The following is a 142,072-nucleotide window of genomic DNA, read 5'->3' as shown; positions in this document are numbered from 1 at the left end:
TTTTAAAATTTTTATTTATTTATTCCCCCCCCCCAAAGTTGTCTGCTCTCTGTGTCCATTCACTGTGTTCTTCTGTGACTGCTTCTATCTTTATCAGCAGCATGGGAATCTGTGTCTCTTTTTGGTGCGTCATCTTGTGTCAGTTCTCTGTGTGTGTGGCACCATTCCTGGGCAGGCTGAATTTTCTTTCACACTGGGTGGCTCTCCTTACGGGGTGCACTCCTTGCGCGTGAGGCTCCCCTACGTGGGGGACACCCCTGCGTGGCAGGGCACTCCTTGCGCGCATCAGCACTGCGCATTGGCCAGCTCCACACGGGTCAGTGAGGCCCCAGGTTTGAACTGCGGACCTTCCACATGGTAGGCCGACGCCCAATCCACTGGGTCAAGTCCACTTCCCCTAATTCATTCTTTTGGGCGTGAACCCATTGTAAGTAGGACCTTTTAATGAAGTTGCTTCAGTTAAGGTGTGGCCCAGCCCAATCAGGATGGGTCTTAATCCTAGTCCTAGAGTCCTTTTTAAGTGGAATGAAATTCAGACAGAGCACTAGAAAGCCACGGCAGCAAGAAGCTGAAATTCAGCGGAACCCTGAAGCGAACAGAGGCCAGGGCGGCTGCCACTTGATTTGCCATGTGTCAAGCTAAGGATCAAAGATTGCCAGCAGACAGCCCAGAACGCCACTGTCACTGGGAAGAAAGCATCGCCTTCATGACCCCTTGATTTTGGACTTTTTCCCAGCCGCAAACTGTGAGTGAATAAATTTCCATTGTTTAACCTGATTCATTTCATGACATTTGCTTGAGCAGTCTAGGAAACTAAAACACCATCCCATTATTAACACTTTGCATTGGTGTGATACATTTGTTACAATTGAAGAAAGCACATTTTAATCTTTGTACTTTAATCATTTTAATCTTTGTACTATTAACAATAGTCCATGGTTTAAAATTAAAAAATTTTTATTTTAGTAACATACATACAACCTAATATGTCCCCTTTTAACCATGTTCAAATATAAAATTTAATGCAGTTAATTACATTCACAATGTTGTGTTTCCATCACCACTATCCATTACTAAAACTTTTCCATTATCCCAAATAGAAACTCAGAACGTTTTAAGCCTTAACTCCCTTTTCCCACCCCCTTCTGGTCCCACAATAACTTACCGTTTGGATTCTGACTCTACGTGTTTGCTTATTCTGATTATTTCATATCAGCGAAATCATCCAATATTTGTCCTTTTGTGCCTGGCTTATTTCACTCAATACATGTCATCAAGGACACATGTATCAGAACTTCACTCTTTTTTACAGCTGAATAATATCCCATTGTGTGTATATGTCACATTTTGTTTATCCATCGTCAGTTGATGGACCCTTGGGTTCCTTCCAACTTTTGGCAATTATGTGAAATGCCTCAATGACATTGGTGTGCAAATATCTGTTTGAATCCCTGCTTTCAATTCTTTTGGGCATATACCTGGAAGTGGGATTGCAGGGTCATATGGTAATTCTATACTTTATTTTCTGAGGAACTGCTGAACTGTCTTCCACCACAGGTGCACTGTTTGACATTCCCACCAGCAATGAATGAGTGCTTCTATTTCTCTACTTCCTCTCCAACACTTGTAATTTTCCTTTTTTTAAAAAAATAGTAGCCATTCTAGTGGGTGTGAAATGGTATCTCACGGTTTTGACGTGCATTCCCCTAATGGCTAATGATGTTAAGCATCTTTTCATGTGTTTTTTGACCATTTGTATATCTTCTGAGGAGAAATGTCTACTCAAGTCTTTTGCCCATTTTCTAATTGGGTTGTTTGTTGTTGAATTGAAGGATTCTTTTTTTTAATATTCTCAATATTAAACCGTTAGCAGATATGCGGTTCCCAAATATTTTCCCCCACTGTGTAAGTTGTCATTTTACTTTCATGATAAAGTCCTTTGAGGGTCAAAAGTTTTAAATTTTTATGAGGTCCCCTTTATTTTTCTTTTGTTGTGTATGTAGCGGGTCTTTGTTAGTCATTTACGCCATTAGTGTAAATGAGATTATCAGAAAGTTTACTGACAAGCTTTTGCAAAGGAGGGAGAAACACATGACTTGGGGAACTGAAAGGCAGGAAGCGAGCAAACAGCCCAGGAGCCTGGGGGAAACAGATAAGCACACCAACTTCCCAATTTTGCCAGCAAACCACCTTGTATTCTTTGTCTGTTTGGGGAAGCAGGAAAGTAAATGCATAGGGTCTCAGTCTAGGGGAGGCCACAGGTCTGGGTTGGAGAATGGATGGGAGTGGGCTGGTGGGAAGAGTGGATAGGGCCATGAGACTGCTGCTCAATCACCTCATGGCCTCTGCTGTAACTGGAGGTGAGAAGAGGAAAGAGGGTCATTGCCCAAATTGGTGGTCCAGGAGGTGGGATGCAGGGGCTCGGGGTGTGGCCTCACTGCCCAAATTTCTTCCCCTCTCTTAGGTACATAGAAAACCACCAATTGTTAGAGCTCTGACCCAATGGGTATCAGAGGGTCCCATGTGACAAGTGACACAAAAACCTTTATCAGTCATTAATACTTAGTATTAATCAGTTTATTAGTATTTTTCCAAACCTAAAACATGCTGAAAGTAAATCTGAGGTACATGGGTGAGGAGGATGGGAAGTGTGACTTTGGGCTCAGTTTCCTCATCTGAGACGAGGAGGCTGGAGTGCATGATCTCTAAGGCAACTGCACTTCTGTGTGTTCCCCATCTGTCAGTGGATACACAAGATGCAATACAAATAGGCTGACCTGTTCCTGGTAAAATCTGAGGATCAGGGATATGAGCAAAGCAGCGGTTATAACTCTTTAAAGAAGGGCGAAGGGGGCAAACAAATCATAAACCATTGTAGGGGTTCTCACTGTTGCAATTACATACAACCAGTGTTCCTGGCGTCTGGCAAGAACTTAATTTGAAACTCCGGGTTATTAGCGCTTGTGAGTGGGGCCATAAGAATCCAACTGGGCTATTTTAAGATCTGGTGGCAATCAAGAGTCAGAAGTCTTTGGCAAGAAAATTACACATCTAAGATTTTAGGACTGTGATTCCAAGAGTTTAAAAATCAAGATTTTCTTCATTCTCTTTAGAAGGTTCAAGATAGAGCACAGGTGGCATTTCCTGATGGGTGGGGCTTGTGGGTTCCCCCAAGGACAGGCAAGTGCGGTAAAGGCTGAATTTCAAGGAGTTTGGGAGGTCTAGAAAATTCCTCGGAAGGTGGGAAGGAGCCCCGAGTGCCCAGATTTAGACCAGGGCCCTGCCCATTAACTCGCTCACTGTGCAACCTTGCCCTCTGTTCCAGCACGGACTTTTCCGGTTGCAGGACCTGAGACCTACTCCTGGTGAATTCAAGTAAAGGGGAGATTACTGTTAAGGATAGGATGTGGTTCACCGGAATCCAAAGACAGATACTCAGACCTCAGGGCTTGAGCGCCGGCACCAGAAAAACCGCCACAACCGAGGCTTCTGTTTCTCCCAGGAGACTCGCGGCCGTCTTATTTTTCTGCATGTCCCTCAACTGGCAGTTCCCCAACGGTCCCTCATGCCTGTCCCCAGCCTCCCTTGCTCTCCCGACTCAGGCCCAGCAGCCTCCGTGTCCTCTCCAAACTGCCCGGTCACAATCCCCGGGAGACGACCTGACTGGCTCTGCTCACACGCCAGCCCTCTGCAGAGCAGCCGGGCGCCGGGCGCGCAGTCCCGGTCCAGGGCACAGGCGCCTCGGGGCCCCGCTTGGCCCCGCGCCTGCGCAGGCGCCTCAGAAGGAGAGCGCCCGGCGGCTCCGCGGCGCGCCCTCGCCCTCGAACTCCATGGTCTCGAAGAGCAGCCGCACCAGCGCCAGCCGGCCCTGGGCCACCAAGGCTCGGGCCAGCCCCAGCACCTCGTCGGTGTGGCCGCGCCACACGCGCTGCAGCTCCTGGCGCAGGCGCGCCGCCGGGTACTTGCTCTGGGCGCGGCGCAGCCACGCGTCCACCTCGCGGCCCAGCTCGCCGTCGCTCAGCTGCGCCTGGCTCCACTGCGCCAGCAGCGCCTCGAGCAGGCAGCCGAAGCCCTCGGTGTGGCTCGAGCCCGCGTCGTCCAGCTCCACGGCGCGCTTGAAGCAGGCCGCCGCGTTGGCCTCCTCCCCCTTGATGCGCAGGCACTTGCCGCGCAGCAGCTGCAGCTCGGGCAGCATCGCGCCCAGCTCCGACTCGCCGGCCTTGGCCAGGAAGACCAGCGCCTGGTTCAGCGCCGCCTCGTCCACAGCCATCAGCTCCTGCATCGCGTCCACGCCCATGTAGTAGTAGACCTGGAGGGGGGAACGGCGGGGATGAGCCTCTCCCGCTCCCACCCCCCCAACCCCCAGTCTCTACTTCCCGGGACATCCCATCCCACACTTTTTTAAAAAAATCTATGCATTCGCCTATTCTCTCTGCCCTACCCCCTCCCTCTTACCATAATTACTAATCACAAATTTTGTTCCTGCCCCCTTGCAAGGTGTCTGGAAAAGGAGAGACAGTACTCAGATTCCAGATCCATGCCGTCCATGCTTAGCCATATAACACAGAGAGAGTCAATTTCTGGGCCGGTTTCCCCATATGTAAATCGTGATATTGTCATCTCCTTGGTGCTCAATCCCTAAGCACAGAAAGCACTTACAGATAAAGAATAAGGGTCCATACTTACTGAGTGCCTGGTAAGTGCCTGGCCCTGCTCTAAATGCTGTGTGCACATGCTCTCATTTACTCCTCCTTGTGGCTGTAGGAGGTGGGTCCTGCTATCAGGCGGGGGACTGTGCCTTGTTCCTTTCTGTGTCTTGGTGTGACACAGAGTAAATAGGTTCTTGGTAAGCCATCGGCTCGCAAAGCCAAGAGGCCTTACCTGGCTGATGTCCAGGTAGGTCTTGAGTCCTGGGCACACCTTGACCACTTCCTCGAGGTCAGCCTTGGCACAGGCCAGGTGGTTTCTGTCAGGCATGCCCCCGTTCCCTATCTTGGCCCGCTCCAGGTCATGCAGATAGGCTCTGATGTGGATCTGCCGAGAGAGAGAGTCAGAGAGGGTCAGCTCAGAGCAAGGACCACCTGCTCCTTTCTGCCCTAAATTAAAGCAGTCTGGTTCTTGCCACCCAGGAAGGCTCTGTGATGCAGCAGAAAGCCCTCAAGACTGGACCAGAGGCCCAGGTCCTAGTCCTGTGCCAACCTGAGCCAGACACTCCCCTTCACTGGGCCTTTGTTTCCCCAGCTCTACAAGGAGGGGGTTGGATGGAGTAAGAGCCCTTCAATCATTCACTCATTTATTCGCCACATATGTCCTGAGAGCCTGCTGTATGCCAGGCCCTGAGCTAGGTACTGGGGGTGAGGTGGTAACAAAACATACAAGATCCCTATCCTGGTGGAACTCAACCTTCTAGTAGGAGAGACAGTTATAAACAAGTAAACACCACTTCAAATGATGATAAGAAAAAATAAACAGCAATGGGCTAGAGGTGACTAGGGAGGGGGTCGTTTTAGATAGGAAGGCAACATTGATTTTTTTAAAATTTCTCTCCCCATCCCCCCTCCCCCAGTTGTCTGCTCTCTGTGTCCATTCGCTGTGTGTTCTTCTGTGACTGCTTCTATCCTTATTAGTGGTTAACTGTTTCTTTTAGTTGTTGTTGTTGCATCATCTTGCTGTGTTAGCTCTCCATGTGTGTGGTGACATTCTTGGGCAGGCTGCACTGGGCAAGGTCTCCTTACAGGGCGCTGGGCAGCTCTCCTTACAGGGCGTGCTCCTTGTGCGTGGGGCTCCCCTACGCGGGGGACACCCCTGTGTGGCACGGCACTCCTTGCGTGCATCAGCACTGTGCATAGGCCAGCTCTATAGGGGTCAAGGAGGCCCGGGGTTTGAACCGCCGACCTCCCATGTGGTAGGCGGACACCCTATCCATTGGGCCAAGTCTGCTTCCCAGCATTGATCTTTTGAGAGTCTATATAAGCAAGTGGTTGAAGAGTGGCAGGTGGTCCCAACTTATAAAGTATCAAATTATGAATGACTCCAGACCCCTGCTTTCATCCCCACTTTCGCCCTTTTCCCCCATACTTGAAACATTTAGAAAATCTAGAAGTTCAGGGGGATTGGGAAAGGGATGGGCAGGAGGAAAAAAGGAAAAGAGGATCATTGTTGTGGAAGGTATTACTGTTTTACAGACTTTGGGTGCACTCTGGTTGTGACAGCATCATGGGGTGGGGAAAGCCCTGGCTTTGGAGTCACCTAGATTTGGGTTTGACTTTCGGCTCTGCCTCCCTCCCCCACTAGCCATGTGACATGGGGGAAATTTCCACATCTGAAAAATTAGTCCACTCATATCTTCTTGGGCAGTGACCATAATGAGTGAGAGAACAGATCCTTGGCAAGACTTAACATATGGCAGGTGTTCAGTTCATCCATTCATTCACCAAATATTCATCAAGAGCCCCCTATTGTGCCAGGTACTATTCCCGGCATTGAGGATACTGCAGAGAGCAAAATGACAAAAATCCCTGCCCACATGGAGCTTATATTTTAGGGGGGAAGAGAGACAGTAAATATGGTAAGTCAATAGTATGTTGAGGGAGTGATAGATGCTAAGAAAAATAGTAAATCAGGAAAGGAGGAAATAAAATGTTGACAAGTTGACATTTTCAGTAAGGCAGCCCCTAAGCAGCTGCCTTTTTCATCAAAACCTGTGGAAAGTGAGAGAGAAAGCTAATCAGGTATCTGGGAGAAAAGCGACCTAGGCAGAGGTCCAGAAGCAAGATCCTGCTGCAGGAGTTAAGGAACTGCTGGGCAGCCACATTGGGCAATGGGAGGGCAGAGGGAGATGGGTTCGGGAAGTCATGGGGCTAGGTCCTGGCTGCACTTATGGGCCTCAGAGTGGGCTGAGGCTTTGACACAGGTAATGTGAGCCTCCTTCTCTTCAGCTCCTCCTCTCCATCTTGCCTCCCCCACTGGCTGCTGGTCTGGTCTTCCCAGGAGGAGGTATAACCTTTGGAGCTAAAGGGGGACAGTGAGCAGGCTAGGAAGACACAAGAGGATGGAGTGAGAAGCGGAGGGTTTGAGTTCCACCAATTTCATGCAGAACTTTGGGTAAGTTCATTACCTCTCTGAGCCTCTCTTGCCTCACTGGTAGAGTGACACATGTCTGGCCTCTGTCGCAGAATTCTGGGGAGCATTTAATAAGACTATGAACATGAAAGTGCTTGGTGCAATGCAGAGTTATAGAAATGCTTTTGATTGATTTTAACCACATCATCTATGACGAAGGGATTCCCTGCCTAGAACCTACCGGTAAAATGATTATGTCATGGAGACCAAGATGTGGTGCAGATTCACCACCAGGTCCTGTGAAAGGACATGGAGATACCTAGCGGCCTGTTCATCCTGGAGCAAAGTAAACTCGGAACTCCAGGGTCTCTAAGGGGGTCCAGAGCACAGATCTGGGACCAGAGAGGGAAGCTAGAAGAAGGCAGATTTCAGCTAAATTTGTCATGTGCGGAGCTGAATGACTATGTAGGGGCCTGCCTCAAGACACAATGAGTCAGTTTAAATATATACCTAATATAGGAAGCAGATGTGGCTCAAGCAGTTGGGCACCCACCCAACTACCAAATGGAAGTTCCTGGGTTCGGTTCCTGTGCCTCCTAAAGACAAGGAAGAAAACGAGCTAACACAACAAGATTATGCAATGAAGAGACAAACAACAATGAGAGACAACAGTTGGGGAATGGAGGGGGCTTAAACCAATGGGCATCTGCTTCCCACATGGACGTTCCTGGGTTCAGTTCCTGGTGCCTCCTAAAAAGAAGACAAACATACAAAGAATGGACAAAGAGAGCAGACAGCAAACGCAAACAACAAGGGGAGAATATACATTATACCTAATAGCAGCAGTCACTTATTGTGCTCTTACTGTGTGTTTGGTGCTGAGACTTACACACAGAATCCACTTTAATTCTCCTAAGTACCTTCTGAGATATATTAGAAGGCACCACTATCTCCATTCAACAGATGAAGAAACTGAGGTTCAGAATTTGGTAAGAGTATTTTGCTTAAGATGCCAGAGCATGTAATTGGTAAAGTAGGCTGTCTATGTTCAGAGCCAGTGCTCTGCTCTGCTCCATTAAACTACTTCCGATATACCCTCCCACTTTTCAAAAGCACCTTCTCTTCTCCAGGCACTCATGATTTCGATGCTACTTCATTTAGTCTTCTGACAACCTTTTAAAATAGGTGTTGTTATCCGTATCTGTGGGTTTGGGACCCAAGGCATGGAGGTGTAAGTGGCTTGCTGCAAGTCCACCAGTAATAAGTGGAGAGGCCAGATTTCAGCCAGACTGGATTTCAGTCCATTTGGACTCCACATGGGTTAGCAGAGACTGGAGGGGCACTGACCAGGGTATTGCAGAAGGGATTTCTGCAGTGGATGCAAGACTCTTTCATTCAGCAGTCTTACAGAATGCAAACTGCATGTCATGATGTCTCCCATGTTTCCTTTCAACATGAAGGTTCCATGACTTCCCTGCTCTTGGCAACAGAGGCTCAGCCCCCAGCCCTCATTCCCTGATCCCCAATGCCAGGATGAAGTGAGCTGCAGACTGACCCACCTTGGCCCTTGTGCAGTACGCCTGCCAGTTGAGCTCTGGATTGCGGAGGACATCCAGTGCCATGTTGCAGGTTCCAATGGCCATATCCTGCTTTCCTAAGAAGTGGAAGATTTTGGCCAGGCGATTTAGGATGGGGGGGTGGTCCTTGGCAATCTCGATGGCCTGGGAAAAGGAAGAGGGGAGAAGCACACCATTTATCAGGTGGCTAGCCAGAACTGGTTAGAGGGTGCCTAACCTGCAGGAAGCCCATCTTTGGATGGAGCCATATCAATGCAGTGCTCTTCCCCCATCCACCTGCTGGGAAGTTCAGACATATTATGAAACCCAACACTTTGGGCACTCAATTCTCAAGAGTCCAACTCATTGTCATGCTCTCTGCCATGCTCACTGGTCATGTACAGGGAATCCTTCCTGACCCCAGGCCAACCTGTCCTCCCCAGACACATCCCAATATATGCTCCTTATTTTCCCAGGGCCTGTGGGAGGAGGCAGCCAGGATCAGTCTCTACCTCCCCCATACTTCTGCAGCCACAGTACTGATCACCTATATCTGTTGACTGCTGCCTGGTATGTGTTTGTTATTGCTTTGAAGATGGTGAACTCCTGCAGTGCAGGGGCCTTGTCTAGTCATCTCCATTCTATAGCAGAGAAGGAGTTCAAGGAGGAGTAAAGGCAGTGTATTTGTAGAATTGTAAACACAACTCTCAGAACACTATGAACCAGAATGTTTTTTTGCCCTGCCCTATTCTAAGATCTTTTATCAAGAAAGTGCTTATTGATCTACCTACCAGCCAACATTAAGGGATGTGCCCCATGCAGGGAACTATGGTGAATACATTTTCATATGGTGAGTGAATATCACAATTCCTTGACCTCCAGAAAAGACTTCAAAACTGAGCCAAGGGTGGAAACTGCCACATAAATGACGGGCCAGTAACTTTACAGTTTATAGTGCATAGTTCATCCACTACCTCCTTTGAAACTCTTAATAACCCATAAGGTAGACAGAAACCAAGGCTTAGAGATCTAAGTGACTTGCCTAAAGTCACACAGCCTGTTACTGGGCAGAGTGGGCATAGGGACCTCACCGTCTTTCCTCTATGCCATTGGGGGTAGGAAAGGGAGGGAACTCCCCACAAAGGGAACAGTGTGAACAAGCGCTCGAAGGGGCGAAGTCTGGGGTGTATTTGGGAAAGGTGAGTAACTTAGAAGATAAGGCTGGAGAAGTGTGCTTGGGCCAGGTTAGGGGCTGGGAGGATCTTATTCTTAGGCAAAAAGGAACCATGGGAAGGGAGCACTTTTTTTTTTTAAATGAAGAGAGGAGGGAGATAAAGGTCTGGAGTAAGAGTCCATCTGGGTGAGGCACACGTGAAGGATGGAAATAGAAGGTGTATCAGAGAAGCAGAGGGTTCTGGGAGAGGAGGTTTTGGCACATACCTTGCCGAAGCAGTCCAGGGAGTCGGTCCCCGAGTAACCGCAGTCGTGGACACCCATGGGAGTGGTGGAGAAGGTGTCTTTTCTCTCCAGCAGCATCCCAAGGTAGCACCAGGCCAGAGCTGGGGGTGAAGGGTGGGAGAAGGTTCTCTGGGATGCAGGGGGGTGGAGAGGGGGGAGATCCACAAGGAGGGAGCCGACCAGCTCCACTCAAGGTGTTCAGCCCCCATGAAGACAAAGAAAGGGACAGAGAGATGAAATCACTGAGGGCCACCCAGAGACAGAGGGACAGAGGGACATAGGTGGGGTGAGGGCACATGTGAGTGAGTGAATGAACATGTTGTTTTTTTGTTTTTTAAAGATTTATTTGTTTTAAAATTTTATTTCTCTCCCCTGCCCCCCCCCACCAGTTGTCTGCTCTCTGTGTCCATGTGCTGTGTGTTCTGATGGGTCTGCTTGTATTCTTGTCATTGGTACTGGGAATCTGTGTTTCTTTTTGTTGTGTCATCTTGCTGTGCCAGCTCTCCGTGTGTGCAGCGCTACTGCTGGGCAGGCTGCACTTTTTTTGCAGGGGGTGGCTCTCCTTACGGGGCGCGCTCCTTGCGCGTGGGGTTTCCCTATGTGGGGGACACCCCTGTGTGCCACGGCACTCCTTGCACACAACAGCACTGCGTGTGGGCCAGCTCATCATACAGGTCAGGAGGCCCGGGGTTTGAACCTTGGACCTCCCATGTGGTAGGCAGACGCTCTATCCATTGAGCCAAATCTGCTTCCTTAACATGCTTTTAGTGCTTATGTCTGCGCTTCATATGCTACTTAGGGGACCTCATTTAAGGTGCATGGCTCTCTTCTGACTTGAACTCTTCATCAGCTTTAGTTTTTCTAGTCCCTGTTCTAACTGTGTGGCCTTGTGGGAAAATCACTCAACTCTTCTCCAGCAGAGCCTCCATTTCCCCTACCATAAACTAGAGATAATGGACTGAAATAGGGGAAATGGAGGTCCTCTCTAGCTCTCATTCTCCAGGTCATGAGACACAGACCTGGAAAGAAGCAATTGTAGTGATTTGCAATTGGTATATTCACTTGTTCAATGGGTGTGAGCCTCTTGGGGTGAACAAATGAATATATGAGACAGAGGGTGAGAGACAAACAGGTAGCAAAAAAAGGCTTCAGTGCCAGAGGTGGGAGCGAAGACAGAGGCAGGCAGGGCTAGTGACAGGTGCAGGGGAGCGAGGCAGAGGCTGCCCTCCACCCAGCCGCTAGGGCTCCTACCTCGGTGGTGGGGTTCCGAGGACTTGAGGACTTGCCGGAGCAGGGCCAGCGTGCGGTTGAAGGCAGGCAGCCTCCTCTGCTCCTCACTGCCCAGCTCCAGGAAGATGCCGTCTAACCTGTGAGCGAAAGGGCCTGTGGCTGGCCAGCAGCCTCCCAGCTGCCACGCCCCTCACACCTGCTGCCAGCCCCTCCCCAGGCTGATGGCAGGAAGGGGCCATGGGAAGCCCTTGCCCTGAAGATGGGCTCGACCACCTCTCCCTCTTCCTTCAGCCTGGGTTCCAGGCCACGTCTCTCCCTCCACCCCCACCCACCCACTGCCACCCAGGCCTGACCTGATGAAGAGCGTTGCCATGGTGAAGTACCAGCCCCTTTTCTCCTCCACCGGGATCTAGGGAGGCAGAGAACCACAGATGCTGTGACTGAGGGACATATTCAGGCTTTACCGGAGCCTCACACCTTCCCCCTTTGTGGTCCCAAGGGGCAGCAAGCACAGTGGGAAGGGCGCTGACTTTAGCCTTAAACACCCTTGATTGTAGTCCTGGCTCTGCTATTGACTGGCTCTGTGACTTTGGGGAATTCACTTCACTTCTAGGACCCCAGAGGCTCTGAAAAGATAACCCAAGTGAATGCCCCAGGCCCCCTGCCCATGAAAGAACGTGTGAGAAGAAATACATTTCCCTCCTGGAATTCTTCCCCTCCCACCGGTGCAAGCAGAGCTCCCCTCCCCTGGCTCTCCCACCTGTGCTCCGATCCTCCCCCCCCCCCCCACTGGTCACCCTCCTTCTTCTCCACCATCACCAGCTCTCTCCTTTGGCGCCTTCCCTCAGCCTCCCCCTTCGAGAGAAAGCCCCGTTGGGCATGCTAAGTGAGTCCAGTTCAGCTGAGGCCCGGGACCCCCCTGAACTGTTTTCCTGCTATTATTCTTGCCAACCTTGCCGTGCATTTAGGCCGACTTGGGAACTAGATAAAATATTTATGCCGTTATTTATGGGAGTAGCTGCTCCTGCCTCGGGAAGGAATTTTAATGAAAACCAATAAAACCCCCAGTGCATATCAGCAGCTCTGCCTCCGGCTCCAGCCCCTCCCTCCACATTCCTCTCCTGTGGTTAATCTCAGGGCTCAATTCTGTGCTCACCTTCCCCCACCCCCCACCAGGCCTCCGCAGTTTAGGTCTCCCACCCGTCCACCCCCCACCCCCAGCAGCTGGGGGGGGATACATCCAGTTCAGCCAGCATTTCTGAGCACCGGCTGTGTGGGACCTGTGGAGATGTGGCAATGAATGGGACCTGCACCCTGATCTCAACTGACTTACAACCCAGTGGGCGTAAATAGTAAGACCTGCCCGGTGCCAGGATCCCGACATCCAGCCTCTCACTTCATCTCACCATGCACCTAGGCGGTCACCTTCAGCCCTATTTCACAGACACGCGTATCGAGGCGCAGAGAGGTAAAGTGACTTGGCAGTGTCGGAGCTGGGATTTGAACCCCACTTGTTAGGCTCCAAAGCTCATGCCCCCTTTGCCACGCTGGGTGACCAATGATTATAGGACAAGGCCAAGGTTGATCAAGGCCCTGAAAGTGATGCAGAAAAGTGCAGCCGATGGAGAAGCCACTCCCAGCCAGAAGAGCACGTGGCGTTTAAGGTGGGTCTTGAAAGGTTAGTGGTATTTCAGGAACTGAGGATTGGGGATCCGGGCCTTCCAGATGGAGGATTCAGCGGGAGCAGAGAGACAAGAAAGTTTGGAGCATGTGTGGGAAGAGGCAGCCTGGCGAGCAGGGGCACGGCGTGTTTGAAAGCAGTACGGTGGGAGCTGCCGCTGTCAAGTTAGGCGCAGCTGCTCTGGGGCAAGGCCTCGGGTGCTTGTTGAGGAGCTTGGAGGGAGTGACGGAGCCAGGCTTGGAAGGGGTTGGGGCAGAGCCCCCTGGGTGTTGTGACTGCCCACTAAAGCAAGGACTGGAACCCCGGCCCAAGCCAGACCGCCCAGAGGAAACCACGCTAAGTGTTTCTCTAACAGTTTTCATGAGTGTCTCCTCTGAGTGGCCCCGGGCTGGGCCTAAAGACACCGTTACAGTAGAAAGAGCTCCAGGGGCTACGGGAGCCCAGAGGAGGCATTCTGCTCAATCCAGGAGTATTCCCCAACCTTTCCAGAAGAGGAGGTGCGGGAGAAGGGTCAGGGCCATCCTGACAAGAAGGAGTCGCTCGGGCGCACACAGCGAGCTACCACAGTGCGTCAGGGTACACATGCAGCCCTGCGTGGATGGAACATGGGGTGGGGGAGATGAGCCAGCAGGGGCAAATCAGGGGGGCTTAGGACCTGGGGTAGTGGGGAGTCATGGAAGGGCTTATACCTGGGAGTGCCAAGATCCACTGTGTGCTTTTACCTTCACATTACCTTTAAGGGACAGTCCTGCTACTTAGGTGGGAATAAGCATATTGGGGCTTTAGCTGGGAATAGGGCTGTTGGAGGGGAAGACAGTTCCCAAAGGTTAAAGGGCATCCTTGAGAAGGGGGGAACAATCACCAAAGCAAAAGAATGGGTTAACCCTATCTGTGTTATCTACCTAATCTTACCTGACTCAGGACAGAACTCGCATTTAATAGAGAGCAACTCCCATGGGCCAAGCCAGCTCAAGACCTTGACACGATGTTGAAGCCTGAGTGAGTGAAGCTCCTTGGCTGTTTATCTGTAGTCTCATGACCTCTGTCCCCTGCCAGCTTTGTGGTTGGCTGAACTGAGTCACAGTGGGGAGAAACTGAAACTCCTTTCCCTTGCATACTTTTGATGCCAGGTGTAGCCCCAAATGGGAGCAGGTTTGGCATACTTTGGGGGTTATTATACGAAGAGCAGCAGCTGTGTCTGACAAGCCTGGCTGAATGAGGTGGGCAGTGCTGGGTGGCTGAGTTACCCCTCAGAGGCTGTGTCCCGATCTGCAAAGGGAAAAAGAATACTGGCCTTGCAGGAGGCGTGAGGGTGGGGCCCTGCCAGGGTATGTGCTCCATAAATGCCTGATCCCTTCTCCCGGTTCTGGTTGAGCTGAGTGAGGTTAGGGCTGTCTAGGAGGGTGCTTTGTCCACTGTGACCTGAAATGTTTCAGTTCCCCCATGAACTGAAACTCATGCCTTCATGGTCCTAGCCGGTAGCCACAACACTCAACTATTTGAGCAATCTCCTCATTACATATGAGAACAATGGACCAGAGAGATGAAGTGTGGCCCAGGGTCACACCCTAGTTAGCATCGGGGCTTAAAACCCAAAGGTTTCACCACCATTCTGCTTACTGTTCAAAAGTCACTGAGCGAGCCAAGAGCATTGTTACAGTCTGCCCTACCAACCAATACTGCCACACAGTGGCAGTATGCCTTAATTGCAGGGGCGACTCCTAAGACAATCCTCTCCCTCACCTTGAAGACTAAAATTGCATTTTTCAAACAAGTAGCCCGGGGACATCTGTGTGTGAAATCCCAAACCTAGTCCATTAGACCCCACTTAAGAGTAATATTTGCAGGAAGGCAGATGGGGTCAAGGGCTATAGAATGGAGTTAATGGTATAAACGGATCTAGCCTGAGGCCTCAGTGCCTGCGCTTTCATCCTTTATTCCAGTGATGGAGCTGGTGGCGACTGTTAACTCTGCTGGGCAATTTGCCTTAAAACGGTGTGTCTCTTTAAAAATTCTTCTGGTTGTAACTGAAGCAGCAGCTGAAGCTGTTACCATGGGCAACCTGGCAAGCCAGAGTGCGTTAAATTAAATTAAACAGCCTCTGAAAGCCCCCTCCCCTCCTTGAGAACGGAGGGAGCTCCTCTCTCCTGGAGAATAAAGTTGCTGTGAAACCTCTTTCGGCTGCAAGGAATTCACTTACAGAGTTTACTGCTCCCGAAGGCAAGGTGCTTAAAGGGAGCCTGGAGAAGGGACTGCCGAGCGCCCTCCTGAAGCGGGCTCTGGGCAGCACAGCCCACCCTCTCTCTTGTCTGATTCTCATTACAGCCTGGGGGTGGGCAGTGTGTGACTCAGTCCAGGCTTCACACAGGAGGAGTCTCAAAGGAGGCTGTGCTCCACGGCAGATGGGGGGAGGGACTGGGGCGAGGTCCAGTCACGGCCCTGACCCTAAGTCAAATCTGCACCCCTGGTGGGAGCCGCAGATCAGAGGGAGGGGTGCTCAGGACATTTCCCTGCCCCTCGTTATCATTTTCCTCATTTTAGCGATGGGAAAACCTACTTAACCTGACTTGAAGTTCACATTCTTCCCACGACATCTAGCTGCAAGGAGCTACTGTTTGTGTACTGTTCACCACTTACATAGTACTTTCCCACAGATCCTGTTTGATCCTTAGACATCATCCTGTGAGGAAGGCAAAGTGGGTCTCATTGCTCTCTTTGTACAGATGGGAAGACCGAGGTGACATGTCTTCTCCGTCACAATGGCTAGTGTGAAAGCCTAGGCTAAAATCTGGAGATGGTGCCCTTTTAGCTGTAGTAATAGCAAGGTTTACCGAGCTCATAGTTTACTTGTGTTAACCCATTCCACCTTCTCAATAACCCTACGGGATAAGGACTATTATTATCCCAGTTTTATAGGCAAGGCAACTGTGGCACAGAGAGGGGAGATAACATGCCCAGTGACACAGCTGGAGGACAGAGAGCTGGGAACTCGGCAGCTTAGCTCCAGGGTCCTTGCACCTAATTATGCTAAACCAGACCTGCTCGAAGTATGGTCCCCAACCAGCGGTGGCAGCAGCAGCACCTCAGACTTCGATAGAACTGCAAAATCTTGACCCACTGAATCAGAAACTCTGGGGCAGGGCCCAGTAATCTGTCTTTTAACAGGCCTTTTAATGTACGCTGAAGTCTGAGAACCACAATGCTCAACTCTCCCTATACCACACTGTTGAGAGTGGGTTAAAAAGGGGCTAGCGGGTGTATCTTTTTTGTTATAACTTTTAATTTTGAAATAATTTCAGACTTACAGGAAAGTTGCAAAACTAATACCGAAATATTTCAGCAACTCCAATATACCCCTACCCTAATACCCAGATTTCCAGATACACCAACTTTTAATATTTTGCCACTTTATATCACTTTCTATTTGTCTGCCTATCATCTATCTACCATCCATCTAGCTAATCTATTTTAAAATTAGTAAAAGGATTAGAAATTGTGGTCTGCAGGAAAGCGGGAAGATCCAAGCTCCCACAGCTGGAGAGTAAGTGACAAAGGTCAGTGACTTAGCAGAATCTGCAGATAACACTAGGATTGGAATAAGCCATTACTGGAGCAGGTATGTGTTACCTGCAACAGGTACAGGAATGGATCTTATCCATCCCTCCAAAAGATAGTCCACAAAGAAATTTTGGAAGAGTCTTGGCTGTTTTGATTTCCAATGAGGATCTTTCAATGTACTAAAGATTTGCAAATCTGTCCACCTTTGAATAGGCTTGTTGGATCTTAGGGAAAATATCTGCCTTGCAGTTTGAACTTTGCCCCTGAAGATGGTTGGTCTCTACATTTCAGAGTGAGTTCTTGAGGGCTAATTTCCTTTGCAGGATGGGAAGGAGATAACAGAGGAAAGAAAGAGAAGGAACATTTCTCCAGCATCGATTAGCCACTGGGTACTTTGGTGTTTCGTGGCACTGAATTTTCCCAGCAGCCTTAGAATGTCTAATGCACCCTCCTCCTTTACAGTTGAGGAAACAGAGGCTGAGAAAATAGCCAGTGGCCCAGCCCCACAGTCCAGGGCAGAAGTGCCGGGATTCAAGTCCGGAACTGTCTCCTTCCCACGCCCCTGTTCGTTCCACCTCATCACAGTGCCCCAATGAGGGCTGACACTGCAGAAATAAAAGCCACAAGGAGGCAGGCCTCAAGGACGGCGCTCTCTCTGCACAATCCGAATGTCCTCTATGATGACACAGAACAGCCTGTTTCTCCTGCACACAGCCCCGCCCCTGCCGTACCAGGCACCAGCCCTGCTGGGATCGGCCACCAATGGGGATGTGCACCAGGAAGGCAAGGGAAGGGGTGTCTCCTGCCCACACTGAGCTGTTGGTGTTGATGCTCAATGGGCCTGCCTTGCCAGGTGTGGGAAGGAAATGGGGAGTGGGGGGATTGGGGTCAGAGCCCCACCCCTGCCTCTAATCCCCTGAGGGATTCCACAAAGGCCCCTTTCCTAGACTGAGCTTCTGTTTCTGCTTCTGTAAATGGGATGATCCGTCGTTGCTTGCTTGAGTCACAGGCAGTTGTCAGGGGTTAAATGCCACCATGTGGAGGGATGGGGGGGATGGGTGCAATGTGGCAGAAATAAATCACCTCTTTAGCGCAGTCTGGGGTGCCCCGGATGGTTCTGCATGGATTTTAAGCTTTGAGCAGCACAGTGATTGCAGCTCCCCATTATCACCCCTTTTCTGGTCACGGGCCTCTCCTCTAGGCACAGACCCTGTGGGTCTTTGCTTTGTGCTGATTTCCCACTTGCTGCCTTCAGGCCTCTGCGAGTAACTTCTCCTTTCCACTGTTCCTAGAAAAAAAGGGGCCATCCTTTGTCTAGTTCTGGGTTCGAATCCTGTTTTACCACCAGGAGTGGCCTGGTGGGCTTGAAGAAGTCTCTTACCCTCTATTAATAGCAGTGATGGCTGAATTTTTCCCCAGCTCCTCCAGGGAGTCAGTGCTGTGCCAAGCACTTAATGCCCATTATCTTTCCTCATATGAAGGAGGAGGTTGGGTCAGATGCTAAAGGCAGCTCTGGCTCTGGGGCCCTGTATCTACAAAGAGGGGGAGGCCCAGTGCTCAAACTTGCAAGTAAGCAGGAGAGAGAAGCCAGGAGCAAACTCTTTAAAACTGAAGGCAATGATAGATGCAAATGTGAGTGGCTCCATGGCCATCAGAAGACACTGAAGCCTGAGCCTCGGGACTGGCCGGGTCTTTGATGATGGGCAGACCTGAGTCCACTTCCTGACAGCTACTCAATGGCTGTGTCCCCTTGGGCAAGTCACTATACCTCTAAGCCTCAGTTTGCCCATCTGTAGAGTGGGGTTAATAATAGTTCTGCTTTCCCAGCATTTGTGGAATCCAGTGAGACAATCCATGAAAAGCACCCGAGTTCACAGTGCCTTGGTCACCCTCCGATTTCATCCCCTACTCCAGCTGAACCAAGTACAATCACTCAGCTTTGCTGAGTCACGTGTGTGTGTGTGTGTGTGAGAGAGAGTGACCATGCTCTCAAGAAATTTGTAATTAAGTTTGGAGATCACCTCTCAAGTTCTTGCGCATTTCCTCCTCTGGAGGTTCGCTCTTTCACCCACCTCTCGCCTCTCAAAGCCCTTGCTGTCCCTGAAATGACCTCGTCCACCATCATAGTCCAGTGCACTCATTTAAACCAGGAGGAGAAGGGGTCAGGGGAGGGGAGGGGACTCGTTCCCCGTCCCACCGCGAGCAATTCAGGAGCAGAGCCACCAAGGTGCCAAACCCTGGCTCCTGATCTTCCCCAAAGTCACCGTTCTTTTCCCAAGGCTGGTTCTGGGCTAGGCTGAAGGGAGACCGAGGAAAGGGGCGGGAGTGGGGGAGAGAGCTGGGCTGGAGGGGAGACCCTTAGCAGGTGAGTTCCCGGGATACCCTGAGTCTGTGGGCCTGCAGCCTGACCAAGGGCTGAGGATGAGAACGGCTGTGCCGGTCACCCCACAGGCTGAGCCTTCCCTCTGGGGTGGCAGTGACGTTCCCCCCTGCTGGGCTGGTGCTTCTGTCCCCACTGCACTGAGGAAGACCCGGATTCTCAGAGGTCACATACCCTGCCCAGGCCACCCAGCTGGGAACCGCCCCAAGCTGCAGGCCCCACCCCACGCTCTGACTGGGGTCACAGCCAGCACATCTGCCCTGCTCAGGGTGCCTGAGTCACCAGGGGTTGGGGCTCTGGTTCTGGGGGAAAGCACAGGAGAGAACAGGAAAAGAGGATTGAAGGATGGGGGGCGAGTAGGAGGCCAGAGAGCCATCGGGAGTGCAGCTCCTTGAGGGCAGGATGTGTCCCCAGGTCCTGGAGCTGGCCGCCCCAGTGTGGCAGTGCTGTGTGTGCATGTGTGGGGGCTGGGGAGAGTGACCCTGACCCACCCTGCCTGGTGGCCTTGCCTGGGCGTTCCACCCCACTGGGCTCAGCTATCTATGGGAATGCCCACACCTTTGTTTGAGGTGCCCCACCCCACCCAGCAGGGCCGCCTCCCTCCCTGGACGGCCTGACCTGGCTGGTGAAACTGGGTCACCTCGGACAAGCCACTTCCCTCTCCCCCAAGCCTCAGGTCCTTCCTCTGTGAGGTGGGAAAAGATAACACCCAACTGGCAGCGTGTCTGTGAGATTTAAATACAGATCAAATGCACGCACGCACGCACGAACGTACAGCTCTGAGGTCAGGGCCGGGCACACAGGCATGGGATAGCTGGCACCCACTGTGGTCATGGCTAGCACCCAGGGCCTGCCCAGGGCGTGAAGGATCACGGGTGTGCACAGGTGTGCATGCCACGTACCTGTGTGTGCGGGCACACACGAGCGTGTATGACTGCACACTGCGTGGGCTAGGTCGTGGGAAGGGGGGGTGTCAAATGCCTGCGTTAGCTTGGGACAGCGATGTTATTTGTTTAGAGAAATACAAGTTCAAGTTACCTTATTTTTAAAAAACTTAGGAATTTTAAGGCTTGAAATGAAATGCAACAATGGTCCCAAACTCTCTTGGGTTTCCAGCTCTGTGCTACACCCTGGAATTGAGTGTGGGTAGGTGGGAGGAATTGGGGGGGTTGGTTGGGAGAGATAGAAAGAAGCCCAAAGAGGCCCAGGACAGGGGTCTTACCCTCTCTGGGGCGAGGCAGACATCCTCTGGAGATAAGCCAGAGGCTGGGTCTGTTTAAGAGCAAAGAGCTGTGCAGGAGTGGGCAGGTGGGCAGGTGGGCAGGTGGGAGGTGGACCCACCATATTGGGCCCCTGCCTGGAGCTTTTCGTGTCCTTGTGTTTGATCTTCACTGCAGCCCTGTGAGATTTATGTCACCAGATGAGGAAACTGAGGCTCAGAGAAGTGAAGTGACTTCCCTGCAGCCACCCAGTGAGGGAGGTGGGATTTTAAACTTAGTCGGTTTAATTCCAACACTTATGCTCCCAACACCCATTGCACCTTGCGACTTGCTACGAGCCCACCTGTGGGGGGACTGTGTCTGCGTGTGGGGTGTGCACCAGGGGATGATGGGAGGAGGGGAGGAGTGACAGATAGAAGCAATCTGCATCTTCACATTTTTGTAATTTAGAAAGAGTAGCGGGCGGGAATGAGCAGAGAGGAAGGCACAAAGACTTAGGCACCCCCACACAAACGTTCTGCCTACTTTTGGATTCTGGGCTGAATTATTAGCTTTTATAATGTTTACTTTTGTAGTTTTAGTTAGCACATGAACAGCTGTTCATGGTTCTTTAGCAGCTTTTAATCCTTTGAGTGCTGAGGCTCTCCCTGGCCTGGGACAGCCCACCAGGAGGGGAAAGCTCTTGAAGCTGTAGCTCAGGTGGGGTTCAGGGCACCGGTCACCCCGGCTGTGCTCCTATTGGTGGCGATCTTCCCAACGGGGGTCCCAGGACTGCTGCCTCCATGGCCCCCTTCTCCCCCTCGCTGGCCCTGCCTCTGGCTCTGCCTCCCGCTCTCATCCTCCCTGCCCACCCTGATACACGGTGAGCCCCCTTCCCTCTTTCGACATTTCCTCCTCCCTAGATTTCCAGGAGGCTGCCTGGGAGGGGTGTCCCCCCATCACCCTGCCAGCCATCTGCACTACACCTACCACGTCCCCACTTCTCTGACCTCTCCAGAAAGAGCAAAGTCTTCGAAGGCAGGCAGAGTGCAGTGGATCTCAACTGCCACCTACTAGCTCTGTGACCTTGGGTGAGTCCCTTAACTTTGTTATGCCTCAATTCCCATATCTGTAAGATGGAATTATAAGGTTCTCGTGAGGACTAAGATAAGCTTTGGAAAGTGCCCAGAAAAGACAATCATTAATAATATTGGGGTGTTGTGTGAAGGAAGGCTTCAAGGAGGAGGTGACATTCGAGCTGGGTTTTGACAGATGGGTCGGAGTTTGCATTCCAGGTAGAGGGAAGGGTATCTACAGAGAGAGGCGTGACCAGCAAGGCATGCTTGGAGAATTGGAAGAGCTCGGAATATCTGGGAAGTAAGATACAAGAGAGAAGAGGGGGAAGCACACTTGGCCCAGTGGTGAGGGCATCTGTCTACCACATGGGAGGTCCGCGGTTCAAACCCTGGGCCTCTTGACCCGTGTGAAGCTGGCCCACACGCAGTGCTGATGCACGCAAGGAGTGCCCTGCCACGCAGGGGTGTCCTCCACATAGGGGAGCCCCATACACAAGGAGTGTGCCCCGCAAGGAGAGTCGTCCAGTGCGAAAGAAAGTGCAGCCTGCCCAGGAATGGTGCCGCACACATGGAGAGCTGACATAACAAGATGAGGCAACAAAAAGAAACACAGATTCCTGTGCCACCGCTGACAACAACAGAAGCGGACAAAGAAGAACACACAGCACATGGACACAGAGAACAGACAACTGCCGGCAAGGAGGGAGGGGAAGGGGAGAGAAATAAATCTTTAAAAAAAAAGAGAGAGAGAAGAGGAAAGGTATAAAGAGGAAGTTGGGAACCAGATTTCAGAGTCACATAGCAGCAGCAACTCAGGGCCATTCTGTGGCAGTCAAGGCTCTTCCCAGTCAAGCTGCTGGCTGCCCTCCTCCCAGGCCATACCCCCTGCTCCAGTTTGGCCATCACTAAGGCTCGAATGCTCTGCAGGCTCCCACCTCGGGGGCTTTGCGCGCACACGCTCCCTTGGGAATGCCCCCTGCCCTTATTCCTGCCAGTGTACTCCAGGATACTCCTGCCTCTTCCAGAAGCTTCCCTCAGTCATTTCTGCCGAAAAGGAGCATTTCTCTGAAGCTCAAGATTTGGGGTCTGACTGAACGCAAGATGAGGGAGAGAGAGGTGGAGAGTCGCTGTCACTCTCCGGGACAGAGCTGATTCCGATACTTGGTCCTGATGTTCCCAACATGCGCTTCTATTGTCTGCCTCTGGGGCCCTGTTTTTGGTTAAGAAAAGTATGGTCTCTGCACCTCTGGCACTTAGAGACGCTCGTCACTCGACATGGGACACGGAACATGAATGCCTGTGACCGCAACCAGTGTGGGCACGACTCTGATGGCCCATTCCTTTTTCTCCTGCTGCCAGGAGAGGGCTCAGGCAAGACTTGTTAACCAAGGAACAAATGTTTTGCTTCTCCCTTAGTCTTCAAGCTTCTTAAAGACAAAGCCTGGCACATAGTATTGCTCAGTCAGTGTTAAGACACTGAGTAAGGGGGTGGAGGACTTGGCCCAGTGGTTAGGGCGTCCGTCTACCACATGGGAGGTCCACGGTTCAAACCCCGGGCCTCCTTGACCCGTGTGGAGCTGGCCCATGCCCAGTGCTGATGCGCGCAAGGAGTGCCGTGCCACGCAGGGGTGTCCCTGGCGTAGGGGAGCCCCATGCGCAAGGAGTGCACCCTGTAAGGAGAGCCGCCCAACATGAAAGAAAGTGCAGCCTGCCCAGGAATGGTGCCACATTCACGGAGAGCTGACACAACAAGATGACGCAACAAAAAGAAACACAGATTCCCGTGCCACTGACAACAACAGAAGCAGACAAAGAAGAAAACGCAGCAAATAGACACAGAGAACAGACAACCGGGGTAGGGGGGAAGGGGAGAGGAATAAATAAATAAATAAATCTTAAAAAAAAAAAAAAAGACACTGAGTAAACCTTTCAGACATGCCCAGAATTTACCAGTTCATGGACACTTTTACCTTCTCATTGGTTGCACCTGCCCCCTTAGCCTCTACCCTGCACTGCCCTCCTTAAGTCAAGCCCATGCTCTCTAGCCTGCACTCTTTGAGGTCTTGACTCTCACTTTCCCTCTTACAGGAGCTATAAGCTTTGGTAGAAGAGCACTGGCCACACAGATTTTCTGAATGGGATGTGCTACCCATGTGTGAGGCCTTGTTGTTGTTATTTAAATATTACAGACTTAATACATTATAAAAAGTCACAGTTATCAGCTCAACCTTGCCAGTGCTGGGCCTTTATAGGAAAATGATGGTTGCAGAAGGGGAACAAGATAATGGCCTCCACACCAACCATTCTGTCATCCAGGGCCTAGTTTGGTGCATCCTGCCTCCTGGGGTGTATGCCCTTGTGCAATTCCCCTCCACCCCCACCTCCTAAGGGTGGGCTGCACCCAATGCCTGGATGCTAGGGAAATGAATATAATAGCAAAGTGATGGGATGTTACTTCCAAGATTACGTTATGAAAAAGACTTTGTATCTTGGGCACCTATTCTTGCTCACTCTCTCACACACTTGCTCTGAGAGAATCCAGACGCCCTGTTGTGAGCTGCCATCTCCGTGGTAAAGAACTGAGGGAGGCCTCTGGCCAACAGCCAGGGAGCAGCTGAACCCGGCCAACCTACGGCCCTGGAAACAGAACCTCCCTTCCAGAGTCAAGGAAGCCTTCAGATGAGACCACAACCCAAAGGCACCTTGCTAAGCTGGGCCCAGATCCCCTACCTACAGACACTGTGAGATAATAAATGCTTGTTGTTTTCAGCTGCTAAGGTTTGGGGGGAGTTTATTATGCACCAATTATAACAAATACACCCAGAATGTGTCTATTTAGTGCCTGGCTCTAGGCCACATGTATATTCATTCAAGACACATTTTATTGAGTGCCAGTGTGTGCCAGGTATTGGGTTTACAGCGGTAAACCAGAAGGACGTTGACCCCACTCTCAGCAATCTCAAGGTTGAGCTGGGGAGGCCAACTCCTGGGCTGACAGTATGAACAGTGCTAGTGGAGGCATCTGACCCAGCCTGGGAACATTAGTGCGGGCAGGTAATGTCTGGGACAAACTTGAGACTGGGGAGAACCTTCAGGCAACGGTGGAACAGAACGGCACCCTAGGAAGAGGCCAAAAGCGGAGCAAGGTGGGCTATAAGGAGAACTGGCCCACCAGGGGGAAAGGGGCAGTAGAATGTGGCAAAAGCCTGACCTGCAAGAGGGAATATGGCAGAGGGAGGGTGGAGACGTAGGCTACGGAGGGCCTCAGAGACCACAGGCAAAGCTGGGGTTTATCTGCCAGGCACTGGGAAGCCACGGAGACATGCCAGGCACTGGGAAGCCACGGAGACATGCCAGGCACTGGGAAGCCACGGAGACATGCCAGGCACTGGGAAGCCACGGAGACATGCCAGGCACTGGGAAGCCACGGAGACATGCCAGGCACTGGGAAGCGAAGGGACATGGCCAGCAAGACAGAGCAAACAGACTGGCAGCAGGGAGGAGGGAGAGGGGAAGGGTCAAGCTGGCGGGCAGGAGCCCAGTGAGGATGAAGGCTACTACACTGCTCTAGGCAGGAACTGAGCGAGGCTGGGCCAGCAGGAGGCTGGAAAAGAGCAGCAGACCTCAGGGATAGAAGGAAGTGAGAGGGCCAGGATTTGGAGTCTGACGGGATGTGGGATGGTGTGAGGGAGAGGGAGCTGGCAGAAATGCCACCCAAGTTTCTGATGGGGATATCTGGTTGTGTGCTTTAGTTAGGTGGGTGTACACAGGTACAGGGGCAGGGCCTGGCTGGCGGGAGCAAGGTAAGGGATGGCCAGTCTGAGTTTTGCACTGCTAGGAAGGTGGTCCCCCCAGCTATTCCAGGAAGCAGTGTTACAGGCTTGCTCTGCGACAAGGGGCGCTGGAGAGGAGAGGCAGAGAGGAAATGTGTTCTGGAGGCTGAAGGGCCAGGGTTCGGGGAGTGTCTGGGGAGCCAGGGGCATGCCCGGGTGGGGTCCCTGCATACGGAAGGGGCCACAAGTCCAGCCCTGCCGGCCTGGCGACGCAGTGTCACCCACCTGCTGCCCGTAGCCCAGCGCCTTATCGTAGAGTGCAATGCCCGCTGCCAGCACCCGCGCGCGCTCTGCCGCGCTGGCGCAACCCACGTCGAAGCCATGTGCGTAGCCCTGCTCCGCCAGGCAGCGCGCCGCGCGCAGCCGGGGTTCCCCCGTCACCTCCGGGCCGGCCCCCAGGCCCATGAGGCCCGCCAGTCGTCCGGCGCACGCCTCCTCCTCGTCCTCCTGTCCCAGCTGCCCGTACACGTGCGCCAGGTTGGCCCAGGCGTTGAGGTTACCCGGGTCCTCGCGGGCCACCTCGAGGAAGTGCTCACGGGCCTCATCCAGCTCCTCCAGGTAGAAGGCGAAGGCTCCCAGGAGCTGGCGCACGGCGGGGCGCTGCGGGGCAGCCGCCAGCTCGAGCTCTTGCCGCAAGCCCTCCCGCTGCAGCTTCAGGTCCCGGGCGCGGAACCGAGCCGGCGAGGGCGGCTCAAAATTCAGCTGCATCTCCAGGTGAAAGTGGCCCGGGAGGTAGTCCAGGTCGTCGATGAGGGCGTCCAGGTCCACGGCCGCGGCCTCCGGCTCCTCCATGGCTGCCCCGGGGCTCTGCAGAGACGCCCCCTGAGCGAGCCCGGCGCGGGAGGCCAGGGGCAGCGCAGGGAGGCCGAGGGCGCGGCCGCCTCGCGGTCCCGGGGCGCCTCCCGCAGGAGGGTGGGTCCGAGCGTCGGCTCCGGGAGGGCCGAGTGGTGTTTCCGCGTTCGCTGCTCAGCGGCTTTTAGACGCCTGCTTCGCGCAAACGGGTGTGCCAGCAAAACCGGAGTGTTGCCAAACGCCGGGCGCGCCAACCCGGTGCGTGGCCGAAGGCTTGTTTTCACTCTTTCAACCCAGTGCGCGGGGAAAGGCTTGTTTTCACTCTTTCTGCTCAACAGATGAGCGAGGCTCAGAGGAGAGAAAGCACCAGCCCAGGTCACAGAGCTGGGGCAGGCCCTGAACCCTAGTTGGCCGAATCCCAGCTGGGCCGCTCCTCCGTGGGCGCTGCCCTCCCTCCTCTCTGTGTGAACTCGCTGACTAGGAGAGTTAGGACGGGCCCTTGGCCCTGCAGAGGCTGCCCTCCCTCCTGCGCGCCCATCCTCTCCCTACCCTGTGATTCAGCCTCCTTTGCAGGCCCTCAGTGTCGCGAGTCCACCTCCCTCCTCTCTTCCGCTGACCATTAATTACCAGGCTTCCCCACTTGGGATTTCTCTGCTCAGCAGTGGACCACTGTGGAAAGGCTGGGGCTCTGTGTGCTGATTCTAAACCCGGTTCTCCCTCTCTAATAAAGTGTCCCTTATTTTCCTCACCTGGGAAACAAGGATGGCAACTCCTGCACTCTGGGCAGGGCAGATATCGTGGGTGAACCTGATGAATGCCGCCTCTAGATCACTATCAGCGTTTACTCCTTCCTCTCCGTCCCCATCACATCCTGGCCCTCTACTCGCGTCCCACTTTTCTTGCTCTAGCGAGTCTTCCCTCCTAGGAATGGCGCCCGTCCCCTAACCTCTACCCTGGAGGCTGGACTCCGCTCCCTGTGGCAGGGGCTGCCAAGTTCCGCAGTGCTTGAGCTTTGTAGCAGGTTTGAACTTTCGAGACCCTCTTGCTCTTTCCCCTGAGCTGGTCTCCTGAGAACCCCAAACATGCCTGCATTTTCAAATAAGGAAAAATAGCCCATTAGTGAACTTGGAAAAATAATTTGATTTTAGTAGCAACAGTATTCTGGTGCCATTTTTCACCTGTCTGTTTTTTAAAATAAAATCTAATAAATTTAATAATTTTAAATTAAAAATTGCTCCCTGTAAATTGTTGGAGATGATGAGATGAAACTTGTGCTCTACCTACTTGGCAGGGTGAGGGAGGTATCCCCAGAGGGTCTGGCTTTTGAGCTGGCACTGAGAAGATGAGTAGGAGTTGGGATGTAGGTAGATGGGATGATACTTCAGCATGGAAAAGGCATATAAAAAGGCCAGAGGTGTATCTTGGGGACAGAGCAGCCCCATGTGGCTGAGCTTATACAATGTGGGGACGAGATGGCAGGTGAGGGCAGGAGGCAGCTACTGAAACCCCATCACAGCAGCCTGAATCCCAGCTGAGAAGCTTGACTGGACTCCTTTGACACAAGAGAAGGCTCTGAAGTCTGAAGGAGTTAGAAACTCTTGCAGCCACAGAGCTCCCAAACCTAGTTTTGAGTGTTGTATCTGCTGTTTGATCACTAGAGTGTGATCAGCATGTTATTCCCTCTGTCTGAACCTCAGTTTCCTCTTCTGTATGATGGGCGCAAGAAGGGGTCAGTGTGGCCCATGCGCACTGCTGATGTGCGCAAGGAGTGCCGTGCCACGCAGGGGTGTCCCCTGCATAGGGGAGCCCCACGCGCAAGGAGTGTGCCCCGTAAGGAGAGCCGCCCAGCGCGAAAGAAAGTGCAGCCTGCCCAGGAATGGTGCCGCACACATGGAGAGATGACGCAGCAGGATGACGCAACAAAATGAAACACAGATTCCCGTGCCGCTGACAACAACAGAGGCAGACAAGACGACGCAGCAAACAGACACAGAGAACAGACAACCGGGATGGGGGGGGGGAGGGGAGAGAAATAAATAAAAATAATAATTAAAAAAAAAAAGAAGGGGTCAGCAACAGCACCTAGAGGAGAGGATGAGCTAATTGCTGTAATGAGTGAGTTGCTGGGTGGAGTGGCCTTGGGCCCCTGGGGCAGCCTGCCTTGCTGCAGAACTGACTCACCCAGACCTGCTGTGGCCTGCCTGAGAGCCCAAACTGCCAGCCCAAAAAAAAACCCTTGTCTACACCCTCCGCTCACTCACTCCTCCATGAGCCCTGGAGCCAAGGAGCCCAGGCCAGACTGGGCCAGTCCGAGCAGACCAGGTCTGGCTGAAGGGCCTCCCCAGACCACATCCACACCTCCCTGCGACCTCAAAACAGCTCCTCCAAGAATCTCGTCTTTATGTCCATGTCACAGATGAGGGAACTGAAGCTGGGGCTAGGATAACTTACCCGAGGCCACCAGTTGGGAAGTGGCAGAGCCAGGATTCCAACATGAGTCTCTTTGAGGATTTATGCATCACCGAGAAGTTGAACTAGATTCATTTATTTATTCACTCGTCATTCAACAAACATTTATTGAGCATTTGCTATGTGCAAGGCCCCAGGGAGCTGCATCTAAACAGACACACAGACACACACACACACACACACACAACACAGAGTGAGACACGGTTCTTGCCCTCAGGCGTTCTGAAAGTTCTCTTTCCAAGGGCTGTGAATGACCTCTTATTGAGGACCTACGGGCCAGGAACTTTTCTTAAATTATCTCATTTAATCCTCGGCAATCTGGAGAGACTGGGATTAGCTCCACTTTACAGGTAAGAAAGCTGAGAGTCAGAGAAGGAAGTGGCTTGCACGAGGCCACACAACTGGGAAGGAGTAGGGCCTGTGGTGGATGACCTGGGTCTCTGTGTCCCTGCGGCCTGACACCTCTGACAATTAACCAGCTCAGCAGTGCGGTGGGGGCGTTCTGCCAGCTGTGGCCATGTGCCCACCAGGCCTGCAACTCCAGAGTCTGGCTCTCAACAGGGGTCTGCACTTCCTATTTAAATGCCAGCTTGGGGTGTCAGAGGGCATTGCAGAAGACCCACTGTCCACCCACCTACTGGAGGCACCAGCTGGATGCAGGACTCCAGTCTTTCCCCTGTGGCTTCCACCTTATCATGGAATAGGGTTTGGTTTCTCTTCCCCACCTTTGCCGACTGCTCTAAGGCTCTTGGGAGGATCAGTGGTGATCATGGGAGATGATACTAGATAATCCCATAAAGCATGGCCATGGGGTAGTGGTAGGGGGAAATGGGGGAGGAGGGAAGAGAAAGCAAACCATGCTGTGTTTGGGGCACATCCCTCAATTCCCCTCTTCACGTGATGAAGTTGTACCCATACTACAAAGTTGGGTCCAGAATTCTCCTCCTCCAGGAAGTTTTCCCTGACCTCTCCACCCATAGGTTGTGTCAGAAGCCTCCCTCTCTCAGACCTGACCACACTGTGGTCATTGTTTCCTCCACTACTCCAGAGGGCAGGGACCATGTCTGGGCCCCGGGCACCCTGTGCAGTGTCTGCCCGGGTGTGTGCCTGGGGCTGACTGGGGGGAGGATGAGTCTGACTTGGTCCTTGCAACCTGCTCCCTCCTTCTCTCCAGCCTCACCCCTCTTGCCCCATGCATGCTTTCACTCTTCGTTCCCCTTCCCTCCTCAAAGTGGAGGTGAGTCCGGCTCTCAGAGCATGTGCTTTAAGCCCAAGCCATGCCCTCTCTGTGGGCTTCACTTTTCCCATCAGCACAAGAGCCACTCTTCTGTGCCTTGGCTCTACCAGACCCAGTGCCTGGGTGCTGGGATAAAGAGCAAAATAAGACACAGCTCAACGGATGACTCTAAAACTCGACCAAGTAGCATCCACAGGAAACGCCAAGAGGGGCTACTGCACCTGCAGAGGTCGGGGAAGGACCTCTGGCTAGGTAGCCCTGAAAAGGTGCAAAAGAGAAAGAAAACTTCAGGGGACGGGCGGTGGGGGTGGGGGGGCCCGCCGGCGGGGGCGTCGGCCAGGACGCGCGCAGGGTTCTGGAACGGGTCACAAGGCCCGGGTTGCCGTGGCCGCGGCGCGGGGCGCAGCAGCGAGGAGGGCAAGGCGGGGCTCCCTCCGGCCTTGGCGGGCTGCGGGCCGGGGCGCCATGGACAGCAAGTGGTTCAGCGGGGCGCCCTTCGGGGTGCAGAGCGCCAGGTGGGGCGGTGCTGGGGCGGCCCCGTCCCTAACTCCAGGGCCTCAGAGAGGTCAGAAATGCGACTGGAGCCCAAGCGGGAGGCAGGTCCGCAGGAGGCCGGCAGGGGGCGGCCGGGAGGGAGGAGGGGACTTGCTTTCCCCTCAGATCTGCCGCACTTGCCGCCCAGAGTGGTTATTGTTACTTAAAACTACTTCAGGAGCACCTCCTCCGGGTCAGGCTCCCTGAGGCCCCGCGGCCTGGCTCAACGTAGGTCACTCAGCTAAAAAGTCATGGTTGGGGTTGCAGTCATTCGTTAAAAGAAAGAACATTACAAAGCCCCTGCTATGTGCCAGGCACAGTTGGAGGATCAGGCCAGAGAGCAGTGACCAGAATGCGAAACTCTCTTCTCGAGGACTTTGCCCTCAGGGGGAGAAGGGGTGGTTGGGATGGCTAATGACCCAAAGGACACTATGTAAAATAGTGGCTACTGAGAAAAATAATCTGGGAGGAAGAGCTGGGGAATGCTGGAGCATAGGGAAGCACTGAGATGTGACTTCTGAGCAAAGGGGTGGGGGGAGAGAGGGCAGGCAGGAGGGGAGATGTCTTGGTAGAGGGACCCCGCAAGGAGCAAGGACCCTGAGGTGGGGGCAGCCCGGCAATGTCCACGGCAAGCCTGCTTATTCTTTGTGGGCCAGCTCCAAAGCCACCTCCCCTAGGAAGTCAACTCCTGGCCCCTCTCCCCTCCCTCGTCCCTGAACTGCCCAAGCCAAGGGCGGGGCTGGGGGAGCAGCACTGGGCTCTCATTCGGCCTCCATCCCGGCCTAGGTTTGATGTCTCCGCCGTCTATCCCAACTGGAAGAAGTCCAGCACCTTCACGGAGGCGCCGTACTCCAGGCATTTTTCCGTGGACGTGGTGCGTGTGCCGGCCTCCCTGACTCCTCCCCCGGGGTGGGCCGCTGCCCGCTCCCCAGCGTGGTGGATGGCTTGTGTGCCTGAGCCACGCACGCGGTCTGCGGCGCAGAGCGTACCCCGGTCAGCGCGTCCGGCGTGTCTGATAGACACAGGACTGTAGTGAAGAGAGCGGGAGTTTGGGGCCAGAGGGACCCAGGATCCCTTCCCGGCTTTGCCATCGACTAGCTGTGGGCTCTTTGGGGGACTTCCGAGCGTTGCTGCGGGGATGATAGAGAGTAGAAGTCGCTGTGATGAGAGAAGGGTAGCCTGGGGGTGGGAACTGCGGAGGGCGCTGCTTGTCTGCTGCCCCAGGGCAGGGTGGCAGCTTGGTGGGGACTTCCTCTGAGGGTGGGCCGGGTGGATATGGCTGATGCGACTGACTGTGCTCTGACTTAGAGCCACATGGGACCTGGGACCTACAACTCCAAGGAGACCTGCTTCAGCAAGAAGAAGCTGAAGAAGGAGGCGGGCACAGGCTGGGCCAAGGCCCAGGAGGCCTCCCGGCTGACCCAGCTGCCCCACTTCCAGTACCAGGCCATCGTGAGAGAGAAGCGGCTGCAGGTGAGGCCCCTGGGCCATGCCAGGGCAGGTCCTCCTGTCCAGTTGTGGCTGTTCCGAGTGTGGCCTTCAGTGTCCTCCCAGCCCACGTGGTGCTCATCCTTTAAGGAACACGCTCATCTCTGGGCTCTTCCCAGGGGACACTCCCAAGTTAAAAGTTTCTACCTTCTGCTCTCTCTTCTCCTGGGGCAGAAGGAAAGACTGGGGCCCGGTTACTACAACTTCAAAGATTTCTTGGAAGAGCTGCAGCAGAAACCACGTAGCACCCGAGGGCTGCTCAGTTCTGGGGAGACTCGCTTCCGAGGACTCATCGGGGTAGGTGTCTTCAGGCGTGGAGCGGAGTCCTCGCAAGCTCCGCTCTCTGCGCGCATTCAGCCTGGTGGTGCTGGAAGCACCTTCTCCTTGCCCTCTGCTCCCCAAGCTTCCCCAGGCTCTCCTCTGCTCCGGTGCCACGGCCTGGAGCCCACTGGCTGCCATCTATTCCTGCCCCTGTCTTCCCCAGCAGAGGGGAGCTCCCTGCGGGCAGCAGTGGGTCTGGTTTATCTCTGGGTCCCCAGCACAGAGCCTGGCACACATGAGGAGCTTCACAGTGTCATCCGTCTAGATAGCCATCCATCAGGCAAATAACACTGAGTACCTACTAAGTGCCATGTGCTGTTCTAGGCCCTGCGGGAGCCACCAGGGACAAAGACAAGGTCCCTGTCCTTGTGGTGGAGACAACAGTTTAAGGAAGCAAATATGTATCTCATCCGTGCTTTAAGGAAAAGTGAGCCAGGGCAGGGATGGAGAGTGATGGGAGGTGCAGTCTCTAGAGAGTGGTCAGGGCAGGCCTCTTGGAGGAGGTGATAATTGAGAAGTGCAGGGAGACTGGTGATATCTGCAGTATCCACAGGGAGAGCATTCCAGGCAGTGGAAACAGCAAAGACTAAGGCGGCAAGGTGGGAAAGGCTTGGAGGGTTCGACCAGCAGGCAGGAGGCAGCACGGCTGGAGAGGAGCGAGTGAGGGCGAGCGGAGGTGAGAGGGCAGAGGAGTGGGGGACTGGGTGTGAGGAGACTACAGTGGAGAGGCTGACAGGGGAGGGGCCTGGCTTACATTTTTAGAGGAACACCCAGGTTGTGGGGGGTGAGGCTCCCATCGAGGCGGGCGGAATGGCAGCACCGTGGGTCAGGAGGCACACGCTGAGGCCCAGGGCAGGGGTCGTGAAGGCGGGCGGGATGCCCTGCGCAGCACTGCGGCTGGCTCCGTGCCCCTCCTCCTCTCTGCCTCCACCTGCCCCAGCTCCTCCTACCTAGGGTTTGCTTCTTCTGTTCCCCCTCGGGCGGGGGGGGGCCCTCCACCTCCAGCCCCTTCGCCTGGAGAACTCAGAACTTGTGCTCATCCTGCTACTGGCAGCCCCGAGATCCACGGAAACCAGGAAGCTTCCTCACCACCCCCCGGATGACACCGTCTTTCCCAGGAGTCTCTTGTAGTTGGCGTCAGTGGCTCTCCATCCCTGGGCGTCAGCTCCTAGGGTGGACCGCGCCTGCCTGGCTCGTTCACAGCGAATCCCCAGGGCACAGCGCTGCCTGGAACGCAGTAGGCACACTACCAGTATTTGTGGACTGAATAAGTGCATGCATGCCTACAAAGTGTCAGGGGCTCTAACACATTCTAGTACTTTCCCACCTGGCCCTGGAGGCTCAGAGAGAGTAAATGTCTTGCCCCAGGCTACACAGCTGGCAAGCGGGAAGCTGGGATCCAAACACTGGAATTTCCATCCCCAAAGCCAAGGCCTTGCCCTCACTCCTTGCCAGTATGGAACCTGTGAAGGCTGGAAACTACTCCTTGCCACTCTTAGGGGACAAGCAGATCCAACTTCAGGTGCAGAAGCTTTAACTGCAACTTAGGGAGGCGGATGCCTGGCGGCATTTTAAAAAGAGTCGTTACCTTCAAGTTTAAAGTAATAATAGCTGACACTGACACAGTACTTACCGCGTGCCAAGCATTGTTCTCAGCATTTGCTGTGTGCTCATTGATTTGATCCTCACGGCAATCTGTGAAGCAGGCCCTACCATTATTTCCACTTTACAGATGAGACAACTGAAGCACAGAGGCCTTAGATATCCGCCCAAGGGCACAGAGCTAGCCAGTAGCTGAAGCAGGATCTGAAGCCAAGGTGTCACCCGTGTAACCACTGCACTTTCCGCGGAGGCTTGACTTGCTTAGTTCTTGGATTTTGTTCCTTGACTCTGTGTGGACAGGGTCTAATGTCACAGCTCAGGCCAGACTGAAGCTGTGTTTTCTTCCTGTGTCCCCAGCCCCCGACACAGGGACATCTGTGCATGTTGCTTGAATGAATGGAGGGGCGAGTGGGCAAAGGGCAGGTCCCTTCGCTGAATGGGGTGAAGGTGGCTTGTCCCTCCCTCCCACCTGCTGCTACTTCCGCCAGGTCCCCATATCCGCCTCTGCGGCAACTTTAGCTGGACACTGTGGGGTCTCTCCGAGCTGCCCTCCTGGGCTCAGGGCTGACCAGGCAGCGTCGAAGCTGGGGGGCGAGAAGGCTGTTCCCGGGGAGTTCATGGTCCAGGACCTGCTTTGCTCAGTCATTGTCTTGTCATAAGCCTGGCCTGGGAACCCAGTGGCCCCTCTGGTCTCTGGTGACCAGTGGCCCCCTACCACTGCCAGTCTGCAAATGCTGTCTGAGCAGGGCACTTCCCCAGGGCCAGTACCAAGGCTGCACAGCGTCGGGGTCCCCGACTCCTTCCCCAGAAAGGACAGGGCTGTCAGCCCCCGCGGAGGCCTCTGCTCCAGCTCCCTGGGGTGACAATGACAGTGCTGTCTCCTCTGGTTTCTGTATCCCACCCCCCACCGGCACTGGACACTCAGCCCTGCCGACCACCCCTTCCCTTTCTGCACTGTCCCCTCCAGGCTCTGGGGACCTGAGTGCCCACAGTCAAGGATTTCCTCTGCTTCACCACTACAGTACCCCAGGACGCCCCTTCCCACCCCACTTTCTTTGGGGAGGTCTCCAGCCAAATCTCCCTGCGAATGTCTCCAGATCCTTCCCCTCCCCGCCCCCCCCCCCCCCGGGCCCCCAGGCACCTCAGACCCTGCCTGCCCCAGGCCTGCTCCCCTGCTGGGAAGGGCACCACAATTGCCAAAGCCTGAAAAGTGGCGGCTCTTGGATTCCTCTCTCCCTGCCTTCCCCTCTGCATCCAGTCCCCAGGGGCTGTGCTTTCGTCGGGTACATGCTTCTTTCCTCTGTCCCCAGTCTTCACCCTGTGTCCGGCCACCCCCGGCGCCTGCAGGCGGGGCGCCTCCACACTGATTTCCGATTTCGAGTCTCCTCACCCTTGGCAGACTCACCTTCCTCAACGCCCTCACCCCCGCAGCAGCCTTCGGGGGCTCCTTGCTCTCTTCCCATGCCCACCCCGCTCTAAAGACTTTGCTCCGCCCTGCTTGCCTTTGCTGCCTCTGCCTGCCTTACCACTCTCCCCTCCTCTAGCTTTGGATCCTCCTCGTTCTTCAAGGTCCAGCCAAGTAAGAATTTTCCAATTGACCACTGCTCCGTTCTCCCAGTCCCCCAGAACTACCCGCGCCTGCCGGGGCCCCAAAAGCAATGTAGCATTCTGGTTACCATAAAGGCTTTCACAGCAGCCCCTGAATGTTCCTAGACCTCTTGACAAAGCGCCAGCCCTGGGCACGGCCTGCGGTGCGAGCTCAAGGAATAGCGGCTCCTCTTACTTGGTCATGGCCTCCGTTCCTGAGGTCTCCAGGATGGGGCGTGTCCATTGCCCTCCCATGCCCAGTGCCTACCAAGTGCCTGGCAAACAGAAGAGGCCAGAAAGATCATGGATTGCGGACTTGGAACCCTTGCGCCACCCCCTTTCCGGAGGTGGGACGTGGGTACCCGGTGTGCCTCTCCGAGACTCAGTTTCCCCATCTGTTAGCTGGCTGAGGCCCTGCTTTGAGCTCATAGCGTCGCCGCCAGGATGTTAAGGCTTGTGGAGCACCCAGTGCACGAGGCAGGGACCAGCTTCCTTCCCTTGGGGTTCCCTCCCAGTGCACCTGGGGACTCCCGGGCCCTGGGAGGAGGCACCGGGTCATCCCGTTCCTCTGAGGGTGAACAAGCCGGAGGCACGCAGTGCCCTGACTTCCCCAGCAGAGCATCCTGGCCCCTCAGCCACCCCCAGGGTCCAGGCCAGGCTCTCAGCTGCATCCCAGGGCCAGCTTCCAGGGCTCAGAGGTGGGCAGGGCAGAGCCATCTGTGGAGCGGCAGCGACCCCGCGTGGCTGCGAGGTGCAGCACAGCGGCAGGCATCCTGCTGGGTCCCCACCCATCCCCCCAGTGGCACTGCAGAGAGGCTCTCCTCCCTCCACGTACAAAGACCACCCTTCTGACCCCGGCAGTCGATCCCCAGGTGGTGACCCCAGCCACAATCCTCAGCCTCTCCTCCTGCCCACTGTCCCCTTCTCAGGCAGCCACCCCACCCTCACTTAGGTTTTGGTGCCTACTGTGTGCCAAGCACACAGGGGCGCTTTACAGACGGTATTTAACTTCACTCCCGTTATCCTGGAGGAAAGTATTGCTCTCCCCAAGTTACAAATGTGGACCATGAAGCTCAGAAGGATGCCCAAGGTCGCTCAGCTGGGAAGCAGGTTTTGAACCCACGACTCCAGATCTTTGCAGGTCAAAACACTGCTCAAAGCAGAGTGAAAAAGCCACTCGTGCAAATGCAGGGCTATAATGAGTGGAATTTGCAAGGCCGGAGCAAGCAACAGTCTAGGGTGATAGGGAAAGGAATGCTCCTTCCTAGGAGAGAGGACTTTTGAGCTGACTTTGCAGGATCAGTAGAATTTTTCAAGCCAGGAGGGCAGGAAGGGCATTCCAGGTGATAGCAAAAGCATAAGCAAGCAAAGGCAAGGAGGGTGGACAGAATGGCATATGTTTGAGGAACAGCAGGGAGCCCACGGGGGCCGAAGCGTGGGCTGCAGGAAGGGCGCTGGAGGAGGTCAGGTGCATAGCAGTGCGGCCCTGCTGAAGGGCCTCAACTTGGAACTGAAGGTCAGAGCAGAGGTCGGGGCTCGCCCGTCAGCTGTGTTGTGTATGGGGGGATGGCTAACACTCTGGGGCCCTGCAAGTCCCGTTCATTTCTCAAGGGTGAAGGTTCTAGGCATCTCTTCTTTAGATGCCGTTGGCACAAGGAATGGGACTGATGGGTCTTTATGCTCCCCTCTCCCCCACAGAACTTCTATCCAGGCCCTGGAAATTACGGGGAAAAGGGCAACCCCTACACAAAGCTGGAGGAGAATGCATGGAACCGGTCCCATTCCGAGGGCCTCATGTGCAGGATGACCAACAAGCCACCCCCCTTGGCTCATGAGGTAACCCCCTCACCTGGCCAGGCCCACTCGTCGTCCTGCACCATCCCGGGGGTGGCTCCCAGCGCATCTGGGGAGACACGACCCCGAGAGGACGGTGGACTTGCCTCGGCAGTTCTCCTGCAGGGCCAGTCATCTCCGCTCTGCTCTAGGGGAGTGGTCTGGCACCGGGGACCTACTACTTGAAAAGTGGCATCGAGACCTTCCTGGCCCAAACCGTCGGAACCCGCGGCCCCTATGACATTTTCTCCGGCGACCGCAGCAAGCCCAAGCCTTATGGACATTGTGCTTCGCAGGTGTGTGCCCGCATAGGGGCGGCGGCGGCGGAGGGGACCTCATTCCCTGGCAGGGTGGCAGGGCTCGCTCACCAGTACCAGTGACAGTTTGCATTTCCCAACTCTTCCCCCTCCGTACCAGGTGCTGCAAGGGCCCTTTCCACCTGACTCCCTGGGTTAGAGGGGGAAACTGAAGCTAGTCACACAGGGGTTAGGGGCAGAGGTGGTATTTGAGCCCAAGTAAGTCTGGCTGGCTTCAGGTTCAGATCTCTCTCCACTGCACCAGCTTGACGATGCCCGGGGCTGGGCGGGAGACTGGCCCCAAGGCTGTGGGTTCCTGACCGTCCCACCCTTTGGGAAACACTGTCCAGGCATCACAGACCCAACCAGGCTGGCGGGGCGAATAGCCGTGCTCTCTGAGTGAGGCAGAGAGCTGGAGGATAGGAAACTGAGGTCGAATTTTAGCTGGATACTGTCTTCCCCCTTCAAGTTCCTGTTATGCTGCACTTTGCTTTCTTCATGCTCACAGCAATTGGAATGAAGTAAGCATTTGTCTAATTGCATAATTATTTTTGTCTCCACCATGCATTCATTCATTCGGAGAGCTGGGCTAGGCGATAGTCTAGGTGCTGGGGAAACTAGCCCTTGTGGAACTTGTGTTCTAGTGGAAAAAGAAACCCAATCATCAGTGAACATATAAAAAAAAAATTATAGAGCATTAGCAGGGATGAACGCCATGGTAAAGGGAGTCCAGGGAGCTGGGGAGGGGGTGGTGGGGTTGAAACACTTTGGGGTCAGGTGGTAAATAGTCCCTGTGCTGAGCCTTCAGACCTGGCCTCTCCCCTGGGACCTCCCAGGCCACCCCACGGTGAGCTCAGTCGGGGCCCTGGGGACCCTTTTCAGGCCTATTCTGATTGGCCAGTGCCCAGGGTACCCTGCATTTTAAATACTTTGAATATAGTTCTTGCCTAGAGCAGCGCATGATTCACGAAGTGCCGGCTGAATGAATGAAAAAGAATGACTGCTGGTTGGGTGCCGGCATACCACCTACGAGGTCCAGCCTGGACTGCTGGGGGGTGGGAGGCCACACTTGCTGATGGCGGATGAGGAGCGAGAGAGGGTGCCCTTGATTTTCCTGATGTCATACGTGTCATTGTCTCTCTCTCTCTCTTTTTTCCCACCAGAAAAAAAGGCCCAGGGAGCTGATGAATTTCAAGAGCTTCGTGGATGAACTTAACTCACATCACAACAAGAAGCGTGGGGTTTTCTCAAAACTACCCCGCAACCCGAATACCCCTTCAGAAAGGATTTACTGGTCCACCCTTAGCCAGTGCCCCCGAAAACTAGTCAGTGTTCCCCTTTCTTTCTCTCTTGGAAGGTTGCTCTCCTGCAGGGGTGGAGATGGGGTGGGGAGGGGGTGGCAGAGAGGGGGGCTGTTTCAGGGGCAAAGCTCGGTCTTAGGAATCAGACCCATCTGATTTCCAGTCCTGGGTCTTGCACTCATCAGCCACTTTGGGTATGTCCCTCTCCCTCTCTGAGCCTCAGTTTACATGACTGTCCTGCGAGGATAATGGTCCCTACTTCATGAAGTGGTTGTGAGAATTAAAAGAGGCTATGTACACAGAGCCTGTGGCATCGAGCTGGTTGCGGGAAGTGCTTCATCCCCCCGGCTCCCCAACTTCCCCAGTACCTGCCCCCCCTTCTCCCAGAGCTCTGATAAAGGGCGAGGGGCAAACCGGCAGGGCAGAGTGTGAAGAAGGCCGACCACCCTGACAGCGGACTGCCCAGCTGCCCTGACCCGGGGAGCGGGGGTCTCTTCCTCAGGCGTCGAGGGAATCCTCTTTGGGGGGCAGCCCCCAGTGGTCGAGCTGGCCCTGGACTCTAGCTGGTTACCCCAAGCAGGGTCTGCCCCTGGGGGAGAGAACAGCTAAAGGTTTGGGAAGGAGTGGTGGTGCAAGGGAAAGAAAAGGAGTGCCACCGTCTTCTGAATGCCTGCTCTGGTCCAGGCACCTTCCAGCCCCGTAAGGGAGGGATTATCACTGGCCTTTCACACAAGCAAACTGAGGCCCAGAGATGGGAAGGGATTTGCCCAGGTTTCCCAGCGAATGTGGAAGAGGCAGGGATGGAACCTAAGCTGGCCGGCTCCAAGGCCAGTACATCTTTCCCTCCAGGCTGGGGTTTAGAGCATCTCTCTGGGCCCTACTGGGCCCTGAGGGCCCTGGAGAACCTGGAAAGAGGGATCAGGCAGGGGGATGGGGTTAGAGTGGATGGCATGGGTCATGAGGGCACCGCAGAGCCCCTTCATCCAGGGAGGATGGGTCCCTAGCGCGCCGGGAGGTGGCTGGCCACTTGCCACCATCCTTGGCTCAAGGCCTAGGGCTACCAGGTGGGGAAGGTCTGCTGCCACGAGCCCTCACCTGTCTTGGCCCCAAGTGGGGCTGACCACTAGCCAGAGCCTCTCCAGATTTCACCTGTACTTCCTTACCCCTAGGCCACATCTGGTCCCGGTATGTGGCTTCCACAAGAGAAGGAGTGTGACAATGTCAACCATCCACCGTTCCTGCTGGCTTCCAAGCGGGTGGGCATGAAGACCTACCAGATGATTTTGGGAAACTGGGTGAGTTGGTCTGCCGGGGAAGGTGGGCTGGGAGGCACATGGCGATGGGCAGGGAACCCTCCCCTGCCTCTAGGAGCAGCCCCAAATCCTTCTTGCCCCCCTGGGAACTGTGCTCTGTGAGCCTGGATCCCAACTCTTTTTTTTTTTCTCAGTGGCCCTGCCTCCCACTGCCTCATTTCTCCAAGGCATTAGTTCTCAAACTTAAGTATACATTAGCACCACCTGGAAGGCTTGTTAAAACACAGATCTCTGGACCCAACCCAGAGCTTCTGACTGGGACCCTAGAATTTGCACTTCTAACAGGTTGCAGCAGAGCCCATGAGGCTGTTTCAAGGACCACACTTTGAAAACCAGTTAGCCAAGGATCATCACCCTGCAGCCATCCTACTCTTTTTTGCCAAGGAGAAATTCTCCCTCCATTGTCTCTTTGTTTTTGTCGTGGGGCCTCAGGGATAGCAGGTGGAGTTGGCCCATTTCTCATGCCTGGTTGAGCAAGGTCCCTCTCCTGGGTCACTGATGAATCCTCTTCGGCCTCCTTCCCTGGAGGCAGCCCTCCCATGTGTATGATGTAGCTTTTAGTTTGCTGGTGTTGTAAAATAGGTAAGTTGCTGTGTTTTGTGTGCATGGCTTCTGAATTTACACAAATAGCATGGGCATAAACCTCATTGCTTCTTCCCCTCTCCTTCAGTTTTTAAGTGACCTTTCATTGGAGCATAATAATCGTGCCGAAAGGCGCACAGATCCCCAGTGAACAGCTCTGTGAGTTGTCACAAGGTGGACTCAGCTCAAAGTGGGTGTCACCATCACCCAGAGCATTCGGTACCACGTTTCCAGCACCTTAAGAATCCCCTCCCATTTCCCCCACCCCAGTCATGTAGCCCCTTCCCTCACTTCCAGTAGGTTGGTTTTGCCTGATTTTGAGCAGCTCTATGTTTTTAGAGTCTCTTTGGGTTTCCCTGGTACCTCTTGCTTGTCACTTTACCTGCCTTCCCATTATGCTTCTGCTGCTCCATTCTACACCCCTACACCATGAGCTTTCCCTTCCGTGAGGGGAGCAGCGGGCTGCCCACCTCCTCGCTCCCGGGGGGACAGCACGGTCCCCGGTGGGCCCAGCCCCCTTTGCTTCCTATTCTCACCTTCAGCCTGCAGGGGAGGCCCCAGGTAAAATGTCTGGATAAGGGTCCAACGACCACACTCTATCAAGGCCCCTCTGCCCACTGCCTGCACTTCCCGTGTGGGAAGCGAGTTCTTCAGCTTGAACTGCAGCCTGGTCGTCTGCTGCAACGCGTCTCCAGACTGCCCCCTGGCGGTGGCTCTCCGCAGACGCCGGGGTTTCTCTCCCGCCTTTATCTGCCCCGACTCTGAGACCGCGGGCGAGTTACAGCTCCCCTCTGAACTTGGCGGACGAGGCCTCTTTTATTGGGCCCCGGGGGGCGGGGTGGAGCGGGAAGCATCGGAGACGCGGGAGGGGAGCCCGCAGCCCGCGCTCAGCTTGCTCCTGTCCTGCCGGCCTCTCCCTGTGCAGAACCCGGTCGGCGTGGGCCGCTACCTCAACACCTGGCTGCTGGAGACCAAGGACAGACGTCAGCGCTACCGGTCCCTCTTCCTGGGTGGGGCCCAGCGGTATCCCTCCGACCCGGCCCGGGAAGCAGTCATGCAGTGAGCACGGGGAGCTCCGGGTGAAGGGTGCGGGCGGGCAGGGCTTGCTCCGGGGCTGCGGGGTGCGCCACACTTGGTTCCCATGGGAACCCAGATGAGGCCCCTCCCAGTAGAGGCAGTGAAGAGAGGCTGAGTTCACATCCCGGCTCTGCCCCTCTCTGGCTGTGTGAGGTGGGGCACATTGCTTCAAGTCTCTGAGCCTCACTTCAACTTCATCTGTCAAGTGAGCAGACGTAAATGAAATGGTCTGTCTCTCAAACTGCTGGTAAGGACAAGGTACTCGGGTAGCGCTAAATCCTTCACCCACAACTCCCACAGTCTGGGCTCAGCCTTGGTGGCTTCACCAAACTGAACCTCAGTTTCTCGGGATATACAGTGGGGTTGATAAAACTCGTTGCAGAAAGTTGTGAAGCCCAAGGAAGAAAATGTACATGAAAGTCTGCGGCTAAACAGGTTGCAAATGTCAGCTGCTTCCATATTTTTTCCACTTCAGAGACCATACAATTGCAATATAATCTCAATTTCAGAAATGTTGAAATGCGATTTTAGTAATGATGAAATACATTTTATTTTTAGAAGCTAAGGTGTAGGGTATGAGGACCAGATTCTGGGGATAGCTCGGGGGAAAAAATAGGTTTCAGGTGTAATTTTTTGTTTAATATTTTAAGTAGTCCTGTGTCTTACTCCTTTTCTATTTACTTCCTTGTTTTGGTGGCTTCTTGAGAAAGGATGATGGCAGTTTAGATTTTTGATAGATTGCATGCCTGAAGATGTTTTTCTTTTCTCCCTGCACATCTGATCAATAGTTTGGTTGAAAATAAAATCCTAGGTTGTGAATAATTTTCCCTCACAATTTGTAAGGCTTTGCTCCACTGCCTTCTAGCTTCAAGGGTGGTTGTTGAGAAGTCTGACGCCACTCTGATCTTCTGTCCTTTGTATGTGACCTGCATTTTTCTCTGTGTAAGTTTTTAGGATCTTCTCTTTGTCCCCTGTGTTCTGAAATGTCATGATGATGTGACTTCGGGTAGGTCTGTTTCCTCCCGTTGTGCTGGGTATTTGGTGGGCCCTTGCAATCTGAAAACTTGTGACCTTCTTTCCAGGGAAAACTTTTTTCGAATTTTTCTTTGATGATTTCCTCCTCTCTGTTTTCTTTCTTTTCTCTTTCAGGAATTCCTTTTAGATGAATGTTAGATGTTCTGGTTTGATGCCCTAATTTTCTCATCTTTTTTCTTTTCTTTATTTTCCCATCTCTGTCTTTTTTGTTATACTTTCTGGCAGATTTCTTTGATTTTATCTTCCAACTCTGCTACTGACTTATAAAATTTTGGCCATCATATTTTGAAAATTAGAATAGCTCTTTTGTGGTATGGATTCCTCTCACTCCCTTTTTAAAATAGCCCCCACTTCTTGTGTCATGTATTCAGCCTGCTCTTTTATCTAAGTATGTTACAGTTTTAAGTTTTCTTTTGCTCCCCACATTGTCTCTCATTCTGCCAAGTTCAGTTAATTTTTTCCTTTTGCTCATTTTGCTCATAATTAAGAGGAAAGCTCTAAAATGCTGTGAGCCTGGGTGTGACTTGTCATTGGTGGCTTCACTGGGAGAGATTAGATGGGAAACTGGTCATTTCCATTGGGAGACCCTCGACTGCCAGTGTTTCTAGGTGTTTTCTCTGGGACCATCCAGCTTCTCTAGAAAAGAATCCTCCATCCAGGGTCATAAGTGTGGGTGCTGGTGTTTTGGGGAAGGAGGTCGGGAGGTCTCCTCACTCAGTTTATGTACTACCGCCTAACCCGTCTTTTCACTCGAGTGGCTGCCTTCCTTCCATTGGGCCCGTCCTCTGCTGTCTGGGACCTCTCCACTTACTACACCTCCAGCTTCTGCTGGGTGGGCGAGGAGTCGGGAGGTAGTCTAACTTCCCCCTGTTTTTAGCCATTGGTCTTTCAGCCTCCTTTTAAAGATAAAAGGTACCTCCTATTCCTGTGTCTTTCTGGAGTTTTGCGGCAGGAGTTGGCAAGCTTCTCCTTGGAATCCCCTACTGCAAGCCTTCTCAGGTTCACAAATACCTTACTCTACTCTCTGTTTTCCAAAAACATGTAGACATTCCTTGTCTCTTGTCTCTGATGTCCCCTCTCCCTTTTTTGTCTATTAAAAATAAATTATGTAGTAAAAGACATATAACATGAAATTTGCCATTTTAACCAATTTTAAGTGTCCACTTCAGTTTCAGTGGTATTAATTACATTTGCAATGCTGGGCTACCATCAGTCACCCCTGTGGATTTCCAAAACCTTTGCATCACCTCAAATAGAAACTTAATACCTATTAAGCAGTAATTCCCTGTATTAGGGTTTTCCAGGGAAACAGAACTAACAGGAGATATATATATTATGAGATTTATTTTATAAGAATTGGCTCACACAACAGTGGGGATGGGGAAGTCTGAATTCCTTGGGGCAGGCTGCAGGCTGAGAACTCCAAAGAAGGTTTTTTATGAGTTTCCCAGGAGAAGCTGGCAAGCAGAAGTAGAGATGGAAATTCTTCCTTCTGATTGCTGAAAGTATCAGTTTTCCCTTTAAGGCCTTCAACTGGATAAGACTCTTCTCATTGTTGAAGGCAGTCTCCTTAGTTGATTAGAGATATAATCAGACATAGATACAATCAATTTACTGATTATATAAATCCACGAACTACCCTCACAGTAACAATCAGGTCAGTGCTTGCCTGCCAAAAAACTGGACACCATATCCTAGCCAAGCTGACACATGACCTTAACCGTCATAATTCCTATTTCCCCCACCTCCTGACTGCTGGTATCCGCTGTCTACTTTCTTTTTATTTGTTTATTTGTTTTATTTTTTGGTCTTTATTTTTTTAATGTTACATAAAAAAAATATGAGGTCCCCATATACCCCCCACCCCCCTCACTCCACTCCTCCCATTGTCTACTTTCTGTCTTTGGACATTCTAGATATTTAAGTGAAATCATACAGTATTTGTTCTCTTGTGCCTGATTTATTTCACTTAGCATAATGTTTTCGAGGTTCAACCATTTTGTAGGTTCAACCATTTTGTAGCATGTATCAGAACTTCATCCCTTTTTAAAGCTGAATAATATGTAAAATGTATATACACATTTTGTTTATCCATTTATCTGTTGATGGGCACTTTGGTTGTTTCCACCTTTTGGCTATTATGAATAATGCTGCTTTGAACATTGGTGCACAAGTATCTGATTGAATCCCCATTTTCAATTATTTGGGCCAATACCTAGAAATGGAAATGCCAGATTATATGGTGATTCTCTAGTTAACTTTTTGAGTATTTACCAGACTGTTTTCCACCACAACAGCACCATTTTACATTTCCACCAGCAATGCATGAGACTTCCTATTTCTGCACATCCTTGCCAACACTTATTCTTTTCTTTTAGTGTACTGGAGGAGGGAATAGCGATAAATGCATGTGTTCATCTGCCTCGTTTAATTGTAAGTCACATGGAAGACTTTCAGTGTGCAAAAGCATTTTCTTCCCCTCTCGTCGACGTGGTTAGCCTTATTTTACAGGCGTTGAACCAGACCCAGAAAGGAAAGCAGCTTGCCCAAGGTCACACTGCTGGTAAGTTGTATGATAGAAATGGGACTAGAATCCAGTCCTGCCCACTTTCAGGGCGGGGTCTTTTCCATACCCCAGTGCCCACGGGCGGCTTTGGGGTTGCTAGGAAGAGCTCCATGCCTTGACTCCTGCAGGACTGCCCCCACCCCAGCCGCGCCTTCAGCTAAGCCCCAGCCTACATTCAGTCTGCTCAGCAAAGGGCTCTAGTTCTCAGAGGACCCTCAACATCTGCTCCTCCCTTGGTTCCGAAGGTCTCCTTTCACTGCTACAATCACATCCAACACTCGGGCCTGTGCAAGATGCAGGCTTTCCCTTGTAAACGCGTTTCAAATGCCATCTCTACCACTTAGTTGTGTGACCTGGGACAAGTTACTTGGAATCGGACTTTCCTATCTGAAAAAAAAATGGGGGTATATAAAATAGCCAACTTTGCAGAGTCTGTTGTGAGGACTGAATGAGTTTATGCATGTGAACATGCTCGGCCCTGTGGATGATGTTTTATAGATATGTTATAAATGCTAGCATCCTCCTCTCTCAGCAGCTGCCTATGCCTTGGCAGAATTCTGCCAAGAGTGAGGTACGAGCTTTATAGAGTCTTAAAATGCAGACTATACAGGGAAATAAACTATAAAGGCTTAAATTCACCCTCTGTTGTCAAACATGCAAAAACCTCCATTAAGATAGAGATTTTGATAGAGACAGGGGGAAGAATTAGGAAGGCATTTGAACCCTGAGGGAGGATAGGGGACTTTGAAAGAGGAGGCCTAAAACACTGAGAATACAGTAAAATACTAGAGACTTCTCATTATAGTCAGAACAAGACAAGGATGCTCACATCACTGACATTATCCAGCATTATTCTGGAGGTTTTAGCCAATGAAGTAAGACAAGAAAATAGATAAGAAATATAAACATCAGTGAGGAAGAGCAAAATTGTTACAATTTGTAATATGTGTATTTACCCAAGAAAAGGAGAGTTAATTTTTTAAAATTTAGAGCTAAGAAGGCAAGTACAGTCAAGTGTATAAATGAAGAATTTTATTATAGCCCAGTCATAAAAAATGGAAAACTTCATGGAGAAAAGTTAAGGGATTCCATTCTAATTAGCAACACAAACTATGAAATGTATTGGGATCAACTTAATAAGGTATGGCATAATTGAAGAAATACGTCAGCCTTTGCCAAGGTTTCTTAAAGAAGGCCTGAATAACTGGAGAGACCATCATGTTCATGGATGGAAAAACTCAATATTGGAAAGATATTAATTCTCCCCATTAATGTACACATTTAATGCCATTTTAATCAAATCCCAAAGAGGTTGGTGGGGGGAGTAAATAAAATCGATTATAAAATTCATCTGAATTTCATAAATTCATAAATACATATGAATGTGAAAAATAGAAGAATAAAGGTCAATATTAAAATTTATTGACCTATACCTAGAAAACATGTTAAGGAGGACTAGGCACCACATCACTGACCGTGGTTAACTCTGGAGGATGGGATAAACAGGGTCTTCCACATTCTACCTTGTTTGTTTTATTTCTGAAATGTTTGAGTTATTTAAAACACGTCTTGGGACGCGGACGTGGCTCGACTGATAGAGCGCCCGTCTACCATATGGAGAGTCCAGGGTTCCATACCCAGGGCCTCCTGACCCGTGTGATGAGCTGGCCCACATGCAGTACTGCTGCATGCAAGGAGCGCCATGCCATGCAGGGGTGCCCCCGCCTAGGGTTCCCCCACGTGCAAGGAGTGTGCCCTTCAAGGAGAGCCGCCCCACGTGAAAAAAAAGTGCAGCCCACCCAGGAGTGGCGCTGCACACACGGAGAGCTGACGCAGCAAGGTGACGCAACAAAAAGAGACAGTTTCCCAGTGCTGCAGGATAATGCGAGCAGATGCAGAAGAACACACAGTGAATGGACACAGCAGACAATGGGAGGGAAGGGGAGAGGAATAAACTAAATCTTAATAATAATAAAATAAAACACATCTTATTTCTGTTATCAGAAAAATAAAAACCAATAGAGAAGGATAAGAGCTCTTGAGACAGACTACAGTAAATAATAGGGAGAAGTGGATTTGGCTCAACGGATAGAGCGTCCACCTACCACAGGGGAGGTCCAGAGTTCAAACCCCAGGCCTCTTGACCCATGTGGATCTGGCCCATGCGCAGTGCTGATGTGTGCAAGGAGTGCCCTGCCACGCAGGGGTGTCCCCCGCATAGGGGAGCCCCACGTGCAAGGAGTGCACTCTGTAAGGAGAGCCGTCCAGTGTGAAAAAAGTACAGCTTGACCAGGAATGGGGCCGCACACATGGAGAGCTGACATAGCAAGATGACGCAACAAAAAGACACAGATTCCCGGTGCTGCTGACAAGAATCTAAGCGGACCCAGAAGAACACTCAGCAAATGGACACAGAGAGCAGACAACTGGGGTGGGGGGAGAGGAAGGGGAGAGAAATAAAAAAAATAAAAATTAAAAATAAATAAACAACAGGTTCTCCTTTCAGACCGGTCTCCAGTCAGGAGTTGCTCTTTGTCCTGCAGGCCGCTGTTTTCCTGTCTGTAAAAGGGGAATAAATTATGTCCTGTGGCGACAGGAGAAGACTTAATCAAGGCTTATAAGTGCTCCTGAATGAAAGACAACAGCAGGTTCTGTGGGTGTCAGGTTGTCAGGCTGGTGCTTGAGTCTCCCTGAGACTAGGGTTTGGTGTCACCCCGGAGGCCCTGCTCCAACTCGGGCTTGGGGTCAGGAGGGCTGTGTCAAAGGTCACAGAAGTGAGCCCTTGGGTGGAGCAGAGAGATTCCCTAAAGCAGCACTTTGATTGACTGATTCATTTGCAAAATTAATCTGTGCTTCGTTCTGTGGCTAGACACTTCTGAGCAGCTATTTCTTTTCAACCGACCAGAAATGTTTGCTCATTCAGTTACTGGATTTTATTTCTGTGTTCATATTTTTAATTTCTAAGTGTTATTTTCTGCTTTCTTTTAATAACATCATGCTTTTACTTCTTAGTGCAGTGCTTTCTCATCCCTTTGAGGGTATTAATTATTAAAACCGGTTTTCCTGACATGGCCTCCATTTTTCCAAATCCCTTCTTTTCTCTGTGTTTGTTTTGGCCTCACTCTTTCATATCAGAGATTTTTCTCACACATCTGATGATCCTTGGCTATGCACTCATGTTCAAGAGAGGGACACTAAATATCCTACTAAAAGCCCTAGGGCACTTGTAGATGATGAACTTCACTGTAAGGTGATTAAGCTGGGTGTTTTGGGGGAACTCCCAAAGTCAGTATTGTTAGATCTTTTCTTTTGGCCTTGGCCAGAGAAAGCTCTTCTGGGGGATCTAAGCCTGTCTGCCAGAGCTCTAGACTCTAAGGGGCAGGCAAAAGGCTAGAGGTCTCAGTATTTAGTGATTAAACTTTCATTTACTTCCCTATTTTCAATATGGTACACATGATTTCCACTGTGCCTGGTGCCATCCTGTACAGAGACCCTGTTCTTCTGTCTCCAGGGAATAAATCTGCAGCCTTCTGCCAGGCTGAATGAAGCACACTCATTTGGCTTCAGAGAGTGGGGAGGGAAACTGGTATTAAAGAGACTTCTCATTAGTATCTCTGTTTTCACTTCCACCTTCTCTCCCACTTCCAGAGGTACCTAGTGCTGCCAATTTCTGTCTTTCAGGGGGAGGTGTCCTTGGCTTTCCCCTCTGCTGGCTTATGGGTTAGTTTTCTTGGGTCTGTTAAGTCAGTTTTCATTCTTTTATCTGCTTTCCAGCTTCTAACATTTTTTCTTATTTATTTTTTAAGATTTATTTATGTTTTATTTCTCTCTTCTTCCTCCACCCCCATCTCCTCTGTGTCCATTTGCTGTGTGTTCTTCTGTGTCCGCTTGCATTCTTGTCAGCAGCACTGGGAATCTGTGTCTCTTTTTGTTGCATCATCGTGTTGCATCAGCTCTCTGTGTGTGCAGCACAACTCCTGGGCAGGCTGCACATTTTTTGCGCTTTTTTTGCACTGGGCAGTTCTTCTTGCAGGGTACACTCCTTGCGCGTGGGGTTCCCCTACATGGGGGACACCCCTGCATGGCACAGCACTCCTTGAGCACATCAGCACTGCACGTGGGCCAGCTCACCACATGGGTCAGGAGGCCCTGGGTTTGAACCACCTGGACCTCCCATATGGCAGGCAGATGCTCTATCAGTTGAGCCAAATTTGCATCCCCTTATTTGTTCTTTTTGTCCTTTTTTTTTTTGGTCCTTTTTTTTAAAAGGAGGTACCATGGATTGAACCCAGGACCTCGTACATGTGAAGCAGGTGTTCAACCACTGAGCTACACCTGCTCTCCTTTTTCTTTCTGTCCTCACCAGTATACTTTTTTTTTTTTTTTACTTCTTTATTGCTGTTTCAGTGGATTTTCAGGAGGGTTAATGCATTGCTTTCAGTCACTGGAAGTTTCAAAGAAAATACAAATCTTCCAAGAAACCCATTTCAAAAGATAAGTAACTTGCAACTTAAAGAAAATGAGCTTTGTTTTGGGTACCAGAAATCTGTTGGCTTTTCTAATGGGGATTTATTTGGGGTAAAAGCTTACTTTTAAGGCCATGAAAAGTCCAACTCAAGGCATCATAAGAGGTGCTTTCTGGGAAGCGGACTTGGCACAGTGGTTAGGGCGTCTGCCTACCACATGGAAGTCCATGGTTCAAATCCCGGTCCTCCTTGACCCGTGTGGAGCTGGCCCATGCGCAGTGCTGATGCGTGCAAGGAGTGCCATGCCACATAGGGGTGTCCCCCACATAGGGGAGCCCCACGCGCAAGGAGTGCGCCTCGTAAGGAGAGCTGCCCAGCGCGAAAGAAAGTTCAGCCTGCCCCAAAATGGTGCCGCGCACACAGAGAGTTGACACAACAAGATGATGCAACAAAAAGAAACACAGATTCCTGGTGCCGCTGATAAGGATAGAAGCGGTCACAGAAGAGCAACACAGCGAATGGACACAGAGCAGACAACTGGGGAGGGGGAAGGGGAGAGAAATAAAAAATAAATCTTTAAAAAAAAAAAGGTGCTTTCTTCCTACTCTCTGGTTCGTTGGACTTAACCCAGGTCAGCTAATAGGGAAGTGAAGATGGTCAGCCTCCACATCAGGGAATCGAGAGTGCCTACAACTGCAAGCAGAGGAATTGCATCCATCATCCATGTGGAATCTAAGCCCCATCTTGATCTAGAGGTGGAGGGGACATCGCCATCCCAGGGTCCACAGAATGGAGGAATAAGATATGGACTAGAGTGGACTTACCGATATTCTACTATAAAAGTATTGTGATGAGTAATAGAAGAAATTTTAGCATCAAGGTGGAGAAAGTGGCCACAGTAGTTGCTGAGGGCAGGGAGAGAGAAGAAGAAGATGTAATGTGGGGGCATTTTTGGAATTTTGAGTTGTCCTTAATGATATTGCAGGGTCAGATGCTGGACTTCGCTATAACCCACTGAATGTAGTGGGGGAGAGTGCAAACTACAGGGTAAACTATTATCTGTATAGTGCAGCAGTGCCCCAAAATGTGTTCACCAAGTGCAATGAGTATGCCGCAACGATGAGGGAGGTTGGGAGGAGTGGGGTGGGTGGGGGTGGGGGTATACAGGAACCTCTTATATTTTTTAGTGTAACTTTTTTTTGCGATGTATATATCTTAAAAAAATACAATGTACAAAAATGAGGTGGTGGGGGTGGGGAGTGGATTATATGGGAATCTCTTCTGTTTTTTGTTTATGTTTTTTAATGTAACATTCCTTGTGATCTATTACCAAAAAAAAAGAGGTGCTTTCTCACTAGAGTCCACTGCCACGTGTTGAAGCAAGATGGTGGGGGATCTCTGCCTGGTCTCTCCTTCCCCTCCAGGTTTCCTCCCTCAGGCCCGACTGTTTTGCTTTCAGTTCATTTTCAGCTGCAGGCTGGCATAGGGCTTGTCTCCTAGGGCTTCCTATACCAGTCTCAGCTCTTATGCTCTCTTCCCAAATTCAGCTATAAGCTATCAGGCAAATGGCTCATCTCTCCCTGGGACCTCAGCTGTTTGAGCCTTCTCCTTTCTGTCACATGGCAGGATAAAAAATGACAGAACTCTTTCTTCTGTCTGTCTCTGTCTTTCTCTGTGTTTCCATTTACATCGGACCCAGCAAGGGGGTGGAGACCCGAACTAAGTTATACTTTACTGACTTGGTCCAATCAAAAGCCCTAAACCCAGGGGGGGTGGAGGGTTATGGGGACCTCATATTTTTTAAATGTAACATTAAAAAAAAAAGACAATAAATAAATAAATAAAATAAAAGAAGTTAAAAAAAAAAAGCCCTAAACCAATCTTATCAAGTAATCTAATCAAATGCCCCTCAGCTGAATTTAATGCAAAGGGGTAGCACACCTAGAGGAATAGTTACAAATATAATCTTTCTCTTTTTGGGATTCATAAAGTAATCTCCAACTGCCACAGGAAGCAAAGTAGAATTCAAAGCAAAAATATTAAATGAGGCAACGGTGAGCATTTAATCATTATAAACAATAAAATTCATGAAGAAATGAAAATAACCATGAACTTTTACACACCCAAAATAATAGTGATAAACTCCCACAGTCAAAATGGAAATTCTCAACATAACTGGCTGAAAATTTTACAGACAAGGGTATAAAAATAATGATTTGGAGGATTTGGATAGGCAAATTTAAAAATTTTGTATCTTACATGACATTACCTTTTTTCATATACATTTACAAAAAATGATTCTCTAAGAAAATCTCCTTAAAAGTGTCTTAATTTTTTAAAAAACCAACCTAAGTAAAGATTTTTAGGTCACTTTTTAGAAATATAATACAATAAAAACAAGAAGTTATCAATAAAATGATAGATAAACCCCTAAAACCAAGTACTTGGAAATTAGAAAACACTCTTCTTTATAGCTCTTGGGTGTAAGAGAAAATCAAGTTGGTTTTTTTTTAGAGATTTATTTATTTATTTTTATTTCTCTCCCCTTCTCCCCCCCACCCCCGTTGTCTGCTCTCTGTGTCCATTCGCTGTGCATTCTTCTGTGTCCGCTTCTGCTGTTGTCAGTGGCACCGGGAATCTGTGTCTACCTTTGTTGTGTCATCTTGCAGCGTCGGCTCTGTGTGTGTGGCCGCCACTCCTGGGCAGGCTGTACCTTCCTTCGCACTGGGTGGCTCTCCCTACGGGGGGGGGGTCCACTCCCTGTGAGCGGGGCTCCCCCACGCGGGGGACACTCCTGCGTGGCTCGGCACTCCTTGCACGCATCAGCACTGAGCATGGGCCAGCTCCACATGGGTCAGGGAGGCCCGGGGTTTGAACCTGGACCTCCCATTTGGTAGGTGGACGCCCCATCCATTGGGCCAAGTCCGCTTCCCCCTCAAGTTTTAATTACATACTGTTTAGGAATTAATTATAGTGAAAACTACGTATCAAAACTTATATAATATCATCAAAGCCTCTGCTAGAGGAAAATCCATGGCTTCATGATTAAACATGAAAGTTTGAAGACAAAAGCAATTTTTCAACTCTAGAAATTTTTAAAAAAAGATCAAAGGATAAAAATAAAGCCAGAGGAAAAGATTAATAAAAATGAATGGAGGGGGCCGGCCATAAGGGCCACTGTGGGCCCACCAGCCAAGGGACTGCCTCGCCCTGCTGTTCCGCCATGAACACTCGGCAGGTGGAGATGGCGCATCCGTGGTGAGCAAAGCCGCACATCTGTCACATTGGTCGGGAGAGTTGGCAGAGGAGAGGGGCGGGGAGCAGCATTTCTACCCCTGGAACTGGAGGAGTCTGCTCCAGATACTTTTAGGGATCTGCCTGCCACGATTGGGAGTTTCCTGGGACTTCTAGGAGCAGGGGTTAGCCAAGATGATTTCACAACTGAGTTCAATCACAGCGCAGTTTGACTTCGCAATCCCTGTGACTGATGAGTTGAGAGTGGATGTGGGTGGGTGTGACAGACGTTTTAGGGCTGGGTTGGGCGGCGGATCTGGTGAAAACTTTTTGCTGCACACCTGCGGCAGGACCAGCAGCAAAAACTATGGCCACAAGTCATTTGTCACTTGTAACATTGGACAAGGAGCAGGAAAATGAAGGGGAGGATGTTGGCGTTGACAAAATCTGGGAAAGGTGGAGTCGTGAGAAAATCCCTTTGAGAAATGAGAGCCTCCCCTTACAGTTTTATGCTACATGAGTTCAAGGTCATCTGTTGGAGACTAAGTGACCTGCTGGGAATATTTGTACCTGAAAAAAAGGGTTAGAAACTTTCGTTTGCTCCTTACACATACCCCCCACACACAAGATGTGGCTATTCTCCACTCACCCTCCTTAGTCCTCTGAAGACAGAGAAGAAGTAACCACGTTGTCGTTGGAGCATTTGTGGTTAATTTGGTCTTAGGACTTTCTTGTAAACATTACTTGTTCCCAACCTTCTTTTAGTTCCTTCAATATTAAAATGTACCAGTGGTATTTTCTGTAAAGAATGCAAAAGATTGGAGGAAAAAGAGAAACAATTTGTCCATGAAGTGGACATGAAGTGATTTTAAACACACACAAATTGGTACTCTGTATTGAGTTCTAATATTATTAACCTGTTTACAAAAAGATGTTTTAAAATTGCAATTATTTTGTGAATAAAATATCAATTGTTAAGCTTCAAAAACAAACAAAAATGAATGAAGGTTGGCTGGAGAGAGAAGCTGGCGCTGGGATCCTCCCCACTCCTTAATGCTGACGTGCTGGCGTGAATGCCCTATGCCTGCCTTCCCCTCCGCCCAGGGTGGCCAAGATCCCATGTGCTTGTGGATGTCAAAGGGCTCTGCAGACTGCAGATGAGCCATAGAAATGCAGAGTGATTCTTCGTCCTATCTTCCCAATCTTATGTATATTATATGAGTGAATGACGGTTGGAGAGGTGGGGCCCGGGTGGTGGGACTTGCCCGGTGTCCTGCAGCTGCCAGAGGCAGGGCAGGACAGTCACGCTGGCCTGTGCGTCAGCCTCTCCTCCTAAGCCAGGTTGGGAGGTGGCTCTTGTTAGCAGAACACAACAAAATGCAAGTCCTTGGCCAGGGTGCTGTCTTTTGTTCAGGCGAGGAAGGGCATGTGTGAGAGAGTTGCAAAGTTTCCTTCTGGAATATGTAATTGCGGTTAATCATTCTGAAGCCTCACCTGCTGTTTCCTGCCAAACCACAGGATTCTGGGCTTCTCGTCAGGCGCAGCCTGGGATTTAACTCCTGCATGGGAAAGGTAGCCTTTTGTTTTTCATTCTCTAGTGTGGTGTATGCAGTAGATGTTTCATAAGTGTGGCTGACAGACCAATGGAGCAGGTTTTACAGCTGGCCACCTTTCTAGCTTTTTAGTCCATCTGGCTCATCCTCTGGCCACATGGACATGAGCACGCTGTGCTCCAGCCACGCCAAGCCTTGCAGCACTCCCATGCTTCCAGGCCCACTGGACCTTGGCCACACTGTGACCTGTTCTTGGAACGGCACCCCCTACTCTGTCTGGAAGCTCCTGCTCACCGTCCATAGCTCTATTTATACATGAAGCCTCCTGTGATTTTCCAGACAGTGCCTTTATTCTCAGCCTCCTGTGCTTCTCCAAGGCGGGTCACTTTCCCCACTGTATTGTAATTATTTCTTTATATGCCCTTGGCCCTCCCCTATCCTCTAGCTCCATTGTCTAGCTGACATGCATAGAAGGAGCTCAACAAACATTTGTTAAATGACGAGTTAGGGCGATTATTGACATGGTCCAGGGCCTGGATAAGTCTGTGAGAGAACCTTCCAGTTTGACTTGGCAGAGGGTTTTTTCCCCCTTTAAGCGCCCCCTCTCTGATATTAAGAAATTTTCCAAGCCTACAGAGCAAGGATTTTACAGTATACTCCAATATACCCATCTCTTGGGTTATACCCATCCCTTAGATTATACCATTAAAGTTTGACATTATGACATATCTCGTTACCTATCCATCCCTCTGTTCATCTATTACTCATATTTATAGTGAATTTCAAAGTAAATGACAGACACCAGTACACTCCCCCCTAAATACTTCAGCATGCATATTACCTTTTCATTTAAAAAAAAACAAACAAAAAAAACTAAGAGCCATATTCCTGGCCTAGAAATTTGAACTTGAAATCCTAAATGTCCAAGCTCCAGAATAATAAGTTCTTATACTTCAGCGTTTGTTTACAAGGTACAAAGTGATTTTGTATGCATTTACTGTGTACAATAACTTAAAGAGGGAGATACTACTCTCGCGTTCTTCATTTGAGATAATGGAAGTCCAGAGAGAGAGAGATTGATTTCCCGGAGTCACTGTTAGTAACCCGCATTCAGACACACACTCCTCGAAAACTGACTGAGCACTTCCTCGGTGCCGGGCGTCTTGTGGGGCATTGCAGAGAGAACCAGACGGCGCCCCGGCCCAGAGCAGCCCCCTGCTCCCCACAGCTCCAGGGCAGCGCGAGGAGAGGCCGAGGGCAGGCGGGACCCAGGGCTCCTCTCCCTGCGTCCAGCATGTTTCCCCCACTCTTCCTCACCAGCTTTCTAGCGGATGAGGCTGGGAGGGGCAGCTCTTTGAACCCAGGAAGGCTAAGGCAGAGCTGGCCTTCGCCACAACCTGTTTTCCTGTCCCCTCTCCACCTGCTTCCACACCAGTCACCTTCCCCTTACCTCCTGGGCATTTCTACATCCTGTTTGGTGAGAGATTTCAAAGTTTGAGCAGGAAAGAGAGACTCTTTGGAAGCCCAGCAAGGAGTGTGTGTGTCGTCGCCCCCCCCCACCCCCCCATATACTTCTTGAGCAACACAAAAGTCCTGCGGTTGCCATAGAGACAACATGGTGCCCGGGCAGGATAGGACCTTAGCCCCAATGGAAGGCAGAGTGGAGGGAAGGCCCTAAAGACCCTAAAAATTGAACACAGCGGGTGTGGGACAGGTGCCCTGGGTTGGGGCCAGGAGACTGTGATTCTTTTTTTTTTCAAAAGCTTTATTTTATTTTATTTTTTAAATTTCTCTTCCCCCTTTCCCCCCTCAAGTTGTCTGCTCTCTGTGTCCATTCGCTGTGTGTTCTTTTGTGACTGCTTCTATCCTTGTCAGCGGCACAGGGAATCTGTGTCTCTTTTTGTTGCGTCATCTCGTAGTGTCAGCTCTCTGTGTGTGCAGCACCACTCTGGGCAGGCTGCGCTTTTTACGCGCTGGGTGGCTCTCCTTTCGCGCTGGGTGGCTCTCCTTACACTCCTTACGCGTGGGGTTCCCCTATGTGGGGACACCCCTGCGTGGCAGGGCACTCCTTGCGTGCATCAGCGCTGCGCATGGGCCAGCTCCATATGGGTCAAGGAGGCCCGGGGTTTGAACCCTGGACCTCTTATGTGGTAGGCAGATGCTCTATCCATTGAGCCAAGTCCACTTCCCTGTGATTTTTTACTTACAAGCTGTGTGGCTTTTGACAGGTCACCTGACCTTCCTGAGGCACTTTTCTTCCCCAAATAACCTCAGTAATTATAGCCTGTGTCCCAGTGGGTAGCCTAGACTTTGCAATTTTTAGGGTCTCCTGTAATGTTGCAAATGTCTCATAAACCCCAAGGTGATGCAGACACGAAGCAAACCCAAGTCCCACCCTAACAATCCATCTTCTGAGTGTCTCTTTGCAAAAAAGATTTCCTCCTGTGTCAATTGCACTTCAAGGAAAACTTGCTTGCTACTTTATTTGCAGGTATTTGTAGGCAGAAAGGCCGAACCCTTACAGCAAAGCTGTCAGTCCTGTCCTGCCTGATCTGCCGCACCTCATCTCTTGCCACAGCCTTTCCCAGGTCTCACCCTCCAGCCCCTCACTCCCAAACAGGCCAGGCCTGTCACCACCACCCCCCACGCCCACGCTGACAGCCCTTCCAGGGCGCTCACAGTTGAGGATAGAGTGTTTTGGAGGTGGATAGAGAAATTGCTCTGAGAGTTCAGAGGAGGGAAAGGTTATATCCAACTTGAGACTGAGGGAGGGCTGCTTGGAAGAAGTAGCATTTGAGTTGGTTCTCCAAGGTTGAGTAAAAGTTGGACTTGAAAAGGCAAAGACCATCAAGGATTAGCTGTGCACTAGATCCTATATACTCAGCTCTATATAAACATCATCCTTGGTGGGCTCCACGAACCCCGGGGAGGTCTGTATTATTACCTTTATTAAACAGATGAGGAAACTGAGTGCCCTCCCCAGGGTCACGCGGTGAGTTAATTCTGTATGAGTTAGCTCTTCCTGTATAACGCCTCACTTCAAAACTCAGTAGCTTAAAACAATAGCCATTTGTTATTGTTCATGAGTCTGTGGATTGACTGGTCTTTTTTTTAATCTTTTCTTGTGGTATCTTTATTTTTTTAATATATTTTTTGTCTTTTTTTTACCCTCCCCCCTTGCGGCTTGCTTGTTGTCTGCTCTCTGTATCCATTAGCTGTGCACTCTTCTGTGTTTTTACTTGTCTCCCTTTTTTTGTTGTTGTTGTATCACCTTGCTGAGTTGGCACTCCACAGCGCTTGCGGGCCGGGTGGCACTCCAGGCCGCTTTCGGGCCGGGCGGCTCTCCACAGCGTGCGGGCGAGCCTGCCTTCACAAGGAGGCCCCGGGACACGAACCCAGGGCCTCCCCTATGGTAGACGGGAGCCCAACTGATTGAGCCACAGCTGCTTTCCTGTCTTTTTTTTTTTTTTTAAAGATAAATAGATCACACAAAACGTTACATTAAAAAACGTAAGAGGGAAGCGGACTTGGCCCAATGGATAGGGCATCTGCCTACCACAAGGGAGGCCCACGGTTCAAACCCCGGGCCTCCTTGACCCGTGTGGAGCTGGCCCATGCGCAGTGCTGATGCGCGTAAGGAGTGCCCAGCCACACAGGGGTGTCCCCCGCATAGGGGAGCCCCACGCGCAAGGAGTGCACCCTGTAAGGAGAGTCACCCAGCACGAAAAAAGTGCAGCCTGCCCAGGAATGGTGCCATATACATGGAGAGCGGACACAAGATGATGCAACAAAAAAACACAGATTCCTGGTGCTGCTGATAAGGATAGAAGCAGTCACAGAAGAACACACAGCGAATGGACACAAGAGAGCAGACAACGGGGGGGAGGGTGGTGCGAGGGTAGAGAAATAAATAAAAAATAAATCTTTAAAAAATATATAAAAAATAAAAACATAAGAGGTTCCCATATACCCCACTCCTCACTTCACCCCGCTCTTCCCACATCAACATCCCCTTTCATTAGTAAGATGCATTCATTGCGTTTGGTGAATACACCCTGGAGCACTGCCACACCGCATGGACCATGGTTTACATTGTAGTTCACACTTTCCCCTAGTCCATCCAGTGGGTTGTGGCAGGATAAACAATGTCCTGCATTTGTCTCTGCAATATCATTCAGGACAACTCCAAGTCCTGAAAATGGAGGGACTCTTCCCATATCATGCCCTTCCTCCCTCTCCCTGTTCTCAGGAACTCCCATGGCCACCATCTCCACATCAATGATAGAATTTCTTCTGTTGCTAGAGTCACAACAGTTCTATAGTAGAATACCAGCAAGTCCACCCCAACCCATATTATATTCCTCTATCCTGTGGACCCTGGGATGGCGATGTCCACTCCACCTCTAAATCAAGAGGGGGCTTAGATCCCACATGGCTGCTGGATGCGGTTCTCCTGCTTGCAGTTGTAGACACTCTCTGCTCCCTGGTTTGGTGGCTGACCTCACTGTTAGCTGACCTGGGTACGTTCAATGAACCGGAGAGTAAGTGTTGCAAATCTGCTGAGGCTCAGGCCCCAGCTGGCACATGGACAGTCCAGAGGTTCATGTCTTCTGAGCATATACCAACCCCAGCGATTGGCTGGTCTTGGATGGGGCAACTAGGATGTCGTCTACATGGATCCTCATCCTGCAGCAGTTTCGCCCAGGTTTGTTCTCATGGAGGAAGCAGAGGTCTGAGAGGAGAAGTATGCGTGAACTCTTGAGACCTAGGCTTGGAATGGACATGTCATCACTTCTTCCACATTCCATTGGCCAAAGCAAGTCACGAGGCCAGCTCAGATTCAAGGGGAGGGCAGGTAGTCTTTACCTCTTGATGGAAGAAGCTGTAAAGTCAAGGACTGCCAAGGGCATGGATACGAGGTGTGAGGCTTGGGCTCTTTTTGCTGTTTGCCTTAGTGGCAGAGCAGGATTGGGTCTCTGGTCTAGCTGGCTCCAAAGCTGTTCTTTCTACAAGGGTTTACTTCTTCTGTGGAGGAGGAAAAAAATTAGGACAAAGGAAGGGAAGCAGAGACAATCTCAGGCTGTGCCTGGGAAATAGTACATAGTTCATTTTGGATGATGTGTGGAGTGTGTAACGGAGAATGGTAGAGAATAAGGCAGGAGGGATTGGTTAGGCCAGTCCTTGGAGGCCTTGATGCCAAGCTAAACTGCTTGGACAGTATCCTGCCTGTGAGAAGTCACAAAAGGATTGTTTTAGAAGTCAATTTTATAATAGTGTAACTTATATACAATAAAATCCACCCTGTTTCAGAATTATGGGTCTGTGAGGCCTGGCAAATGTATATAGTATTGTCATCGATGTAATATTTTCATCTCTCCAGAAAGTTTCCTCATGCCATTTACATTCAGTCATCGCCCCCATCCCAGTCCCTGGCAACTCCGGATGTGATTGCTGACCTTGTACTTCTGCCTTTTCCAGAATGTCGTACAAACGAAATCATGCCATAGGTAGAATTTTGTATCTAGCTTCCTGCATTTCGCATAGCGCTCTAGAATTCATCCATGTTGTTGCATATTTCAGTTCTCCGTTTTGAGTGCTGAATTCTCTTCCACTGCTTGGATGTGCCACAATTCATTTATCCATCCCCCAGTTGAGGGACATTTGGGTTTTTCCAGTTTGGGGCAATTTTGAATAAATCTGCTATAAATGGTTTTATACAGATCTTTGTGCAGACAAATGTTTTATGTTTTCATTTCTCCTGGGTGAATATCTAGCAGTGGACTTTCTAGGCCATTTGAACTTGATATGAAACTGCTAGATGGCTTTCTTTTGGTACCAGGGGCCAGGGATGGAACGCAGGACCTTGTATGTGGGGAGCTGGTACTCAGCCACTGAGCCACATTGACTTCCCCAAGTTGGGCTTTTTTTTTTCTTTTCCTTGTTGTTCATTTTTATTTTTCCAGGAGGCACCAGGAACCAAACTTGGGACTTCCCGTGTGGGAGGCGGGAGCTCAACTGCTTGAGCCACATCTGCTCCCTTGTGGACTGCCTTCTGAAATGAGAATTACATCCCCACCATCCATATATGAAGGTTCTAATTGCTTTGCCTCTTTGTCAGCACTTGGTATCATCTTTTTTTCTTTGTAAATTTTCATCATTCTAATAGGTTTTAATTTTATTGTGGTTTTAATTTGCATTCCTTCAGTGACAGATGATGTTGAGCATTTTTTCATGTGCTTCATACATATCTCTACTTTCTTGAAGTGTCGTCAGATCTTTTGCACATTTTAAAAAATGAGTTGCTTGTTTTCTTATTAAATTTTGAGATTTCTTTATATAGTCTAGATATAAGTGCTTTATCAGATATGTGTTTTGCAAATATTTTCTCCAAGACACTCAGAAGTCCTTTAATGGGAAGTAACTCTTGTGTTTTAAAAACTTACTCTGTGGGCTTGTGGGGTTGGGGAAAAGGGCAGGGAGGGATGGAGTCGGTGGTCCAGGTGGGAGAGGCTGTGCACCAGGGCAGGGCCTGAGGATGGGGAGGCGTGAAGAGCTGTAAGGTGTGGAGACCCTTTGGATGGTAGCGAAGGCCTCTTTTACCCTGGTGAGGACGCTCCCTTCCTCCCTCCCTCCTTCCTTTAACAAACACTTGTGGACCACCTACTAAGTAGCAAGTAACATGCTAGGCATTGGGAAATACTAATGAAGGAATCAAAGTCCCTGCCTTCATGGAGTTTACACCTTGGTGGATAAGTCAGGCAATAAACAAACACACACATCTGTGTAATCTAATGCCTGGTGGTCGAGGTTGGACACACACAGCAAGGGATTCTTACTGAAATGACTTCCCAGTGGTCCATGGCGTGGGTACCTGAGTCCTCAGGAAAAAGCCAGAGCAGCGGGAGGAACACTGGACTGAAGTCAGGAACTCTGGGCTTGAAGTCTGGCCGTGAGGGTGACCTCAGTCAAGTTACCACCTCTCTCTAGCCCTCATTCTCCCTCTCAGAGTTGGATGAGATAAGCTTTCAGGTGCTAGGATTTTGCATTTGAAGTTCTTACAAACCAATTTGGGGGGTCTGATAAAGTGAGCTGTATGCAAGTTGGGGGCATCTCCACCTTAGAACCAGGCTGTTGTGTCAGAAAAGTTCTGGAGGTCATCCATTTTGGCCTCTCACCCAATGTGGGATCCGCTGTGAAGCACATCAGACATTTACCTGTTTATTCCCTTTGGGTGCCCCTCTAGGGATAGGGTGCTCACTCCATTCCAAGGGACCACTTTCATTTTATCTTTCTCTGTCTTTTTAAAGGGAAAGGATCACACCTTTTACTAAAGGGAAGTGCATTTCAACCGTGGATCACAGTTCAGATCCTATTCCTGAAAGTTGCATGTGAAGGACAGCCTACAGTGGGCAGAGGGCCAAAGGCCTAAAGACAAATCTGCGGTGGGGAGTTGAGGTTCTTGGAGAAAGAAGACATGAGAATGCCTGCAAGAGGGGAGGGAAGGGGCAGGATCACCTTTGCCGGAGCCATCTATTTGGTGGTCATGATGTCTGCGGCCAGATATCTTTTGATATAAGAGATCAATTATCCTGAAAATTCAGATTGGCCAGTGACTTAAATATGGGAGGCAGATAGCAGATGGACTGAAGGAATGGCACGTGGTTAACATTTTTTGGACCCCATCTATTAAAAAAGCCAGAGTGTTTCACTTCCTGTTCATTAAATTCCACAAAGAGGTGGGAGAGCATAGCATATCATATATGGCAGCTCCGGGCCCTCTCCAGAATGCTCAGTCTCCATCCCAGGATGATTCTGGAAGCAGGGTGGGGCCTCATGCTATGAGGAGGCCACTGAACTCCAAGGAATGTCCAGCCATGGGGAAAAATTATTCACCCCCAGTGTCTGCCCTTGTGGGTACCCCAGTGTAGCCCAAAAGTAGACTGTTTGTGGGAGGAGGTGGACACAATGTCCTGAGCTTCTTCACTCACGTCTGTGAGAGACTGGATGGGATGAGGGTGTGGGCTGTCCCTAGAGGGGGTAGACTGGGCACTGCAGCCTCAGCCACAAAAATCACGTAATTATAAAAGAATATTTGAAACACTTTTTCAGAGCATGAGTGTCTTACAGAAAGCAGTTTACTTTCCTACTCATGTCAAAATGGCTATTTTAGAAGAAAAACTGTCTTTATTCATAGACAAGATGATCATCTATGTTAAAAATCCTTCCGAATTTACAAAAAAGCTACTAGATCTAATTGGTCACTTTAACAAGGTTCAGGGTATATGATCAATATACTAGCAAGAAACAAGCAAAAATTGAAGATTTAAAATACCATTTATGATGGCATCAAAAGTATGAAATACTTAGTTATAAATTTGACAAAAGATGTACAAGATACAGACACTGAAATTGATAAAACACTGCTGAGAAAAATTAAAGAAGACCTAAATAAAAGGAAAGATGTTCCATGTTCATGGATTAAAAAAGTCAATATTGTAAGATGTTACTTCTCCCCAAATTCATGTATAGGTTCAGTGTAAGACCAATCAAAATCCCAGTATTGTTTTATAGAAGTTGACAAGTTGATCCTAAACCTTACTTGGAAATACAAAAAAAGAGTAGTCAAAACTACTTTGAAAAAGAACAAAGTCAGAGGACTAACATTACCTGATATTCAGACTTATAAAACTAAAGGAATCAAGACTGTGGAATTTTGTCAAGATAGATGGATATATCAAAGCAACAGAATAGAGAATCCAGAAATAGACCCACATCTATATGGACAACTGATTTTCAACAAAGGTGTAAAGGTAATTCAGTTGAGAAATGATAGTCTTTTCAACAAATAATGATGGAACTATTGGATATCCATGTGCAAAAACTGAACTGTGATCAATGCCTCATATCATTAATACAAGAATTAACTCAAAATAGATCATAGTTCCAAATGTAAAATCCAAAGTTTAAAACTTCTAGAAGAAAACAGAGAAGAAAGTATTTAGACCCTGAGTTAGGTAAAAATTTCTTAGATACAACACCAAAGTATGATCCATAAAAGAACAAATTGGTAAATTGTATGTGATCAAAATGTAAAACTCTTACCCGTTTGAGGACACTATTTTTTTAAATATGTTGAAATATCACTCATACATAAACATACATAAACAATAAATGTATAATAGTTGTGAACTGACAAACTAAAACATATATAATATCAAACATATAACATCTCACCCTACCACCAATAACTTGCATTGTTTTTAAACTTTTTAAACTAAAAAGCATTGTCAAAATATTATTACTAAACAAAGAAGTTAACCAATCTGATTGTTATTATCTTGATATCATTTATGTATGAACATACATAAACAATTAAGTGTATAGTAAAAATTGTGAATTTACAAAGCAAACATGCATAACATCATTGAGGACACTATTAAGAGAATGAAAAGCCACAAACTGGGACAAAATAGTTTCAAATCATGTGTCTGATAAAGGACTTATATCCAGAATATGATACATAGAGATAGATAGACTGACTTGTAGCATATTCTGATTATAAGATATATGTGCTGTTTTTTTGTGTGTGTATACTCTCAAAAATCAGAACAAGAAAACAACCCAATAAAAATGAGCAAAAGATAGAAACAGACACTACTGAGAATATATATGAATGGCAGATATGCACATGAAAAGATGCTCAACATCATTAGTCATTAGGGAAATGCAAATTAAAACCACAGTGAGATCCCACTAAACACCTATCAGAATAGCTAAAATTAAAAAGACTGACCATACCAAGTATTGTGAGGAGGTGGAAACTAATTCTTACACACTGCTGGTGGGAGTGTAAAATCTACAACCACTTTGGAAAACAGTTTTGCAAGTTAAAAAGTTAGACATACATCTACCATGTGATCCTGATATGCCACTCCCAAGTATTTATCAGTGAAAAAGGAAAGCATGTCCATGAAAAGACTTGTACACAAATATTCCTAGGAGCTTATTTGTAATAGCTAAAGACTGAAAACAACCCAAATGTCCATCAATGGGTGAATGAATAAATAAATGCTGGTATATCAATACAGTGGAATACCATACATCACTAAAGTAGAATGAACTATGGATATATGCTTAAAAATGGATGAAACTCAAAATTGTTATGAATGAAAGAAGCCAGGCCAAAAGAAGTACATTATGATTCCATTAATATAAAACTTGAGTAAGTGCAAACTAATCTGTAGTGACAAAAAGCAGGTAAGTGGTTGCCAGGAGACAGTGGCAAGTGGGGACACAGAGAAGAGAAGGGAAGGAATTACAAAGGGGCATGAGAAAACCTTTGGGAGTGATTGATAGGTTCACTATCTTACTTACAGTGATGGTTTTACAGGTGTATATATAAGGCATACCTCATTTTATTGTGATTCACTATATTGCACTTTATTTTTTATTTTTTATTTTTTTTTTAAAGATTTATTTATTTATTTAATTTCCCCCCCTCCCCTGGTTGTCTTGTTCTTGGTGTCTATTTGCTGCGTCTTGTTTCTTTGTCCACTTCTGTTGTCATCAGCGGCACGGGAAGTGTGGGCGGCGCCATTCCTGGGCAGGCTGCTCTTTCTTTTCACGCTGGGCGGCTTTCCTCACGGGAGCACTCCTTGCGCGTGGGGCTCCCCCACGCGGGGGACACCCTTGCGTGGCATGGCACTCCTTGCGCGCATCAGCACTGCGCATGGCCAGCTCCACACGGGTCAAGGAGGCCCGGGGTATGAACCGCGGACCTCCCATATGGTAGACGGACGCCCTAACCACTGGGCCAAAGTCCGTTTCCCTGTATTGCACTTTAGATATTGTGTTTTATCAGTTCAAAGTTTGTGGCAACCTTGGGTTGAGCTAGTCTGTCGGCACCATTTTTCCAACAGCATGTGCTCACTTTGTGTCACTGTCACATTTTGGTAATTCTCATAATGTTTCAAACATTTTCATTATTACTATATTTCATGGTCATCTGCAGTCAGTGATCTTTGATGTTACTGTTGTAATTATTTTGGGGTGCCACAAACCATGCCCATCTAAGATGGTAAACTTAATTGGTAAATACGGTTTGTTCTCACCGCTCTACCACCCAGCCATTCCCCCATTTCTCTGTCTCTCTCCTTGGGCTTCCCTGTTCCCTGAGACAAAAGACATTGAATTTAGGTCCGTTAATAACCCTATATTGGCCTCTAAGTGTCCAAGTGAAAAGGAAGAGTCACACTTGTCTCACTTTAAATCAAAAGCTAGAAATAACTAAGCTTAATGAGGAATGCCATGTCAAAAGCCAAAAGAGGCCCAAAGCTAGATCTTTTGCACCAATTAGCCAAGTTGTGAATACAAAGGAAAAGTTCTTAAAGGAAATTTAAAGTGCTACTCCAGTGAATACACAAATGGTAAGAAAGTGAAGCAGGTTTATTGCTAATGGGAAGAAAGTTTTAGTGTTCTGGTAGAAGAGCAAACCAGCCACAACATTACCTTAAGCCAAAGCCTAATCCAGAGCTGAGAGAGGAGAGGAAGCTGCAGAAGAAAAGTTGGAAGCTAGCAGAGCTTGGTTCATGAGGTTTAAGGAAAGACGCCATCTCCATAGAATAAAAGTGCAAGATGAAGTAAAAAGTGTTGATGCAGCAAGTTATCTGAAGATCTAGCTAAAATCATTGATGAAGGTGGCTACACTAAAAAGACTTTCAGTGTAGATGAAACAACCTTCTGGAGGAGTATGCTATTTAAGACTCCTTGCTAGAGAGGAAAGTCAATGCCTGACTTTAAAGCTTCAAGTATTAGGCTGACTGTCTTATTAGGGGCTAATGCAGCTGGTGACTTTAAGTTGAAGCCAGTTGTCATTTACCATTCTGAAAATCCTAGGGCGCTTAAGAATTATGTTAAAACTACTCAGCTGGGAAACAGATGTGGCTCAACCAATTGGGTTCCTGTCGACCATGTAGGAGGTTCAGGGTTCGATGCCCAGGGCCTCCTGGTGAGGGCAAACTGGCCCATGTGGTGAGCTGGCCTCACTCAGGAGTGCTGCCCTGTGTGGGAATGCCACCCAGGGCAGAAAAGCTGTCCCATGCAGGAGTGCCAGCCAATGTGGAGAGCTGGTGCAGCAAGATGATGCAACAAGAGACACAGAGGAGAGAAAATAAGATGTAGCAGAGCATGGAGTTGAGGAGGCACAAGAAAGTAATTGTCTCTCTCCCACTCCAGAAGGTCCCAGGATTGGTTCCCAGAACCACCTAATGAGAGTACAAGCAGACAAAGAAGAACATACAGCAAATGGACACAGAGAGCAGATAACAGGGGGAATGGGGGTGGGGGGTGGGGAGGAGAAATAAATAAAATAAATCTTGAAAAACAAAAACTACTCGGCCTGTGCTCTATAAATGGAACAACAGAGCCTGGATGACAGTACATCTGTTTATAAGATGTTTTAATGAATATTTTAAGCCCACTGTTGAGACCTGCTCAGGAAAAAAAAATTCCTTTTCAAAATGTGACTGCTCATTGACAATGCACCTGGTCATCCAAGAGTTATGATGGCGATGTAAATGAGATTAATATTTTCATGCCTGCAAACACAGTATCCATGGATCAAGGAGTCATTTTGACTTTCAAGTCTTATTATTTAAGAAATACATCACATAAGGCTATAGTTGCCATAGATAATGATTCCTCTAATGGATCTGGACAAAGTCAATTGAAAACCTTCTGGAAAAGTGTAGCAGTTTGATATAGTTTATGAATTCCAAAAATAGATATTGGATTATGCTTGTAAACTGGTCTGTTCCTGGGCATGATTAAATTATGATTAAGGCTTTGATTGGGCCATGCTGGTAGGATGTTGAGTCCCTGCCTCCTTGCTGGGTGGAGACTCACATAAAACTACACAGCAGAGCAGAGGAGTTAGTTGGAGTTTTGAACTGGAGCCTGGTGAAGATGCTGTGAACATTGTTGAAATGACAACAGAGGATTTTGACTATCACATAGACTTAGTTGATAAAGGAGTGGCAGGGTTTGAGAGGACTAATTTTGAAAGAAGTTCTACTGTGCGTAAAATGCTATCAAACAGCACTGCATGCTACAGAGAAATCTTTTGTTTTTTTTTTTCTTTTCCAAATTCTACTCAATTTATTCATTTTTTAAAAGATATTACATTAAAAAAAATGAGGTCCCCATTTGCCCCCTCCACCCCCCCCCACAGTAACACTCTCCCCCATCATCATGTCACATCCATTGCGTCTGATGAGTACATCTCCGGGCATTGCTGCACCCCATGTCCCGTGTTCCACACCATAGCCCACACTTTCCCACATTCCATCCAGTGGGCCATGGGAGGACATACAACATCCGGCAATTGTCCCTGGGGCACCACCCAGGACAACTCCAAGTCCCGAGAATGCCTCCACATCTCTTCTCTTCCTTCCATTCCCCGCACCCAGAAGCCACCATGGCCACTTTTTCCACATCAATGCCACATTTTCTCGATTATTAACCACAATAGTTCGTGAATAGGATATCATTAAGTCAGAGAAATCTTTTGTGAAGAGTTAATTGATACTGCAAATGTCATTGTTCTTATTTTAAGAAATTGCCACAGCCACTCCAACCTTCAGCAGCCACCATCTTGATCAGTCAGCAGGCACTGAGGCTAAACCCTTCACCAGCAAAGTGCATGACCTAGGAAGAAGAGATAGATAGATAGATAGATAGATAGATAGATAGATAGATAGATAGATAGATGACTTGCTGAAGGCTCAGATGATGGTTTGCATTATTTTAGGAATAAATATTTAAAATTAAGGAATATACTTTTTAAGAGACATAATGCTATTGCACACTTAATAAACTACGGTATAGTGTAAATATCACTTGTATATGCACTGGGAAACAAGAAATTTGTGACTCGCTTGTGATATTCATTTTACTGCGGTGGTCTGGAACTGAACCCGCAATATCCCCGAGGAATGCCTATATGTCAAGACTTACAAAATTGTACACTTTAATTATGTGCAGTGTAGTGTGCGTTCATTGTGCCTCAATAAACTTTTTCAGTCTGGAATTGATGAAGAAGAAATAACTAAATGCAGTGAAGGCTCCTGTGTAGGATTCCAAAACAGAAAAGCAGTATTAGTGTAAAAACTAGTGAAACTCAAATAAGGTCTATGGTTTAGTTAACATTATGCCCGTGTTAATTCCTTGGTTTTGACAATTTTACATTAGGGGAAGCTGTGAGGGCAATATGGGAACTCTCTGAACTATCTTTGTTACTTTTCTATAATTCTAAAATTAATTAAAAATTAAAAAATTAATCTCCATAAAACTTATTTTAAAAGACTGCTTTACATTGAAGAGATAAAGTATTTTTTCAAATATGTCTGTCAGCTGTCATATTACTGACAGTTGCTCTCCCCATGAAGGTCAGCAAATTTGGAGTACTTATCTTTGTGAAAAAGAAACAGATAATATCTTTTAATTGGACAGTTTTAAGCACTTTGCTATGAAATAACCAGTGAACTTCTGTGTTAAAAAAAAAAAAAAGCCATGTATGGGAAGCAGTTTGTAAATCCTCTAAGAAAATCTTAGTAAACTAATAAAACTGGACAAATTTGCAATACACAACCATTTCATCTTTCTGGAATAGCTCAGCTCTGAGAGAAGGACTGTTGGGCAGGGGCTGATATGGAAATACTTTGTTTTGGCTCCTTTTCCAGGGACAGTTGGGAAAGGAGATGGCACACTATCTCGAAGATGATCATAGAAGGTTTGAGAATCCCTCCACATAAATGGGCACATTTGTCTCCATGTTTGGCTTTTTAAAAACTGTCCTTTACACAGAGTACTGCATATTATATGATTCCATCTATATAAAATATAAATATATATCAGTTTATAAAGATGAAAGATTAGTGGTTATGTAGGTCGAGGAAGGGATGTTAAGGGGTGTGGAGTCTTTCTTTTTGAAGTAATGAAACTTATAAAATTTTTGAGATGATGAATGTACAACACTGTGATTGTACTAAAAGTCATTGATTTTACATTTAGGCTAGAATAGCCAGGAAGAGCAGCTAGGTACAGTGGGGAAAGTAGAGAGAGATTGAGAGGTGAGGAATTTTCTTGTTTTTATTATAGAAAATATCACTGATTGTACCCTTTTGATGAATTGTATATTAATATGTCTCAATAAAATTTGTTAAAAAAGACAGCTGTCCTTTAAAGTACAATGTCTGTTATTCCAGCCTTAAAGACAGTCATCTGGGAAATGGTTAGAAATGCAAGTTTCTAGGTATTAAGAGTGCTTCATTCCAGTTTTAATTTTTTGAAAGATTTATTAATTTCTCTCCCCTCAGTTGTCTGCTCTCTGTGTCCCTTTGCTGTGTGTTCTTCTGTGTCCACTTGTATTGTCAGTAGCACCGGGAATCTGTGTCTTTTTTTGTTGCATCATCTTGCTGCGTCAGCTCTCCATGTGTGCAGCGCCACTCACACTGGGCGGCTCTCCTTACTGAGCGCACTCCTTGAGCGTGGGGCTCCCCTACGCCGGGGATACCCCAGCATGGCAGGGCACTTCTTGTATGCATTAGCACTGCGTGTGGGCCAGCTCCACATGGGTCAAGGAGGCCCTGGGTTTGAACACTGGACCTCCCATGTGGTAGGCAGATGCTCTATCCAATGAGCCAAATCCGCTTCCCCAGGTTTTAATTTTTTTTTAAAGATTTATTTTTTATTTATTTTCCTCCCCTTCCCCGCCTCTCCCCTCCCCCAGTTGTCTGCTGTGTCCATTTGCTATGTGTTCTTCTGTGTCTGCTTGCATTCTTGTCAGCGGCACCTGGAATCTGTGTCTCTTTTTGTTGCAACATCTTGCTGCATCAGCTCTCCGTGCATGCTGCACCATTCCTGGGCAGGCTGCACTTTCTTTTGAGCTGGTCAGCTCTCTTTACGGGGCGCACTCCTTGTGTGTGGGGCTCCCTTATGCAGGGGACACCCCTATGTGGCACGGCACTCCTTGCGCACATCAGCAGTGCACGTGGGCTACCTCATCACATGGGTCAGGAGGCCCTGGGTTTGAACCTTGGCCCTCCCATGTGGTGGGTGGATGCCCTATCCGTTGGGCCAAATCCGATTCCCAGTTTTAATTTTTAAAGTACTAAACACTATAATCTACACATTGATTTTTCTGAGAACAAAGTAATCTAGATTAGCGTATTAAACTAACATATTTATGAATTTAGATAAAGACACTTCGACCAAAAAAACTTACCTGCTTTTCTTACAGGGTTGTAGGGATTAAATAGGATTTATTATGTCATGTGCTATTCAAATATAAGGTGATATTTAAGGGTTAAACTGCAAAAGCTATGTTTTAAGGAACATTAAACATGTCTCCCCCTTCAAGCAAAGCTAATACACAAAATCTGGATGTGGGAAACTGGTCACTTGGAAAGGGGATTTCCTTTCCAAGGTATCCTTTTTTTTTTAAGATTTGTTTTTTATTTCTCTCCTCCCCCTCCCCCCCCCAGTTGTTTGCTCTCTGTGTCCATTCACTATGTTCTTCTGTGTCTGCTTGGATTCTTGTCAGCGGCACCCAGCATCTGTGTCTTTTTTTTCTTTTTCTTTTTTTTCTGTGTCTCTTTTTGTGCGTCATCTTGCTGTGTCACCTCTCTGTGTTTGCGGCACCATTCCTGGGCAGGCTGTGCTTTTTCGCGCTGGGCGGCTCTCCTTACAAGGCACACTCCTTGCACGTGGGGTCCCCTACGCGGGGGACACCCCCGCGTGGCAGGGCACTCCTTGCGCGCATCAGCACTGCGCGTGCGCCAGCTCCACACGGGTCAAGGAGGCCTTGGATTTGAACCTTGAACCTCCCATGTGGTAGGCGGATGCCCTATGTGTTGGGCCAAATCTGCTTCCCCCAAGGTATCTTTTAAATAACTTTAGGAGGAGACCCACACCTCACACATTTTAGGAAAATGTCCACTATGCATACATGCATCCATTTGTATAAAACTGAATTCTTTTTTGTTCATTTATGCCTCACAGCCCCAGGACAGTTAGGGTGAGCTAAACTGCTCTAACAGCCCCACATACATAATGGCCCAACTACAACTGAGGTTTATTCCTTGCTCCCTAACGGCCTATGGCAGGGCAGGTTGGAGGGGTTTTGGGGCATCCTGTTCAGGCACCTTCCAACTTGTTGCTCTGCCATCACTTGCGCAGCCAGCAAATGGAAAGGGAAAGGGTGAAGAGAGCCTCACACGTCACTTCTCTTCACTTTCCACTGGAAAGAACTGGAAAGAACTCTCGACACAAGGGCACCCCCGACTGCAAAGGAGGCTGGGAAATGCAATCTAGCTGTCTGCCAAAAGGGGGGCATTTAGGAATTTTAGAAGACCATCAGTTTGTAGATGAGGAAACAGACTCAACAGGATTAACTCGCCAAAATCAGTTAGGCACAAAGTGACAAAGCCAGGACTGCAGCACAGAGCTCTACCAGGTCTGCTGCTTTGAAGAAGTACCGTCCCCCGACCCCGATCTGAGCCACCATCGTGCCTCTCCTGGACTCTGTGGTAGCTCTCAGTGCTCTCCCCACTTGCTTTTCCCCTGTAGTCTTTCTTCACCTTGCAGAGGGATCCTACTGACACCTAAGGAGGTGACAATGGTAGAAATTTCAGCATAGGGCAAGCCCACAAACCCAGTAACTTGTCATTTCTCCTGTCCACGGGCAGGGGGATTCCGAGGGAAACTGTCCTGGTGAGTGGCAGAGCCCCTGCTCGAGCCCAGGTCTGACTCCACCTTGAGGGGTCCCCACGAAACATGCCACAGAGCAAGAAACAACCAAGGCCAGTTTCCAGGTCATACTTTTATTTTTACAGGCCGCAGGGATGTGGTCTGGACAGGAGGCACAGCACCTGCAGCTGCAGGAGCCCGGGAGGGGTGACTCATGCCTTTCTCCTTGGTTCCCACGATCAGGAACAAATAAAATCATACAGCACACACTGCCACCTCCACCCCCAACCCCACGCCCGAGCCCTTCAGGAATACCAATTACACTGTGCATTCTTCCAGCCAAAGAAACTGGCTACAGTTCTGCTTTTACAGAAAATCTTCATGCTAAGGAACTCGGGGCTCTGGAGGGGAGAGGCCTCCTCTTTTACTTGCCACATGCACTGCTCCCTGGCACCAACTTCAACTCCACCTGCAGCTACCACAAGGGCAGTGATGGGGTGGGCTATGAGAAAAAGCTGGTACTTCAGCTCACCATGTTTGGAAGACTGCCTCTTTCCAGGCAAGATATTACTGGAGCAAAAACATGAACCTGAGGCTAGTGTGATTCCCAAATACCTTCCCTTCCAAGCCCCACGATTCTGGGTAAGGTCGGTGGAGGGCAGGATTTTGGTTTATAGGATAAGCGACAAAGGCTGCTGGCATCTCTGGCCACACTCCCAGTGGTTTAGGGATAGAGGCTCCGTGCGTGAAGTGATGAAGCATTAATCACTGGGTTAACCTAGCTCGTGTTAACCACTCCTCTACAGCAAGTAGAATCATTGGTTTAGCACCAAGCAAGGAAACACAGTGGCCTAAGTGGAGAGCTAATGCCAGAATTTACATGCTTTGCATACAAGCTAGAGAATGAGGTTTTTTTTTTTTCTTATGCCCCCTCCAGAGGCCAAGGGGTAAGGGTGGTTCTTTTGCCTTCTGAGTGCCACGGATGCACCCAGCACCCATGGGACCATGTTAAGACACTTCGCAGTGTGCCAATCCCCTGGTAGAGTGGGTGAGCATGCTTCAGTCAAAGTGTGACTCTTAGAGGATCTCGGCAACCTGGAGTGACAAGACTAACACTTCCTGCAAGCCACAGATGCAACTTTCTGAGCATGAGATGGAAACTGGCCTTGGGGCTGAAAGGACCTTAAATGACACCAACCTAGCATATCCACCTTGAACACTTAGTTTTCCTCTTACTTTCAACCCAAACAAGGCTTTCCATGGGGTTTGCAACCATGGTGTAAGACAATTGTGTATTCTTACAACAAGTTCTGGGGAGCTCTTATTTGCACCAATGTGACAGATGAGGGACTGCAGCTTGGAGAAGACAGATGACTTCCCGAGGTTGCACAACTTGTTGGCAACAGCAGGGTTGAAGCGCAGGTCTCCTGACTCCTGGTTCAGTGTTCTCTCTCTCCAAATGTCACACTGCCTGGCACAACTCTTAATTTCACCTTCCCTTACATAACAAAATTCCTTTTTAGATTCTGGGCTTTCAGCTGAGGCTGGATAGTTCTTAAGATGGAGTTGCATAAACAACCAAGCCTTAATAATAAGTGGGGAAGAACCTTGTGGAGGTAGCCTCCCCGCTGGAACGGAAACAGCTAGTTTTTCTCTGAGCTTAGGAGCTAAGGCACTGAAATTAACTACGGCTAGGGGAAAAGCAGGAAAAAAAAGGGGGGGGGGGAGATAAGTTGGGTGGAGGAATCAAGAGGTGACGCTGCTCTTTTCTTCCAGACCCACTAGTGAGTCTGCACAGAATAATGGCAGGCTCCATTTCCTGCCTGGCGTGTCCCATCTCCCACCACTCCCCCCCAACGTGCCACAGAGCAGCGTGGAAACACCCCACCAGGACCGAGTGGGCTCTGGGGACAAGAGGAGGCCTGGACAGTTGGAGCTCCAAGAACAAGCCTAGGTGCTCAGGATCAGATTCAGAGTGGGAACCACTCAGTCTGTCTGGGCGTGCCTAAGCTCGGCTGGGACAGTTCTCAACCTTGAAATGCCTTTTTCAGTATCTTGGGCCTCCTTGAATGGACTTGGAAATGGCTGGGGTGGCCGGTGTGAAGGAGGAAAGGGCAGGGCATCACCAAGGATGGCAGGGCAACTTTGGAATCAGACCTGGCTTTGGCACAGCACTTCTTGGGCCTGCCCACCCCATCTGCTGCCCCTGAGACCCCAAAGATGCAGAGGAACCTTCCTTCTCCCCATGAGGAGCTCAGCCAGGGCAGCCCCTTCGTAATTCCAGTCTGTGCACGTGTACACCGGTGACCTAATGTGGAGCCTTCCCAGACTCAAGTGCTGAATCCTAAGTATTTAGGTCAGATGTGATGCTGAGTGGGACATGGAATAGCTACCATTACCCAGCACCTACGAGACAGGTGCTTGGCTGATAGGACAACACCCTGCAGATAATTGGTACTGTCCCCTTTTGACAGATGAAAGAACTGGGGCTCATCGGGGTTCAGTGACTTGCTCAGAGTCACACAGCTAATGAATGGCTAAACCAGGAAGTGAGCTCAGGTTTGTTTGATTTCACGTCCCCCGTTCCTTCTGCTCAACAAGGCTGCCCCTGGAAGCTGGGAGGAAGCCACTGGGGCTGGCAGGCTGGGATTTCTGGAGGGGTTTCTTTCTGAAAAGTAGACCTGAGAGCGCAGCCAAGCTTGAGAGAAGGGAAGATGCCACGAGCCCAGGGGGACAGGGTCCGCCCACACGCCTCTTTCCCGTGGGCTCCGGCTCAGTGCCTGGCGGCCTTGCAGATCTTGTCATACACCTCAGGGAAAGCGTCCTGGCAGTTGAGCTGTTCCCGCAGCTTGTGGTACAGAGAGCCGTCAAACATCTCCCAGAACTCCTCCCGGTTCATGTAGCAGTCGGCATAGAGCATCTGGAACCTGCAGAGGCAGAAGAGGGAGGCGGTGTTGGACGGGGCAGGGAGGAGGGAGAGCCAGCCGCCCCTGCCGTGCGGCGCCTTTGCAGTTTAGGAGGGTTCACCCTGCTGACCCCCTAAGAACCTGGGTGGCGGGCAGTGCAGGCGTTCTCAGCCCTGTTTTGCAGATGGGGAACTGGGACTCGGGGAGATAAGGGAGATAAATGGCAGTGGTGGCAGAGCTGGGAGTAGAATTCAGACTCCTGGGCTCTCCTGGCTGTGCTGGGTCCACTACACGAGCTGCCCCACCTGACGGGGATGGGGCTGGATTTTAAGAATTTCAATGGTGTTCAATAAACGGCACATTTCAAGCGCACACTTTGGTATGTCTTGACATGTGTTACAGCCGTGACGCCATCACCACAATCAAGGACCAAACATATCCACCTCCAAAGCTTTCCTTCTTCCCCTTTGGTATCCATCACCTTCTGCTGCCCCCCGGCACCCACTGATTTGCTTTCTATCACCCTGGGTTCCTCAGCATTTTCTTGAATTTCATCTACATGGACATACAGTCTGCACTCTTTTTTGTCTGGCTCCTTTCAATCAGCAAGATGATTTTGAGATTCACCCACGCTGCGTTCACCGACGGTTTGTTCCGGGCTGCCTTCTGCGCCATGCTCTGGTGAGCCTCTCCCTGGTTTTCAGTCTCGAGTCCCTCCCCTGAGCGCTGGTCTTTTCAGCCTCAAGAGGCCTCAGTGGACAGTGGCCCCCAATTGTGGTCTGAGCAAACTCACCACCTGCCCCGTGGGGAGGGCGTGGGTGGCTCCTGGGTGCCTGAGCTATGGGTGAGTTCACTGGAGAAGGGGATGCAGGAAGAAGGGGGCAAGGAGGCCCGGGAACCTGCCTCCTCGCCATCTTTCCCAGCTTGCTTCCTGAGTAGGAGCAGCACGAGGTCAGGGCCCTATGCCATCAGCTGACCCGGCCTGGGGGCCCAGCTCTCAACTCGGAGCCGACCGCTGTCCCGGACCCCAGGCTCACAGCCAGAGGGACACAGCCTGGGCCACTCACCCATGCACACTTCGGACGAACTTCTCCAACTGCCTCATGCAGGACCTGGCTTCAAAGTGCTTTATGCGCGGCTCCCCATAGGCGCCGATGTCAACGTAGAGCTCAGTCTCGTCGCCTTTGGGGTGCACCAGGCCTGGCTGGCTGGGCAAGATGAACGGGCACAGCCAGATGGGGTAGACCTGGTGGCCCGGGAGCAGGGGTTGGTCATTTTTCTCCAACTGGTGACAGGCTCAGGACGGGCCCACCCCAAGCCCATACCCTCCCCACCCACAGGGAGGCTTTATGGGTTCACCAGGGACCCCCACACACACACACACAGCTTCACCTCGCCCTGCACCCTGGCTCCAAACACCCCGCTCTGCCACACGAGAGGACACAGTCTGAGCAGGGGACAGAAGTCACAGTCCCGGAGACTTCTCTACCATTGGGCCATGGCCTCGGAGGGCAGAGGGACCCACGGCCCCACCGGCATGCTCAAGGTCCCAGGGCTGGGGCAGGGGGCTGCGGATCCCGGGGGCCCCGGCCGCCCGCGGCTCACGTGGATGTCGTTGTGGAAGGTGTGCAGGGCCTGAGACATGCTCTTCATGGGCACCAGCATGTCCTGCACCACGTGGTGCTGCTCGTACAGCTTGCGCAGGGTCTCGCCCTGGGTCAGCTTCAGGAGGGAGATCTTGGGAGGCACCATCCAACCAAAGAGGTAGCGGAAGACGGGGTTGTTGCCGAAGGGGATGATGTCCTGAAAGACAGAGAACGGGGATGGAGAGAGGGGACCGGTGAGGACTGAACGCCTGCTCCGGGCCAGGAGCCAGGTCCTCCTGTGCCCTGCTCGACACAGGCACAAGCCTCCTGCTGCAACGGGGTGTAGTGGCACCCAGGACTTTACCAGTCACAGCTGGTTGTCCGTCTCCGCTCTGGCCCTTAACAGCTGTCATGACCTTGGGCTAGTTACTTAACTTCTCTGAGCTCCACTTCCTTGTCTGTAAAATGGGGACAGCAGTACCTACTTATGACTTGCTGAGGATAATGAGATACCAAATGGAACGTCTCAGCAATGCCTGACTATTACTAAGATTTTTGTTGTTGGGGCCAGAGCCACAAGCAAAGAAGCACCCCATAAATGGTTGGGAAACGAATGCTGTTGAATGAGGAGAGCGATACTCGGAAAGCTTAAGCAATTTCCCTTAGGTCACCCAGCCGGGGACAGCTCTCACACCTGCTCAGCTTTGAAGGCTGAGCAGTTCTCTGCCACATCCCTGGAATCGCTTCTGCCAGTCACCAGACACAGCTCCACGGGGGCAGGGACCTGTTCTGCTTTCTTCCGTTAGGTCCCAGCACCTCCTGCAATGCCTTGCCCGTCACAGGAGCTCCACACAAAGTCTGGCTTTTCACCGTTTCCTGGGCTGTCTTTTGGAAAAGTCACACAGGCCCAAAGGTTAAGCCTCCCTTCACATCCCTGAGCCCCCGGCCCTGACCTCACTTCATTCTCCTTCCACCCGACACCATCTCCGTCCCCTTCCCACTCCGACTTCTTTCCCCTCTCCAAAGACGTTTGTGGTTATGAATTACTTGTGTATCCTGGTAGATACTTGATGCATAGTAAGCGTGTGGGCTCGACCTGCCCTCTGCCTCCCGCACGGTCACATCTTACAGCATCCTGCTTCTCACTGCATCCTGGAAACCACTCTGAGCTATTCCGTGAAGTGCTGCACTTCTTTGTTGTGGCTGCATTATTGTCCGAAGGGACTGGCAAATTACAGCCCACCAGCCAAACCCAGTCCACCAACTGGCTACGGGGGTGCAGTCACATCCATTTGTTTATCTATTGTCTAGGGCTGCTTTGAGCCTATGATGGCAGACTTGTTCCAAGAAACTGTACGGGCCACAAAACCCAAAATATTTACTACCTGGCCCTTTATAGCAACACAACTGTTGACCCTTTCTTTACTTGACTGATAGACCATCATTTATTTAGTCAGTTCTATACTGATGGACAGTTAGATCTTTCCAGGTTATTCCAACAAAGATCCTTTGTACATGTGTCTTTGTCCACTCTTAGGTACATTTGTTAAGAAAATTTCCTAGCAGTGAAAAATTCTGGTTCAGCCTGTTGTGTGCAATTTTAAGGGAACCTTTTAGGAGCTTGTGCCATTTTATAACTCTTCCAAACAACAAAGGAGAACATGATTTCCCCACATCCTCACCAATGTGGTATGTTATCAAATTTCTGGTAGGTGGGAAACAAGACTCCTGGTTTCACGTGTCTTTAATTCTGAGTGAGGCTGCATCACCTTTCTTATGTTTAAAAGCCATTTGCATTTTTTCCTGGAAATAGTTAATTGTGAGTGAAATGCATCAGCTCAAACCACTCTGCTTCCAAAGTCTCATAAAGTCCTCATTTTCAACATCTGTCCTATCCTCCTCCTCTCCCAGCCTCTGCCTACTCTCCTGCCTCTTGGTAACTCTCGGTCACCACCCTGCTGGCACCCTAAGGCCAGTCGCTCCATCTCAGGCCTACCCCTCCTCGGGGCCCTCCTCTCCAGCCACCCTTGCCCTGCCCGTGCCCAGCCTGCTGCTGGCGTCAGGGCCCTGCAGGCCCTGGGGTCTATGTTCTCAGACACGGGAGCAGCCAGGGAGGCTGACACCCCTTGCACTGGTGGTGTTTCCCTGCACTGGCCAGCCTCCCACACTTTAGACAACGACAGGAGGAAAGGCAAGGCAGGGCCCCCCAGCCTTTGCTGTTAGCCACCCCCACTCGTCTGTGCTGGTGGAACGTGAGCCTATAGGGAAGTGAGATAAAAATAGCCGACTTAGCCTCATGCTGCATTTCCTCTTATATTTGCTTTTAAAATACTTGCTTTTAAAACCGGCATTGAGAGGTTCTGAGGGGAGGGAGAGGGAAGAATAGGAGTCATGGGGCATTTTCGGGGCATTGGAATTGTCCTGCATGACACTGCAGTGAAGGATACAGGCCACTGTATATTTTGTCATAACCTACAAAATTGTGCGGGACAGAGTGTTAACTACGATGTTAAATTATAGTCCTTGGTTATTAGCAATGCTTCAGTATGTGTTCATCAATCGTAACAAATGTACCACACTAATGAGGGATGTTGTTAATGTAGGAAAGTGTGGGAGGGGGAGGGGATGGGGTACACGGGAATCCCCTATATTTTTTATGTAATATTTATGTAATCTAAATCTTCTTTAAAAATAAAAATACTGGCATTACACAACATGAAGATGAAAGTGAAATTCATAACTAATTTTAATTTTTAATTTTTCTTTATTTTGAACATTAAATAGCAAATGTTTTTACAAGTCCAGAGATAGATCACAGAAGAAAGGAAAGGCTTTAGATCTTGGTATCTTTCCCCCTGCCTTTCCACTAGGCCTGCTAACTATGTAGCCAGCTGAGTGACCAAGCTGGGAGAGAGGAAGCCACGGGACACGCCAGCTTGGCACTGGTGAGACAGGGTGGACTGATCATCTAATATGCCACTTCTTAGGGATCAGCACAGGCCAGGTGACGTTTGGTTCATGAAAGGGCCAGTTTCAGCAGGGATGGGGCAAGTACCCCCAGGGGAGGGGGAGAAAGGCAGGCACCTGCAATTGCTTACCGGAATGTCTGGCTTCTGCTCAGCCACTGTAGTCGTGCTGTGGCACCATCTAGATGCCCCCTCTGGGGAGGCACCCACTTCCCCGTGGCCGTGGGGGGTGCTGGCGCTGATGCTGGGCCCTCCCTGGGGAACTGCCCTCACCAAGGAGGAGCTGCCTCACCAACGTCACACTTCTCCCAGGGACCACACGGAATGCCCGGCTGATGGGGTGGGCCAGGCGGGGGTCCTTCCTAGCCCCAGAGCACCCTGAAGGTTGGCCGAGGCCTTTGTTGCAATTTTTCTCTCCGCCCAGTCCTGCTTCCCTCATCCCGTCTGGGTGACTGATCCCAAGAGCACCCCCTAAGAAACGTCCTGTCCGCAAGCCTGAGTCCTCGTCGGTGGCGCGCTTTAAAGCACGGCCACCAGGTTTCTGCACTCGTTCTTCAAGAGGAGGCGCTTATTAACGCCTCTCGTCGAGTGGGAGCTGGACTCGGTGACGCGGTCCTAACAGTCGGGTGGAGGTGACGGTGCGTGACTCGAGCCGGGGTCGCAGGAGGGATGGCAGGTCCTCCCTGGCCTCTCTCGGGTCATTCGCTCGGGAAGCTGCTGCCCTGTCGTGAGGAGGCTCAAGCAGCCCCAAGCAGGGGTCCGTGTGGCGAGGGGCTTGAGCCCCCGTGCTGGAGGCAGACCTTCCCGTGACGGCAGTGGACGCTGCCTGCGAGCTCAGGAGCTCAGGAGGGCTCCCGGGCCGAACCACCTGGCTGATTTGCGCCCAAATCCCTGACCCGCAGGAACTGTGAGATCCTGTTAGTCGTTTTAAGCCTTTAGGTTCTGGAGTGATTGGTTATGCAGCAATAGCCACTGGGGCCTCCCCTCACAGGGTTGCTGGGAGGACTGAGGTAACGGATGTGAAGGGCTCAGCAGAGCAACTCAGGAAATGAGGGGATTGGGTCAGGGCATCGGCGCTAACTATGTTATCTTTCCGGTGCCCTTTCTCAGTGGCCTTTGCTGGTGCTGGTGCCTCTTTCTTTTCCTCTCCCTTATTCTTACTCTTGACAAAAACATACCCCGCCCCCCAACCTTAGCCTGGCCCTTGGCAGGGATGAGGAAGGGTCCCTGGAGTGTCCTCTGCTCTCCAACTGCTCTGGGACTTGCCACTGGCCCATGGGGACCTGGGGGGGAGCCCCAGCGCTAGGCGGGTCTGGGTGAGAACTCCGCCCCTCCCACACACCCATCCCACCTCCCCGCTATTCTCTGCCTAACAGTCCTAGCCTGAGAAGGCGGCAATCAGAGCTATCAGTCACCCTCATCGAGGGACCACCGCGTGTGATCCCGTCTCGCCTCGTGTCCCCGTCCACCTTCGTCACCACGGACCTCCAGGCCCCTTAACCCGCCCCAGCAATGCTGACCCCACCTGCCACCGTGCCCCTCTCTCCCAGCTCTTCCTCTGGGCTCGCATGTGGCCTGACATCAGTAAAACCCTCTCCTCACTCTCTCCTCACATTCTTTTCTTCTCCTTGCCCTTAACTAGAGCTGGGCCGGCCTCTGCCGCCTTCCAAAGCATTTCTCTCCCACAGCCCTCCTGCCACTGGGGTGGACGGAGGCGAGGTAGGGCTCTCCCAGTCCCTCATCACTGCTTCCAGATCTGCCTGCCCCCTCCCTAAAAGCCCTCAGCACTTTAGAAGCACATGCTGGGGAAGTGGATGTGGCTCAACTGACAGAGCGTCTGCCTACCACATGGGAGGTCCAGGGTTCAAATGCCGGGCCTCCTGACCTGTGTGGTGAGCTGGCCCACGTGCAGTGCTGATGCACACAAGGAGTGCCATGCCACACAGGGGTGTCCCATATAGGGGAGCCCCATGCACAAGAAGTGCACCCCACACTGAGCCACCCCGCACAAGAAAAGCGCAGCCCGCCCAGGAGTGGCACTGCACACATGGAAAGCTGACGCAGCAAGATGATGCAACCAAAAAGAGACAGTTTCTGGTGCTGCCAAGAATACAAGTACACACAGAAGAACATGCAACAAGGGGGGGGGGGCGGTGAGGGGAGAGAAATAAAGAAAATAAATCTTCAAAAAAAAAGAAGCACATGCCAAACACCTCCCACCCCTCACTCCCCAGCATTCCTGGCTCGCTACCACCTTCCTCACAGCAATCCTTTCCTCATTTTTGGCGGTTAACATCCACAGAGATTACACTGCCATAGCCTGGCCTCCAAGCTCCTCGGCCTCCTCTCTTCCGCCTCCTGTGAGCCTGTCTTCTGCCCGACCTCAACGCTCACTCTCCTGCCACACCCTGCAGCAGGCTGAATCCTGCCCCCTGCCCCGCCCCCCAAGGTGAATGGAACATGGCATGCCCGTTCACTTCCCTATTGTCTAGGGCAGTTTTCTCACTACAGTGGCAGAGATGAGTAGTTGCCACAGAGACCTCTGGCCAGCAGAGCTTAAAACCGTTTCCATCTGATCCAGGTATAGAAAGTTTACTGACACCCAGATGTCATACTGCCGACATTCCTTGTCACGATAATTTTAATTTCCAGCATTCAGCCTCTGACCGTCACCAACTCTCTTTCCCACTCATGTGCTTTGGTACCCCGACTTCAGCTCTTCACGGTGATGGGACGTCCATTCTTCCCTGTCACTTTGTTGGGATCTGTGAGCTCCTCATGTCCTCATGCCTCTCCCTGAATGGCTTACATTTTGTTTTAATTATGCACTTTAATTGTCAACAACCTTACCCCCTCATCCTCTATCATCCTCACGTGCAAAGCTTCAACCTTGCTGTGGCATTTGAGATTATTTATTAATCCCTAAAAGGGATATTCAATTTTGTTTGTAAGCTGGTCTGTTCCCTGGGCATATTAAATTATATTAGATTCAGAAGTGTCACTTGTACTTAATTAAGACTGGGGCTTTGATTTGGCCACGTCAGGAGGATGTTGAGTCCCTGCCCCCTTGGTGGGCAGGAACTCAGAGAAAACAATGTGGCAGAGGAGTTTGAGTTTTGATGCTGGAGCCCCGGGAAGTAAATACACAGAAAAAGAATGAAAAGGAATAGAGATGGCTCCGTAGACACGGCAGAGGCCCTGGGAAGAGAGAGAGAGCCTGATAGCCTATAGCTGACCCTGTGGAGAGACCAGAGAAGCTGAGCATGGGAAGAAATGAGCCCGAGGGGGAAAGATGAGCCTTATACCAGCCTGCAACTGAGACCAGAAGCAGCTGGGACCACAGAACCTTAGGAGGAAGAGGAAGCCTCAACCCTGGCAGAAACCGGCAGCCATCTTGCTCTGACATGTGGCAACAGACTTCGGTGAAGAAAGTAATTTACTCTTTATGGCCTTGTGACTACCCCAAATAAATATCCTTTATAAAAATCAACTAGTTTCTGGTATTTTGCATCAGCACCCCTTTGGCTGACTAATACACTTGCTTAAACCCAACTTGCCACTTGTTCTCCGCAGCATGTAAAGACCCAGCATCGCGATGGCTGGTCTCGCCATAGATCCAGGATCACGGCCCGAGGCCGGCTCAGGGCTGCCTGGAGGCCTGCTTGTTTCCCCAGTTAATTCATTCCCCGCTCTCCAGGGGACGATTTCACATCTCTTCTCTCCTCAAACCTTCAGCATCCTCTCACCCCCTCACCTGCAGCTGAAATCCTTGCTTCCAATTTTATTAACATAGAATTAAAGAGAAGAGAACGCCCCCATCCTCCCACCACCAAATCTTTCTCCTATTTGTGGCAACCGCGCCCATGTACACTTGTCTCCTCGTGGAATGGATGAGCTTTCCCTGCACCCTTCAAAACGCAGCCTCTCGAGCTGACCACGGGACCCCCAACCCACTCAAGACCTTGCTCTAGAAACATACCCCCACCTTGCATTGTCATTTTCCCTTCTCTACTGAATCATTCCATAAGCATGTAGACATTCCATAATTTCTCCCTTCTTAAAATAACCACACCAAATACCCTCTCGAGCATATATCCCCCCTCCAGCCATCACCCTACTTCTCTGCTTCTCTTCATAGTGAATCTCCTCAGATTGCACTGTTTTCATGCTCTCAGCCTCCTTGTCGCCTTTCTCCTTTGAACCCTCTCTGGCCAGGCTTTCACTCCCACCACTTAGGGTCACCAATGACCTTCCCATGGCCAAGACCAGAGGTCAGTTCTTGGTCCTCACCTCGCTCAGCAAATTGGACAGTTCTTGAAACACTGCCATCCCCTGGCTTCTTTTTTTCCCTCCCCACCCCCTTGTTTTGCACTCATTGTGTCTGTTCATGTTCATTGTTTCTTTGGGAGGAACTGGGAGCTGAACCTGGGATCTCTGATGTGGGACTTTGTTGTGTTTCTCATTCTGTTTCCTTCCACGTGTCTCTTGTTGCATCAGTTACCGCACCTGCCCGTTGCGTCAGCTCGCTGTCTTGTCTGTCTTCTTTTAGAAGGCACCAGGAACCTCCGCTTCCTGCTATTGTTGTTTCTCTCATTCTCTCTTTATGGTTTTCTTCTTGTGTCTCATTGCAGCATCTTGTTGTGTCAGTTTGCTGCACCTGCCTGTTCCTCCAGGTTGCTGTCTTCTTTAGGAGGCATCAGGAACTGAACCAGGGACCTCCCACGTGGTAAGCGGGAGCTCAGTTGCTTGAGCCACATCTGCTTCCCCGCTTGGCTTCTGGGATGCCATGTTCTCCTGATTTTCCTTCCGTCTGACTGGGCTCCTCCTCCGTTTCTAACCTCGGCTCAGCTCTTGGGCCTGTCTGTCTTCACTCTGTGCTCCCGCGGCTTGAAGTAACATTTCTCTGCTGGTGCTGTCCACAGGTCCACCGGCAGCTCTGACTTCCGCCCTGAGGTCCTGACACAGCTGCCTGCCTGGCTCCTGCCTCCATGTTGGAGGGCATCTCACCCTGACATGTCCCAGACCAAACTTGTGGTTTCTCTTCCCAGCCTCTCCTCCCATGTCCCCTGCAGTCAGTGGCACCTCCACTCATCCAGGTGCCAGGCCCAACCCTGGGACTCACACCCACATCCAACCTGTCTGAAATCCTCACGGACCATCGGCTCAGCCTTCACGGTATCTGGCATGTCTTTCCTCCTTCACTACTGCCACCCTGGAAAAGCTGAAACTGTTTCTTCTACTCTTGCCCATGCCCCATCCCACCCCCATATACTCTTCATCCAGTTGTCAAACGTATTCCCAGTTATTTTAAGCAAAAATCACACCATGTCAGTCTCTGCTCAAAGCGCTCCCCACCACACTGGGCATCAACTCCAGCATCCTGCTTGCCCTCCACTGTCCCGCAGGGTGCAGCCTCCGGCTGCTCTCACCTCACCCTCCACCGATCTTATACTGTCTCTTGTTCTGGGGCCCTCCTGCTGGTTTTCACAGTCCCCCAGCCCACCTGAGGACATGTCCTCTGGCTGTTCCCTGCCTGGGACGCTCCCCCCAGCATTCTGCAAGGCATGCCCTCCCCATGTTCAGGTCCCTGCTCAAATGACATCTCCTCAGAGGCCTTCCCTGATCAACTCCCCACCCGCTGAGAACATCCTCCTCTCCCTCCTCCCACCCCCACTCCCACCCCCACCCCCGTACCCACAGCCACAAATTTCTATCACCTCTCAAGGCCAACCCTGACTCTCACCTGAACCCTGGGAAGAACTAGCTACTCCCTCTTCTTGTTCCTGTGGCCCTTATGGTTCCAGAACCTGCCGGCTTGGCTAGGCTGACAGTTCCTGCAGAGCAGAAGCAGCTCTAGTGGCCGCCCAGGGGCCCGAGCCTGGAACCTCAGCAGAGCTCAGTAAAAGCCTGACGTTTCACCTGAAGGTGGTCCGTTCCCTCAGAAGGAAAGGACTGTTGCAGCTGAAGAAGGAATCTAGGTCCCCAGGACAAGGCCACCCTTTTTCCTTAGAAAGGAGAGGGTGTGGCTGCAGCATCAACCAGCCTGGCCTTCTGCCCCGTCAAGCGGAACCAGACAACTGGGAAACCCGAGCCTCACCTGGAGCTCCCAGAAAATGCTGCGCGTGTGGCGGTGGTAGTAGTGTCTCAGGGGAATGTACTCCAGGCCCTCTTGGTTTGTCTTCAGGTAGTTCTCCACGTGCTTGAAGAACCATGGCTTGTAGTACTTGCCAATGCTATTCAGCTGCAATGACAGAGGGCACTGCGATTAGCCCGCAGGCCAGCATCAAATGCCATCAGGGTGTAACTGTGACACCGCGAGCTGTTCAGCACTCCCGGCCTTTGCAAGGCTCTTTCATGTCTATTATCGCCTTTGAGACTCACGAGGTTGAGCTCGGTGAGTAATCTCTTGCAGAGAGAAGGGAAGTGCAAAGAGCTTAAGTGGCCCAGGGTCAATCAGCTAGTTCCTAACTGTCCAGAGAAATCAGGGCCCTCCAGCCCCCCGCCTGTGCTCCTCAGGGAGAGAAGCGAAGGGCAAATGTTTAACCGTGTCTGGCCCAGTGCAGCACTCCGTGCTGGTGAATCTCTTCCTTCCGTCCCTTCTGCTATGCTAGTGCTGGCAAAACACTGTGTGTCCTCACCGCCCTCGCCGGAGCCCACGGCAGAAGGCGCTAGGTGATCACAGCCCTTTCCTGGCTGCCACTAGCAGGGCTCCACAGTCCTCTGGGCACAGCGTTCCACCCAGGCCACCAACAACTGCAGGAGCACACAAGGAGAAGGCTTGGAGGCACCCCGGCACAGGGCCCTGTGGTCTCTGCATCTCATACTAGCTGTCAGTCCAAATAAATGGTTCAGAATTTAACTCGTTGTGTGCCCTGGGACCCCAGGGCTTCTCTGGGCTTCTGTCTCCTCAGGCCTGCAAGGAACTCTGAGCCAGGGCTCCGAGGCGGGCAGGCAGCCTGGAAGGTCACAGGCTCTGGGGCTGGGCGGCAGGGGCCCAATCCTGCCCAGCCGCCACCAGCTGTGCGGCCTTGGGCACGTCACTCCCTGAGCCTGATTTTTCACATACAAAATGGCAGTGAGAATGTCTGTACTTTGTGGGAGTTTTTTGGGTGCCCTTTAGAAACTGTGCACAAACACCAACTCCCCACTCACCTAGCTCCACCACCTGGCTTTGTGCCGTGAAGGCACCTTCCTGTCTCAACTCCAAGCCCCATGACCGTCAAGAGACGACCCAGCAGGCTGGATTTTCCTGCCCTCGGTGCAGATGCTCCGGCCCTACATCAGACAAGCTTTTCTGGGGGTGCAGAAGGGAAATGGAGTCTTCTGGGGAAAGTGAGGTCACACCTCCCAGTTCAGGGTTCGGAGGAAGTGGGACTGAGCCAGGACGCCAAGGCGAGGGAGGCTGTTGATGGGGGAACCTGAGGGAGGGGAGGGCAGGGTGCAGAGGCACTGAGTGGGCCAGCCCGAGGGGACCTCGGAAGGAGGAGTGACCACACCATGGGCTGAGCGCCCGGGGTCAGGGGCAGGTACCACCGGGCACCCCGTGTTGGCTCTCAACCTCTCGATGACCTTGCAAGGCAGGCTGGTCCCTGCGTCCCTGGCGAGGTTCGTCCATGCTGAACGCATTGCCCGAGGGCACAAGGCCGGCCTCAGGATAAGGGCAAGGGCAGGACGAGGGCTCAGGCTCACATGATGCCAGGCCAGCCCCTGGCCAGGGCCAGACGGCAGGGAACCTTGAAAGGTGAGCTGTGGAGAGTGGGTGTGTTTAAAACAAAGCCATTAACTATTCCTTTTCTTCCTATCTCCAAAGGCAATGGAATAGGCTGGAAACAGCCTCCCCATCAGGGGTAACCACTGAGACGGATGTATATGCACTAGGCTTTGTTTTCTGTGCACACACACTTTATTTAAAAGTGGACCCTAGCACTGGACCTGCTGTAGTAGTTTGCTTTTTCCACCTCACTGCGCTGGCTGATCCCGGGCAGGTCACACTTAACCTCTCTTAACCTCATTTTCTACACGGGGCTAAATGGGCACATTAACTGCCCTAGGGATGGTAGGAGAATGAAAAGAGCACAGGTCCAAAGAGCAAAGCTGGGCCTGCAGTGGGGCGCGGCGTCAGTAGCCTGCCCTCAGCTGGCCTCTGCCCCCTCCCTTGGCCCTCGGCGGGCAGCACCTGTAGCTCATCTGGGTGCCACCTCTGCCGAACGACCACGCCACAGCAGGGGAACGGGGTGCACGGACTGCTGGGAGACTAGGGCTGAGAGACCGTTTGCCCAAATGCGTCTCAGGGTAGGCAGTGGAGAGCAAGGCAAGGCAGCCCACGCTGGCCTCTGCCTCTTCACATAAAGGAGAATGAGACCCAGGAGGAAAGAGCAACGTGAGCCGAGCCCTGGCAGGGCCTGGCGACACACCTGGCAATGGCACCAGCTGCCAAATGAAAGCGAGACTCCAGGGCACAGTGCAGCCAGTGCTCCCTGACTCTTCAGGGGCCATTTGTGCCAGGGCAGCCAGGGAGGTCAAGAATCCAGATCATCCATCTCCAGTACACGCTTCGGCGAGGGAGGCCAGAAGACTACAAGAGTTCCCGTTCCGACCCTGAGACTCAGCAAGCCACTTGCTCCCTGGGCCCCCCTGGAAGCCGGGCGGGTGGGCGGGCGGGCTGCCTCCTCCCGGGGTGCAGCAGCCTCACAGCAGGCAGTGAGGCCGGTCTGTCCGTGCCGGCACCCACAGGCAAATTCCTGAGCAGACTTCCAGCGGAAACTTTTGGAAGAAATGCTCTGGCACCTCCACCCCCGCCCTCCCCGCCGGGCCCTGCTCCAGTCTGGTCTCGGGGCACATGGCGGATGTCTGTGGCCTTGGGGTCTGGCCCCTCTGCCACTGCCTCCAGGAGGAATAAGGGAACTGGGTGGTCAAACATTTTACGAGTTGTCCAAGCCCCTCTGAGTGCCACCTTAGATGTCATCTAAGACATCAGATACGCAGAGCCACTTCAGGTAGAGGTCTCCCCTCCTATTTCCTGGTAGTGTTTCAGGAAACGCTCAGGTAAGTTGGAAAACTGGTAGAGGCACCTGTGCTAGGTGTATCCATTCCCCACACACTGAGTGGGCTCCGGCAGGGCCCGGCAGGGTCCAGGGGCTGGGGAAGACCCGAGCTGGGCCCGCCTTGAACGCGGACACCTTGGCTCCAAAGCTCCCGCATCCCCACCCCTGCTCGCAGGCCCCTATTCTCCAGCTCGGAAGGCATGGGTGCTCCGTCAATGTGGAGGACCATAAATCTAGAAGCTGAGGTGAGGGGAGCGGACACTGAACGGGGAGTCAGACGCAGCAATTTAAACCTGCCCTGCACTAGCTGTGTGTCCTCAAGAGTCTCCCTCCCCCTCCAGCGTGTTTCCAATTTTAAAATGTGGTACGTATATAAGTATAGCTCAGGAGCCTGAAGAGGAGCCGATCCTTGGATCAACTACTTTTACTTTAAGATATTATTCAAATTATAGACAGAAGATGTTCATTCCCACATTAATAAAAATAATGAAAAAGCTGGAAGCAACTTAAATTTCCTACTGCAGGGTAGTAGTTTAGTAAATGATAGGGCATTTGTTCAGTGAAATGTTCTACAGATAGTAAACATGATGGTTATGAAGGCAATGTAACAACATGGGGAAATGTATATCACACTAAACAAGAAGAGCAAGATAAAATTTTAAAAAGTGGTTAGAGCTTAAAGAAACAAACCAAAATACTGTGCAAAGAGAAGTTCAAGCTCATAAGTAACCCAAGAACTGAAAAATAAAACCATGAGATACTATTTTTAACTATATCAGATTGGCAAAAATTAGAGTGATACTATCCACTGGTGCCAAGTATGGAGGGACAAGGGTGCTCTCATACTGTTGCTGTAAGTGGACATAAACACAGCTTTTGGAAGGGCCTTTTGGTCCTATCTGTTAATATTTATTCTGCTCAAATGCTTTTGCCAGGAATTCCATTCCTCGATTCAATCCTGCAGAAATGTTTATACAAGAGGGCAAGGACAGATATAAAAGAATCTTCAGTGCAATCTTACTTGTAAGAGTAAAAAAAACTTTAAGCAACATAAATGCTCATCAGTAGGCAACAAGTTCAATAGAGTTATTTCCAACAATGGGATCCTATGAAATGAAATGAAGACATGAACATGTAGACACAAAGAGAGACACAGGCCTAGGAGAATGTATGCTAAAGGGCTACACATGGTTACCCTGCAGTGTGGCTGGGGTGAAGAGACACACACTTTAACTTCTTCTTTATATATGTCAATATTGTTATACTACTTTCAAATTTTAAAAACTTACTAAAAAAATCTATATAACTTCTCGGCCTTTTGACTAAGATCAAGTGTAAAACACCTATGTGCAGGAAAAGAGGAAATAAATATAGCAAGCAAATGCAGAAGTGATGGCTGATTTTAGTCATGTTTATAGGTGGAGTTCTTTTCTTTCCTTTTACTTGTTTACATTTTCAAGTCTCTCATAATAAGCACAAATCCTTTCTAAATGGAGGGAGAAAATGCTATTAAAAACTGCATGGTAATAGTAAAAAAACAAAACAAAACAAAAACACTGCATGGTAGAGGGTGCAAGTGTAGCTTAGGGTTGAGTGCCTGCTTCCCATGTACAAGGTCTTGGGTTCAATCTCCAGTACCTCCTTAAAAAAATAATGAAAACAAACAAATAAATAAATACATAAATAACATGATTATAATGTTAAAACCATTAAAAAAAAAAACCCTGCATGGTATAAATGAAATAAGAGTGTCAAGCTGGATTCTGAGGCATCAAGCCAATTACTTAAATCTTGGTTCTGTCATCTGGTAGAAGATGATATTACCTCTTGGAACCTCAGTTTCTTCACCTATAAAATGGGGTTACTATGAAGATCAAAGATCCCACCTATCAGGAGGTGAGCACATGCCTGGCAGGTAGTAGGGCAGAGTAAATGAAAGCTTTTTTCATCACTGTCCAGGAAAGCTGTGTCTCTAGAGCCTGCTGCCCACACACAGGTGGGTGCCGCCTGGAAGACGGCAGTGGCCAGGCTCAGGGTCGGTTACAGGCTCAGACCCGGCCTCCCGGGCCTCGATCTGCAGCGGCTAGGGCCCCGGCCTACCTTGCTGGGCTCGGCTTCGTCCGTCATGACCCCCGTCATGATGACGGCCTCATCCAGGGAGTAGAGCAGCCCTTCCACGAAGTGGTTCTCCGGGCGCCGGGACTCGCGGGCAAACTTCTCACAGATATCCTCCAGGCCGTGCACCGGCTCAAACCGCAGCCTGACGTACTTCTTGGCGGGGATGATGCGGATCTCGGCAGTCACCAGGAACCCCAGGGTCCCACAGGACCAGGGCACAGCGTAGAACAGGTCTGAGTTTTCAGACTGTGAGACAGAGCGGACACAGGCTGAGGACTCGAACCCTGACCCCACGTTGCATCACTTGGTTGACGCGGTGTTCAGCAGAACATGTCGCCCAGGGGTCAGGAGGCCCAGGCTAAGTTCGCACGGTGTTGCTGTCTCACTGCGTAAACCCCAACAAGGAACTTTACAAGCTATTCCTTCCGGGCCTCGGTTTTCCCTTCTGTGTCACTGGGGTACCTCTGAAGCTTCAACACATTTGACCTTATGTAGGGAAGGATCACCCAGGGAGCACCCTCCCTTCTCCACCTAGGCACAGCCCCCCAGCTACAGGCTACCCAGAAGAGGCCACAACCAGACCCAAAATGGGGGACTAATGGGCTGGGGTCCCAGGTGAGGCTAAGAAAAAGGGCTGAACCCCTACTGCACATCCGTGTAACTAGGCAACATTAACACGTCTCCCACCGGGATCGAAGCCCCCTCTCAACTGAGAGGTGGAGTGGGCATCGCCATCCCAGGGTCCTCAGGATGGAGAATGAAAAATGGATTAGAGTGGACTTACTGGTGTTCTACTATGGATTTACTGTGACTCTAGCAGTGGGAGAAACTGTATCACTGATGTGGAGACAATGGCCACGGGAGTTGCTGAGGGCAGGGAGGGAGAAAAAGGTGTGAGAAGGGGGCATTTTCAGGACTTGGCTTAGTCCTGAATGATACTGCAGGGACAAATGCAGGACATTATATATCCTGCCATAACCCACTGAATGGACTGGGGGAGAGTGTAAACTATAATCCATGTGGTGTAGCAGTGTTTCAAAATATATTCACCAAATGCAATGAATGTGCCACAGTGATGAAAGAGGTTGTTGACGTGGGAGGAGTGGGGGGTGTGGGGAGTGGGGCATAGGGGAACCTCCTATAATTTTTAATGTAACATTTTGTGTGATCTATATATCTTTTAAAAGTAAACAAAAAACATACAAAAAAAATAAAACGTCTTCTTCTACCTGGGCTATTACTAAAATTGACAAAATTTTCTCTGGTCCATTAGCTTGTGTAATCCCCCACCCCCAGCCCCAATCCCCAAAAAGCAAAAGGGAGAGAGCGCATCAGCATTCCCATGTGGCTGGTAAGAAAAGCGAGGCTCCAAAAGAGGCCAGGACTCCCCCAGGGAGTCCCAGAAAGCCAGTGGCAGCATGGCCCGGCCCAGGGAGGTCCCCTCACTCCCAACCCAGCCCCCCTACCCCCGCCTCGCCTGGCTCTGTAAATGTTCCCAACCGTAGTTCTTTGTTGTTGTTGTTGGTTAGACCAACTCAGATGCTTTGATTTTAATGACTCTCCTTTTGGGAAAGTCCAGGCCTGTCTTGGTGGTGGGTGGGGGAGCTGAGGCCAGAGGAAGCCCCGGGACAGCAGGACGGGCAGCCTCATCCCCCACCTGGACCACCACCTAGTTAGAGCCGCAGTAAGCAGGCTCCACCTGGGGGGCCAGGGCCTCTGGGAGGGGAGGGGGACATTTCCTACAGCGTCTCCTTTCTCCACTGATAAAGAACACAGTAGAAGGCAGAGCCCCTGCCAGTGGTTAGGGAACCATGTTGAGTTGATGTGAATCCTGAGAGGGGTCTCTCAATCCAGACCAAGGTCCCCAAGCCCGGAGTCCTTCCCTGGACTCTCTTCTGTGAGGCCACAACTCTGGGGACCCTGGAATAAGCTACATGGATCAGAGTTTATCCAAAGTTTTCACCCTGGCCCGCTTCCTAGGGTAAAAAGCCATCAGGGTTGGTGGCCCACTTTGTTGGTAAAATTGCCTTTTATTTCTCCTAAACAGGTATAACATCTGACCCAGAGCTTTGATGCTGAGGCCTGCCTTCCCATTGAGAGGCAGGATGGTGTCATCAGTGGCTTGGATCTGGGAGTCAGGTTACCCGGGTTTGAATCCCAATTCAGTCACTTACTAGCTGTGTGACCATGGACTTGTTTACCATGCTGTGCTGCTTTACTTTTCAATCTGTAAAATGGTATTAATAATAGTGCCTATCTCATAAGGTTGTTAAAGGAGTAAATGCATTTATATAAAACCTGTTTATAGATAATTAAGCCTTTCCAGCAGTTTACAACAGTGCCTGAGCACATATAAGGAAAAGGGGCTATGTAAGTTGTTACTGTGGATAGAGATGCAGACTGAACAGGTGTTGAACTTATCCCTGAAGCATCTGAAATGCAGCATCCCCAGGGGAGTCCCTTCCCCTCCCTGGGATCCCAGATGCCCAGGGCAAGCTGGTGTGGACACGCCCCCCGCCCCGGTCTCTGAACTCACCGGCGTGCAGCGCACAAAGCTGCCATCGGCCAGGACCAGCTCGTAGGCTGTGCAGATGTGCTGGAACAGGCCATACTTGTGCGATGACGACTCGATGCCTGTGCCCATGATCAGGCCCCCTGCAGGGACAAATGCGTTAGCCAGGGAGAGCTGCGGGGTGCAGGGTGGGGGGGGGGCTTGGGTAAATGGCACCTCATGGAGTTGGGGGCGCTCACAGCCTCACAGCACAAGGGAGGCTGGGCAGGGCTGGAAGAAATGGGGCTGTTGACTTGGGGAAGAGTTCCCACTCCTGTCCATCTGGAGAGAGGGAGAGGAGAGGAGGGCCTGGGGTAGGGGCCTGAGGGCTTGCCTGGGGAGGGGGGGTGGAGAGACCCTGTCAGGGTGCTCACAGACGCAGCTTTGGCCAAACCCAACCCAGAACATTGCTGCATTCATGTTACGAGGAACCTTAACCAAGAGGGGGGTTGGGCGGGTGGAAGGAGACCATGTCCTACGAAAATTGTTAATGGAACCAAAGGTGTCTCCCCGGGAAAAGAGGCTTTCAGGTTCATGCATCCTGCGGAAGGGAAGAGATGAGACGCATTCTGTGTTTCGTACAGTAGAATTAGGAGCCCTGGACGTATGTCCCGTGGAAGAGGATTCAAGCTAAACATTAAAAAGTGCTTTCCGGTAACTTGAGCCGTTCTGAGATGGAATGGTAGGCGGTGAGCACCCAGTCGCTGGAGCTGGGTGACACCTGTCAAGGTTGGAACTGGCGGGAAGGTGGGGTCGGGGTCCCTCCAGCTCTGCTCGCCTTGCCCCAAGGTACCACAGAGTCCTCACCCACTGTGAGGTCATCGAGCTCGGGCAACACGGGCAGGGTCCAGCCGATGGAGGTCAGCAGGGCCGTCACCTGACCCATGGTCACCAAGGGCTCCACACGGACAATCTGTGGACACAGCAGAGAGACCCTGGGTCACACGGAGGCTGCCAGCCTGGCAGGGGCTCCTGCGGGCAGACGTTTTTGCCCCAAACCTTTCCAAACACTCAGCGCGGCCTTTCTGGGCTCCTTCTAGGACGTGACATCCCTGTAATAACAGGGCCGGTGATTTCTGGCTCTGTGCTCACTAGTGCTTAACTTTCAAATAACTTCATGCTTAACATCTAGTTTATTTTTCCCCCAGAGTATAGAAGAAATACTCATTGAGCTAGAAGCTACAGCATACATGAAGGAAACAAAAATCATCCACCTTGGTTCTTCAGAGCTGCCAATGTTAATACTGGAGTCTATTTTTTTTTTTAACTTTTTTCCCTCAAGCACATCTATATTGCCGCTTGGTATGTTTCAGTGCCACCACCACCACACACACTTCCCTATCTTGCTTGTCTACCTTAACTTGCTTATCTAACACTACACTGTGACCACTGTCCCTTTTCATTAAATATTTTTAGAAAACATGATTTGAGCAGACACAGTAACACAACATCATGTGGCTTTCTGCATCCAGCCAACATGAAGCAATAGGAACTGGATTTAAAACCCTGCCTGAACAACAACAAAAACAACCAATAAGAAAAGGATAAATTTTTTGAGAACAGCAGTTTTTGAGATACAGGACATCAGGCAGTGAAAGCCAGGGATCCTAGAAAGAGGAAACAAGGACCAAGGACGATGAGCTCTGAGAGCCACAGCCGAATGCCTGGGGCACTTCCAGGCCTCCAGGTGGGGAGGGGGAATCCAGTGGAGGTGGAGAGGAGATGAGCACCCCAGGAGACCAAGGAGGCGCAAGGTGGCAGGACAGAGTACTAGGGAGGAGAGAGGCGCACAGCGCAAACGCTGGAGATGCGCAGAGGTGACCCTCAAGTATCCAGCAGGGAGCCCATCAGCCCACACACACAGGGCGAGTCCACGAGACTGGGGAGAGAACCACCTGAAAGAATAGCCAGGAATGATTCCAAGGGGCTCCCACAGGGCAGGGACAGTGTCTGTTCCCACGAGCCAAACTGGAAAACCACAAGATTCGCAGGATATTGGGTAAAGTACTCAGAAGGGCTGGAGAATAATTAGCCCTAGACTAGAGGCTGTTCTGGCCCCACCTAACATATCTTAAAAGAAAGACCCAACAAGATCATGCTGTTTAACCGTATCCCAGAACAAAGTGGGAGGAGACTTACAGGAATGCCGGATATAATTCACAAGGTCTGGAATCCAATCAAAGGTTACCAGGCATGGAAAGAGGCAGGAAAACAAACTTATAATGAGGAAAACCAGTCAATCAAAACTGACCCAGAACTAACCCAGATAGTAGAATTAGTCAACAAGGGCAGTACACATCAATTATTATTACCTACAGTTCAAGTAGAAACATATTAAAAAGATATTATCAAGACCCAAATAAAACATCTAGAAATGAAAACCACAATGTCTGAGGTGGGAAATACCATGGGTGGAATTAATGGCAGATTAGACATTGTAGAAGAAAAGATAAATGAACTAGAATACACAGCAATAGAACTACTCAAAATAAGACACAAAGAGAAGAAGGAAATAAAAAATAAAGAAAGAAAGCATCAGTGAGCTGAGCTGTGGAACTTCAACTGGCTTAACAGACATGTAATAGCAGTCCCCAAAGGAGAGGAGAGGGAAGAGGGGGAATAAAAAAAAATTTTTTAAAGAAATAATGCTAGAAAATGTCTAAATTTCGTGAAAAATTATAACTCCACAGATTCGAGAAGCTTAATAAACCCCAAGAATGAGCAATATGAGGAGAAAAAAACTATATACCAAGGCACATGATATTCAAATTGCTCAAAACCAGCAATAGAGAGAAAATCTTAAAATCAACCAGAGTTAGTTAAAATAAATAAACAAGCAAACAAACGAACAAATGAATTAATCAGCCAGAGAAAGAAACATGTTACATACAAAGGAACAGAGATTAAGATGATAGGTTTTTGGTCATAATAGTGCATTTGAGGGAAGCGGATGTGGCAGCCTACCACATCGGAGGTCAGGGTTTGATACCCAGGGCCTCCTGGCCCTTGTGGTGAGCTGGCCCAGGCACAGTGCTGCTGCGCGCAAGGAGTGTCGTGCCATGCTGGGGTTCCCCCCATGAAGGTGTGCCCCCCATGCAAGGAGTGTGCCCTGCAAGGAGACCCATCCTGTGTGAAAAAAGTGCAGCCCACCCATGAGTGGCACCGCACACACGGAGAGCTGACGCAGCAAGATGACGCAACAAAAGGAGACACGGATTCCTGGTGCCGTCTGGCAAGAATGCAAGCAGACACAGAACAACACACAGCGAATGGACATAGAGAGCAGACAACAGGGGGAAGGGGAGAGAAATAAATAAAAATAAATCTTAAAAAAAATAGTACATCTGAGAAGAAAGTGAAGAAACATCTTCAAAAAAAAAAGGAAAAATTATCAACCTGGATTTTCATACCCAGTGAAAATATTTTTCAGAAATGAAGGCAAAGTAAATGTTTGCAGACACACCAAAGTCCAAAGGTTCATCATCAGCAAACCCACTATATACAAGGACTGTTAAAGGAGGTCTTTCAGGTAGAAGGAAAAGGAAACCTAATGGAAATATAAATCTACAGAATGAAGAATGAAGAGCACTGGAAATGGTAGCTACCTGGGTGAATACAAAAGATGTTTTTCTTATTATTTAAATTCCTTTAAAAGATAATTGTTCAAAAAATGTAAACAATAATATATAATACGTAAATATATAAAATAATAATGTGAGTTTTATAAGATAGGTAAAAGTATGATAAAAGTAACAGAAAGATCAGGAAAGGAGAAACAAAAGCATATTATCACAAAATCCTTATACTATACGTGGAATGGTATAACTTGGACATAGACAGTGATAAGCTAAAATGTATACTATAAACTCTAGAGCAACCACTAAAATAACAAAACAAAGAGTTTTAACTAATAAGCCAATAAGGAGCTAAAATAAAATCATAGAATCATAAAAACTACTCAACAATCCAAAAGAAGGCAGGAAAAAGAAGAAGGAAACAAGTGGGACAAATAAAAAACAAATAGCAGGAAGCAGATGTGGCTGAAACAAGTGAGGTCCTGGTCCCAGTCCCAGCACCTCCTTAGGAAGACAACCAGATGCGCACCCGCACGTGCCACAACGAGCTGGACGCCACGCCCACAGCAACGGCAATGAGTTAGATGCTACCCACTGCTAGACGTCACAACTGCAATGAGTTGGATGCCGCACCCACCGCAACGAGCAGACACACAAACCAGCAGATGCCACAGCCCATGGAGGGGATGTGGTTCTGGGCATTGGGCACTTGCCTCCCATGTGGGAAGTCCCGGGTTTGGTTCCTGAGGCCTCCTGGAAAAGGTGAGCAAACAACAGCAGACAGACAAGAGAACCATGGGGGGGCGGGGAGGGGGGGATAAATAAATCTTTTTAAAAATTATTTCTTAAAAAAAAAAATCTAAGAAAATATTATGGACAACTTTATGTCAATAAATTAGACAACTCAGTGAAAAGGACCCAATTCCTTGAGAAACAAAAACTGTCAAAGCTCACCCAAGAATAAATAACCAGAAGAGCCCTTATCTAGTAAAAAAATTCAGTTTGTAGTTAGAAACTTGCTCACAAAGAAAACTCTAGGCCCAGAAGATTTCACTGGTGAATTCTAACAAACATGGAACAAACACATAATACCAATTCCACACAAACTCTTCCAGAAAAATGAAAGGGAAGGAATATTTCCCAACACATTCTAATGGATTTATTATTAAGCTATAGTAATCAAGACAGTATGGCATTGGCATAAGGTCTGCCAAAAAGATCAAAAGAACAGAGGAGTACAGAAATTGACCCACATATATATACAGACAACCGATTTTTTAAAAAGTGCAAAGGCAAAATTCAGTAGACAGAGGACTGACTGTCTTTTCACCAAATGGTGCTGAAACTATTGGATAACCATATACAAAAAACAAAATGAACTTTGATCCACACCTTAAACTAGATACAAAAATGAACTCAAAATGGATCATAGTCCTACATGTAAAACCTTAAACTACAAAATTTATAGAATAAAAACATAGAAGAAAACTTTTATGACATTGAAGTAAGCAAAAGATTTTTTAGAAAAGACACTGGAAGCATTATCTATAAAGAAGACATTAATACACCAAAATTAAAAACTCCTTTTTGAAAGACAAGCCATAGCTTAGGGAAAAATATCTGCAGATCATGTATCTAATAAAGAACTTGTATCCATAATATATAAGGAGAAAACAAACAATCCAATAAAAAAATTGGCAAAAGATTTAAACAGGCATTTCACCTAACAAGATACTCAAAATGGCCAAAATGCACATAAAAATATGCTCAACATCATTAGTCATTAGGGAAATACAATTAAAATCACAACTTACACAACTATTAGAATGGCTAAAATAAAAAAAAGACCAACCATATCAAATTTACAAGGATGGAGAGCAATGGAACTCTCATGCATCGTTAGTGGAAATGTAAAATGGTGCAATCACTTTGGAAAACAGGCTGGCAGTTTCTTAAAAAGTTAACATACACCTACCATATAATCCAGCTATTCCACTCCCAGATATTTATCAAAGAGAAATGAAAATATATTTCCATATAAAGTCTTGTACACAAATATTCTTAGCAGCTTTTGTTTGTAATAGCCCAAAACTGGAAACAACTCAACTGTTTGTCAATAAGGTAATGAATAAACTCTTATATATACATACGATGAAATACTATCTAGCAAAAAAAAAAAATGAAAATACATGATTACATCTCTCAACATGGATAAATCTCAGAGCAACTAGGTTGAGTGAAAGAAGCCAACACAAAAGGAGTACATAGTGCATAAATCCATTTATACAAAACTAAATGCAAACTCATCTATAGGGACAGAAAGCAGATAGTCGTTTGCCAGGAGATGAGGAATGAGGGACGGGGAGGGGGGTATTACAAAGAAGCGGGAGGAAACGTGGGGGCGATGGGTAAGTTCATTAGTTCATTGTCATGGGTATGCTAATGGATTCACAGGTACAAACAGATGTCAAAACTTACTGTCAAATTGTATACTTTAAATATGTGCAGTGTATTTATTATATGTTAAGTATACCTCAATAAAGCTGTTTTTAAAAAAGTTCCAGAGAGATTAAGTAACTTAGTCAAGATCTCCCAACAACAAAATGCCACCATGTGGATAGACTACATTTAATGACTCCTCATTATTGGATATTGCATTATCCTTAATTAGAAATAAAACTGTGATACCATTGTTTCCTGTGTTATGTATGTATCTTTGATTGTATGTAGGTTTATTTCCTTTTTCCTTAAGTCAGGTTCTAGAATTACTAGATGGGCCAAAGAGAATGCACATTTCTACGGCTATTAGAAGCTTGGGAGAAGTGGATTTCGCTCAACGGATAGCGTGTCCGCCTACCACATGGGAGATGCAGGGTTCAAACCCAGGGCCTCCTGACCTGTGTGATGAGCTGGCCCATGTGCAGTGCTGACGCACACAAGGAGTGCCATGCCACGTAGGGGTGTCCCCAGCATAGGGGAGCCCCACACGCAAAGAGTGTGCCCCATAAGGAGAGCCGCCCAGGGCAAAAAAAGCACGGCCTGCCCAGGAATGGTGCCGCACACACAGAGAGCTGATAGAGCAAGATGACGCAACAAAAAGAGACATATTCCCAGCACCGCTGACAAGAATATAAGCGGACACAGAGGAACACACAGCAAATGGACACAGAGAGCAGACAACTGAGGGGGGGAGGGTGGGGAAGGGGAGAGAAATAAATAAAAAATAAATCTGGAAAAAAAAAAAAGAAGCTTGGGTCTCCAGGAAACTTGTAACAATGGCCACCGCCCCCGGCCTCTTTTGTAGCCCTTTTCCTACCAGCTTGCTGCCTTACTGGGAAGACATCCGGATATAGGTCCCCTTTTGTCTCTCAAATTAAGCATGATCTCCCCATCCCTGACTGTGTATGGAACTACAGACCATCAAAGAATGCCCCTGAGCTCTCAGTTTGCCTGCCTGTGAAATGGGGCTATGGTCAAGCTCCCTTGATAGCTGTGAGGCTTTGGAGGATGGCAAAGTAGACAGAGCTTTCCCTGATGACCATGGGCCCCTGTCCCACCCACTCCAGAAGTGGCCTTGACTAAAACCATCTCCCTGCGAGTCACTTCCACCAGGGGCGAGAAGGGGGCAGGGCGCAGGGAACGGTGCCGCTCTCACCTGTTTCTTGGTATCTACTTCCAGGATGTCCATGAGGTTGATCATGATGTTCTTGTGTGTCTTCTTGTACTTCCCGACTCGCAGTGAGACCGTGAGCCAGCCGGGGCGCCCTGTGCACATGAAGGTCTTGCTGCCCTGCTCCTTCCATTCCCGCACCTGCAACCGGGGCGGGCAAAGGCTGAGCCAGGGATCCCCAGAGCAGCTCACAGCCCTGCTTCCAGGGAGAGGAAACCGGGGAAGATGCCTGAGCTTGTCAGTAAACATTTACTGGGCCCCTGCATCCTTCCCAGCCTGGAAGGAAGAGGATGATGAAAAAGTCTGCTTGCCCTGTTGTCTGAGCGCACCATGGCTGGTGAGAGTGAAAGAAAAGCTGACATGTTCCTACACCATAAAGCAGAATGAAGACAGAGTTAGAATACAGGAGCAAAGTGTTTTGGAAGCATTAATTCTAACTGGGAAGTTCCAGAAAGGTTCTATAATGGCAATCATAGCAACAAAAAAAAATGTTCATCATTACCTGGATGTCCCCACTGTGCCAGGTGCCTATTATCTCATTTAATTCTCACAATCCCAGGAGGTTGAGATAACCACCTCCTTTCACAGAGGAGGAAACTGAGAAGCAAAATAATGTGCCCAAGGTCACACACCTGCTGAACAGCAGAGCCCAGATTCACAGCCAGGACTATCTGATTTTTGATTTGTGGAAGAAACTTCCACGTCAAGTCTGGGAGGAGAGATGGGCTTGTATTAACAGTCAAGAGAACAACAGTTGACACTTACTGAGGTTTAGAATGTGCCAAGCGTTCACCCACATTACTGATATATCATTTTGAAAGGGAGAGAAGAGAGAAGGGGCAGGAGGAACTGCATTTGCAAAACTTCAATTATAACAGACCAGAGCACAAAATAGAATAAATAGCCCAGGAATTGACAAGCCCACCAGGAACACAGGAAGAAACATTCCCTTCCTGCTGAGATGGGCCAGAGCAGGGAGGTGGCTGGCTGCTGTTGTGACCTGCTACCATCTTTACTCTTCATCTGCTTCCTGCAATCCCATTTTCCCTTGCCCTATGTGAGGCTGATTCTACTCCAGTTCCAGGAGGTAGGCACATGACCTAGGTCTGATCCCATCCTGCTGGTTAAGGTGACAGGTTCATGGATGGGACCAAGACCAAAGTCAGGCCAATGCAGCCACTTCTTGGAGAGGCCCACTCCCTCTACTGGGGTTGCTAAGCCAGTTGGAGGTAAGTTGAAAGCTGCTGGGGCCTCTGTGGGGATGCGGCCTCCCTGAAAATGAAGCCAGTCCAGAGAAAAGCAGAACCAAGAGATGGCAGATGGATGGGGAGATGGCAATGGGGAGAAGGGACCCTGGATCCAGCCAGGCCTGGGCCAGCTTTATTCCTGGACTTTTCAGGTGCCTGGGCTAATAAAAGTTCCTTTTTGTTCACGCCAGTTTGAGGTACATTTCTATCATGTGCAACCAAGAGTCCTGTCAAATACTGGCCATGCCTCCTGGAGAAGCCACATTTGAGCTGGTTGGGTGGACAGCTTAGCATGAGGAAGGACTTTCCTACCATCAGAGCTCAGGGTGCCACATGAAGTGATGGACTCCCCATCCTGGGAGGTGTTCAAGCAGAGGGGGGAGGTGACTGAGGAAGGGATCCCTGAGGGCTGGGGGTGAAGGGATGAGAGGTGGGATTCGGTGACCCAGCCCTCGCCCCCTGCCTAACTCTAAGGCCTGCACTTGAAGCAAGCTCAGGGGTGTGAAGGAACGGGATGGGGGTGAGGGGTGGGCATTCTGGCCGGAGGGCAGGCCACAGGAAGTGACGTTGGAAGTCGCAAAGCCTGAAACATTGGATCTTGATGGGAGCTGACCAAGATTCTTGGCAAGGAAGCCATGGCATGGGAAAATCACTCTTGTGACTATATGGAGGCCAAGGAGAAGTGGGAAGGGCCTAGAATTAGGGCAACTGATCAGGCAGTTATTACAACAGATCAGATGGAAGGCAAGGTAGCCAGACCCACAAGATGGAATGGAAAGGGATGGGAAAGAAATGTTAGAGGTAGGGCTCTGAAACGCTACCTCTAAACTCCTGTTTACCAGCTATGTCACCTAGGACATACGGCTTACAGTCTGAGCCTTAGTTTTTCCCACCTGCAAAACAGGTGTAAGACCTACCAGGGCTATTGTAAGGATTGGGGGAAAAGCAGATGTCCCCATGGCAGAGTGTGACACACAGCAGGTCCAGGGCAGTGGGCTGGTCCCTCGTGGCCATGAGGATGACAGGTGATACCCTGGGCCCCTTGTCCTCTGCTGTCCACCACGAGCCCCCCAGTTTGGTTTAGGTTAAGAGTTCATGGGCCAGGGGTGAGTGGGACACAGCTCCTGTCCTCAAGGAGCTCAGAGTCTGATGAGGGGAGACAAGCAGGTCGATGGAGACTCTGAACACAATGTGGAGAGAGCCAGGGAAGAGGGCACAGGGAAAGGGTACTCTGGAACCATGGCCGTGACCAGCAAAACTCAGGCAGCCCACGCAAAGCATTTCCAGACACTGCTTTCTCCTGCCTGGCCCAAGGTCCTGCCCCTGCCCTCGTGGGGACATCACTCTGCATCCATCTTCACGCTCTCGCTTGAAGCAAACAGAACATGGAGGATGCTACACCTGTGGCAAGGTGACAGCAGGAAACAAACTCTTTGCAACCTGACGCCACTGAGAGGAATGCAAGGAGGATCAGAGGGAGCCAAGAAAACTGCCCTGGCCGGGGCCGGATGCCTGGGCCAGTGGGGGAATGTGTAGGAGGAGGCTCTACCCTGAGCCCCAACAGGGTCCTGGCTCTGTGGAGACCCACACAGGGGCAGGGGCAGTTACTAGGAGGTTTGTCAAGGAGTGAGCACCCCACCACCAGAGGCTGGGAGGCTCCTCACGCTGGGCTCTACCTCCTCACTTTGGTCCTCTGTTATAAAAGTCTCAAAAGCTCCTTCCTGCTACAGAATAAACTCCAAACTCCTTCATCAGACCTCAAGGCTCCTCCCCAACCTGACTCCAAACTGACTTTCCAAGCTCCCCACCTACCTGCCCTGCACAGTTTTTCTCCTCCCCGGCCTCTGCTCCCCCGGGGCCATCCACCTGACACACCTGTTCCCCTCATTCCTCCCACTGCCAATCTTCGGACCCAGTTCCCCCTCCGGGAAGCCTCCCCTCTTCTCAACTTTTCCCGCTCCGGGTCTCGTGATGGTTTCGTGTACACTGCTCATCTCCTTGACCAGGATTCTCTGCACACAGTAGGCACTCCATAAACATCTGGGAAATGTTTTGTCCCTTCAACGCCTCCACGTCTTTCGCTCCCTCTCCTGGGGGCTCCCTCCCCCCCATCACCATGTTTTTAGTTCAGATCATCCGGAAACACCCCTCCTCCGTGCAGTCTGGCCTCCTGGGCGGGTTCTGGTCCCGCGGCGCTCTCCACCTGTGGCCTCGCGCACCGCTAGGAACGCACACGCCCCACCTCCCGCTAGCCCCTCGAGGCCGGCCGGGCGCGCTCACCTGCTTCTGGATGTCCCGCACGCGCTGCTCGTGCAGCCGCGGCGCGCTGCTGAGCTGGACCACCACCCAGGCGCGCACGGAGTAGTAGATGTCGAAGATGAGCGAGAGCGGCAGGAGGAAGAGGCACACGAACACCCAGCGCTGGTGGATGAGCACGAACTCCAGCCCCTTCACGCGGATCCACAGCAGGAAGAGCAGCGCGCACACGGCCAGGGATACCGCGGGCTCCATCGCGCGGCTGGGCCAGCGGCCTCGGGGATGCGGCGTGCCGTGTGGAGAAGGAGGCGCCGCCTCGTGCCGCCTGCCACCGCCACCCGCTCGGCGCCTGGCCTGCGCCAACTGCAGCCGCCAGCCCCCCGGGAGCCCAGGTGTGGGGTGGGGTGGGGGGATGGGGGGTGGGGGTGGGGGTCGCCTCCCCGGCTCGCGATTGGCTCGGGTCGCAAAGGTTCGGTGGGCCGAGACCCGGGCGGCGACCAATGGGGAGCCGCGGCGGGGATCGGACCAGGAACCTGCGGCTTTTATTGGCTGTGGGGGTCAGCCCGCTCCACCCCCTCCTCGTCGCCAACGCGTGCGGTGGGAGTGGCAGCGGACGCGGGTGGTGGTGGGGTCAATTGCGCTCCCATGCGCCAGGGGGCTGCCAGGCGCGCCGGCATTTGGGAGTCGGGGTTCCCTCCTGAGATGGTGCTCGGGGGACAGGCGCGTTAAGCGGCCACGCGTTGGGTCACCTCCCGAGAGGGAGGGCGCCCCACGGCCGCACCTGAAGATCGCTCTGGGTCTGGAAGTGTGGAAGTCCGACCTCCACCCCGGCGGGTGGTGTCACTCCGTGCCAGGAGGCCGCGGGATGCGCCGTCTCATCTTTCCAGGCGCGTTCCATAAATTAAGTCGAGCCGCAGAGCAGTCCTGGGCAGTTGATAGTTGTTAACCGCATTTTATAGACGAGGAAACAGCCCCGAAAGGAGACCTGTGGGTGATCTCCAAAGGACTTGTGAAGCACGGAGCCTGTGGTTGGTACCCTTCCTGTGTCTGCTTCTCTGAGGTGGATGAGGAGGATTCGAGGGGAAAGAATAAAGCGAATTAACAGGCATTCAAAACCCTCTGGTGCCCATTCTGTGCCAGGCACTGTTGGCAGGCCCTGGGGATAGAGTGGTGAGCCAAACACATGGCCCTTCTGTCATGGCTGCAGGAGGTTAAATCCAGAGCCATTGACAGGTCACCTAGAGTCTATTGAGAAACTGTCGACTCTTGTGAAATTCTAGAAAGTGTGCTAGAAGTTCTGTTTCGTGAGTCAAAGAATGTACCAGGTCTGCATTGCCTGGCCCTTCCAGCTCCCCTCCTGTCACCCTTGCTCCACAGGTACTCTTAGGAGGTTCCCACACCCCGGCTATCCCTCCTGTCAGTGAGTGGCTCAAGTTGGCCTCTCAGGAATGCCTTTACCATCCTTTTCACAGAGCTAACCTTACAGTCTTGGAAGCCAGCTCCCAGCCACCTTCTTTAAAACTGCACTTATGCATGTCCCTGCCCCTTTGGGCACTCATAAATAGTGTGTATCTGTGTCAAGTTTCTTTCATATTATTTAATAATGTTTCTTTATGTGTCTCTCACCCCTACAGTCTGAGCTTTAGGGCATACAATGTCTTGTTCACTTTTGTGTTTCCAGCTTCTAGCATGCTGCTTGATGCATAATAGACATTACAGTGTTTGTAAAACAAATGAATGAGTGAGAGGAATATAGGCAGAGGCTCAGATATTCATCGAAGTCCAAATACAGAGAGACTGTTGGCATTGAGCTTCAAAAATCAGTAGTCTAGACCTCTACTGTCTAATAGGATAGCTACGAGCTACAGGCATGTGGCTAATCCAAGTTGAGATGTAACTTATGTGGAAAACACATACTGGATTTCAAAGACTTTGTACAAAAAAAAAGAGAAAATATTTCATTAACTTTTATACTAATGACATGTTGAAGTGTAATCCTAATTTGAGGTGTGGTTACTTGAATCCTTACATATCACTGTACGTGCAGATGTAATATTACACATACCCACAATTTACGCAAAATGTAATATTTTGATATATGGGGTTAAATAGAATATATTATTTTTAAAAATTAGTTCCACCTACTTTTTTTTTTTTAAGGTGATGACTAGAAAATTAAAAATTACAGATGTATCTCGCATTGTATTTCTAGGTGTTCCAGTCAAGAAGGGGCAACTGAAGTGTAAAGAGGGGAACCAATATGGAAAATACCTTCCCCCTGGTCCTGGACGCATTCAAATGTTGGACCTGTTAGAGGTGGCTTTGCTTTAAAGTTTAACTATTCTGAGTCTTGTTGGGGTATGAGGTAATCTGGAAGGTAGAATTTTAACCCAAACTGGACTGAGCGTTTAGTGCCTTGGAGGAGAAACACCCAAGGTGCTCATCAGAATTACTGGTTAATCTGAATAGTTGCATACTTGGGAAGCATAGAAGAAGCTCCAAGAAGCAGATAAAACTGACCTGCAGAAGGCAACTCTCAAAATAGAAAAGGAAAGAGAAACTCTTCAGAACAGCTGTTGGCCCTTCATTTCCTTTCTTCTTCTTCCTGCCTACTCTACTCTGATCTCTGGTTTTTCCTTTCCCTCTCCACTAACTTCAGCCCTTTGGGTTTCTGTTATCTATGCAAGGAAAACAGCCCCCTTGAGTTAGGCCAATTAACTTTTTTTCTGCATAGGGCTTTATGATATTATAGGGACTGCTTTGCATGTCTTCCAGCCCTAAGTTTGGAAGTACTGTGCAGAACATGGAAGCATTCAAAAACTGGGGTGGACTGGAGGAGAGCAGGCATAGGGACTTTGTGGCTGCTCTGTATTATATGCACTCTGCCGGGCTCTGAGGGTAAAATAGAAAACAAGATGTTCTAGTCCCAGCTTCATGGAACTCAGTGTTTCTCAACCTTGGCATTATTGCCCTTTTGAGCCAGATAATTCTTGGCCGTGGGGGCCGTCCTGTGCTTTGTAGGGTGGTTAGCAGCATGCCGGGCCTCTACCCACCAGATGCCAATAGCACTTCCCTATCCAGGGGTAACAACCAAAAATATTTCCAAACATCCTCTTCCCTGGCAGGGCCTTACTATTTAAAGCATGGTCCTTGGACAGGTAGCATCAGTATCACCTGGGACCTTGTTAGAAATTCAGACTCTCAGGTCCCATTCCAGACCCACTGAATCAGAATCTGTCTTTTACCACGACTTTGTCTAGAGGGAGAAAGATTTGTCTGAGAAAACAGTATGTAAACTGAAACCTGAAAATTGAAAGGCATTAGGCAGGCAAGGAATCAGGGTTAAAAATGCTGAAGATGGAGGAAACAGCTTACCTGAAGCCTGGAAGGAACTGTGGAAAGAAGTCCTACATGGCTGGAACTAAAGGAGCTAAAAGAAAGAGGGATTGCATGGTAGAAACAAGAAGTTTCCAGGCCATGGCATTGATTTTGGACTTTATTTGGAGGCAAAGGAAAACCATTAAAAGTTGGGGAGTTCTATAATCAAATTTTTTTAAAGGAGGTACTGGGGATTGAACCTAGGACCTCGTACGTGGGAAGCAGGCACTCAACCACTGAGCTACATCCACTTCCCAATGAGAGTTGGGTTTTTTTGTTGTTTTTTGAGGTACCGAGGGACTGGGGATTGAACCAGGGACCTTTTATGTGGGAAGCCAGTACTCAACCACTGAGCCACATGGACTTCCCTGAGTTGTTTTTTTTTTTCATTTATTTTGCTTGCTTCTTTTTTTTTTTTTTCAGGAGGCATGAAGAACTGAACCCGGGATCTCCGATGTGGTAGGGGGAGGTAGGAGCTCAACTGATCAAGCCACATCTGCTCCCGAGAGTTTTTTTTTTTTTTTCATTTGTTTGTTTTTGTTTTTAGGAGGTATTGGGGATCAAACCCGGGACCTTATACATGGGAAGCAAGTGTTAAACCACTTGAGCGACATCTGCTCCCTGATGAGATGTTTTTATTTTAAAAGGCGGCCTGTATCAACAGGGATATTTCCAGGTTTTATGGAGCCTAAAATTTGTACAACTTGGGAGACCCTCTTTAAGGATAAGAAGTCAAAATTATGAGGTTCAAACATGATTATTTAGAATGAGAAAATAACAATGAATTACAAATTTTTAAAAGCTGACAACTACACCAAGTATCACAAAATTCAGAAAACAACAGAATTTTATTTAACTGCTGGCTCTACCTTTCTAATTCTTTGTTTGGATACAATCCCTTTTGTCATTTCTTCATGTGACAACAGTTTTATGATCATTTTCTACAGAGAGAATAAAGTGGTGATTCAGTCCTTCCAACATGATTGATCGAAATTTGTTTTTATTGTTGATAGTTTGGAAAAGTTTTAGCAATACAAATGGTTGTTAATTTGTCGTGTAAATTTTTTAGGACTGTTGTCAAATTTGGGAAAATCTCTATTAAATTTTTTGGAGTCTTGAGCTGAAAGATTTGAACTTTTCTTGTGCAATGAACTGTCTCTACTTTTTGAGTTAGGGACATTTATTAACCGGTTTCTTTGGGGGAGCTAGTTAGGCAGTGAAGTTCAGGGAAAGGAAGGATGAGTCTAAGACCTGGCAGAAGAACATGGCCGCAAAACACGTGCCCATGGAACCCTGCCTGGAAGCCCCCCGGGGGAAAGACCACCACCAAGAGGGCTGCCAGAAGAACCCCACGAAAACCCCTTTTGGAAGGAGATCTCGTCCCGGGTCAAGGGAAAGCCCGGATACCCCTCAAGGGGCCTCACCATTGGGTCCCCAGGGGAACTGAGGGGTGGGGTGATCAGTCAGAACAGCAGGCAGCTGGGCCCCTCCCCCAAACGTTAGCAAGGGAGGAATCATTAGTAGCTTAGCTCTGTCACACTTGGGAGCACAAACTCCAAAGTAGGACCCACTGGTGAGGCACCAAACTCTGCAACTATCTGCTATGACCATAGGACCTGAGTGTCTCCAGAGCCCTCAGGAGCCCCACTGTTTCCGGTAGTATATACTTTGGCTGTCTATGAGATCCTGCTGAGACATGCATAAGCGTTACCTCTGAGAAGACCTCCTGACTCACTTTGAAGTCTCTTAGCCCTATAAACTCATTTGTCTTTACCTTTTCCACTTTTATTCATGGTCTTTTTACAGTTGTATCGCTCCTTGGAAACCAGCAAGTTCTTCAATTCTTTTATGTAACATAGCCAAGAACGTAGAGGAATCCATTATTCCCGACTTCCCCCTCTTCACTAGCATAAGTGAGGAGTCCAAAGTTTAAGCTTTGTTAGTTTCATAGAAATACTTTTGTGTATCCAGCTTCAACCACATCCCATTAATTGTGCTGGGTCTTAAATAAGATACAAAGGTGACAAAAACAGTCTTTGCCCATAAAAAGCTCATGGGCCAAAGGGAGAGACATGGAAATAGTAAAGGAGGGCAGACCATATTATAAAACTCATAGACAAACATGATCTTTACCAGAAATGCTGAGAATATCACACACATGTCATAATTATATAAGATAGGCAATAATTTATTCAACAAATATTTATTAAGTGCCTTCTATGTGCCTGACACTGCTGGGCATGGGTCAGGAGAGGAAACATTGATATGTCAGAAGGACTTCTGTCCCATGGGTCATGATTTAGTGCATAAGGTAGGAGATGTTACAAAAATAGCAATGCTATTCATAATAACAGCTAATATGTACTGAAATATATTATTTGGTACCATCCTAAGTGCTTTATACTGATAAACAATATGATAATACAATTAAAAACAATTTAACAGTACAATGTAGAATGTAGTATATAATTCATGAATGGTCCAATACTATGAAAATATTTGAAGGAGGGGGAGAATTTTCTGACCTGATAATTAATAATATTCAGCAACCATTGTGTACTAGGCATGACATGCCCATCATCTTAATTTAACCTCAAAATAACTCTACAGAATGGGTGTTGACATGCCCTCAGTACATCAGGGTTTGGAGAGAGAATAGTGGAACCCCATGCTAGACACTTGACCTCTTGAATCATGATCATTTTGGCTTCTTAACATTGTCAAGAGAACGGCTAATGTAAATAGAAAGAAGACAGCTTTATTAACAGTTTAACAATTAATGGGAAAGTGGCTGTGGCTCAATCAGTTGGGCTCCTGTCTGCCATATGGGAGGCTCTGGGTTCGTGTCCCAGGGCCTCGTTGTGAAGGCAGGCTGGCCCATGTGCGGCAGAGAGCTGACCGCCGGTGCGCCTCGGAGAGCTGGCGCAGCAAGATGACGCAACAAAGGGAGACAAGCAGCTGCAGAAAAAGCATGCAGTGAATGGAGGCAGAGAAGAGACAGCAAAGAAAGGAACAAGCCACAAGGGGAGGGGCGATAAGTAAATCTTAAAAAAAAACAACTAATGAATTGGGCAATACCATGTAAAAGCAGGTTTTTCAAAGCATTAAAGCATTTGGGACATTGGGAATTTATAATTAAAAAAAAAAAAAGATGGTGGTTGTCAGGTGAGTTCTGTACTCATGCTTTATTGGAAAAAGGTGGCAGAAGGAATTTGTCCAAACCTGACTGTGAGTGTGTAGGCCTCTTTTTCTTGTCCTATGTCCTGGTCAGTGGAAGGTGTCCACATTGTGCACCTCCCCATTGGCAGGGAGCCAGTTTTTTAACCCAAGGCCTGAAGGTCCATGAGCTTGAATTGAAATTTTTTAAAAAAAGCTTTATTTTTGAGGGGGTGTGTTGGTGCAGGTGTGATATATTTATTGACTAATACGCAGTATAGTGTGGACTAAGTAAGGGGTCCATGGTTTTCACCTGACTGGCAAAGGGGTCTGTAGAACAAAAAAGGGTTAAGAACCACTGGTTTAGAGTTCCTTTCATGATAGCATCCTTTAAAAAAAACTAGAAGCAAGTTTTTTAGAAGTGTTACATCCTGTATAAACACGAAAGTTCAATCAGCAACTGCAAATATTGCAGTACTGCCTTCAATTCAATTGTGGCTCTTAACCATCAGACTCCCCAGGAGAAGGCACCCCTCACAAACTGCCCTGAGATAACAGACCCAAGGTCTGGGGCTCAGGCCTCCAGCACCTGGCACTTCCGATCAACTGACTACAAATTCAGGGGTTCCCACCACGCTCTCAGGTCCAATAATTAGCTAGAATGACTCACAGAACTCACTGAAAGTGCTATAATTACCATTATAGCTTTATTATGGTAAAAGGATTAAAAAGAAGAAGAGACACATAGGGCGAGGTCTGGGAGTGTCTCAAAAGCGAGCTCTCTATCCTCGCCACCTCACCCTCCAAGTACAGCAGCATATCGATCCTGGCAGCTCATTAAAGTGTCCCGCGTTTGTAAGGGGTTTCATTACGAAGGCCTGATTAGTGGAAAAAGTGCCCACGTGGCTGAGTTCTTTTCAGCCAGGGACAGAGCTCCAAGCTCCCAACCCCCCAGGTCACAGGCTGCATGCCGGTGTGGCCAGGCCACACCCAGACATCTATTTAGCATACGAACTGTCAGGTGTGGTCCTGACTGTGAAAACAAAGGACACTTGCATTACTGGAATCCCAAAACTGTAGAAGTTACCCAGCAGAAATTGGGGAAAAGACAAGCCAGTTTGTCCTTATACTGTGCAAGCGTAACAGCAAGATCTTCAGACCTGTCACTTATCTCAGACTTCCAGGTGCCCACTATTGCAAGCACCATGCTGATGAAGCTGAGTTAGAGGTTAGGAATTGTGTTATTGATAGTCCTGGTTTGAATCCTAACTCTTCCATCCATTGGACTTAAGTCCTAGCACTTGATTAGTTTGCAATGAATATTTTCTCTCATTACCGTTTCCAACAGAAAGGGGTAAATCTCTTTGATCATTTCCTAAGCCTATGTCCGTATTCCTTGGCAGAGTTAAACAGTCCCAAAGTCACAGACCCTTGACTTTAATTGACGTACAAAATGAAACCACTGGGAAGCGGACTAGGCCCAGTGGTTAGGGCGTCCGTCTACCACATGGGAGGTCCGCGGTTCAAACCCCGGGCCTCCTTGACCTGTGTGGAGCTGGCTCATGCGCAGTGCTGATGGGCGCAAGGAGTGCCCTGCCACGTAGGGGTGTCCCCCGTGTAGGGGAGGCCCACGCGCAAGGAGTGTGCCCGTTAAGGAGAGTCACCCAGGGCGAAAGAAAGTGCAGCCTGCCCAGGAATGGCACGTCCCACACGGAGAGCTGACACAAGATGATGCACCAAAAAGAAACACAGATTCCCAGTGCCGCTGACAACAACAGAAGCAGACAAATAAGAACACACAGCAAATAGACACAGAGAACAGACAACTGGGGCGGGGGAAGGGGGGTGAATAAATAAATCTTAAAACAAAAAAATGAAACCACTGATTCAATAAAGCTTGGTGCCCTGATATTCTGTGGGTGATGGATGGAGGAAGAAGCTGACAAGCTGAGAAAGGAGCACTGAAGGGGTGGGAGTGAATTGCAAAGGCTGGAGAATCCCTTGATGTAAGACAGAAAACTCCCTGGGTGGTTTAAGGAGGGACAATGGGTCCTTCTTTCTTAAGTACCTCCAGGAGGGCATGGCTGTGTGTTTAATAGCTCTTTACAGTAACAGGCTTGCCTAATGATCACCTGAAGCCTCCAGACCTTTTCTGTCCAGTCAGGCAAAGACATATTAATGCCTTTTTAAAAGACACCTGAGAGCCCTAATTTTAACTTCGGAGATCTCTTAGATAAACCACTTAGTCCAATCTCTTTGACACTGGGGAGCAGTGTTTCCTGGGTTTAGGAGTCCATGGACCAAAAAGATTTTTTTAATTATTAATTGAGGAGATCCATACGGTTGCCAACTTGTTGGGTTTTTTGTTTGTTTTTGCCTTGGTAAGACACTAAGTAAAACCCAACAAAAGAACCTCCATCTACTATTATCATCTTTTCATAAAAGAAAGGAAATTTTAACGTCAGAATAAGTAGGAATGAGGCAGACTGGAGCAGGCGCCTGGCGGGAGGGAGAGGGTGCCGTGGGAAGGCACCGGGGCTACAAGGAGGGAGGGAACAGCCGGTCCTCTGCGAATCTCCAGCTTGCCGTCCCCCATGCTGGCCTGTGCCAGCATCAGACAGCTACCACGGCAGCGGAGAGGCCTGCCCACAAGGGAAGGTTGGGGGCCTGAAGACAGCGGACAAGGAGAGGCCCTTTCTGTTTGCAGACCCCTCCCTGACCCCCACGCAGGCTGGCGAACACTGAGAACCAATGAGAGTGTTGTGTTTCCAATCCTTCTTTTGCATACTCAGAACCAAAGAGAACCTGTTGCAACTGGCAAGTCCTCATTTACTCCGAGGAAAGAAGGTGGGAGGAGGCCCACAGTAGAAAAGCCACCTCTGCCGCCCCAGCAGGCCGCCGCTGGAGCACGCCGGCACTCCCTTCTTGAGAGTGTACTTTCGCTTTACCTTAAACTCTTTACTTGCTTCTTTAAGCTGTGGCTGTCCTTGAATTCCTCCTCGCCGCGTGGCCGAGGACCTGGAAGCCCACCCGGCAGCAGGAAGGTCACACAGTCTGGGAAGAAAGGAGAGTCCTTCACGTTGAATAATTTAGGGCTAGGGAGAGCTTGCTGCCTTTCACAATTCTTCTTACTGTGCTAAGACTTCTGGAGCCATTGCTACGGCCAGCCTGGGACCCGCGTTTGGAAATGACTGCTCTATAAAGCAGTGGTTCTGAGAGTGGGGCCCCGGGGCCAGCAGCATCAGCATCCTCTGAGAACAGGGTTAGCCATGCAAATTTGCTTTTACTGAAGCAAAAATTCTCTAGGTGGGCCCAGCAATCTGGGTTGTAACAGGCCCTCCAGGTGTTTCCAATGCCCTCTCAACTTTGCTATAAAGAATCCCTGCTCCATGGGTTGCACAGACTTTCTTTGGAAAACCTCCACCAACAGGATTCCACAGTCTCCCAAAGCGTCCTATTCCCGTGTGAGTCGTGGCAGGTGGTTAAAAACTCCTTGCTGACCCCAGCAATCCCTGCTTGGTCCCTGTTGGAGGTTCCGCCTTACAAGGTTTGCAATGAGTAACAGAACATAGGGCTGTGACTCAATTCCAGTCGATTGAACAAGCCACAGCTTTCAGACCCACTCCGTAGGGAGAGCTTCCCAAAAACCTTCCTGCCAGCAATCATCAGTGTCTGCATCCCGGGGAGCGCCGTTTCTCTAACAGTCCCGGTTCTGCTCTCTGAGCCACACAAACAAGTCTGTCTCCTTCCCACCTGAGCACAGTGAAGCCCATTTGAAGAGGACTGCTGTATCTGCCTTCTCCAGGGAAACGCGGGCAGTCCTCCTAACTGTCCTCATGTGGCTTGGTTTGTAGTCCAGGCATCATCCTGGTTACGCTCACCTGGATGCCCAGTAGTAGTAGTAATATTAACTACCATTTACTGAATACTTATTACTATGTGCCATGCACTTTCTAGGTATGTTGCACATGTTCCCACCCTATTTCTGGCCCTGGACTATTTCAGCAGCCTCCTAACTGTTGTACTGAAAATAAAACAGATTTTAAAAAGGGGGTACAGAGTAAGTTTATTGAGCTCAAGTTGCATTCGTGCAGGAGCAGTACCAAAAGAAGTTTCTGCTCAAAGGGGTTGCACGAGGGAGTCGGGAGGGACCAATAGGTCATGGTTTATGGTTAGTGTGTGCATTCTGTGAGCTGGGTGGGCTATGGGGCTGTGGACTGTTTGGGCAGGGTGTCCTTGAGGCCCAGTTCATTAATTAGCAACCAGGATGTTGGAGTAAGATTGTGGCCATCTGGTGAAGATCAGCAGACTTTGCTGGCATTGGACTGACCTCTTTGTTCGAGTTCTTTTTTCCTGGCGGGGGAAGGGATCTTCATCAGCACTGCAAAGGATCACTGGAATGTCAGCCTGCTTCAGTTAACCTCTGTTTCTTCTTTATAATTCCCTGGATAAAATGGAAGCTCAAGCAAATCAAGATGGTTAGTAAAATCCTTTATCATACCACTTTCACGGAACTGATTCTCTGCCTCCAGTTTCTCTCATTTGCAAGCCAACCTACAAATGCTAACAGGCTAATATTCCGAAAGCCCTGCTCTGACTATGTGTGTCATACCTCTGCTGAAACACCATCTTTAGATTAAGTCCAGGCTTCCCTCGCTGGCTCTCAAGGGCCGATCTGCAACATGGCGGCAAACGCCCACTCCTCCCTTGGCTCCACTGATTTACCACCTGGGCCGTGCTGTCCTAGTTCCCCACGTGGACTCTGGGTTCCAGCTGAACTGAGTTATGAGTCTTTCTTCAAATAAGCACTTCCTCCTGCATTTCCTCCATCTCCAGTGGCTGTCTCCACTCCTTGCCCCCCATGGCTTTTTTTCAACAAATTTTCCAATTATCAAGTACTATCTCATGAAGCTTTTCCTATATTCCCCAAAGACATGTGAGCAACTTCTTCCTTTGAACTCATATGGCTTTTATTTGTTGAATTATAATGGTGTCATGAAAAGAGCTTTGACTTTGCCATCAGAAAGACCTGGTTTCAAATTCCAGATCTTCTTCTTATTAGTGTATCATGTACACTGAAATTAAATTTCCTTATCTGCAAAATGGGAATATTAAAATCTCCCTCCTACGACATCTGTGAGGACTAAATGAGACTAAGGAACAGAGGCCTCTTTCTCAGTGCCTGATTCATAGTAAGTTTCCCAGAATTCGTTTTGCTTTGCATGCCTAACCTGATTTAATTCCCCTTTTTGTTGAGAGCAGGGGGTGTGTCTTCATCTCCTTCTCCTTACAGCGCTTCAAATAATTCTTTCTGTAGAGATACTCTATTAATTTATTTCTATAAATAAGTTTTGAATTGAACTACCTGACACTCATTGGTGAAGGGTTCTGTGAGCTTTAGTTTTCTTATCCTTAAAAGTGAATGATCTTAAAAATAAATCTTTATGCTCTTTCCAGCTATCAGTCAGACTTTTCTTTCATTCATTCAACAAATTTTGATTGAGTACCTGCTGTATGTGAGGTGGCTGCTAGGTATTGGGCATGGCGAGAGAATGGCATGTTCTATAATTAGAACTCGGTTCCATGGGAGTGAAAATTCAGCCCTGAATTGCCCAGGACCATGGACTCACAGTGCTCTGCTGCAGATGTTGGCATTAGAGAAGAATGTATGTAGACAGCTTGCAAGAGCTGGAAGCTCCAGGAATAAAGCAGTCTTTTGTCAACCAAGAAATGAACTAAGCTGCAAGGCAACAAAGGCGTTTATTTGGCATCTTAGAATTGCAATTCTGAAAGCACACATTTAGGTAGCAACCCAAATTGTGTCCCTTCTTTGGTCTTCCATGCAAGGACTTTTTTGTTTTGTTTTTTAAACGATTAAAACATTTTTTAAAGACACTTTAGATTACAGAAACGTTACATGAAAAAATATAAGGGATTCCCATATGCCTCATTCCTTCCCACACCTTCCTACATCAACAACATCCTTCATTAGTGTGGTACATTTGTTATAATTGATGAACACATACTGAAGCATTGCTAGTAATCATGGACTATAGTTTACATTATAGTTTACACTTGGTCCTGCATAATTTTGTAGGTTATGACATAATACAATGACCTGTATCTGTCATTGCAATGCCATGCAGGACAATTCCAAAGTCCCCAAAATGCCCCCATATTACACCTATTCTTCCCTCTCCCATCCCTCAGAACCTCTGATGGTCACTGCCTTTATATCAATGATAAAAGTTCTTCCATTGCTAGAATCATAATGTCTATAGTAAAATAATAATAACTCTACTTTAGTCCATTGTTCATTCCCCAATCTTGAGGATTTTGGGATGGTGATGTCCATTCTGCTTCTAATTGAGAAGGAGCTTAGATCCCATGGGCAGATGGATGGAACTATCTTGCTTGCAGTTGCAGACATTCTCTGTTCCTTGGGATGGGCGTGGTCTATCATGGTCTCCTTGTTAGTGGTCCTGGGTGAGTCCAATGACTGGAGATGGGTATTGCAACTCTGCTGAGATTCAGGGCTCAACTGGCACATAGACGGAGCAAAGATTTAAGTCTCTGGGACATAAATTTATCAAATATAGTGCTAATTATAGGTTAAAATAAAAGGGGCAGAAGAACCATGTGTAGGGAACCTGTAAATGAGTCTACCTCTGTTACACTGGGAAGCACCCACTGACAGGGTGCCGAATTCCTGAGCTATCTGCCCTGCTTATAGTTTCTGGATGTCTCCAGAGCCAGGCAAGTGTTTTTAAAGGAAAAGATTACATAAATTGTTTGTGATTGGTGGATATTCGGAGTGCTTAAAATGCCCTTCAGATTAGACAGTTTACTGAGTCCTTTATCCTGTGGTTTGTTTCTGGTGTCTGGATGTTTTTAGAGCTTTGAGGAACATTTTTGTTGCTTACGGCTTGGCATATGTGGGCAGTTTGTGACAACAGGCTGAGATATACATACGAGTAACCTGCAAAATGACCTCCTGACTTTGTTTAAATATCTTAGCCATAGTTACTCTATTTTTATTTATTTAATTTTACATTTTCATCACAGGAGGGAAGACCATTGTTTCCCTTTGCTTGGGGCTTTGTGGAAGGCTACACATGAATCAGATATGAGGGCATTTTTAAAAATAGCTTTATTGAACTATTTGCCTATCATAAAATTCACCCACATAAGGTGTATAATTCCATAGTTTTTAGTATATTTTCTAGTTGTATAACCATCACCATAGTCTAATTTTGGAACATTTTCATTTCCCAAAGAAACTGGGCATGAGGTTTTGATCGTTATAATGGAGGCAGAGTTAATCAATACATTTGCCCACGCCACATTCTGTCTTTCTTCACCACTGCAGGGCCCGGCTTATTGTGGAGATGACAGGGTTTGAGAGATCAGAGTGTGGTGATATATATCTTAATTAGATTGTTGATATTCATTTGGTAAGTCAGCTTGCAACAACATTAACCCCAGCAATCCCCTGGGCAGACTCGGCTAAATACAAACACGCCTGCTAAAGTAGTCTTCTCCAAGCACAGGTCTGATTACATGGGGGCTTGCTCCACCTGCCTCAGAGGTTCCTGGTAGACTGAGTAAGTAGGAATTCCTTAAGCTGGCCTTTAAAAGGATGACCTCACATGGGGCTCAGCCTACACCTCCTGCTTATCTGCCTCTACTCCCATGATCTCCCTATGCTTGTCCTCAGTCCCTCCCCCTCCCCTTTCCTTCTCCCTCCTGTCCTTACATGTGCCCCTGCGTAACAGAATCTTTTCTCGATTTTGCTTCCCCACCCCTACAACCATTGCCCTCACCTCTCACCTCCTTAGTAAGTTGCCCGCAATTCCTTGCTCCTCTCAACGCCTACACCCACTGCAGCCTGACTTCAGCTCCCCTGACCCTCTCTGGTCTAGGCCACCGATGACGTTAGACTTGCTGGCTCCAGGGGGCCCTTTTCTGTCTTCCTCTCTGCTCTCTCAGTCCCTCTCTCTCCTCCTTGAAACCCTCTCCTCCCCTGGCCTCCGTAACCCTGCAGAGCTCTCCTCTGACGCATCAACCTCACCCTGGTTCTGCCCCCTACACGGCCCCCCACCCCTGCGTTGCTGCTGCCCAGGGCCCTTCCTCTGCCCATTGCTTCCTCGTGCTCAGCACCCTTCAACCTGACCCTGACCTCCCTTGTGGGCGTAGTTTGCCGAAGGCTGCCAATGCAAAGAAATGGTTGTTTTTTTATAATGGGGATTTTACTAGGGGAAAATCTTAGAATTCCGAGGCCATGAAATGTCCAAATCAAGGCACCATCAGAGATGCTTTCTCACCAAAATCAGCTGAACAGGGGCAGGGGAGGTCCTCAGCTGAGTTCATTTGCTTGACACAGCAGAACACACAGACACCCGAACTAGGCTAGGAAGAAAAAGAGGGATTATTCGCCAGTGGGAGACCAGAGATGTACAATCTCAAATCAGTTTCTCCCATCGGCAGAAATTCTAATATTTTATAACATCAGGATGCTAACTGAGGTATTAAGTGAATAACTGCTGTGGAGTTTGCACAGGTTCTTTCATTAATAAACATTAAGGAGCTCAACAGGATGGGGCAGTTACCAAACCCAGGTGAGTCACAAATTTACAATCATTATTAGAGATCAAGTCATCTGGGAGAGTTATTTATTTATTTCCCCCCTTCCCCTCCTCCCACCTTGCTGTTTTAGTTGTCTGTGTTTTCTTCTCTTCTCATTTTCTCTCCTCCAGGATTCACCAGGATTCAATCCTGGAGACCTCTGACAACGGAGAGAGGTTCCCTGTCAATTGTGCCTGGTTTCTGCTGGGCTTCACCTTGACTCTCCCCTTGTCTTTCTTTTGATGCATCATCATCTTGCTGCATGACTCACTTGTGCAGGGCACTGGCTCACCACACGGGCACTTGCGCAGGTACTGGCTTGCCATGCGGGTATGCTTTCTCTTCTTTTTTTTTCACCAGGAGGCCCCAGGGATCGAACCCAGGTCTTTCCATATGGTAGGCGGAATCTCTATCACTTGAGCCACATCCGCTTCCCTATAAGATTTTTTATATGGATATCAAACAGAGGAAGATGGAGTAGTCACCCAAAAATATAAATGTTCTAATGTGAAGGTCAGATCCCCTTGGAATATTCACTACAATGGTAGGGTTTTGGTTGGAAATGGCCACATTCAAGGGCAAAATCAGTCTAGCCAGTCTCAGAAATTTCAGATATCAACCTTTGGCTATTTTTATAATTTACTGGAAGTAAAAAGGCATTAGGTAATGATTTAGTAATCATAATTATTTGTTAATTCTTAATCCTTGGTTACAAAGTTTCAGTACAATACCTTACTGTTTAAGCAATATTGGGTTTTTCTAGTATTACACAGCTACTGGTGATCCTGGTGTCCTGCCACGTGGTGAAGATGGCAGCTGATCTCCGCCAAGGTCCCTGCCTTCCTCTCCAGAATCTACCATCTTCCAGATTTCAGCTGTGGGCAACCAGTCCCAGGGCTGTCTCTTTCTGGGCCTCCTCTCCCAGTCTCGGCTGCTCTGCTTCTTCCCAAGTTCAGCTATGGGCTTTCAGACAAATGGCTTACCTTTTCAGCCTTGAGCTGCTCTATAGGCCCAGCCTCTTGGAGACTGTGTGCTTAAACTTTGGTGTCCAGTGATCCTCTAGTCCTCTCTCACATAGCAGGGTCAAAAATGACAGCTTCCTTTCTCTGTGTCTCTGTTTACATAAAGCTCCAGTAAGAGGGCAGAGACTCAACCTGAGTCATACCTCACTGGCGTACTCCAGTCAAAAGGGTCTCACACCCACAGGAATGGGTTAGTTCAAGAACATAATCTTTCTCTTTTTGGAACTGATAAAATAACTTCAAACTGCACACCTATCACCTATACTTGTAGCCTCCCAAACCTTCCCAACAGCAGAAGTCTGGTGGGACAGAGACAATTTTTGGGCAAGACCCCTTGGAGCATTCTTCTGGGAAAAAAGGGGCCTTTGCTAAAGTGGCCTCTCCCCTTAATAAGTAGAGGAGTGTGGGTCAATTTGCAAAGGGTCCTAGTGCCTCTGAGACATCACCTCCTCCCCAACTCCTTCTCCCTGAGACCCGCAGGTAGAAATGCCTGGCAAGGTGGCCTGCCACGATTTTGTCCGTGGACCTGGAGGCAGTGGAAAGAGCATCATGGGTCCTAAAACACAACCCAGGGGGCTGGTGGAGGAAGAGGGCAGGCTCCTGAGCAGTGCTGAGATAAGCGGAATGCCCCTGAGGGCTCAGCTGCCCTAATGGGCTGTCCTCTTTGGGGAAATGAAGGTCTGGATTGGTATTTACGGACTGCAGCAGGAGTGGTGTTGAATGGTGACACCTGCTGATAGTCATGAATAATTGAAATAATGAATTGACTTCTGTCTTCAGAGCTCTCAGTCAGGGAGGGTTCTTGGCTATCTGGGAAGGAAACCGGATCTCTTACGAGAGAGATATTGGACTTTCAGTAAAAAGGGCAGGTGGGGGCTTAAGCAGTTAATTTGAAAAACAAGGGATGCAACCATATGTTTTAGTTTGCCAAAGAACTGCTGATGTGAAGTACCAGAAATCGGTTGGCTTTTATTTGGGGGTAAAAGGTTTACAGTTCCAAGGCCATGAAAAGTTCAAAGTGAGGCACCATCAGAGATGTTTTCTCACCAAAGTCAGCTAGTGGTCACCCTAGTGTGGTGCCTTGTGGCGAAGCAAGATGGCCGCCGATCTCTGCCCAGGTTTCAGCCCTCCCCTCCAGGCTCCCCCTTTCCTCTTTTTTTTTTTAAAGATTTATTTATTTATTTCCCTCCCCACCCCCCCACAGTTGTCTGTTCTCTGCATCTGTTTGCTGCATCTTCTTTGTCCGCTTCTGTTGTCATCAGCGGCACTGGAATCTGAGTTTCTTTTTGTTGCGTCAGCTCTCAGTGTGTGCAACATCATTCCTGGGCAGGCTACATTTTCTTTCCTGCTGGGCAGCTCTCATTAACGGAGCGCACTCCTTGGGGCTCCCGTACGCGGGGACACCCCTGCATGGCAGGGCACTCCTTGCATACTCCTTGGGGCTCCCCTACACGGGGACACCCCTGCATGGCAAGGCACTTCTTGCGCACATCAGCACTGCACATGGGCCAGCTCCACACGGGTCAAGGAGGCCCGGGGTTTAAACCGTGGACCTCCCATGTGGTAGACGGTTGCCCTAACCACTGGGCCAAGTCTGCTGCCCCCCTGTCCTCTTGAGCTCTGTGGGCCAAGCTTCTTCAGGCTTCATGCTTAAGTGATCCTGTAGGCCTCTCTCTCCTGGCATAGGACTTGTTTCTTTCTGGGCCTCCTATATCAGTCTTAGCTGTTCTGCTCTCTTCCCAATTTCAGTTGTAAACTATCAGGCAAATGGCTCATCCCCCGTCCCCGCTCCCTGGGGCCTCAGCTGTTTGAGCCTCATCACATGGTGGGATAAATGGCAGAGCTCTCTCTTCCTATCACTGTCTGGGTGACCCAGTAAGGGGAAAGGGACTCAACCTGAGTCATGCCTTACTTACAGTCCAAGAAAAATCCCTATAGCAATCTTAACAGGTAATCTAATCAAAGTCACCTCATTTGGACTTAATACAATCAAAGGGTGTCATACCCTGAGGAATAGTTTACAAACAATCTTTTTCTTTTAGGATTCATAAATAATTTCAAACTGCCACACCATATTTGTACACTGAACTGGTGAAGTGGGATATACCTGGCCCACATACACAAATATAACTTGTTCTCATCCTTATATATGCAGTATCTGCTAGATCTCTTTCCTTGGATTCCTACAGAACCTTTAAGCCCAGTGTTGGGGGAGCTAGAGCCCAATAGTAAAATGGCCAAAGCATCCTGGCTACTTCTTGGCTATGTCTGGGATACAATGATGCAGCATAACTGCATTCAGCTTCCAGGGGACGGGCTTGGTCCCAACCAGGACACACACCAACTAATCAATATACGTAACATGATAGGTGTGCCGCTGGAAGAACCCATCTTGTATTCTGATAGGAGTGACACGAAAGCAGCTCCCATATAAACAGAAAGGCAGAGAGAGAACAAAAGAAAGGAAAAAGAGCATGGAATAAACTCAATATGCATAAGCTTCCCGCAGCTCCGTGTATCTTTTCTTCACCAGTGGCCCTGACTCCCTCACTCTGGCTGAGGAGCTCGGACCTGACACCCAGGATGCCCAAACTCCCTCCACAAGCTAGTTCATCCTTCCAAGTGTCCTATCCTGGATCATAACACAACTAAAACACAGTCACCCAAGCCAGAATCATCAGTCATTCTTTAAAACACAAACCACCATTTTTTGTGATCTATGTATCTTCAAAAAAAAAAAAAAGCACAATTAAAAAAAATGATGGGGGTGGGGGGTGGGAACTGGGGTATATGGGAACCTCTGATGTTTTTTAATGTAATGTTTTATGTGATCTATTAACTTTAAAAAAATAATTTAAAAAAACCCACACAACCAATACTCCAGTACTTTAAAGACCTTTTCCTTCTATAAGTAATGGTCATTATGGAAATATTACACAACTATCCCATTTTACAGATGTGGGAAGTGAGACCAGGAGGGGAATCATCATGGTCCCAAGGTTGTACAACAAATAAAAAGCCATCCAAGATTCACGCCCTTCCTATTGCATTGTCTGTTCTATAGAAGAGAATACATATTTGGCATTTCTGGACTTTAAAAAAGTCCCCTCAGAGTCTAGTCTCTGTTGAAGGAATTTTGTTGTTTCACATCTCATGAATTCTTTGAGGCCGGGCTTAAGTTTTGTTTCCAGGGAAGCCAGCCCTGGTGTCCTGATCCACATGGATTCTGTTAAGTCTATAAAGCAATCTCAAGCTCTGCTGGTGCTGGGAGCATTTATATACTTCACCTTACTTTATCCTTACCATGATCCTGGGAGTTCCGTGTAAATCCCCACCTGCCACCCTGTTTTCAGATGAGGGAATTGAAAGTGAGAGAAACGAAGTAACTTGCCCAAGCTCCCATGGCAGAGCAAGGTTTCAAATGGGACAGGAAACCCCTTGCCTTTCCATTGTCATGTTCACCTGTCATGGGCCTGGCTAGGAGGGGCTTTCAGAGCAGTGCTTCTCAAAGAAGACGGGGAACCCAGGCATCTGGCTGAAATGCAGATTGAGTCAAGACATCTGGGGCAGGGTCTGAGAGTGTATTTCTAATGATCGGGTAAGTGAGTCCAGTGCTGCTCATCTGAGAAGCAAGAGTTTAGAACACCCATCTCATTTTGCAACAACAGAAACTGAGGCTGAGAGAAATAAAGCAACACTTACATACCATGCTGGTGGAAGAGGCAGGGTAAGGGTTCAAGAAGGAACCCTGTTTCTGTCCAGTGCCTTTCTTGTATCCTACATGCTAGTGAGGACACTGTTGTCCCTTGGATCCAACCCTCCCCTTTGGCACTCTGCTTTGTGATGCTGGGGCTGGGACTGTGCAGACCACATTTTCTGCTTTGCCCACTGGCCCTGAGGCAAGTTAGCCAGGGAAATGAGGAGAAGACAAACCACAACATGGCGGACAGACAACATGGCCACAAAAACCCACAGAGACCTTAACCTCAACCTTGAGTCCCAGTTGGGACTCTTTCTGGGGCTGAGGGGAGGCCCCTGGATATTTCAAACAGGCTTCACCATTGGTTCCCACCATTGGTGGGGTAACCAATAACAACTGGGCTCCTCCCCTTAGGAAAGGGAAAAATAATTAATAGCTGTATTAGTCAGCCAAATGGGTACTAATGCAAAATACCAGAAATGGGTTGGTTTTTATAAGGGGTATTTATTTGGGATAGGAGGTTACAGATACCAGACCTTAAAGCATAAGTTACTTCCCTCACCAAAGTCTATTTTCATGTGTTGGAACAAGATGGCTGCCAATGTCTGGAATGGTTCAGGCTTCCTGGGTTCCTCTCTTCCAGGGTCTTGCTTCTCTTTCCTTTGTGAGCTAACTTTCTGGGGTGCCAGCTTGAGGCTTCAACATCAAACTCCAACATCAAAACTCCCAACATCAAAATCCTCAACTCTATCCTTTGCCATGCTTTTTATCTGTGAGCCCCCACACACTAAGGGGTGGGGACTCAACACCCTAATGAAGTGGCCCAAAGCCCTAATCATAACTCAATCACGTCCAGTAATAGACCAGATTACAAACATAATCTGTTATCTATTTTTGGAATTCATCACCATATCAAACTGCTACAACAGCTTAAAAGATGACCACACTAACCAAAGCTCGCTCTCTCTGCCTAGAGGAGCCTTCACCAAATCTCGGTGCGTATTTCTGTCTTTCCCATTTCTCAGCAAGCTCTGCTTTTCCTCCATTTCCCAGTAAATTTCTTTTTATTGGACTAACTAAACTGGCATGCTGTTAGATTCTTTTATGCAACATAGCCAAGAACCTAGAGGAATCCAACACTTTCCAGCTTCAGCCCCGTGTTAGGATTTGAGAGAGAAGGAAAGAGTGAAGAGAGTAAGAGAGTTGGGGGCAGACAGACTACTGAGCTGGAGAGGGGAAGAAGGGACATGCTCCCTTGGTGTTTACTTCTTGTGACTTTGTTTTCCTCCTCATGAGAGTGTCATACCAGCAACAGTTCTTCCCCTTGGCAGAAGCAGCTCCTTCTGTTATGGCAGCCAGATCCAGTTTGCAGTTTTCTCAGTACTCACAGAAGCATCCTCATTACACCTCAGCTTGGCTTCCTCGGGGGCTGGACCCTAGCCTTTAGTTTGAGTAAGTCCACCTTCTTCCCTTTGTTCCTCCAGCCCTGGGGGAGGAGGAAGCTTATTGCACTTGCTGCCTCCATGACACCTAAGTGTTTTCTTCTTGTCTTTTCAGTTACTTTTAAATATAACTTAAAATTTTTTCTAGTAAATTCTCTCAGTTAAAATAACTGGATTCTGACTAAAATAATCTATGATATATTAATTAAAAATAAGTAAAACCTGTCCCCTAGACTCTGAATTCCTGGAGGACAGCCACTGTGCCATTGTGATGGGTCCAGTGCCTGATGTATGGTAGCAAATGCACACACAAAATGGATGAAGCTATTATACACTTTTCTCTCAATGTTGGACCCGTAGAAAGTCCTTACATTAAATGTTTGCTGCTTAATTGAAAATAACTACTTCAACTCCTACACTCTGATTTATTGGACTTACCCCACTCAGCTAACATGGAGTTGAAGAATGTCAACCACCACACCATGGAGCCAAGAGTGCCTACGACTGAAAGCAGGAGGATTGCATCCAGTATCTATGTGGAATCTAAGCCCCCTCTTGACATAGATGTGCAATGGACACAACCAATCCAATGTCCACAGAGAAAATGTGGCATTGGTGTGGGAAAAGTGGCCATGGTGGCTGCTGGGTACGGGGAATGGGAGGAAGAGGTGAGATGTGGAGGCGTTTTCGGGACTTGGAGTTGTCCTGGGTGGTGCTTCACGAACAATTACGGGACATTGTAGATCCCCCCAGGGCCCACTGGATGGAACGTGGGAGAGTATGGGTTATGATTTGGACCATTGACCATGAGGTGCAGCGATGCCCAGAGATGTACTTACCAAATGCAATGGATGTGTCATGATGATGGGAGAGAGTGTTGCTGTGGGGGGAGTGGGGGGTGGGGGCGGTGGGGTTGAATGGGACTTCATATTTTTTGAATGTAATATTTTTTAAAAAATGAATAAAAAAAATAAAAGCCATTGATTATACACTTTGGATAGATCATAGTGTATGTGAATGCATCTAAAAAAACTAAATAAACTAATAAATAATTGTGCAAGAGTAGCCAGAAATAGCAACTATGTACAGCAGGGGAATCATAGAGAGGTTGAGACATGAGGAATTTTCTTGTTTGTTTTTTATTATTACTGAAATAATGGAAATGCTCCAATAATGATTGAAGTGATGAATGCACAAATATGTGATCATACCAAATTCCACTGTTTTTATACTTTGTATGAATTGTAAGCTTTATTAATATGTATAAATAAAATTGATTTGTTAAAAAGGAAAAAGAAAATAACCTTTTTTTTTTCCTAGAAGTGGTGTGGAATAAAAAAAAGTCCAGGTTTTAGAATTTGCAGGACTTGAGCTTCTAATTCTAGTTCTTCTAAGGCAAATTGCTTACACTTCCTTTTCATTTCCTCCTCTGGAAGAAGGAGGTAGCAATATCCTTTTTAAGTTGTTAAAATTAGACATAACATAGGAAAGGGGCCTGTCTACTGTGGTCTCCAATATTATGTGTTGGAGAGGTGCCAGTATATAATATGTTAAAAGGTGACTGAGATGTTCTCATCAGGTTCCATGGGAGAAGAACAAGAAGCATCCGGTGAGCTAGGAAGGTCAAATTATCCATGAAGATGAGATAAATGGGAGGTAATTTTTTGCTGAAATAAAGATAGGGAAGGACTCGAGGTGGGAAGGCTTCTCAGAGAAGGCATGGGTTTATGAAGAGTTCTATGGATCTGGGAGGTGTTTTTGGATTTAGGAGGAGCCTGGTCATCATGGAAATGCCAATTTGTCCACAAATAAAAAGAGCCTCTATATGCCTGGCCCTAGGTGCTGGGTGCTAGGGCTGTAACAGTGAATAAGACAGAGTTGCTACTCTTGGGAGAACACAGTACATTCAATTCAATTCTTAGAATTCACATTCACCAAATCACTGGGTGCCAGACCCTGTGCCAGGAGATGGGGGTACAGAGGTGAAGTAAGGTAGGCTCCAACCTCAAAAACTCAGAATTGTGGGAGTGCGGTGAGGTGTGGGGTATTAGGGAACCTCTTATATATATATATATTTTTTTAATTAAAAAATTTTTTTTGAAATATATCACTTATACATAAACATACATAAACAATAAGTGTATACACTTACAAAACTCACATAACAAACTTACAAAACAAACATATATAACTTCAAACATATGTAACTTCAAACAAACATATAACATCTCACCCTACCACCAATATCTTGCATTGTTTTTAAACCTTTTTAACTTATGATTAAAGAGCATTGTCGAAATATTACTACTAAACAAAGTATTTTCCCCTAACCAATCCGATGATTATTATCTTCACATCATTTATATATGAATATACATAAACAATTAAGTGTATAGTACAAGTTGTGAACTTAGAAAGCAAACATGCATAACATCATACAGGGGTCCCCTATATCAACCCTCCACCAACACCTCGCATTGTCATGAGACGTTTGTTACAAACTATGGAAGAACACTGTCAAAATCTTACTACTAATCATAGTCTTTATCTTACATTTGGTGTGTTTTTCCCCCAACCCACCCTATTATTATTTTTAAAATATATTTTATGACAGAAGTTGTAAACTTATAAAACAATCATGCACATGTTCAGAATTCCCAAACAATACCCCTCATTACACCACAATGTGGTGTGTCATTTTTTACAGATAAAATAATATCATCTGATTATTACCATGTCCATAGTGTACATTTGTCTCACATTTTCCATACTGCCATCTTTTGCATAGATGCAAGAATATTATATTATTACTACTAACCACAGTCCATAGGTTGCTCCAGGTGTATTTTTCCCATGCTTCTCCACATTCCCAACACCCTGCAGTAGTGATATACATTTGTTCTAGCTAACAAAGGACACTCTTGCATCTGTACCATCAACCACAGTTCTCACCCACCTCTTGGTTAAATGTGCTATCCAGTTCCTAGATTATTCTCAAGCATTCTGTCAATTGGCATTTATATAATTAGACTACCATTTTCAGTCACATCCCCATTTATAAACTAGCTGTCACTCACTGTTTGTTACCATCCACTCTATACATTTCCACAGTTTTACAGTAAAGCTAATTAAAACTTCTACATACATTAAACATCAGTAGTCCACTCAGTCCTTCTCTTATCTCCTTTAAGAATCCACCACCTACTACCAGGTCTTGAAGATATTTTTTCTAGAAGTTTTATGGTTCTTGCTTTTATTTTTAGTTTTTTGATCCATTTTGACTTAGTTTTTGGATAAGGTGTGAGATAGGGGTCCTCTTTCCTTCTTTCAGCTATGGATGTCCAATTCTTTCAACACCATTTGTTAAATGGAGTGTTCTGCCCGAGCTGTGTGAGTTTGACAGGCTAATCAAAAATCACTTGACCATACATGTGAGGGTCTGTTTCTAACCATCAATTTGGATCCATTGGTCTATGTGTCTGTCTTTATGCCAGTACCATGCTGCTTTTACCCTATAGCTAGGTAATATGACTTAAAGTCTGGAGATGAGAGTTTGCTTTTCCTTTTTAAGATGTTTCTGGTTATTCAGGACCTCTTATCCTTCCAAATAAATTTGATAATCATGTTTTCAATTTAAAAAAATGCTGGTGGACTTTTTATCAGGATTGCATTGAATCTGTATATCAATTTGAGTAGAATTGACATCTTAATGATATTTAGTCCTCCATGGAATGTTCTTCCAGTTATTTAAGACTTTTTCTATTTCTTTTAACATTGAGTTGCAGTTTTCTGAATAGAAGTGCTTTACATTGTTGGTTAGGTTTATTCCTATTTGAGTTTTACCTGTCATATTTTATTTTCACTACTCTTTTGACACTTTAGTTACTTTTATTGATATAATCTTCATTTCTAGACTCTCTTCTAGGCCTCTCTCTCCTATCTTTCGTTTTCAGGCTCTAGCACACCCTTTAGTATTTCCTTAAAATCGCCCTCATTTTTGAAAGTCAATCTTGCTGGATATAAGATTCTTGGCTGGAAGTTTTTCTCTTATAGTATCTTAAATATATCAGACCACCATCTTCTTGCCTCCATGGTTTCTGGTGAGAAATCAGCACTTGGTCTTATTGGGTATCCCTTCCATGTAATGCATTGCTCTTCTATTGCTGTTCTCAGAATTCTTTCTTTGTCTTTGGCATTTGACATTCTGATGAGTATGTGTCTTAGAGTTGGTCTATTTAGATTTTTTTGGATGGGCATACGTTGTGCTTCTTGGACTTGGATATTTATGTCCTTCAATAGGGTTGGGAAATTTTCTAACATTATTTCTTCAAAGATTCCTTCTGCCCTTTTTTCCATTATCTTCTCCTTCCGGGACACCATGACATGTATGCTTGCATGTCTTGTGCTGTTTAGTTTCCTGAGACCGTGTTCAATTTTTTTCCATTCTTTTCTTCATCTGTTCTTTTGTATTTTTGCTTTCAGAGGCCATTTCTTCAAGCTCACCAATCTTTTCTTCTGCCTCCTCAAGTCTGCTATGATATGATTCCAGTATATTTTAAATTTCATTTATTGTGACTTTCATTTCCATAAGATCTGCTATTTTTCTATGCATGTTTTCAAATTCTTTTTTGTGCTTGTCCAATGTCATCTTCTTAACATCCTTAATCTCTTTAGCCATCTCATTGAATTTATTAAGATTTATTTGAACATCTGTAATTAGTTGTCTCAACTCCTTTATGTCATCTAGAGATTATTTTGTTCCTCTAACTGGTCCATATCTTCTTGTTTCTTGGTGGGGATTGTAATTTTTTGTTGGTGTCTTGGCATCTGGCTTACTAGAGTATTTATTCTGCTTGCAGTTTCTCTCTTTAACTTAGGGTTTTCTTACCTTTTCTCCCTTGTTGGTAGTATAGTAGGAGCTGAGAATGTAGTTGGTGCTATAAGCTTTGGAGGCTCAAGCTGCCCTCATTGCCTCAGGGACTGATGAAGCTTCTCCAACTTTCTCCTTTGCCAGGGGTAGGGACAGAGCCACAGCCATGTGTAATAATCTAAGTTGTGCAGGTCTAGGCTGTAGTTGCCCAGAGAGAATGATGAAGGTTCACATCATTTTCTCCCCTGCTTGGGGCAGGGATGGAGCTGCAGGTGTGGGCGGCAATCTCTGCTGTTTAGGTCCAAAATGACTGCACTGCCCCAGTAGGTTTCCATCTGTTCAGTCTGTGTCAGCCAAATGTACCTGCAGTTACCTGGATGGGCTGGTGCAGGGCCCACCAGCCACCTCCCTGCCAGAGGTGGGATTGAAGTCTGGGCAAGCCTGCAGTTCAATACGGGTGAAAGAAGCCCTTCTCAACTGTGATGGCTACTGTGTGTCACTGTGATTTTCAGTCAACCTGGCTTCCCCTAATGCTGGGGTGGAGTTATAATGGTGGCTACTGACCTCTTTCTGACTTGGACAGGTTCAAACTTTAGCTGTTCTTAGGGTTAAACTTTAGGCAGCCGCATTTACAAATCAATAGCTGAAGTTGGTGCCCAACAGTCTCTTCTTCCCCTGTTTTTGGAAAATTGAGCTTCCAACTCCAGCCACGGAACAGCTCTCAAGGCAGCTTATGCCTCCAGTGGAGGATGGGCACCAGCCTCTGGGGTGTGTAGTGCTCTTCTTACGAATCTTCTCTGCAGGTGGGCAGTATCCTCCTTCCATTCTTTCAAGGATGTTGCAGGATGCTCTTCTGGTCTCCTGGGGCCCCCAAACAGGTGCTTTAGATAGCTCTGGGTGATTACTAACTGCCCTGTAGAAGGAGCTGACCCTAGGAGCACCTTACTCTGCCTCCATCTTGCTGGTTGTCTCAGATTGTTGTTGTTGTTGTTGAGGGCTGTAGCTGTCAACCTTGACTTTTCCAAATTATCTTTGCTCCCAAATGGGGAGTGGAAAAAGAAAAGGAGGGGGGAGAGGTACTGCCTCTTTAAGTGTCTTCCGTGGCTTTTGCCTGAGGAGGGTTGGAACTATGGCTTCCCTCAGAGCCAGTTCTGAAGAAGCTGAACACAAGTGGCGATTAGCAAGCAGATCACATACCTCCAGATTTTGGAGGTCCTTATAGCCCACCTTGGCACCAGCAAGTTGCACCAGGAACCTGGGCTTTAGTCCTCACTACTGCCTGGCATGTGGTTGGGGCTTTGGTAGTGGTGGCCACTGCAGAACAGGTGAAATTCACTGATATTTAGCACAGTTTACCAGCTTTTCCCCCCTGCTCTTTTCTGGATGCTGCACAGTGTCACACGAATGTCCAGAGATTCAAAATAGTTGATTCAAACAGTTCCTGCCACTTTAATAGTTGTTGGTGGAGGAACAAATTCCTGGAGCTTCCTATTCTACCATCTTCCCACAATCCTCTCAGTATTCAGATAATCCTATAAGGTTAGAATTAACAGGTGAATTTTATTGCATCTTTAAATATCACAAATAGATCTGGCATCTTGTTGTTTCTACTGCTGCACACTCAGATCTTATTCATCAGCCTGCTAAATGGTTCCTTTTTCAGAGCCTTAGATACCATCTAAAACTTTTCTTATATCCTTGTTTTTAAGTGTTGTGGTTTGCTGAATCAAGGCAGCTACATTTTATACACGTTCAATGTCATTGCCTTCAAGAATTAACTTACCTTTCTGGGCTTGTGATACTGAACAAGCAATACCTGGCCTCACCTGAACTCTGATGATGTATTTTTCACCCAAGAAATTTCAGATTTCAACCGGAGGCCCAATCTCCTGAATAACAATGTTGATGGGGCAGTGAGTATGCACAGTTCTCATCCTGTAATGGAAGCCCAGTGTAGCACCCTTGATAATTTTCTATACATGACCATAGATGGTGTAAACTGTAGCCAGTTCCTTTCTATTTCCCCACCATTTGTCAGCCCGAAGCTTCTTCCTTTTCTTCCCAAGTAGGCTGAGTTCTACACTGATGTGACTGAAGTCTCTCTGCAGGGTTCTGCTGGGACTCTTCACAATAACTGCCTTCCTTGGTGTGGTGTTGACGTTTTCTGGAATGTTGACAGTCTGGTTTCTGAGAATACAGTTGATGTGGCAAAGAGAGTTATGTTTCCTTTTGAGAAGAGTGTTAATCTCCTATTTTGTTGTTGTTGTTTTGTTTTGTTCCTGTAGAGAAGTGGGAACTTCCTTCTCATTTGTCAGGGAAGTGACTTGCCTGACAGTGAGATTTTAGAGGAGGTGAGCATGGGGTCTTCTCTTTTGGAAAGGCCTGGACTTTATCCTAATTTGCTCTACAACATGGCTCATGAACTCAGGCCCAACCATGGGGATGGCATGTTCTTTGGGCTCTTGCCTGCCTTGGTGCCTGAATGTAACTTGTTCCTGCAAACTAAAATTCTCTCAAGTCTGATAATGCCCCCACTGCCGAACCCCTTCCCACAACTGGGGAATCCCTCACTTTTGAGTCTTAGAGGGAGACAAGTGCTACAATTAAAGCTAAAGAGACCAGCTTCTTGCCTTCTCAGTCTCCCTTGCAGCTAGGGGTTCACATTCAGAGGCATCCACCCCAGACTCTGACCCAGTGGGGCAGTGGAAGCAGCAACCTTATTGGGTCTCCTGAGGCAGCACTCGGGGCCCAGATCAGTGGTGTTGGCCATGGACCTACAAAGTCAAAGCCCAGTGGCAGCAGTAGGGTCTTTATGGGGCTTTCTGTGGCCTTGTTGGAGGCTATGTAGCTTCCAAGTCTAGTTATTCAATCCTTCTAGAGGTACAGTGAAATACTATAATTAATTCCTTTTCTGTTTAAATATCTGGATTTGGATTACCTTACTTGCAAATAAATCTCATTGACTAAGTATTGGATTCTAGGCTGGGTGCTGGGATATAGATGCGAGTTGGTTCCTGCTGTCAAGGACTTAAGTTTAGTGGGGGTAGTGAGGCAACACAGAAATGAATTCATCTTGCATTTTTTACTCAACTACTTTTCTTTGTGGGCCACCTCTGTGCGAGACACTCTGCAGCAGAATCTGTGCAATAGGGTAGTGCAATAGTAATAGGGCAGAGAAGGGGCACCAAATCTGCCTTATCCTCCCATCCATTTTGGCCAGGGGAAACTGCTCAGTCTTCAAAGTGAGCTCACGTACTACCTTTCTGATGAAGCCCTCTTTGATCAGCACTCCCTGTCCTACCTCCAGCTTCCAGATGAATTCAGCTGCCCCTCCTTTGAAACTTAGTTGATCTCTACCTACTTCTAAGAAATGTATGGTGCACTCTGGTGAGCTCAGTTCAGGAAACACTGATCGAGAGGACATATGTGCCAAGCACTACACCAGAGGCTGCATAGACAGAAATAATACTAAATGCTCAACATCTGGTAGCCAGCCAGTTTACAGGCATTACCTCATTTCATCTCACAACAATTCTATGAAGTAGTGCTATTTGCTTAATTTTATAGATGATATATTAAGGGGCTGGCTAGAGGTTGGTAGCCATTTAAAAGCAGATCCAGGATTTGAACTCAGGTCACTGAGTTCAAGAACTCACTACGTAAGACAGTCCAAGTGATGTGAGGAGGCACCCTGCCTAAATAGTTGCTCTGAGCTTGTGTTCTTGGCTATTCAATGTGTTCCTCATAGCTATAAAACCTGCTTGATTTTCAGTGTCATGCTTTGTGTGTACTCTTGGGCTGGTACACCAAGGCTGTTGGGGTGGTCACCAGAGAAAGATTTATGGTGACAGGTCTGGGAACCAACTGTTTTGGGGAAGCAGGGTTTCTTTAACAATGAAACAGGAGTCTACAAAGCTACAAAGTGAAGACAACTCCTATCAGCATTCTAAAAGTCTTTGAATGAACTTGAGATACAGTGACAATGATGATGGCATTGGGAGTGATGACAGAAGTGATGGTGATGGTGATGGTGATGGTAATGACGATGGGAGTAATTGAAGTGGTGTTAGAGCGGGTGGTGGTGGTGGTGTCGGAGCTGGTAATGATGTTGGTGTTGGCAGTGGTGGCAATAGTGATTATGATGTTCTTGGTGGTAATGATGGTGGTGGTGGTGGTAGTTGAGGTGATAATAGAAGTGTTGGTGGTGATGGTGGTATGATAGTGACACAATGGTGGTGGAGGTAGTGGTAACGGTGGTGATGATGATCATGGTAAAGGTATAGAAATGGAAGGGGCCTAGGACTCTGGAATCAGGCAGATGAGTTAAAATCTTAATTCTACCACTTGCTCTACTGTCTTGATTTCCTCTTCTGTCAAATGAGAGGATTGCACTTAATCCATTCATCAAACATTAGGGGACAATGTTTGTTAGGGAGTCAATGGAACTTGTGGTTCAATAATGCTATCAGATGGCATTGAAATGACTGTGTAGCAAGTCAGTGTGAAAAAGCTCTAAAATAGAATGCAGAGGAGTAATAAGTATTAGTTCTGGAGTTAACCTAGGCCTTTTAGGTGGGTAAAATCTCATTAAGCAGAGAAGGAGGAAAATGCACCCAGGGAGACTTAACTAAGCGAAGACACAGCGGTGTATGAGAATGGCGAGGCAACTGAGGGAAGAGATGGGCTAGAAATATTGGTTAGCCCAAACAACAGCTTTAAGTGCTTCTCCTTGTTTAAGGATCTATGACAGTGTTGATCTCAGCCAGCTGAGTTCCTGATGGTCTGCAAGCATATAGTTTGCACCTGAAAATAGAGAGGATACTCTCCCCATCAAATGACACATCTGGCTATTCTAGAAATCTGTTGGACAAGGCTAGGACAAGCTGCTGTTTATTTATCACCACTGAAGGAGGGGAGGGGAAGGGAAGGGGATGAGAAGGGGAGAGAGAAAGTGAATGAGAGAGATGGGGGGAGGAAGAGTGTAATGGTTTGTTCTTAAAGTTAATCCATTCCTGCTTGTGTAAACCTATGTGTAAGTGGGACTGTTGAGGAGGTTGCTTCAGTTAAGGTGTGGCTGAGGGCAGATCTTAAGCCTCTTACTGGAGTCTTTCACAAGAGAATGAAATTCAGACAAAAAGAGAGAGAAAGCCATGGAAGCAAGAAACTGAAAGCAAAGAAACCCAGAAGAGAAGGGAGAGACCAGCAGGTGCCACCATGTAAGTTGCCATGAGATAGAGTAGTCCAGGATCGTGGGCAGCCAGTCTTCAGGAAGAAGGTATCATTTTGGTGATGCCTTGATTTGGACACGTTCATGGCCTCAGAACTGTAAACTTGTATGCTAAATGAATTCCCATTGCTGAAAACCAACCAATTTTATAGTATCCACGTAGAGCAGCTTAGTAAACTAGAAGAGAGCAAGCTTAACCTTTCAACCTTACTGCTGGCTTGAGATTTTTTTATTTATTAGAGAAGTTGTAGGTTTACAGAAAAATCATGGCATAAAATACAGAGTCCCCATATACCACCCTAATATTAACACCTTTTATTAATGTGGTACATTTGTTACAATTCATGAAAGAATGTTTTTATAGTTGTACTATTAATTATAATCCATCATTTACAATTGGGTTCATTGTGTTATACAGTCCTGTTTGTTTTTAAAATTTTCATTCTAACAATGCATATACAACCTGAAATTTCACCTTTTAATCACATTCAAACATGCAGCTCAGTGCTGTAAAGTTCACCAAGCCATGCTACCATCACCACCATCCATCGCCAGAACTTCACAGTTGACCCAAACAGAAACTCCATACAATTTATTCATAAGCATTCAACAGCTAATTAAATTCAGCAGTGCCAGTCAGGCTTCTGTTTCTTTCAAACCCACGCATGGGTTCTGGCCAATCCAAAGGGAAAAGGAATCTTTTGGAAGGGTATCATGAAGTTCCCAGACTTGAGGGGATGGCTTGAGAGCCAGATTTTGACTGGACGTGAGGAAGACCAGGCACAGCCAAGATTCTGCCTATGAAGGGAACCGTTCTGGCACTGCACCCCGGACTCTTGCTGCCAGGCCACTGGAAACTTGGCCTTGATGTTCAGACATCCCTATCTGTCTAGACATCTCATTTTTGACACTTGAAAGACTTTCAGGTTCAAAGTCCAGCAGGAGAAGGTAATCAGCTCTGCTCAAGATGTGTGCCCACACTCCAGCTTGGTGGGGGACTATCTTTCCCCCTTAGGCATTTTGCCCATTTCCCCTCTGTTCTGGGATTCCTACAATATGGCAAGGATATTCAGATTCAAGGCCACATTTTTGTCTGCTCATTGTTTTAACTCTTTGTCTGCTTGTTTTCTTTAGGAGGCTCTGGGAACCGAACCCGGGATATTCCATGTGGGAGGCAGTGCTCAGTTGCTTGATCCATATTTGCTCCAAGGCAGCATTTTAAAATATTCGTCTTTGTTCTTTTTATTCTGAATGCATATACAAAGTGATCTAGATCAGAAAGAGTATCACTATTCACTTAAAAAGCAAATAATGATCACTTAGTTTTCTATATCTTGATTCTTACCCCTGGGTTGACATGATAAAAGCCAGAAAAATCTCCTCTGCACACAAAGTCTGCATCATAGGCAAGGAATGAAGAAAAGATGATTTCTCTTCTTACAAAGAGAGAAGAGGCAGCTGTCCCTCTCATCACCTGGAAATGGTGCATTGGAAATCTAACAGGCCTTATTACAATGCTTTGGTATGTAAATAAGGCTCTCCAGGGACTACCTGTGTCTCCATTTCTCCAGAATTAAGTAATTCTCTCTCGAGTTCCCTCACTATGTAGTTGTAAATTCCTTTTTTTTATAGACTTATTTTATTTGTCCCCTTCTCCCCCCACCCCTGCCACCTGAGCTCGCTATCTTGTTTCCTCTTTAGGAGGTACCAGAAATGATCCCGGGCCCTCCAATGTGACAAGAGAAGCAATTAATCACTTGAGCCACCTCAGCTCCCTGGTTTGTTGTGTCTTTCATTGTCTTTCCTCTGTGTCTTTTTTGTTGTGTCATCTTGTTCCATCATCGTGTGGCATTTGCCAGCTCTCCACGGCACAGGCCAGCTTCGCCTTCACCAGGAGGCCTCGGGAACTGAATCTGGGACCCCCTATGTGGTAGATGGGAACCCAATCGCTTGAACCACATCCACTTTTGTAAATTACTTCTAAGCCTTGCTCCTAGATCATGTCTCAGGTTTTAGGAAAATTTGTTCAGAAAGTTCTAACTGTGCAGAAGCACAAATACATTTTGTCTACACTCTACAACAGCCAAAGTGCGAAAGGTTCACCACATTCATAAACACTAAGACCCATATTGTGTAAGCTCTGCATAGGGCACTGGGGACCAGCAAGGAATAAGCCATGCTCTCTGCCCTCAAGGGGCACTTAGCTCCGAAGGGCAGGCAGCCATCGCTCTACACCCAGCCAGAGCACCTGCTGCCTCTGCTCAGCCCCACCTGCTTCCTGGCCCAAGTGGCCCTAGTGACAATTCCTGCTGTACAGTGGTCTTAAAGTCTGGACGCTATCTTCACGGTGTGAGGAGCCCCCATGTCGGTGCCAGGTGACAAGGAGAGACTGCTGCATCTGTCAATGGCCAGACCTGACAAACCCTCAGAGGCTCTGGCTTTCCCAGTGGCTGCCCAGAGAGTCCAAGTAACACAACCTGGCAGTGCAGGGAGCTTTGAGCAGTGACAGCAGGAGGTGGGGATAAGCCAGCCCGTCAATTACCTGCCCAGGCCCTCCACACTCCAGGACTGTTCCACATAGGGGGTCCACATGACTTCTCCAACCCCTTGCATTTGCTCCATCCTTCCCTGCCTCAGTTCCCTTTTCCTCTCACTCATTTCCCTAGGATTCCCTTACTGCAGCTTTTACCTTAGGTCCTGTTACTTAGGGAACCTGGCCTACAATAGACATAGAACTCAGGAGTGTGATTGGTGGAAAAAAACAAAACTATGTACAAGGGACAGAAGTAAAACACACAAATAAGTCATTTCCCTTTGGGACTGGGAAGAATGAACAAAGTAGAGTAGGTGTTTTCGTTTGCTACAGGCCACAAATACAAAATGCCAGAAATGTGTTGACTTTTAAAATGGGAATTTATTGGGGTGAAAGCTTACAGCTCCAAGACAGTGAAAATGTCCAAATCAAGGCATCATCAAGAGATGTTGTCTTGCCAAAGTTTGCCTGTGGAGGTCCTGGACTCCTGAGAAGTCCTGGACTCCATGTGGCAAGGCAAAATGGTGGCTGGTCTGCATCTTCTCCTTAGGCCCACGTTGTCCCCGAGCTCAGCTGTGGGCAATCAGGCATATGGCTCATCTCACCCCTCTCCTCCAGGCTTCATCGCTTCACCTCAGCTGCTTTGTGGATTCTAGCTTCCGGCCTCTCTCTCAGCCTCCTCTCGGAATTTCTCCTTCTATGGCTGCAGGTGATCCTGGAGCACTCTCTCACAGGCAGGGTAAAATAGTAGCTCTCTTGCTCTGTGTGTCTCTGCTTTCAGTTCTCAGTTCATCTAAGACTCCAGTAAAAGGATTAGGGCCTACTCTGGGTTCCACAATCTAATCAAAAGACTATTCAACCAAATCTAACCAAAAGGTCCCACATGCAATAGGCTTACATGCACAGGAATGGGCTAGCTTAAGAAGGTAATTTTCTGGGGTCCACAAAATCCTCAAATCAGGACAGTAAGTTTCACAAAGAAGGGAAGAGTTGAACTGGGTTTGTTGTTTTTTTAAGTTAAATTTTTAAACTGTCCTCTTTAGGAGACACTGAGAACCAAACCCTGGACCTCCCGTGTTGTAGGCAGGGCCCCAGTTGTTTGAGCCACATCCACTTCCCTGAACTGGGTTTTGAAGGAAGAATTCATTCACTTAATAATTGCTATTGAATATCTTATTGCTAAGACTACTGTAAATGTTGGGAATAGAGCAATGCACAAAACAGACAAAAATCCTTCTTTTCTGGAACTTACACTCATGTGGATGGAGTCAAATTACAGTGAGAGAAAGGATAGATAGATGAGAGATAGATAATTAGATAATAGGTGACATGACAGATGAAGATAGGTGTTATTGTGAGAACTAAAGCTGGGAGTAATATAGCCTGTGCATAAACTCAAAATTATCTAACTCTGTATCCAACTGTGCCTAGTTTCTAGAAATCCAATGTAGTGATACAGGCTTTATAGGCTTTGAATGTTCAGAAGGATATAAACTGAATGTGTATTCAAAATTGCATCCAGACGGAATGTGGGGATATGATAATTCAAAACCTATCTGGTACTCAAACAAACACTTGACTAACAAAGAAAAATCATTTTCTTTCATAAAAGCACCATTTGACTCCCCACCCTTATACCATTTGTATAAAAAGGACCCAAAACTCTATTTGGGGCTCGGGTTTTAAACAGAAAGTTTCCGAGTCCAGCCAGCCATAAATAAATTACTTTTTCCTTCTCAAAATTATTATGAGTCCTGGCCTTTTCATATGCAAATAATTAAACCTCTCTCAACATCTACAACATCTGGGGGCTCATCTGGGACTTGCAAATGAGGGCCAGAGAAGGTAGCATTTCACTACCCCTTCCGGATCCCTGAGGAAGCCAGATTGGGTGAACCCCAGTCTGGGTGCCCCTGGATTACATTTAATCCAGAAAGATGTGGGCTCCATCAGAATCTTCCCAATGAAAATCAAGGGCAATGGAAGGCCTGGAAAAAATTCTGAGAATGAAAAAGAGTCCAAACATGGAAAAAGGTAAGACTCCCCCAGGGAGCAAAATATCAGGAAAACCCTAGCTTTAATTGCTAGGAAGGGGAACTCGATCACTTCCCAGGAGAAACCCATTACCTCCAGAAATTCGGGGAAGCTGTCTCCTCCAGGTCTGAAAGGAAAGGGAAAAACGGGAAAAAACCTGGTGTTTGGGTTTGTCTAACTGCCTGTTAGTATCTGGTTCTGGTCTTGTCTCCACTGAGGTAATGAAGGCTTAATTATAATAAAAAAGAATGTTTATAGGTTTGAGTCCTAATGTCCTGGAAATTGGTCTGGATTTTAAAAAACTTGGTTACAGGAAAATGAATCAGCTTTCTAATGAAGCTTGGTCTGGGTATAAAGTTAAACAGTGAAAAGGTCTAGCTGGAATCTTTTGTTATGGTGCTGAATTGCAAGTGAATTCACTTTATAGACAGTAAGCGTAAGCAGGAGACCCTGTTCAAATGTTTTTTTTTTTTAACTTTAACCTCTGCTTTTTATTATCTTTTAGTTCAATTTATGCAATAATTTGTATCTGTACAAATTCAAGTTTACTGAATAAAAGGCATTTTTTATGGTTTATAAAGCAAAGAAAAATAAGTTGCTGATGGGGTAGCATTTAGTGAATTAAATAATATACATTTCCCAATAGATCTATATTTATACATAAAATAAACTGCAAAAGAAACTGTTTTATTATGACACCACGAAGCAGATTTACATACAACAATAAGTAGTAAAACAAAAAAATTTCGTTGATCCCACCAGAGGTGCCCTTCCCTTGACCATAAGAAAACCAAATGTTTTTAGAAGTTTAATAGGTTTATAGTCACACAAACACCAAAATACTTTAAGTGAAGCATTATTTTTAAGGAAAAAAGTATGTTTTTGGCATAAATTTTAATTCTTTCCGGTAGACCCAAAACCTCCTGAACCCCTTTCAGTGACATCCAAAACCTGAACTTCCTCTATTTCTGGATAAAAAATCCGTTCACAAATCAGCTGTGCAATTCGATCACCCTTTTTCACTTCAAACTTTTCTTTGCCAAAATTAAAAAGCACAACACCGACATTTCCTCTATAATCTTCATCTATGACACCAGCTCCGACATCTGTGGAGTGTTTTGCAGCCAAGCCAGAACGCGGAGCTACTCTTCCATAACATCCAGAAGGAAGGGCTCTCTGAATGTCTGCTTTCACAAGGGCTTTCTCCGTGGGTGGTATTGTATAATCATAGGCACTGTACAGGTCAGAGCCCGCGGCTCGCGCGGACCCCTTGGTCGGGGCCGTGGCGTGCTCCGAAAGCCGAGCAAAGCGGATCCGCTCGCCGCCCTCCTCCCAGGCCGGGCCCGCTTACTGGGGGAAATGGCGGGGGTCTCTGGGGCAGTGCCGCCCGCGGCCATAATTTCTGGCGCTCTTGTTCAAATGTTAATGTTAAGTGTTCTCTCTTTCTAAGGTTTGTAATGGCTGGAGGGACAGCCGTGCCAAAGAAAATATATATGAAGTTTGTGAATCAGATTGATAAGTTTTGTGCTTCTGTCTGTCAGCTAAATGCTAGTGTTAAAATTGTGTAATTATGTAAAGTGGTAAAATTTGGTTAAGTTGGAACCCTCCCTTGCCATTGGCAAAGGAGTGAATTAATTATAGTTTATAAAGCAAACCAAGGTGTCTGAATATGTGTGCACATGCTCTGCTGCCTTGCCTCTCTGGGTCTGCCCCATTTGCCAGAGCTTGGGGATTGTCTGTGTCCATGTCCATGCCACTTACCCAAGTTTATTGGAGCTGGTCCAGTCAGGGTGGCTGATGGAGCCAGTGACTTGAATCATAGCCCAGCCAGGGTGGGGGTCCCTGGGAAAGGTGCCAAATTTGAAAAGTTCTTTCAAGTCATTTTAGTAGCCTGGAACTTACTACCATCACCATATCTCCCCTCCTCCCTTTAGGAGGATGCATAACAAAAGCAGAGAGCTGGGAAGGGGGAGTGGCTTGCCCCTTTCCAGTGAATCCACGCCTTCTATTAGAAACCACACCTTCTATTCGTAAGCCACATTCCTATCAAATCATTGATCTACCTGGAAGAGGGGAGGTAAAGGAGATCTCTCTCTTTGTAA

The 142,072-nt window shown here is 48.5% G+C and overlaps 3 protein-coding genes and 2 pseudogenes across 3 annotated transcripts; 1 reads left to right on the top strand and 4 right to left on the bottom strand.

Moving 5' to 3' along the window:
* Positions 1-2,559: 2,559 nt before the first annotated feature.
* On the bottom strand, positions 2,560-26,106 carry TTC22 (tetratricopeptide repeat domain 22). Its single transcript, XM_058303518.2, has 7 exons — positions 25,259-26,106; positions 11,660-11,715; positions 11,328-11,443; positions 10,059-10,177; positions 8,622-8,783; positions 4,882-5,034; positions 2,560-4,309 (listed from the first exon to the last, which is right to left on the bottom strand). The coding sequence occupies exons 1-7, from the start codon at positions 25,823-25,825 to the stop codon at positions 3,779-3,781; spliced, it is 1,704 nt and encodes a 567-aa protein (XP_058159501.1). The 5' UTR covers positions 25,826-26,106; the 3' UTR covers positions 2,560-3,778.
* A 3,890-nt stretch (positions 26,107-29,996) lies between these two features.
* On the top strand, positions 29,997-62,027 carry CIMAP2 (ciliary microtubule associated protein 2). The gene is made up of 10 exons (XM_004467977.2): positions 29,997-30,046; positions 30,852-30,939; positions 31,374-31,538; positions 31,728-31,850; positions 36,762-36,899; positions 37,049-37,192; positions 38,356-38,517; positions 39,663-39,788; positions 41,314-41,447; positions 61,627-62,027. Exons 1-10 carry the CDS (start codon positions 29,997-29,999, stop codon positions 61,709-61,711), a joined length of 1,215 nt encoding a protein of 404 aa, XP_004468034.2. The 3' UTR covers positions 61,712-62,027.
* A 10,155-nt stretch (positions 62,028-72,182) lies between these two features.
* Positions 72,183-104,492, bottom strand: DHCR24 (24-dehydrocholesterol reductase). Its single transcript, XM_004467972.4, has 9 exons — positions 104,008-104,492; positions 100,466-100,621; positions 94,043-94,148; positions 93,221-93,339; positions 90,667-90,930; positions 85,620-85,763; positions 76,576-76,773; positions 76,038-76,216; positions 72,183-74,991 (listed from the first exon to the last, which is right to left on the bottom strand). Exons 1-9 carry the CDS (start codon positions 104,236-104,238, stop codon positions 74,838-74,840), a joined length of 1,551 nt encoding a protein of 516 aa, XP_004468029.1. The 5' UTR covers positions 104,239-104,492; the 3' UTR covers positions 72,183-74,837.
* Positions 104,493-131,804: 27,312 nt separating this feature from the next.
* Positions 131,805-133,693, bottom strand: LOC105747059 (large ribosomal subunit protein uL6 pseudogene; annotated as a pseudogene).
* Positions 133,694-140,806: 7,113 nt separating this feature from the next.
* On the bottom strand, positions 140,807-141,376 carry LOC101432926 (deoxyuridine 5'-triphosphate nucleotidohydrolase, mitochondrial-like; annotated as a pseudogene).
* Between the last annotated feature and the right edge of the window lie 696 nt (positions 141,377-142,072).

The sequence above is a fragment of the Dasypus novemcinctus genome, chromosome 9 (assembly GCF_030445035.2).
Source record: "Dasypus novemcinctus isolate mDasNov1 chromosome 9, mDasNov1.1.hap2, whole genome shotgun sequence".
In the NCBI taxonomy this organism is placed as follows: domain Eukaryota; kingdom Metazoa; phylum Chordata; class Mammalia; order Cingulata; family Dasypodidae; genus Dasypus; species Dasypus novemcinctus.
Note: the sequence above shows the minus strand (reverse complement) of the source record. Positions and strands in the feature narration are given on the sequence as shown.

Bases quoted from the DNA above. Each gene is read 5' to 3' on its own strand.
- CIMAP2 (XM_004467977.2), top strand. From the start codon at position 29,997: ATGGACAGCAAGTGGTTCAGCGGGGCGCCCTTCGGGGTGCAGAGCGCC. The intron at 30,047-30,851 runs GTGGGGCGGTGC...ATCCCGGCCTAG, and splicing joins TTCGGGGTGCAGAGCGCCAG to GTTTGATGTCTCCGCCGTCT. The intron at 31,851-36,761 runs GTAGGTGTCTTC...TCTCCCCCACAG, and splicing joins GCTTCCGAGGACTCATCGGG to AACTTCTATCCAGGCCCTGG.
- TTC22 (XM_058303518.2), bottom strand. From the start codon at position 25,825: ATGGAGGAGCCGGAGGCCGCGGCCGTGGACCTGGACGCCCTCATCGAC. The intron at 11,444-11,659 runs GTCAGGCCTGGG...TTTCGCTCACAG, and splicing joins ATGGCAACGCTCTTCATCAG to GTTAGACGGCATCTTCCTGG. The intron at 4,310-4,881 runs GTAAGGCCTCTT...TCCCCCCTCCAG, and splicing joins CCTACCTGGACATCAGCCAG to GTCTACTACTACATGGGCGT.
- DHCR24 (XM_004467972.4), bottom strand. From the start codon at position 104,238: ATGGAGCCCGCGGTATCCCTGGCCGTGTGCGCGCTGCTCTTCCTGCTG. The intron at 100,622-104,007 runs GTGAGCGCGCCC...CCCCGGTTGCAG, and splicing joins TGCGGGACATCCAGAAGCAG to GTGCGGGAATGGAAGGAGCA. The intron at 76,774-85,619 runs GTGAGGCTCGGG...TCTGTCTTTCAG, and splicing joins GCATTTTCTGGGAGCTCCAG to GACATCATCCCCTTCGGCAA.